Genomic DNA, 144,179 nt, shown 5'->3' on the forward strand with positions numbered 1-144,179 from the left:
CCACGATATCCTCTGCTGTCGTGGGTCCAGGAAAGCTGGAGCAGGGGCTGGCAGGTCCCAGGCTTCACTCTTGGGGGACAGCTGGACAGCTCAGCCCCACCTGGGAGGATGCTTTCGTTGACATCTCAGGTTGCCGCCTGACGATTGGCGGCTGGGGCTGGAAGGGAGGGTCCACAGGAAACGCGACACTGGGGATGCTGCCCCCTATCACATGATGGAAATTTCCACTCTTTAGAAAGGCGAAAAGAAAAGAAAGAAGGGTCTCTCAATCCACCCTTTTCCCCTGGATCCCAATCGGGAGAGGGAAGAAAAAGGCGGGTGAGTGAAGCTGTTTATATTTTCCGTTGACTTAAAGACTTGTCAGTATGCAAACCTGTGGCTGGATCCCAACTGGGATATGTGTGTGTGTGTGTGTGTGTGCGCGCTCGAGTGCGCATGGGGACACGCACACGTCTGCAGCGTGGTCTCTCAACCTTCTGGGGCTTAGGTTAGACGCTGTGGCTCCTCGTGTCTTGTTGATGGTCCTGAATCCTTATCGTTTTCCAAAGGATCCCACTGCGTGTAGGTTACTGCAGGCTAATGACCGGACTGACTAGAAATTAAGTAAACCAGGGCAAACCGAGGTAAAGGGCACAGGCTGGGAAAGCTCCTGTGAGTCTCTATGCCAGGAGAAGTGACTGTGCCAAGGAGGCCTATTCCTGGGGGGCGGGCAGTGGGTGGCTTGCGCTGGAACGCCCCGCCCGCGAGCCCGGGTTCCCTGGGTGCTCGAATTTCGAGATGCTTGTTTTGAGACCGCCATCCACAGTCGTGGCGCCGCCGCCTGCCTGGCCAGGGGATCCGAGACCCTCTGGAGGAACTGGGTCCACCTTAGCTCAGGATCGTGCTGGAGAGGTGTTACCCGAGTCGCGGGACCAGTGCCCGCGTCCTCGGGGTGGGGACACTGGATGCAGGACCTAAAATAGACCCATCTTCCCTGACAGCTGGGACCCCCGGGAGGCCAGCGCGGTTCCCTGGGTCGGGAGCTCGGGCTTGACCCAGGAAACTCCGGGGAGGCTCCTTTAGGGGAGGAAGAAGGCGAGATCAGCGCTGGATTTGGGGACCGTGGCTGCGGGCGGTGAGCGCGTTCCTTGCCGTCGGACTGAGAAGCCTGGGGCGCACAGTAAAAAGGGAAAGAGCGGCGCAGAAAAGCGAGCAGAAAAGACAAGTGGAACCAAGGGAACGGAGAGGGGCCGTCGGGGAAGAGGGCTGAGGTCCAAAGAGGAGGGGAGAAGGAGAGAGCGACAAGGGTCCAGACCCTGAGAGGGGTAGGAGTAGGAAGGAAAATGGAGAAAACGGAGAGAAAGAATGGAAGGAAGAGAGGATGGAAACGGGAGCGGGGACGCTGGGAGCACCTCGGAGTCCGGGAGAGGAGAAGGGTGAGCGCGGGGACCAGCTCCAGAGCCGCGCGAGGTGCAGGGAGGGGCTCTTCGCACAGGTGGGCGTGCGCCCTAGAGAGCACTGGCTGGAAGTGGAGAAACCGCGCATCCCCTAGCTTCCCCTTAGTGATCCAGTAGGAAAAGGTTGCGAGTGTCCCTTCCACGTGCACCGGCATCAACCCAGAAGCGGGCACCGGGTTGCCGACTTGGTTGGAGGAACTGGGTAAACTAAACCAGGGATGATCCAGAAATCCCCACCTGCCGTCCTCCGCAGAGCCTTTAAATACCCGGGCCTGATTTCCCCGGAGGACGCCAGGTTGGCTGTTGATGTGTATCTCTTAGTGCAAAAGGTGTATTTCTACCTGTCTCAGAGGGATCTTAGACCCTGAGAAGAGAGGAGAAGCGAAGGGTAACCTCTGCGCTGGAGGTGTAAGAAGACCTGGTCTTGCACTTACCTCCACCGCCTCCTGGTCAGGTGCCCCATCCCCCAAGGCTGCTGGACCTGCTTTCTTTGTTATTGGTTGGGTAGTGGTGCACTTTGGCACCCTTAAGGAAAGGAGGGAGTGGCCAGCCTTTCACCATGAACGGTCTGTTTCCCAAATTCCTGATTTCCTATATTCATCTTTATTCACTCCCTAGGCAGTGCAGACACAATCATTATGACATCATTATGACTAAACTGTCTTATGTTGTAAAGAGAAGATCCTACACCCAGATCACAATTTCCAGGGCCTGGGTTTGTTTCAGCTTTGGTTAAAACTTTTCATTGACTTTGACTTTTGCTGGGAGGAGGTGTAAATTCGCCTGTGGTTTTTTTTTTTTTGGTCCCCATACTGCAAATAAGTCTCTGAGGAGTGGGTGAGATTGGTGGACTCTCTCATATGGAACACAAGAAACGTTTGTGTGTGTGTGTGTGTGTGTGCACATGTGATATAGTCTCAAATTCTAACAAATGAATCTACAGAAAAATCTGTAGATTTTTAGGTAGAAGATTATAAGCACAGAGACACTGAAGAGAGTATCTGATCTAGACACTGAAGAGAGTATCTGATCTCCCCAAGTTACAGAATACCCTGGGGTGGCCAAGAGACATGACTTAGCGACTAAACAACAACAAATATGTGTTCAGAGACAGAAAGCTTCTAATGGGCTGATTTTATCACAAAACCTCAAAAAACAGGAAGACTTGGGTAAAGGGATAAATAACTTTCCAGTCTGTGGGCATAGGATGTCAGCTCTTCTGCCAGAGGATGGAGTGCTAGGTGCCCCAAAGAGGCTAGTTTCTTTTAGATTCATCATAATAATGGCTCACGCATACATATCAATTATTATATTCCCTATATGTTTCTAAGTGCTTCTTTTAACATTTGACCCTCATTTGACCCTAGCCTATTGAGCTAGATTATATTATTCTAGCTATATTATCAGAAAAGGCAATGGCACCCCACTCCAGTACTCTTGCCTGGAAAATCTCATGGACAGAGGAGCCTGGAAGGCTGCAGTCCATGGGGTCGCTAAGAGTTGGGCACAACTGAGCGACTTCACATTCACTTTTCATTTTCATGCATTGGAGAAGGAAATGGCAACCCACTCCAGTGTTCTTGCCTGGAGAATCCCAGGGACGGGGGAGCCTGGTGGGCTGCCGTCTATGGGGTCGCACAGAGTTGGACACGACTGAAGTGATTTAGCAGCTATATTATAGATCAAGAAATGGAGATACACAGTGTGGGAGACATAGAACATTTTTGGAAGTTCTGTTTGGGCATTAATTATTCTTAAGTGTACAGAACAATCTTCTTTCACTTTACATTTAATCATACTCAGAACTAGACAGGTTCTGGAGACCCAAGACTGACTTCTTAGTCTATTAGAGACTAATTCTATCCTAAGAAAGCCAAAAGCATGACCATGAAGCTTAAGAATTAATCTTTGTCAGACCCAGGACTGGATTTTTTTTACAAGCGGCATTTGAGAAATGCTTAACTATGGTTCAGTTCAGTTCAGTTCAGTTGCTCATTCATGTCTGACTCTGCGATTCCATGGACTGCAGCATGCCAAGCCTCCCTGTCGATCACCAGCTAGCTAGCTCAAACTCATGTCCATTGTGCCAGTGATGCCATCCAACCATCTCATCCTCTGTTGTCCCCTTCTCCTCCTGCCTTCAGTCTTTCCCAGCATCAGGCTCTTTTCCAATGAGTCAGTTAGTTCTTCACATCAGGTAGCCAAAGTATTGGAGTTTCACCTTCAGCATCAGTCCTTCCAATGAATATTCAGGACTGATTTCCCTTAGGATGGACTGGCTGGATCTCCTTGCAGTCCAAGGGACTCTCAAGAGTCTTCTCCAACACCACAGTTCAAAAGCATCAATTCTTCAGTGCTCAGCTTTCTTTATAGTCCAGCTCTCACATCCATACATGACTACTGGAAAAACCGTAGCTTTGACTAGATGGACCTTTGCTGCAAAGTAATGTCTCTCCTTTTTAATATGTTGTCTAGGATGGTCATAACTTTTCTTCCAAGGAGAAAGCATCTTTTAACAGCATGGCTGTAGTCACCATCTGCAGTGATTTTGGAGCCCAAGAAAATAAAGTCACAGTTTCCATTATTCTCCCATCTATTTGTTATGAAGTGATGGGACTGGATGCCTTGATCTTAGTTTTTTGAATGTTGAGTTTTAAGCCAACTTTTTCACTCTCCTCTTTCATTTTTAAGAGACTTCTCAGTTTATCAAGCTCTCAGGACAAGCATAATAAATATAGCAGCTTGTGAACTTCTGAGCTAAAGGTTTTTTCTTCTTTTATATTATCATTTTTGTTAATTTCTGCAGTGGTTTTTAGGCATATCCCCCCCCACCCCCCACCCACCATCCTTTGTACTGACAATATTTTTTCTAACTATTTTTTTGGTTTTATTTTTTTTCTTCTCATTTTTAAGCTTAATTTTTATTTTATTTTGGAGTATATGTCTCTCCATTCTTTTTCAGATTCTTTTCCTGTTTTTAAAAAACAAATCTCTGTTTTATTTTTTTATTTTTTGCAAATCCAAAGCAATAATTTCTATAGAAAACAAAAGTTGAATGAAGTTTAATGATCATATATTTTAATATGTATAAGTAATATTAGTATTCTAAAAATGTATAATATATATAAGTAATATTAATATTCTAGAAAATTCCATGTATCACATGAAACCATCTCGCATACTACTACTACCCTGATGATGTCTTGTAGGAAGATGAGGGATAGAAGAAGGGGAGAGCCGAAAGAAAGGAAAGGAAGACTCTTCAAAGTCAGACTAAGAGTCAAGCCCTTTTTATGTGTGAATCACATTTAATATTCACACAGTACTCCACTGTATAGGTATTTGTAATTTCCATCTTACAGAGGAGGAGATTCCAGCTCAGAGAAATTAAGCAAAGAGCCAGGGATCACAGAGATAGTAAGCGACAGGGCTGGCATCAGAACTGTGGTCCCTCCTATGCTAAAGTTCCTGCTTCCTATAAAGACAGCAATAAGATGAAGACTACGAGGAGAGCAAAAACTGAAATCAAGAGGCTTAGAGAGGTGTTATACAACAGAGTGGGCTGTGAGAAATGGGAGAATGGAAAAAACAAATCACTTTCCTGTGCCTGCTAATCTTCTGATCTTCTTTCCACTGTTTGTAATGACCTAATTTCATTCATTCATTCTGCAAACAATCATTGAATATCATTATCCCCCAGGGAGTGTATTAGGGAGTTTCTTTTCTCCTTGTCTCCCTAACACCTACCAGAGTCCCAGGGAAATACTAGGTGCTCAAGAAATGTTTGTGGAGTCTAGTGAAGGAAAGAATAAATAAGCAAACAGTTGTGTTAACACATGTGAAGGGCCGGGGGAAAAAATCAGACTTGAGCACTCTGCCACCAAGCTTGGCTTAGGAAAGGGGTCAGAGAACATTTCTAGACCGAATGATACCTCAGCTGGGTTTTGAAGCAGAAATAAAAGTCAGCCAGACAAGGAAGTGAAGGAAGTAGGGGAGGATTCTCAACAGAAACACTGGCCTCAGCAGAGAAAGAAGTTAGAGACCACTCAGGAATTTAAGAGTTCAGTGGAGATTGCCGGGAGGAGGTGGGGGTGGGGGTGGGGATGTGTGGGGAGGTGGGGGGTGGGGGAGTATATGGGCTGGGTCCTCGCATGATTTCTCTGCAAATGTCCCATAGCTCAGCCTCTCTCTTGAATGTCAGAAGTGAAATGTGCTAACAGGGAACAAAATGACCAACTATAATAAGAATTAGTGATACATTTTATTATTTTATCCTTTTATTATGGCCCTATAATAGAGGACTATAACTCTTTATAATGTTAGTGTTTTAAAACCTAAGTTCAGATAAGAAGACCAGACTTTTTCGTCCTCTGTATGGGAAAACCAAATTATTTTTCTTGTTCTCGGATATTTTATTAAAGCATAGGTACAATCTACATAATCATGAAAAAGACTTCCAAGCGAACGCTTTATTATGCTTTTCTTAAAAGGTAGCTTGGAGGGCTGTGGGTTTCTCTTATTTTAGTTTTTGTTGATTATTGCATTTTAACATGTTAAAGAAGAATCAGAAAATAAAAATTTATTTTAAAAAAATGAAATGAGAAGACAGTAATACATTTCACTCTCCTATCTCCAAAATAGATGTTTAAGCTGAGTAAAATTCTAGCTTTTGATAGTAGACTTTGAAAACTCAACTCTCAGCATCTCTTTTTTCTTTAGGGATCTTTTATACTAGTTTTTCATTGCAGGTTCAGAGGTCTGCATGCCACTTCACCATTTCCAGACTTGTAAAACACTCACTCACACTGTCATGAGGAAGGGAATTCAAAGAGTGACTGAAATCTATAAGCAATCCCAAACCTAATTTCCATTAACAGATTAAAACCTCCACATTGTAGCATTAGATCCTCGGGTAAGTTTCTTAATCTTTCTGAGTTTCAATCTCTTTGTCTATAAAGTTTGGATCGTAATAGAATCGATCTCATGATCTATTAAATGAGTTAACATGTAAAATTCTTAGACTAATGCCTAATACATAAGAAGCATTTAATATGTGATAGCTCTTATCATTAATGTTACTCCTGCTGTCACCCAAAGCACTGTTTGAAGTGTTAACAAATGTCTATACTAGTGTTATTTGATAACATGTTCTCCTTGAAGTGCTGTAACTACAATGAAGAAAACAGAAGGGAGGAAATGAAAAGAGGGCTAAATAATACTCATGTGGGACAGTCCAGCCCAGAATAATGTCGTTCCCTGTATGGCACTGGCGACCCACTCCAGTACTCTTGCCTGGAAAATCCCATGGATGGAGGAGCCTGGTGGGCTGCAGTACATGGGGTCGCTAACAGTCAGACATGACTGTGCAACTCCACTTTCACTTTTCACTTTCATGTGTTGGAGAAGGAAATGGCAACCCACTCCAGTGTTCTTGCCTGGAGAATCCCAGGGACCGTGGAGCCTGCTGGGCTGCCTTCTATGGGGTCGCACAGAGTTGGACACGACTGAAGCGACTTAGCAGCAGCAGCTGTATAATAAGAGTGAAATGTTCCTTTATTCCCTGTTGGCTATTTGCCCCTAGCGCTCCTGATAAGTCTAGTGCATATTCATCATTAAAATGAACATCATGTCCGGTTCCCTTGTTTTCTGTCATTTTTGTCTCGTTTGGGCCCTGCTGTCACCATGGTACCTCACATAGTGTCTGATGTAAACAGACACTCATGCATGTTTATTGAATGAAGGAAGGAAGGAGGAAAACATGTTCCTTTTTTTAAAAAGCAATATTTATTCTTCAAATAAATGCTTTTTCATCACAATATTAAAGGCCTTTACAAAATAAATCTGCATTGTGAACAGTCAATATAAATATTTTAAAATTAAATTATTTTTTCATTGTGCTTCATTGCACATGATGAGACACACAGGTTTGAGAGTCAGGGCATGTGGATATGAATCCTGGAGCCATCACAGAGTTGGGCTTCCTGGATTTGGATCTTGGCTCCATCCTTCTGACTTCTCAGGTTCAAATTCTGGCTTGCTCACTTTCTACCTGAGCCACACTGAGCAAGTCACTTAACCTGACTGCTTCATTCTTTTCATCTGTAAAGTGAGTGAAACAGTTCCTATTTCAGAAGGATTTTTTGAGAATTAAATGAGTTAATTTATTCAGAAGCATATTTGGCACTTTGTTAACAGTTAAACCCTTTATTTCCAGGTAGGTATAATAAAAGTACCTGCATTACAGAATTAATTCAATGATACTGCACGATACATATTAATAACAATAAACACCCCCAAATGTTACTGTTGCTACTGCTGTTATAATTCTGTTTCATGGGGAGGAGTTGGAGCCCTGCCCGTAGCCTTTCCATTCTCGGTCCATTGGAAGTTTCATTGATTCTACCTTACATTTCCTCCCCACTCTGTGTGTTTGTGCTGTTTTTATCCTTGCATCATTCGCGCCTTTTACACCGCATACTCCTCAGGACAAGGACTTTATTCTTTGTTTTGGCATAATTTTATAACACTGGGTATACTCACAGTACTATAAAAATGTTAAATGAGAAAAAGAAAAAAAGATGTAACTCACCAGGAGGCAACTTTGGCCGACAGCTGATCAGGCTGCTGTTGTGTTCGCAGTGTTGGTACTTGGAGAGAGCCGCCCAGAGGCGTCTCCAGGGGCAACTGGTGGTTCGCGGGTAACGTTCAGGTCCCGCAGGCTCATGGGGAGCATGAGCTGGGTCGCTGTGCGCAGGGAGGACCACAGGAGACCCCCGCCTGGGTTGCCACATCGCTCACGGTTTTGCCTGCTTTGCCATGAATACAACTTCACTAGAAAGATCAGGCTAATGAGTCAGGCAATCTTGGAGGGAGACGTAGCAAAGAACTGAAAAAGGGGGGGAGAGAGAGGCATTCTTTAAAGAGAGAGGCTACTGTGATCCTTTCTGTCTGAAGAAATGTTTCCTGCATGCTACATGGGGCTACGTGCTATGGTCTTATTTTCTGGAATTTTTCCAAAGGGGACAGAGGAATATGGTACCTGGATGCAGAATGTTTTTATAGACTAAATGACCAAACTAACATTGATTGTTGATGGGATCCAACTAAAGGGGTTTGTGCTTCCACCCTACTTTGTGCGTCCCTGGAAACAGTCAGATGGTTCACAGCTCTGCAGAAATGGAGGATGCTGTGACAGCCCCGAGAACACAGTTCAGCACGGTTTTATTCCTTCTTGCCTTTGAAGCAGCTCTTTAGTGACAGCACACCTTTAAAACAGATCTGATACTTTTTTGGCATCGTTAGCTATGCTGTATTTATACTTGCTGTGCAGAGGAGTCCACACTGTTGGTTGACTTGTATAAGTTTATTGTTTTAAAACAATTATAGTTTCACAGGAAGTTGCAAAGGTAACACAGAGATTCCATGTACCTTTCAAAGCTAGTTTCCTCCAGTGGTTACCTGGGACATATTTTTTTTTTTACAATATCAAGGCCAGGAAAGCGACATTGGTGCAATATGTGTATATAGTTTCTGTGTCATTTTATCACATGCACAGATTTGTGCAACCACCATCACAACCAACAGACAGAGGTTCCATGCTACAGAGATGAAGAACCTTTGTAGTCACACCCTCCTCTTTCTCTCTACCCTTGGCAAACAGCTATTTCCCATCTCTTTATTTATTTATTTGTTATCATTTTGAGGATGTTACATAAATGAAATCATACTATATGGAATCTTTTGTGGGATCAATTTTTTTTCACTTGGTATAATGCTCGTGAGAGTCATTCAAGTTGTTGTATCCATGCATGTATGTGTGCTAAGTCACTTCAGTTGTGTCCAACTCTTTGCAGCTCTATGGACCATATCCCAACAGCCTCCTCTGTCCATGGGATTCTCCAGGCAAGAATACTGGAGTGGGCTGCCATGTCCTCCTTCAGGGGATCTTCCTGACCCAGAGATCAAAATTGCATCTCTTTTGTTTCCTGAATTGGCTGGTGTGTTCTTTACCACTAGCGCCACCTGGGAAATGGGTTGTCATATTCATAGTTGGGGCCTTTCTATTGGCAAGTAGTATTCCAGTTGTTTGACTGTATTTACTGGTATATTTTTATATTTTTTCCTCTCACTTGATATACTTATTTAGAACTTTAGTTGGATTAAAGAGGTGCTGAAGGAACTTGGTGACATGAAGTGTGAAGATAAAATTTAAATTTTTTTCTCTTAAAAATGACATATGTATGGTAGGGCAAAAAGGTGTATGAACTACATCTCCATTTAAGATGGAGGTCATTGGAGGGATGGAAAGGAGAAAAGGAATAGGGCAGAGAAAGTATGTCTTCAGACAATAAGTTATAAAATCTAGAATCTGTTAAAATTTCCACACCCATTTAATAATCTATTCTGTGATTTTACGTTTAGTTTAGATAACTCCAATTTCTTGAAACTAACAAAAACAAAGCCTCTGTAGTAGGAAATCCCCTGCCAGTTTATGCTCAGTCACATAGCTGATAACTCAGGGACAGACACATGACTGGAAATGCCAGCAAATGGCACTTTAGTTTGACAGGGTCACTGAGAGTCAAAATAGCATCTTTGGCCCCAGGGCAACTATCAAGGGTCCAGAGACAGTCAGTGTTACCTTACTCTGGCTTTTCATCCTACCGGCCAACATCCCCTAGAGGTCACTTAAGTGTTAAGAGAGGATGTTACCTCTCACCTGAATGCCCACAAACCTGGACGCTGGTGGCTGTAATGACTAAGGGAGCGCATCACTTCTGTAGGACTGGAAGAGGTAAGCTTGGCCCCCCCCATCAGTCAACACCTAATTAGGCAACTTCCCACCCCAATACCACCATGCCTCCAAGCAGAGGAAAGAATGAAATATCCACTACTATCTGAAAGTGTATACTCCTTTAAGTATATTTTTAGAATTTCACATTTTGGGCTTTCTGAGTCAGAACAATTCACAAAATAATACTATCAGTCAGGAACCCTGACTAGAACCAAGTTTAACTGAAGGCATTGTCCACTAAATCTCCATTTTAATGCTTTACGTTACCAGAAAAATATTTCTTATCCCACATCCTCTGCTTGAGGATGGAAGGTAGATATAGGATGCTGGTTCCAAAGCCTAAAACATAGAAAGGACCAGGAATGTCATAGCTAAAATAACTTGTAACTTCTTTGATAGGCAAATCTGCTTTTTTGAATCTTTAAAAATGAAATGCAATTGTTTGTACTGTCTTTATGATTTATTTTATTTTGTATAAATGTTACATATCCCATATTGATTTACAGGCTGTTCTTCTGGGTCACGTCTCCTGTGTTTGGACCACATGGTCACACAGTATGTGGTAGGGCAGTTAACTCAACCCTGTAATCTTGAAGGAGCCAACACTTGGCTGTCAATGGGAAGACTGAACAAAAGGCCCACTGAATTTAGTTTACCTTTCTTATATTAATGCTGTTTACTTATATGACTAATGATGACAGTCATTGGTGGAGCAGGCACAAAAATATAAGCACATACATAAACTGTGGTTCCCAGCACTGTAGTGATTTTTTTTAAGGGGTGATGGGGAGGTTGTTTGTTTTTGAATTTTTGTTCTTTAAAGAAAAGAAGTAGAGCTTTTCTGAAAGAAAAATAAAATATAAATACTGCACGTATTATATTAATGTACATAGAAATCAAGTACTAGCTGTACAGTTACTTTCAAACAATGTTGCAACACTATAGCAGTATCCAGTATCCACACTTTGAAAAATGAAACAAAATCCAATGCTTTACATTATTTTTTATACCAGAATTACAGAATGTTCAAACTCCTTAACTGGTGGTCAAGGCCAACCTCAGACAGAACACGAACACGAACATGTTCGAACTCTGCACGAACATTCCATTTGAGATAAAATAGACTGTAGTCGTTTTGGTATTTCTGGGCCCAAACTTCTGAAACCATTACTCCTGCCTGGAACCCCTCTCACCTCAGAAGCCACACCATTTTTCCTCCATGACACCTGCTCTATTTGCCCCAGCTCTCTTGCTGAGCCCTTCAGTTTAGTTCCATTAGCTGGTGACAGGGACCCTATAGTGTCCAACGTGGAGTAGGTACTCCATGGACACTGAACTGGATTCTGCAGTCAGACGTGGGGGTATGCGTGTCCTGCTCAGCCAGTCCTTCACCAGCTTTGGTCTTTGGATAAGCTACTCCATCTTTTTGATCATCAGTTGCCCCACTTGAAAAATGGGGAGATAATATGGCATCATCAACTCAGTGAACATAAATGGGAGCAAACTCCAGGAGAGAGTGAAGGACAGGGAAGCCTGGCGTGGTGCAATACACAGGGTCACAAAGAGTCGGGAATGACTTAACGACTGAACAAGAACAAAGGTTAGGGTATTACTGACTTGATACAAGTGCCTGGCATAATATTGGGCTGTCATGAATATGTTTATTACTAGTGAGAGCTTAAATAAAAGATATTTCAGACTTTACAAAATTAACAGGTGATAATGATGTGAGTGGAGAATGAAGCAAACTTGATTGTTTAGACTTCTCTGAATCGTTCAACCTTAATTGATATCACAAGGAGGAACAGAGTCAGCAAAGAAGAGAGAGTCTCCAGCTGCCCACCCACTGAGACTGGATACAAACAAATGGAAACAGAATGATTCTTCCCTCCTTAAATCTATGGAAATATGTGTGGCTTGGCACAGATTTTAGTTGTAGTAAGAGATAATCAAGTGATGGATGAATTTTTATAAAGAAGGGAATAAATCCTAGATATTAGCTACAAAGAGTAATTAAAATAGTCCCATGATGAATCATCTATCCTTGAAGCTATTCACAAACACAACCTGTAGCCTCAGACAAGTGAAAATTTCCATGAATTAACTGGTTGTTCGAGCTACATAATACCAAATTATTAGAGTTCTAATGATTCCCTACAAATTGGTTGATATTTTACTGAAGCATGGCTTCAAGCAAATCAAGGGCATAACTATTAGCTCTTTTTCTGGTTACACTTATGTCTAAACAAACTCCTTTTGTGTTTTGAATTACAGACCTAAAAAGGCTGTGTTTAGACCATAGCATTCAATTACAGACAGAACAGCCATACTTTAAATAAATAGCAAAATATACTGAGTCTGGAATAAAGGGTCCCATACAAATTCTGACTTTTTCCTATTTGGGGCCACACCTTAAATAATTACTCTTTTATTAAGTGGTTGGAACTCTATTGGAACAACTCTAGAGTTGGTTCAGAATAACAACCTCTTCTAAAGGAGTTCTCAGTATTAGGTGAAGTGCACACATGCACATGGATCAGTACGAATTTCACAGTCACAGAGGAAGAACATTTGCTCAAAAGTCTCCTTTGTCTAACTAAGGATATGGAAAAGCTCTGTTAAATGACTGAGGAATACAGTGTTCTTATTAAGGGGAAATTGTACCTGCTATGGATTGCTGATTTTCAAAGAATTAGAACATAGCAGGATTCATTTTAAAATCACAGTCTTATCAAATGTAATTTAATCTTTCAATGTTTCAGAGTGCCCTGGGCTCACCATCATGAACTTCATCTGTAATGGCCAAATTCAAAGGTGCCAGTTAATAGAAATTTCTGGTTGGTTGAAGAACTTTATAGTGTCTTCTTTCTGCTTTTAAACTTCTGGGAGAAATGTCAAGGAAAATACATGTAGTAGTTCTGAACTAGGAAACTTAACCATGTTTAATATGGAAAGCTCTAACATTTTTCAAAGGAAAGAATGATATTTTGTAACTCTGTCTTCATCTAACTTCAACAATTGTTAATACTTGTCTGTTGCATTTCACCTGTACCCAAGCCTTTCCTCCCTGCTACCCCTACCATAATCATAATCAGATTATTTCTAAGCAGATCCCAGTCATCATACCATTTGGTCCATACATGATTCAGGATGTATCTCAAAAAGATAAGAAGTCTTTAAAAATAGCTAAAATGTCATCACACCTTAAGTAAACCAAAGTTTCCTTAATATTATCAAATATTCAGGCAGTGTTCAAATACCTGATTCTCTTTTTTGTTTTACCCTTACCGTGTTTGAATCAGAATGAAACAGGTGAACACACTCATTGGTTGATATTTCTCCTAAGTCTGTTTTAACCCAGAGGTTCAACCACACTTTATCTCTGTTTTTTTAACCTCATATAATTTATTTGATGATAAACCCCAATCATATATTTGATAGAATTTTCAATATTCTGAATTTTGTTAATTTATACAACCTTAAAAATGTCACCCTAAAACTCTAATCTTCTGCCTTCTTCAATCTAACTCTTGTAAATCGCTTCTGTTTTAAAGAAAAATTGCACTTTGTTGTCATTTCTTTGCCTGTTTCTTTGAGGGTCCTGTCCTGCTGCCTACATTTTGTGCTGCTGCTGCTGCTAAGTCACTTCAGTCGTGTCCGACTCTGTGTGACCCCATAGATGGCAGCCCACCAGGCTCCCCCGTCCCTGGGATACTACAGCCAAGAACACTGGAGTGGGTTGCCATTTCCTTCTCTAATGTATGAAAGTGAAAAGTGAAAGTGAAGTCACTCACTTGTGTCCGACCCTCAGCGACCCCATGGATTGCAGCCTTCCAGGCTCCTCCGTCCATGGGATTTTCCAGGCAAGAGTACTGGAGTGGGGTGCCATCGCCTTCTCCGACATTTTGTGCAGTTTTGGACAAATATCCTTCCTCACAGTATCTGTAATTTACTGAACATTTCTTCCAGATAGAATCTGGCCAACCTGGAGTGCCCTTTCAGTATGGTTTCAAAATGTGTATTGATCTACTAACCCAGGTGCTTACTCAACTTTCTCTAAGATTGCAAGACATCACCAGTAAATAGTAGGGGTTGTTTTGATTTTAAAAGCTCTGCTATGTGACTACATTTTTAGAAGCGTACTTTTCTATTACTGATATACAAAGATATATTTACTTGGAAGTTAACATATTTGGGATTTGCCTTAAAATAATGGAGTGGTTGTTTACATGTAATGAGATTAACCATGGCTGATAATTGTTGAAGCTGATAGTGCATATGTAAGGTTTCCGCATATTATTCCACCAACATTTGTATAACTTTAAAATATTCCCTAATAAGAAATAAAAATGAAATACAGTATATAAGCTAAGTTATGTAATGAAACATACTATTTTGGTAAACTTTATTGCCAAGGACACTTAAAAAATCGTCTAGACCTACAGGGGTGTGATGGGGGTATAGGTTCAAAAGGGTGGATATATAAATACACTTATGGCTGATTCACATAAATATACTTATGACTGATTCACATTGTTGCACAGAAGAAAACAGCACAGCATTGTAAAGCAGTTATCCTCCAGTTTAAAAACATCATGTCTAAGGAACAATGCACTTTGGTTTGTCTAAAAACAAGTTAGTTTTCAAGTGAAAAAATCAATATTAAATAATATTTAAATAAAATGGAGAAATGGGGTTGGAGCGATTGAAAATGTGACTCGTGCAGAGGTGATTCATTGGTTTTGCGATTTGGCTAAGCTGCTTTCTTTAACACTCTAGTGTGGCAGAACCCATCAACATGCCCCTATAGTCTACCAATAGTTGACAAAAGACTCCCCGAAGAGGAATGACCCAAACCCTTTGATTATCCCTTAAGAGAAGATGCTCAGATGGATTATGACAGTCGTACTTATAAGCTTTCCCTGCTATTATGCCAGATGAGAATTCAGGTGTTATTTTCCAAGATGAAGGTCAAAAGCAAAACTTTCCCAAAACCTATCAATGTTGAACTTTAGTTTGAGTTCCCTTTGTTCTATTTGTTGAAAAGGTAAGAGAATTAGCACCTTATGCTTACATTAGCCATATATACTAGAAAATACTTTTCAAAGGACATTTAGCTTCTATTCATAGTAAGTTTCCATTATCTCATTAAGTAATTTTGTTGTTTAGTTGCTAAGTCATGTCTGACTCTTTTAGAACCCATGGGCTATAACCCTCTAGGCTCCTCAATCCATTGGATTTCTTAGGCAAGAAAACTGGAGTGATTGCCATTTCCTACTCCAGGGGATTTTCCAGACCCAGGGATCAAACCTGCATCTCCTGCACTGGCAGACAGATTCTTTACTACTGAGCCACCAGGGTAAATTTAATTTTTTGTTATAATCTGCTATGCAACAGCAAAATTTACAATTCTAGGGACATTTTCATGGGCAAAAGGTGAGAAGTTGGAATTTAACTGTATTTATCATCATCAATTTAAAATATGTAATAATATCATTGGTGATATTTTTACTTAAATGAGTATAAAAGTATTTTGTGGATTCACTCAGGCTTGGCCCTAATCCTGTAAAACATATCTTCCCTTAAGATATTGAATTATGCAACCTGGAATTCTCCTCTCATGGACTTTTTAGAAGTTTAATGCTCTCAGCTGGTGAGAGGTTATTCTATAACCAGATTCCTCAATCCCTCTGAGCTATTGCTTTCTACCTACTTAATTTTTAAGAATTTTGATCAGAATTGAAATAAAAAGCTAACTTGTGTCTCTTTGTAATTATTTCAATAAAACTAATATAGGTATATGTCCTCAGTTTCTAGATTTATTGTTTTATTAAAAAATTAGAAAAATGATTCAATAACCTATGTAAATACATTTTTTTAATTCCTTTTTTCTCTACCAAAATTAAGTGAGAAAAATAGATGGAGGCAACCCACTTTTGAATAGGGAAAACATGGAAATAGTCAAATGTGTTGGGCTTCAAATTTCATGGGATTTAAGCCAACAAATATACCAAATATTGAGGCCAAAGAAAGACCCAGTCACCTGCTCACCTGACAATAAAGCACAAATCACTTTTTCAGCATAAAAAGAGAAGGAATGTTTTTTACTTTTTCTTTAAAACGATATAGAGTGGGTTTTTTCAGGTTCTACAATGTTCACTTTTAACAAATAAACTTGAAAACAAAATGTCAAATGTCATGGAAAATAAAAATAAGGCATTATATTTACAAATCATGTATTTTTTGTAAAATGATGGCCATTAACTCAAATTCTTACACTGCTGTGTCTGTCTTCTTTGCCAGATTCACTGTTATATATCCAAATATACCACAACTTTCAGATTTCTTTAAAAAAAATAATAGTGGTAGCAATAATAGATACTTAGAAATAGTCTAAGTATTTAAAAATATTCTTAAATTTCCATATAAAAATGTTATTTCTACACACATTTCCATTTTGCAGGATATCTAATCTGTACTTGGACAACTAGCATATTTTTGTATGTTTCTTTAAGAAAAAAAAAAAGGTTCTGCTTATCTTGGAAACACATATAGGCTTTGTGTTGCAATGGTTGCTATGGCAAATTTGTATATTTTAATAAATACCAGACCAGAGTAAACAGACATCACAGCAGGCAGAGGTAGCTGGAAGCATCGAGAGCATGTCAGTATTTCTGTTATGAATATATATGTTTTCAGGTTTTCCTATGTTTGAAATGTTAACTCCAAGGCAAGTTAACACAAGGCAATGAATGCTAATGCTTAAAAGGCTGACTGTTATTTTTAATTAATTAATTTAATTTGAGGCTAATTACTTTACAATATTGTGGTGGTTTTTGCCATATATTGACATGAATCAGCCATGGGTGTACATGCGACCCCCATCCTGAACCCCCCTCCCACCTCCGTCCCCATCCCATCCCTCAGAGTCATCCCAGTGCACCGGCCCTGAGTGCCCTGTCTCATGCGTCGAACCTGGACTGGTGATCTGTTTCCAATATGGTAATATACATGTTTCAATGCTATTCTGTTAAAGAAGCCCACGAAAGGAAGTTATTTCTCCTGGGGAATCTGTGAATATTGCAAATAACAAAAGTTTGGAGGCTATTCTTGGAATGTTTGCTAGTAGGCTGAGGAATTAAATTTGCCACCTGGTTTTCAGCCAAGAATACAGAATGAAATGTTTATGGAGGAGCCTGGTGGGCTACAGTCTGTGGGGTCGCAAAGAGTCGGACACGACTGAGCAACTTTACTTAGTTAGTACATGATAATCGCACTTCTGAGTCAAAAATAATCTACTGTTTAAGAGGGTTCTCATAAAAACATTAAATTCCTAGGCTACTTCATATGGTTCATGTACTTAAAAATATACAACCAACAGCAACAACTAATATTTGTTTACTTCTATACAGGTGGCACTAGTGGTAAAGAATCTGCCTCCAAATGCAGGACATATAAGAGGCTGAGGGTTCAATCTCTGGGTTGGGAAGATCCCCTGGAGGAGGGCGTGGCAACCCACTCCAATATTCTTGCCTGGAAAATCCATTGGGCAGAGGAGCCTGGCAGTCTATGGTCCATAGGGTTGCAAAAAGTCAACACGACTGAAGTGACTTAGCACAGCACAGTACATATCTGTATCTATATTGCTACATCCTAAGCTCTGTTCTAAATTCTGTACATGAATGATCCCACTTGTGGAAAAGTAAATAACAAATGCATATGCCTTCTTTAATAAGTTACTGTGTTCAGTTCAGTTCAGTTGCTCAGTTGTGTCCGACTCTTTGCGAACCACATGAACCACCGCACACCAGGCCTCCCTGTCCATCACCAACCCCCAGAGTCCACCCAAACCCATGTCCATCAAGTTGGTGATGCCATCCAACCATCTCATCCTCTGTGGTCCCCTTCTCCTCCTGCCCTCAATCTTTCCCAGCATCAGGGTTTTTTCAAATGAGTCAGCTCTTCGCATCAGGTGACCAAAGTATTGGAGTTTCAGCTTCAACATCAGTCCTTCAGATGAACACCCAAAGTTACTGTGTTCCATGCAAAAATAAGAACAAAAAAGAAGGAAAAAGCAATATAATAGAAAATAAAATATCTTAATTTACCAGTCTATTCAAGATACAAAACAAAGACCATTTCCATTTGATCCATAGAGCTATACATAGAGATCGAGATCGGTGCTTTTTAACTTTTTATAAATAGAATCTCTGAAAAGTTATTTCACCCCCCCCCACCCCCACCAAATCTGCTTTGAAAGAAAATAGTTTCTTAAGCATTTGTGGTGGAAACTCAGGAGGCCATATGACCACACCTGTTTCTACACTTTGAAAATGACTTGTATATACGCCTAGACATTCCTCATGGGTAGGTCTAAACTTGGTGACAATGCATATGGAAACTGAACACTTTTATTTGCTAAAATCCTAGGAAAAAAAATAGTCTCACATTTTTCATTCTAGCTGAAGTAAGATGACATCTAAACATGTGTTTCATCTCTTTGCCTCATACTTCCAAATCCTAATATTAGTGCGGTAAATGCTATCTATACCAGATATAAAAGAAATATGTAAGTTGTATTTCCTATGACAAAAACATGACCAAAAACACTGAGAAAAGTCTTTGGGGGATATTTTCAACAACTCACTGCAGTCTCATTTTTTCCTGTTTCATATTGTAGTTCTTGCTCCTGTTGATGCTTTTCATAATTGGGCATGGGAGTGATAAAAATCTTGTTTACTTCACAATTGCCCCAGGAAAACCAGTCTACGTGGTGACACATTGGACAATGAGCCATACAACAGACTACTTATTGTTATCCTACCACCAAATCGGCAGATTTAAAAAACAACTAAATTTATCTTCTGAAAATTAAACAGCACTGTTGAGACCATGAGTCTTAGTAGTCTAGATAAGTATTAAGTCTCGAGATATTATTGATATAATAAATATACTTCAACATTATTCTGTCTAGGAGAAAGACAGGGCTTGATGTCAGTACGAGTACACTCATGTGAGAACAGTTCATTATGTCAGCAACTGGAAGATCAACTGTTTGAAAGAGGAAAAGATGGAAAGAAAGTAAAATATCAGGATGGATAACACCAACTTTTACCAGCATTGTGTTTATTCCCATTTCTACCCGTACCACCTAGGAAAAAATGGCCTGTTTCCCAAAAAGCATAAGAATGTTTGATAAGAATACTAAAGATTTTTAATGTTGTTTTTTGTTTCTATAAAGCTTTCTGTTTGAAAACACCTGCATATATGTTTCCTTATCTCTAAATTTCCAAGAATAAATTGACCTGGAGGTAACAAAAAATAAAAAATTTGACGTGCTAGTCATTTAAACTTCAACTCAAATTCTAAGCAGTCTTACACAAGTTAACTGGAAATTAGTGAGAAGTAGCATATGTGCATGCTTATAAGACTTCCCTGCATTTAAGAGATAAGGAAATGGAAGTTGTGGGGTCCTTCTTTGATCAAGAAGCTGCCTCAAAGAGAGCCAGGCATCCATTCATGTTGCCAGCTTATCCAGACACTGATTCATAATGATTAAAAAGGTCTTACCTTTGAATCAACTGGTTCTGATTAGACAAACCTATGTGGGTGGACAATTTGAGAATTAGTACAAGAAGACCAGCAATCTCTAATCCCATAGTGTAAGCAAAAGGTCGGTCATTTATTGTGGCATCTGAAACATGTGTCTTGGTACATTTTGGGGTCTTTGTGTTTTGTCAATCTTATAGGAAAAAAAAATCCAAAGCAAGCCAAATCAAGTCTCCCTAGATCCACCAGCACATTTGCATGTTTAAACACTGTGTCTTGAGGACACAATCAGAGGTAAATATGTACCGTGTACTGTTCAGCTTCACAGGTTGGTTAATGTTAAACAAAAACATGTATTGCAAACGGTATCTTATTATGAGGTTGCTTTCTGAGATTCCACGGGTCAGGGTCAAAACCTGCCGTTTTCTAGCTTTTCAACAGCACTAATCAATAGTTTAACAGATGAAATAATACTCTAATGAACAGTGACAATACACTTCCAAACCAAAAGGTGTTGAAACCAATTTAATTCTACGAATGATTTTGCTAATGTCACATTGCCCTTATAATCAAACAGCCACAAAAATACTTTTTATCTCTATACTGCTTAAATATCCATTATCTCATTTCATCCTCACAGTCATAATGGTTCTTATTAGGCACAATTTTAAAGACTGAGTTCTAGAACATCTAAATTCATTTATCTACTTTTCAACAAAGAAAATAAGTACCACATTAGCTTTCGAAGTTAGAGACAATTCCTTAAGCATACACATATAACAAATACATAATATTTATTATGTGTCAGAAACCCTTCTAAATGTTCTACAAATAGGGACTTAGTTAATCTCCACAACAGCAGGGGGAGGGAGGCATTATTATCTCCTTTTTACAAAAGAGGAAACTGAGACATGGAGATAAAAAAACAACTTGCCCAAAGTCAGACGATCATGAAGTGACAAGAGGCAGATTTAAGTTTAGGCAGTCAAAGTCCAGAACCTGTACTAGATTCAGCTACACCAAATGAGACGCAGTGTCTGCTCCTAAGGACTTCAAAGTCTAGAAGCTACTGTAGACAAACATACTAAGAGAGCATGTTGGCATGGTAGCAACGCTTTTAGAAAGCAGAGACAGCACAGCGAGGGAGGGATTAACTCTGCTTTGTAAAGTCCTTCAACTAGTAGGCAGCAGGATAGGGTTTAGATCTGAATCCTTGAATTTGGACTCCAGAGTCAGTGTGCTCTCCATTTCATAGGGCAACTCCATGTTTGGTAGAAGAATTGGGAATTACAGTGAGAAAACAACAATGCACTTATAGTGCCCTAGCATATGAACCAAAGGACAAAAGCTAAGTTTGTTTAAAAAGGGGAAAAATGCACTGTGAATCCTAATAGATATAAATGTAAACGTAGATACAGATCTTTCATATATATAATGTAGAATATATAATTTAAAAGATATATATAAACAATTTAAAAGATATATATAGATAGCCACAGAACTCTTGTATATCTCAACCCAACTGTAAAGCTCTCCAGTCATTTTTGTGACTTGGGGTTTGTCAGAAAAAACAGCCAGATGTTTAGAAGTAGGAGAGACTAAAGACAGGGAAACACTTATGGGTTCAGTGTTTACACCCTAATTGAGTGATTGCTAATTGACTGATAGAAAATAGGAAAAGGAAAGGAAAAAAAAAAAGATTAAAGACAATTCATTCTGTTATTCACCTTTTAGCTTGCTAAAATTTTGATGAGTTATTTAAATCTAAATATTTAGGATAGGAAGTTTATGTCAACGATCAGAACTTTACGTCCAAAGAGTCTCTAGTGGAAAACCACTTTGCTATTTCTTTGACAGTTATATAAATATAGTTACCAACTATTTACATTTCTAAGTTTTGTGGTTCAAACGGTGGCAAAAGGGACTCTATGGGAAGAAAAAAATAACTGTTTTGCCAGTATGAACTATTGTCATGTTTATAAGTGTTTTTCCATCGCACAGTAGATCCTCAGTAGATGAATGGGTGAATTTCATTTACTTCTTCCGGTGGTCTTGTTGTCACCTCAGGAATTATATACTCTTTGTAAATGAGAAAACGAAGGCCCACAGAGTTTACTGAGTTGATAGTTCCACAGCTAGTAAATGATGGACTTGGACCTGGACCCCAGATCTTTAGAATCAAGTGCAATGGAAAGTGTTAGCATAACAAAAGAGAGAGACCTTGTTTAGCCATTCAAATTCTTTGGGTGTCAAAGATTAGAAGGGATGAATAGAGACAGTTTCAAGACAGAAAATGTGAACTCCTCTGAGGCTTCCTCTGAAAAAGCTGTTAAAAGTCATAAGTTTCAAAGGAAATGTCATCAGTCTTTTAAAATTGAAAAAAGGCCACAAGCAAAATTATTTGCCTTACCATGATTGTCTTATGTGCATGTAAAAATCAGATCACCCATCATTAAAAAGCAAGTATCAATCTTCCAATTGTTATTTATTACACTATACTAGATAATATAAAAAAAAGAATTAGAGACTGTAGACACTTGAAAGTTAGGACATTAATATTACTAAGTATATTAGTCATATATAATTTACTTGGTTATCAATCCTCACTTAGATATATTTTTAAAATAATTAAGGAAAGTTTACCAGGACAGTGCAAAAACACATTAATAATACTTTCCTGCTGTTTTAGTATTTAAAAGAAGGTAGGAATTCTTTTTGACCAATACAATTTGCTGTAATTTTATCCATATTAAAAAGTTTACATCTGCTTTCTAGCCATCTTTGATACAAAATTCTCTCTGTTTTGATAGCTTTAGAAAATATACCATCTTTACCATGACTGACATACATTTTTTGCAATTAAATTAATAAAAACTTTGAAAAAGGAAAAAAGAGAGAAGTTTAAATAGGCTGAACCTTAGATACAACTTAAAATATAATCTTCAAATATCTAGGAATAACTAAAGAAGGGTAAAGATTTCTATAGTTAAAAATTCAATCCCTGTAAGTCTTATAATTACGATAGTTATGTGAGAGGTGGGCCATAAAGAAGGCAGAGCACTGAAGAATTGATGCTTTTGTACTGTGGTGTTGGAGAAGATCCTTGAGAGTCTCTTGAACTGCAAGGAGGTCAAACCAGTCAATCTTAAAGGAAATCAACCCTGAATATTCATTGGAAGGACTGATGCTGAAGCAGAATCTCCAGTTATTTGGCCACCTGATGAGAAAAAATGACTCATTTGGAAAGACCCTGAAGCTGGGAAAGATTGAAGGCAGGAGGAGAAGGGGACAACAGAGGATGAGATGGTTGGATAGCATCACTGATTCAGTGGACATGAACTTGGACAAACTCCAGGAGATGGTGAGGGACAGAGAAGCCTGGCATGCTACAGTCCATGGGGTTGTGAAGAGTCGGATACAACTTGGTGACTCAACAACAAATCATATATTTACATCATTTTAAGCAAAATACCTCATGAACGTGAATTTTTCTGTTCTTAGGAAAATTATAATACAACAACCCTGATGGTGCAAACACAAAGCAGTGACACCAGCTCACCTAAACACAATGCAGGAAAGCCTTTGACTGTGTGGATCACAATAAACTGTGGAAAATTCTAAAAGAGATGGGAACACCAGACCACCTAACCTGCCTCCTGAGAAATCTGTATGCAGGCCAGGAAGCAACAGTTAGAACTGGACATGGACCAACAGACTGGTTCCAAATAGGAAAAGGAGTATGTCAAGGTTGTATATTGTCACCCTGCTTATTTAACTTATATGCAGAGTACATCATGAGAAACGCGGGACTGGAAGAAGCACAAGCTGGAATCAAGAGTGCCAGGAGAAATATCAATAACCTCAGATATGCAGAGGACACCACCCTTATGGCAGAAAGTGAAGAGGAACTAAAAAGCCTCTTGATAAAAGTAAAAGAGGAGAGTGAAAAAGTTGGCTTAAGCCCAACATTCAGAAAACGAAGATCATGGCATCTGGTCCCATCACTCCATGGGAAATAGATGGAGAAACAGTGGAAACAGTGTCAGACTTTATTTTTTTGGGCTCCCAAATCACTGCAGATGGTGATTGCAGCCATAAAATTAAAAGACGCTTACTCCCTGGAAGAGAAGTTATGACCAACCTAGACAGCATATTGAAAGCAGAGACATTACTTTGCCGACTAAGGTCCGTCTAGTTAAGGCTATGGTTTTTCCTGTGGTCATGTATGGATGTGAGAGTTGGACTGTGAAGAAGGCTGAGCACTGAAGAATTGATGCTTTTGAACTGTGATGTTGGAGAAGACTCTTGAGAGTCCCTTGGACTCCAAGGAGATCCAACCAGTCCATTCTTAAGGAGATCAGCCCTGGGATTTCTTTGGAAGGAATGATGCTAAAGCTGAAACTCCAGTACTTTGGCCACTTCATGCGAAGAGTTGACTCATTGGAAAAGACTTTGATGCTGGGAGGGATTGGGGCAGGAGGAGAAGGGGACGACAGAGGATGAGATGGCTGGATGGCATCACTGACTCGATGGACATGAGTCTGAGTGAACTCCGGGAGTTGGTGATGGACAGGGAGGCCTGGTGTGCTGCGATTCATGGGGTCGCAAAGAGTCGGACACGACTGAGCGACTGAACTGAACCCTGTTGGTTATTACTGTTTGCAGTAGCCTTAAACTATCACCATTCCTGACAAAGCACATTTTCTTCACATATCTGAAATTGTGAGCTCTATATGGCATTGCTGGGCCAGTCTTTTTAAATGAACTCATCTGAACTGAACAGAGTAGAGAAAAAACAAGGAGCCCTAAACCCCTGTGATCCCACCAGTGACTTTGCCAGTCAAGTTTTTATTAACAGTCCAGGAACACCAGACAGCGGGGAGCTGCTTCCTGCCTTCTTGCTTTTTCTCCTGCTGCCTCTCTACCTGCAGTCTGCTCCCCACGCCATTGATCCTAGCCAGCTCCTGTGCATTCTTTCAGTCTAAGCCCAGCTTCGCCTCTCCGATAAGTCTTCTCTGTCCTTTTCAAGCTGAGTTGGGTGCTGCGCTTCTCTGACCCCCGCGCCTCATTCCCCTGGGCATTTCACATACCTCATTATAGCATCCTGACCTACATAGCAGATTTCCCTGGAGAGATCAGGGCTTCTTGAGAACAGAGACTGGGTCTTCTATTTTTGTCTATCTTGCCTTAGCCCCTACCTTAAAGCCTGGCACATAGGTGTTCAATAATACTTATTGAATGAATAAATGAAGAAGACTGCTTACTGGGCTGTAACAGAAACTGACTATCTCAGTGAGAAAACATTGAGACTCCAAATATATTTAAATATCTCTATTTTTCTCAATAATACTTTGAGAGTTATTACAGTACCTCTTGGTGATTGGGAAGAAAAACAATCCATCCCTCCAGAATAAACTGGACATGGATAAAATTATCTATACCTTAAATAACCCAAATGCCCATTCAGAACTGAAGGTTTTTTTTTTTTTTTTTTTTTAAGAGAGTTGATTGTTTCTGGTCAAGCATCCAAAATATTTTCACTAAAAATAGAGATTTAGTTTGTGGCTAATGTCTGGGATTGATTAACAATTTTTACAAAACCTAGTATTTTAGTAGTATTTATTGTTTTTCTCATAGTAAAAGTAATCCATACTCTTTAGTTTATGGGAAAATATAGATGAGAAAAGAAAGATTATCGACATTTTCACAATCTGGAAATAAACACTCTTTATATTTTGATATGTGCAACGCTGGGAACATATTATTGTTAGATTTTGCATCTTGCTTTTCAAAATTTATTATAATTATAATTTTCTCATGCCCTTATTATTATTTGAGTATTCTTTGAACACATAATTGGTGATTACTGCTTAATATTCCAGGAATCCAGCTCTCTGTAAAAGGACTAATGGCTCCTTGCATGTAGTATGGACATTCACTGTACCATCTCACAACTGTCTTTGAGCACAAGAAGGAACTGCTCCATTTTAATATGTGGCATGATGCTCAATTAGAATAATTATAATGTTTCTTGTTGCACCCCTTAAATAAGTTCTAAAGAATTGTTTTGGATGTACACATTGAGACAGCACTTTTAATAAAGACCTTCACTCATTCAACATTTATGCAATACCTAGGCATAGCCTGTTTATAGGTAAAGAAACCTGTTAAGGTAAACAAACAAAAGAAATTGTTTACAACTAATCTAACTTGGCTGTCTAGACATACTTGAATTTATCCCCAAACCTCCTAAGTATACCATCTGCCCAAATGTCCCTCTCAACTGCTGTCCTGCTGAATGAGGTCAAGACATTCACTTTTTCTGAGTCAGCTTTCCTATATTTAAAGAAAGTCTGGTGTTAACCAGCCCTCCAGGAAGTATAATTCCTAACTCATAAAACCCGTAAAGTACAAGTAGTTCAGTGAATCTTGCCATGCTGGCTCCTGCTAACCCGTGTAGCAGAGGACAGTACATCTGTCAACATGCTGCGAAGAGCTCTGACCTCACCATGACCTGGCCTTGGGGGTTGCTTACAGCTCAGCAGAGAGAGAGAGCTGCCCCCTCACTTACTGAGATCTGACTCAGGAAATCATCTGCATTCCCAGAAAAGTCCATTAAGAAATGTCAACATCACCAGTATAAGTCTCACTCAGCTCAAATTCCTTTGAAGAACACCTTAGGGTAGACTTGCTTGCCTGCTTTCAAAGTTCTGGAGAGGCCAGCTTGAGCATATCTTTTGTTATTAGGGACGCTGATTCTCGTACAGGATGGATTTGTGTCATCCCCTTTTTGGAGAGCCCCTTCCCTTTAAAAATCTGCTGGGTGATTTTTTTGGTCTCCTTTGCTGTCTATCTCCTCCCAGTCTAGCCTGGCAGCCTATTGGGTCCCAGTTTAAGAAACTGTTGGTTGTCCAATCCAGGCAAGATGACGCCAGGATTACAAAGTCCAATCACTGATGAAATTACAAAATCCAAATGTACAGAAATTGTTTTGGAAGGGAATTTGCTTTGACAGGAAAGGGAAGGGAGAGAGCAATGAAAATTAATGTGCTGCGCCCGAATAGTATGTAGTTTTAAAAACATTAATTGCTATTTGTTAGAAAGGCAGTCAACTCAATTTAGCAAATGTTAATACTGTATTCTATGTGAAAAACATAAATTATCAAGGTGATTTATTTAGGAAGTGCTGTTATAATTTAATCATTATCTCCTAGTAGTGTGGTTTTCTCAAGAAGGTATTTTACATGATAGGAATCATATAAAGCAAGGAAGGACTGGTGCTGAAGCTGAAGCTCCAATACTTTGGCCACCTGATGTGAAGAGCCAACTCATTGGAAAAAACCCTGATGCAAGGAAAGACTGAGGGCAAGAGGAGAAGGGGGCAACAGAGGATGAGATGGTTGGATGGCATCACTGACTCAATGGACATGAACTTGGACAAACTCTAGGAAAAAATGGTGGTGGACATGGAAACCTGGCATGCTGCAGTTCATGTTCACAACTTTGTAACTAAACAACAACAATTAACATTTAGAATTTCAGTACATTATTTAAGTTATAATTATCCACAAGCCCCACAGATCTTGTTATCTTTCTTCACCTTGGTGTAGCCGCTCAGGCAGAAGCCTAGAATGAACTTGAGATACCCTTTTCTTTGCATCGTTTCCATGTGGGATCGAGAAATGAAATGGACCAGAAGGATCTTAGTTGCTTCAAAGGCAAAACGCAGAAAACAAAACATGAACAACATGAGCTGTCTTCTAACTAGTCTTTTTTTTTTTTTTTTCTTAATCAGCTGAGGCTAAAGGAATTTTCTATTTAGGTCTGTGGCCAAGTCAGTAAATTTGTCAACCTGCCCCAACCTTGTTTGCTAATTTTGCAACACGGTGACTATTCAAACATTTCCAGAATGCTCCATTGTATAACTGTAAAGGTGGTTTAGGCTGGATTCAAGACAGGGGGACGCCATCCATCAAGCAATTTCCTCAGCACATGTGGATTATTGCCCTTCTCTTGGTCAGGGAATTTTTTATTTTTTATTTTTTCTGAACAGAAAAGCAGAGCCTCTCCTTGGGGCCAGGCTGGGCAGCCTTTTGAGAACTCATATTTGAGAGGGTCCCATATTTAGACTTTTAGAAGGTATCATCAAATAAAGCTCTTCATAAAGTCACTTGTATTATATGTGTGTTGAGGTGTTATTTTGTGAAATAGGAACATTGAAAAATGTTCAGAAATCCACTTTTGGATTTTTAAAAAATTTAAAAAGTATTTTTCAATCCTCTGCCGAAGAGGAATTAGAAAATTATTCATTTGTATTTCTATGTTTACAGTTAATTTGGTATGTGGTTTTTGAGGGTCATATTTACATTTTTTCTTCTTGTAGTCCTTATTTTCTTCTGTAAGTTGAGATTAATAATTTCATAACTATGAAGAGAGAGACCTATAGCACATCTATGCTTCCCTCTCTCTACAGATGAATCAAAGGACCTACATGCTCAGATCACCTCCAGGATAACACGAACTCTGTGATTTGAATGATTTAGGAAGAATTCTGCAACATTTCTATATGGTTTTTCTTCTTTTTTAAAAAATGTATTCATACTAAGACAGATAAGATGAAGAATTTGGAGGGCCAAAGAATGACATCAGTAAAGATCACAAATGCTCTTTGTCCCTGGAAGCTGGAAACCCAAAAGCCAGAGAATAAATCCTAAGTTAAAAAGAAGTAATCAAAGTCTTGTTTCTAATTGCAGTTATGATAGTGTCTTCCATTTCTAGGAATGGCTTGGTCATTGTAGATGATTACCTACAATACTATTAAAAAAAATTGGATTAATTCACATATTGTCTGTATTTGGAAGCACTAATATTGTAGGATGAGGACAGATCTATAATCTTGGCAACTGATCAACTGTATTCAATTTTGGATTCACAAATCTAAAACCTAGAAATTGTAAAAGATAACTTACTGAAGAATAAGGCCTAGTAAAGACAGTATAGCAATTGAGAGCATAACTTTGAAACATATATTCAGTTCAGTTCACTAGCTCAGTCGTGTCTGACTCTTTGTGACCCCATGAATCGCAGCACCCCAGGCCTCGCTGTCCATCACCAACTCCCGGAGTTCACTCAGACTCACGCCCATTGAGTCAGTGATGCCATCCAGCCATCTCATCCTCTGTCGTCCCCTTTTCCTCCTGCCCCAATCCCTCCCAGCATCAGAGTCTTTTCCAATGAGTCAACTCTTCTCATGAGGTGGCCAAAGTACTGGAGTTTCAGCTTTAGCATCATTCCTTCCAAAGAAATCCCAGGGCTGATCTCCTTCAGAATGGACTGGTTGGATCTCCTTGCAGTCCAAGGGACTCTCAAGAGTCTTCTCCAACACCACAGTTCAAAAGCATCAATTCTTCAGCGCTCAGCCTTCTTCACAGTCCAACTCTCACATCCACACATGACCACAGGAAAAACCATAGCCTTAACTAGACGGACCTTAGTCGGCAAAGTAATGTCTCTTCTTTTGAATATGCTATCTAGGTTGCTCATAACTTTTCTTCCAAGGAGTAAATAATAGTTGGTGGGAACTTGCTCAATCCAGAGAGCTCAACCCTGTGCTCTGTAACAGCCTAGAGGTATGGGATAGAGGGGGTGGAAGGGAGGTTTAAGAGGGAGGGATATATGTATGCTTATGGCCGATTCACATTGTTGCAAGATAGAAATGAACACAACACTGTAAAGCAATTATCTTCCAATTAAAAATAGATTAAAAAAAGACCATGTAGCACAGAAAAGTTAAAAAGAAACAGAAGGAAGGAAAAAGGTAGGTGACCTAAAGGGAAATTAAAGTAGGAGCAAAGAAAAGCACTTGAATACAGATACAAAGGCAATACAAAATTATTAAAAATTAGGTGATTTTGTTTCTTAGTCATTACTGTTTCTACCCATATTTTTCCAATTTGGCTATAACCACATTGTATTTCTAAGTATTATTTTGTCCCATGACTAAAATTAGAAATTTGGGTACAATCATGAGAACAAGATGTTATCTTCCCTATGTCATTGCAAAATGCCATGATAGTCTGGCTAAAGGATATATATATATTGTTGACCAATTTTTAACTTTATCCAGCTGGATCTTTTCCTTCAAAGATGTTGATGAAGGTAGAAATTTGAAACAAGATGAGTAGTGCTTTTAAATACAGGCAAGGAAAAAAAATCTAATTTAGTGATGGGTAAGATCTGAATCAGTTTGAGTCAGAAAGTTTGTACTTTTACTAGATAACGTATTGGGATATGCATTCTAGGATCTTCTCTGTACTGTTTGAAAATAAGAACCATAGATTGATGGGGTGCTGAAGTAGATGAGTTACCACTATATATTCTCTTTCTCTATATAAAGAAATATAAAGGTTTCATTACATGTTTCTTATTTCTGATAGAAGTATCACATAAAATTCACACCATGCATTGTGAGCTGCTGCTGCTGCTAAGTCGCTTCAGTCGTGTCCGACTCTGTGCGACCCAATGGACAGCAGCCCACCAGGCTCCCCTATCCCTGGGATTTTCCAGGCAAGAACACTGGAGTGGGTTGCCATTTCCTTCCCCAATGCATTAAAGTGAAAAGTGAAAGTGAAGTCGCTCAGTCGTATCGGACTCTTAATGACCCCATGGACTGCAGCCTACCAGGCTCCTCCATCCATGGGATTTTCCAGGCAAGAGTACTGGAGTGGGGTTCCATTGCCTTCTCCGGTTGTGAGCTAGTGAAAGTAATAAATAGAAACAGTAATACAAGAAAGAGTCAAACTACCATTGACCCCACTTCAAATCCTTTTCATTTGCCTTCTCTTCCGTCATTATTCTCAGACAGGTAAATATCACCAAAGCCAAGCCATCAGTCAGCCTCTTCAGCATCCTTCTTGAACTCTTCTCCATGTCTACCCTATCATCCCACCTCTATCCTTCCCTGCTGATTCTATGATTTTCTTCAGAAGCTTTCAAGAGATCTTGATCACAGAAATCTGAGTTCTCTAGATTTAATGCCTTTTATAGCCTAAAGTATTCCATTCCAATGTGTTTTTCTCTGAAAAGTCTCTGCTGCACCCAGACTAGTTTTCACTGTTGCCAGAATATGCTTCTAGCATTTCTACATTTTGCATCCAAAATGCCTCTCCCTTTCATCTCTACCCATTGGAATCTCACCCAGACTTTAAGGCCCTCTTCAAGATTAGTAGGTTCCCTCAAGTCATCTTGGATGATCTTAGCCCCTGGGGACTTTTCATCTTCTAGAGTCTGGGAGTATATGATATAATTCTGCTAATATTAATCATATTGTAATCTGAAAGCTGGGTATCTCTTTAAGTGGACATATATTATACCTTGCAAACCAACTTCCCACTTCAACCAAGTCTCACCAACTTTCCACCTCAACCACCTCTGTTCTTGGTGGCACTTCTGTGAATTCCTTACCAAAAGGATTATAGTGTCTGTCATTTCATTGTTTAGACTTGCTTCATTATTCACTATCCACATATTTTTCATTTTATTCATTTTGTAAAAGTTTGTACATATTCTGGTTCATTACCCCTTTGTACACTGATGCTTGTACCAAATTAGATCCTATCAGATTATGTGGCATTTTCATGTTTTAAAAATCAAAAGAGTATAGACCTACTGTCAAATGTATATGAAATTACATTATGATATGATTTAAGAAATATTCAGAACATAAAACTATAATGCTTAAGTCTGTATTTTCCTTGCAAAAAGAAAGTTACTATGAGTTTTGTCAAGACCAAACCATACATTTCTTCATTAATCTTTGCATGTCCAAACATGTCAGATATCTAGGGAGAAAATAATTGCACAATAAAAAAGTTCCTAAGTCAATTTAATTTAGCCAACTTTTGTCAAGTTAGTTTTTATCTATGTATATTTGAGTTTTGAGTCAATGTCAGGAAAGTTTTCTGATAAGAATTCTGCAATTAGAGTAGGTTCTAAAAAAATATAAAACTCTTCATAGAAGTCTCTTATGTGTACTTTTCATTTTAACCCAGCATGCTAATTTGCTATAATTACTTAGTGAGCTTGAAGAACATAAGAGTTATATGGATGCCAAGACTTAAAATTTGAGAGGTAAAACTGTAGGTATTTATTCATTTATCTCCACCCTATTTTGCATGAAGAAATACTATGAAATGAAATTGTACTATTACATGAAATTTTGCTAGAACACAAATATTTCATTTTCTAACAATTAGCTCAGGTTTTTGCTTTCTTAATTTTATACTCATCTGATAACTTTGCGAACAGAAGAAAATCTGAAGTTGGAAAGATAATAGTTAAATGATGGAAATAACTTGAAAAGAAATATTCTTTAAATTTATCTGAAATTTAAATTAGTGTTGTTGTTGTTGGTCAGTTGCTCAGTCATGTCCGACTCTTTGCAACCCCATGGACTGTAGCTCATCAGGCTTCTACATCCTTCACCGTCTCCCGGAGTTTGCTCAAACTCGTGTCCATTGAGTCGGTGATGTCATCCAACCATCTCGTCCTCTGTTGTCCCCTTCTCCTTCTGCCTTATATCTTTCCCAATCTCAGGGCCTTTCCCAATGAGTCAGCTCTTTGCATCAGGTGGCCAAAGTATTGGAGCTTCAGTTGACAACAAATTAGTGTATTTGTTATCATTTTTCCCCTAGACCATAATAATTTTCATCCGATCATGGATAAAGTTACAAGGTAACTGAAAAATAAAGAAGCAGAACTAAAAGACAAATGAAAGTAAACATACCATGTTAAAGTTAATAGACCAAATGAGCCTATTTGCAAAGGAAAAGAGAAATGGATAATTGGACACTTTGCTTAATGTTTAATTTCTTGCATCAACATAAGATTTTCTCAAAGAACAATGTTTAGTTGGTTGTTGTTTTTTTTTCCAGAAATAGGAAATTGACACAACTGTTGCAGTCTAGCATCTAGCATTTCTTTTGATTGGCTACTGGAGAGCTCATCGATGTTATAAATATTAAAAAGGCAAAGAACTCTTAATTCCGGACTGATTTTTTAATCTGTTTTCTCACTTAACTTTCAGAATGTTGTCTGCTTTATACATTTTCATAACAGAATGAATTATTTGCCAACACATTTTAACTCTTCTTATGATATATGGAAAATCAAGCAGATTTTTTTGAAAGGGAGAAAATGTCTGTTTAGAAATTCTCTAAAAACTCCAAATAATGTTTTACTTACTCAGCACACTACCTTTGAAATGGTAGCAGAATCTGAAAGGGCTTATGTTTTCTAGCCTCACGTCACCTTCTGTAACTTGGTGCTATTGTGAGTGTCTGTTATTCTAATATAACATTTCCTCTGAATAAAATTGACGATTCCAAAGAAAGTAACTCTTCTGCTATTTAATACTTTCTACACTTTTTGATTGTAATAATTCATTAAGTAGTCTGATTCCATTATTATAGTATTACTTTAATTTGACTTCAGTTCATAAACCTCTAGAAAAATTAACATTTCAGATTTATCAGTCAACCAAGCTGTAGAATCTTGATACAGAAAGATACCGGTCAAAGTAAAGCTTTCAGTAAGTGACTACTTTGTTGTATAAAAGCCAAAATTCTAAAAGCAAACAGAAATTGGTGTAACTGGTGTTCAATCCGAGTGTACAACAGTAAACTGATTTAGCTTCTCTATTTTTTTAAGAGTGACGCAAGTTGGACAGAGGGAGGTGTTGGGGTGAGGGGTTGGTGGTGATTGGCTTGTCTAGCTCACTCCCACTGGTCTTTAAATCATTGTCTAGGTCCCCAAAATTTCACATAAGTCAACTCTGCAACAGGGGCCTGCTATGCCACACAATTCTGGAAAGATTGCACAGGACTGGATAAATAATTAAGGTAAAGCTGATTTTACATGAAAACTTAACAATGTTGAAATAATGCTTCATTTCTTATTTTTATGGTATTGATTATTTATTTCTTTTCTTATAAAAAATCTATTCAATATAATGTCAAATATTGAAATTATTTACCCAGATCCTGGGAGGAGACTCTGGAATGAAAAGTTGACACAGTTTGTCTTAGGAAAAAGTATACCAGTTGAGATGTACACTCTTAGTGTTATTAAAGATTTTCTTTATCTTAAAGATGAAAACACCCACCAGAACTTAGTTTACTCAAAGAAGGAGCATCATACCACTACAGCAGATGTGAAAGGCTAAGTGTTTGGGTGGCGTCGTTTTCAAAAGAAAAAAAAAATGTTGTGTCTTAACTTATGTTTTTATGTAACCGTTTTAGTGAAGGAGTATTTTTACAGCAAATTTACTGGGAGAAACTGACAGATTAGTAGAATATAAGCAAAGCTTTAGATATAGAAAGGCTGGAATCAGATATCTAAAAATTAGATCTGTACTCCTCAAATGTATTTACCAGACAGCAGGAGAATTCTCAATGTATTTTGAGCTTCTTATAGAGCATATGGTGATTATTTTAATTAAATGTCTAGGTGATAACGAAACTGTTTTATAACTCCGTGAAAAAATATTTTAAATGATGATATACATCATATTCATGCACAATTCACGACTAAGTTTTATTCTTGATAAACCAAAAAAAATTTAGGTATGTTACCTAGAAAAGATAGCCATTTGTTTTACAAGACAACATCTGCCATTTTTTCAGATTTATATTTAGATAGTGTTTTGGGATTTTCTGGAAAGTCTTTCTACTTCTAAGAATTATATCAGTAACATTTAAGTAACATTTAGTTTTGAGAGCTCAACTCTTGACTTTTCTTAAACTATGTTATACAGTGTGCTTTAGGGGTTATTGAAGCTATTATTTTTAATATGTGAGTTAATTTTTTAAAAGTTAAATAGTTTATTTCAGAAGGAAAAAAGTACCTCCGCAGGTGGTCCAGTATGTATTATATAGAATATAGACATTTAGAACTTAATATATCCATAATTTATGACAGATTGTTAAATATTATGCATTAACATGGATAGCATAAGTTCACTGTGTAATAGTAAACATGCTACATATTGAGGTACACTTCTGGAAACAAACTACTGTTTGGAAAAATAGGAACTAAAATTTATGCAGGAATTTAAGGTATTTCTTAACATTAAGATGACTAGAGAATCTATGTCTTTTTCTAAGAGCAGAGCTAGAAAATTTATAAGTGAAATAATGTATATGGATTTTATGAATAGTCCTTTATACTTCATCAAAAGGCTGCTTTAATTCTTATATTAACAAGCATGTAATATTCTTACCAAAGGGACAAGACCTCAACATATGGTAAATTCTTTTAACTTTCCAGTTCTCCCTTGATATTATTTCTAAGCTATGTCTAAGTAGAGGAAGGGAATGAAAAGGCTAAAATATTAGTACCAGCAATACGAAGTTGTCAAGTGAATGTGTACACGCTTAGTCACTCAGTCATGTCTGACTCTGAGATGCCAGTGACTATAGCCCAGCAGGCTCCTCTGTCCATGGCATTCTCCAAGCAAGCATATTGGATTGGATAGCCATTATCCTCTCCAGCGGATCTTCCTGACCCAGGGATCAAACCTGGTCTCCTGCCTTGCAGGGAGATTCTTTACCATCTGAGCCACCAGTGAAGCCCAAGTCAAGTGAATACAGTTTTGCTATTATTGGCAGTTTCTTTTGTAAGATGTCCTTCTGACTGACAGTGAATGCTTTTATGAAAGCTGATTTCTGTGAGAAATCATGCCAGAGACTAATGAGTCATCTGAGTTTCAAATGTGATTAGAATGACATTGTTGGGGAAATTGTTTAAGAGAATTTTACATAAAGGTAATATTAGATTCATTTCATTGTCAAATCTATATTCATTTATCCAAGATATATTTTGGATGTGGATTTAAATCAGCTCCTTGGATGCAAGATACTTTGGCTTTTAGAAGTTGTGGTTGGTGGTGGTTTAGTCACTAAGTCGGGTCCAACTCTTGTGACCCCATGAACTGAAACCTGCCAGGCTCCTCTGTCCACGGGATTTCCCAGGCAAGAATACTGGAGTGAGTTGCTGTAGGATCAGCAACTTCCTGCTCATCCAACCGAAGGGTAAAATCTGCTACCTGAACCTAGACTTCAGAGTAGATTCATCAGAACTGGACTGGCATGAACAACAAATAGCAATGGTGGGAAATTTAGCTCCTTTTGTGCTTTCATTTATCAGGTAAAATAAATGTTTATAAATAATACTATAAAGAAATGTTACATATAATGTTTAATAACTAAAAGTTGAATATAAGGAATCAGCTATTTAGGACATTCAGATAAGTGTGATGAAACAAAGACTTCTAAATGGTGATAGTGTTCCAAATACTTTTGTTTCAGATTTTGATTTTGCACCTTCATGAATGAATAAAATAAAATGGCAATGCAGAAGATCACCGGACTCAAATATCCAGTCTGTTTCGGCAAAATCTCTATTGCAGAGAAACTTAACTTCATTAGCAAGACAGGCTAGACTATAGAAAGTTCTGTCAAGCAATCTGATATTTCTTTTAGAAGAATTTTAAACATTCTTTGTATAGCAAAGGTGCTCTTCTTCTTGGGAACCAGAAGGGAACATTTCTATTTCACTTTGAAATGTTAACCTATAAAGCTATAATAAGAATTGTACTTGCATTTATAAAGGAGGTCATGTAAAATTGCCTTGGTCTTCGAAGAATGTGTTGCCAGGCACTGTGCTAGATAATGGAAAATGTGTGTAGTCTACAAACCTGGCCTTGTCCCGCCCTCATGAAATTTTTTTTGCCTAGCAGAGGAGACAGTTATTAATATTTATCAAATAGTCACACAATTCAAAATGTAAGTTCAAAGTGTGATGAGTTTGTAAGGAAGAGGAGGCCATGTTCCATGGGGGAATCTAATTTAGACATGGGGCCTCTCTGACCATGTGGCATTTAAAGATTTTCAGGTTCTTTTAGTTAACTGTGGGAGACACTTTGTTAAGAATGTGGGGAAGGGAATTCCAGGCAGAGGGAACAGCAGGTTAAAAAGGTCTCGAGGTGGCAATGAAGAAATGAAAGAAGTCCAGTGAATCTAGTGAGTAAAGGGGCATGTGATTCAATGCAGGACTCAAGAGCTCTGTCTGGGTTAAACTATATAGAGCCTTATAGCATGTTAGGAAATGTGACTTTATTCTGAAAGGTAATGAGAAAAATAATTTTGGGTCCTTCAACATGTAGTCATTTGGATTAACATAATGGGCATGGAGAGAAAAATAAATTAATTTTAAATAAATGTTGCAAGAAAGATTGATATGGTGATAGATTGAACATGGGAGAGGGGGTGCAGTATAGAGAGGGGGAAGTATCTATAATGATAACCAAATTCCTCTTTTTCTTTTAATATTTATTTTATTTATTTGGCTGCACTGGGTCTTAGTTGCGACACACAGGATTGCAGCATGTGGGATTCAGTTCTCTGACCAGGGATTGAACCCAGGCCCCCCTGCATTGGGAGCACAGAGTCTTAGCCACTGGACCACCTGGGAAGTTCAGCCAGATTCCTCCTATTGTTACTGAAAGGTGTATGGCCTCCGGCTGCTTGACCCCCAAAAGCCAATGAATAGGCAGGTTGGTGGAAAGGAAAGTTTGCTTTATTTCAGATGCTGGCAACTGGGATGGGGTGGGGGAGGGCGGACATCTGTCCAAAGGCCAACTCCCTGCCCCTGCCCCCACCATCCCTGAAGAGCAGGGGATTAGAGCTTTTATAGACAAAGAGAGGGAGCTATGTGCAAAAACAGCACAGTCAGCTCTGACAGTCATCTTCAAATTGATCCTTGGTGGTCTAGTCAGTCTCATCTTGGTTGTTTTAGGTACAGTTAATCTTCAGTTCCAGGGTCCATTTGTTCCCATTTCTTTGTGGCCAGTTCTCAGAATTGCGGCAGCTCATGTCTTGGGTACAGTCTAGTCATCATTTAGTTAATTCTTCCACCTGATGTTTGAGTATCTGTAAGACAGCTCTCTTGCCTGGAAAATCCCATGGACGGAGGAGCCTGGTAGGCTGCAGTCCATGGGGTCACAATGAGTCGGACACTTACTGAGCGCACTTTCACTTTTCACTTTCATGCATTGGAGAAGGAAATGGCAGCCCACTCCAGTGTTGTTGCCTGGAGAATCCCAGGGACGGGGGAGCCTGGTGGGTGGCCATCTGTGGGGTCGCACAGAGTCAGACGAGACTGAAGGGACTTAGCAGCAGCAGCAGCAGCAGCAGCACCAAGACAGCTCACAAGATATGGCTCAGAATATTATTTATAGCCCTTGAGAAAGAACTGAAGGTCCTTGACTATGCTTAATGACTACATTATTATTATTATTTGGTCTCCTTTGACTGTTTTCCTTTGTTTCTGCATTTCTCACTTCTCTGATTAAACTTATTCTTTAACTAAAGTTTTCCACAGGCAGAAGGCAGGCAGAGGACAAGGGGAGAAGGGCAAGAACTATCGGGTCCTGCTCTGTTTCACTGTGAGCACTTCTTATGAAGTGCCATGTACTGAGATAGGGAGCAGCAGAAGAATCTATGGCTATGAAAACTAATATATTATATGTTATATTATGAAAAGGGCTCCCCTGGTGGTTCAGACAGTAAAGAAGCTGCCTGCAATGCAGGAGACCCAGGTTTGATCCCTGGGTCAGGAAGATCCTCTGGAAGAAGGGAATAGCAACTCACTCCAATATTCTTGCCTGAAGTTTCCCATGGACAGAGGAGCCTGCCGGGCTGCAGTCCATGAGGTTGTGAAGAGTCAGATACGACTGAGCAACTGAGCACACACACATATTATGTTACTATATTTTTCAATCATAGCATTGTTCTTTTCTAGTCTCCCCAGGGAGTGATTCATGGATTAGTTTAATAAGTATTCAGAGAAAAAAGTAAAGATTATAATATAAGAGCTTGTTCAAAAATCTGTTTTCTCTACTAAACAAAATTCATCAGGTATAGGGATTCTGTCTTATTCGTGCTTTATCTTTCATAGTTTCCGGCTTATAGTTCATTCTCAGTATTTGTTGAATAAATAAATAAATACCATCTGTATACACTTTCATGTTGATTAATCATGTGTTAAGGTTTAGCAATTATGCTGTAGTCTAAATTCTTCAAAGGGCCTACTTTGTGCATCAGGCAAATGACTCCGTGTATCTAGTTTCTCGTAATGTCCTAATTCATTTAAAATTGTGCTTTTAGCTGTTGTTCCCTTAAAATAGATCATAATAGAATCTTCAGAGCTAAAGATATGAGCTGTGAAACTGTGTTCTAAATTAGGTGAGAAGATGCCCTTTGAGCAGGACCAAAATTAGGATTAGGGGCCATTCTTCATGCAATCTGTCTTATCAGACAAATGGCCTGAGGTGGTAGAGAACTCAGGGGGACCCAGAAACTGAAAGGAGGCCAGAATACCTAGAACAGTGAGGTGGGAAGAGTGTGGAAGGAGTGAAATTAGGGGTAGAGGGACCATGCGGAACTTGTGGGCATGTGGAGAATTTTATATTTTATCCTAAGAGTAAAGGGGAGACAATAGAGGATTTTATGCAAATAAGCGGCATGATCTAAGTTTCGTTTTTAAAAGATCAATATGCCTGTTTGTAGAAAATGAATGAGAAGGGGGAGGGTAGGCAAGAAAGGATGAAGGTATCAATTATGATTGTTGCAACTGACAATGTAAGAAAGTTTGGACAAAGCCGATGGTGGAAGCAATAGAAGGAAGTGGACTAATTTAAGAAATACTTTAATTGTTGCAAAATCAACTAGACTTTAGAAAGGAATAAATGTTAAGGATAAAAAATTAGAAGAATGATATTTCTGATGTGAAGATCTGGATAAATGGTGACAACATTCTTTGGATTGGAAATATTGGAAGAAGGAGGAACTGTCACAAGTTAGATTTTAGGCACAATGAATTTGAACTGCCTTTGAGATAAACAAATGTATATACATCACTGGACACATGTAACTGGAGGTCAGAATGAAGCCCTGGGCCAGAACTGTGACTTAGAGAGTCCATGGTTTATGAAGCCTTGAGTAGATTGGAACAAGGGGAGTTTAGGACTTATCCTTGAGGAATTCAAGCAAAGAAACTTCAAATGAAATGATCCTTCTTAAAGGAACAAAATCACAAGAGATCTGTAAAATAATAAAACTCAGCATTTAAAAAACTAAGATCATTGCATCCGGTCCCAACACATAATGGCAAGTAGATGGGGAATTAATGGAAACAGTGAGAGACTTTATTTGGGGGGGAGGGGCTCCAAAATCACTGCAGATGGTGACTACAGCAATGAAATTAAAAGAAGTTTGTTCCTTGGAAGAAAAGCTATGACCAACCTAGACAGCATATTAAAAAGCAGAGACATTACTTTGCTGACAAAGGTTTGTCTAGTCAAAGCTATGGTTTTTCCAGTAGTCATGTATGGATGTGAGAGTTGGACTATAAAGAAAGCTGAGTGCCGAAGAATTGATGTTTTTGAACTGTGGTGTTGGAGAAGACTCTTGAGAGTCCCTTGGACTGCAAGGAGATCAAGCCAGTTAATCCTAAAGGAAATCAGTCCTGAATATTCATTGGAAGGACTGATGCTGAAACTGAAACTCCAACACTTTGGCCACCTGATGCAAAGAACTGACTCATGTGAAAAGACCCTAGTGCTGGGAAAGATTGAAGGCAGAAGGAGAAGGGAATGACAGAGGATGAGATGGTTAGATGGCATCACCAACTCGATGGACATGAGTTTGAGCAAGCCCCGGGAGTTGGTGATGGACAGGGAAGCCTGACGTGATGCAGTCCATGGGGTTGCAAAGAATCGGACATGACTGACTGAACTGTACTGATCAACAACAAATGGAAGTTTTAAGAATTCCTACAAGCCAGGAAGCAGATAGGGGTGGAAAACCTGTGAAAGAGAAAAGGAACCAGGGTAAACCAGGTAATTGGGCTTTTTCCAGAGGCAGTCTAGTAGGAGTTCCAAGTTAAGTCAATATACACAAAGAGGAGGCATGATTCATGAGCAACCAATGACCACATGTTCACCAAGGAACTTTGGTTTGGACTCTTCATCTGTTTGGGCTGCCTTTTTTGGTAAAAAAAAATAAGGCTGCAATCTAGTCTGTAAAGAGAACCTAAGAATGGACTCTATAATAGATATTAAGACCCCCACAGCAGGCAAAGAGAGATAACAAGCAAAAATGGAAGCTCCACCAAGAGGAAAATACATCATTGCATTTTACTCCCTGAGGAGCCTTGTCTACAGTGCCAGCTATGTCTGGGAGTGGAGTCCTGCAGTTGCTCTGCAGACAGACTGACTGCATAGATGCCACTTACCCCAGACCTGTTGTTTGCTGTTTAGTCACTAAGTTGTGTCCAACTCTTGCAACCCTGTGGACTGCAGCCTGCCAGGCTCCTCTGTCCATGAGATTTCCCAGGCATTCCTTTCTCCAGGGGATCTTCTCCACCGACATCAAACCTGCAACTCCTGCATTTGCAGGCAGATTCTTACAGAGGACCTACAAGGGAGCAATCTCTCAGTGGAATGAGCCTGTAAGATTTCAGAGAAACCCCAAGTACTAGCTTTGTAAGTTAACCAATGTACTCTTCATTCATAAATATGAACAGATAACCTAGGATCATTAAGAATTTCAGGAAAGCCAGGCAAATGGAAGAGAAGAGCCAAGATGAACAAACAGAACAACTCCGGGAAAAAATACATAATTTAGGGAACAACAAGAGCTTTTGGAAACTTGAAATCAATAGCCTTAGAAAGATTTGTATAAATACTGCATCTGTAAAATGAACAAAAGAGATGGTATGAAAAAAGAAGAGAATAAACAAATGATCAGAAATTAAAAACATGATTGTGAAAAATAATTAGCTGGCAGGTTGAAAAAGAAAATGGGTGCAGCTTAAAAGTAAACAATGGTTTTCTACTCTACCCCCAGTACTTGCTCGGGTACCAAAAGTGTAAGTTTTTCCCATACCAGCCAATTCTCCCACACCAGCAGGGAGTCCTACAATGTAGTCAATTCTGGCTCTGTTTCCTGGAGTTAGCATCAGATCCCACATATTACGGGCTGCGTTCCACAGACTGCCTCTGCTTCAGATGCAAGGGCAAGTTCAGACCTCCTGTACTTCTGACCAGTCAGCTATAAGTCAGATTTAATCGTGTTCTAGAATCACTCACAGAACTCAGGAAGACAGATTGCTTACTAGATGACTGGTTTATTATAAAAGGATATAATTCAGGGACTGCCAGATGGCAGAGATGCACAGGACAAAGTATGAGGAAAGGGACTCAGGACTTTCATGCCCTCTCTTTGTGGACCACTCTCCCAGCACCTCTGTATGATAACCACTCCAGAAGCTCTTCAAACCCCTTCAGTTAGGGTGTTTAATATCTAGACATGACTAAATAACTGGCCATATGTGATTGACCCAGCCCACACCCTCTCTCCTCTCTCAGTTGATTGGAAGTAGGGTTGGAAGTTCTAGCTCTGTAATCAATTGGTTGGTTCCCCTAGCAACCAGCCTCCATCCCAAGGGCTTTACAAAAGCTACTTCATTATCATAAACTCAGGTGTGGTTAAAAGGATCTTGCTATGAATAACAACAACAGCAATAACAACAAAAACATCTTTATCATTCCAGAACTATTTCAGGAACTGGATACAAAACCCATATATTAGTAATGTAATTGCATTTGGAGCTTTGTGCCAGATATGGGAATGAAGACCAAATGTATATGTATTATATCACAGTGTTATACAGCTGAAAATCAAATCTGTTATTCTGGAAATTGAGGAACTATCTCTGAACATTGAGTAACAAAATGGGAAATAAAGAGAAAATCTTGGCAATAGAGATAAAGAGGGCCAGTACATGACTAATACAAGTTTCAAAGGAAGGGAAATATCTTAAAATGGTAGAACATTTTTATCAGAAGAAAGATACAAGTCTCTTAAATGAATGGGCTCTCCATGTGTGGATTAAGATGAATTTTTAAAACTACTCATATCTAGTTACATCCTGGAGAAATTTCAGATTTTGTTAAAGAAGAAAATTCTAAAACCTTTTGGAAGAAAAAAAAAATAAAACAAAGAGATGAAAATCTGATTTATCAGAGGAAGCTGAAAGTCAAGAGACAAAGGTTTTCAACCTAGTAAAGGAAAATGATTTTGAATCTAGAATTCAAACAATCAAAAAAGTTTGAGAATAAAGACATTTTCCAACATGAAACAACTCAGGAATTCTATTTCTGGACTTATTGTATGAAAAAGTTATTCAAGGGAGTATTTTAGCACAATGCAAAATGAATTGAAGAAAGGAGATAGCTTGGCATTCAAGAAACATGGGCAGCTGAATAAGACCCAGAAGAGGGAGGAGGAAGCCCTTCAGAAAGTAAAAGAGTGTGGATAATTTGCTTCCAAAATTCTAGTGCATGCCTGCTAAGTCGTTTTAGTCATGTCTGACTCTTTGTGACCCCATGGATTGTAGGCCACCAGGCTCCTCTGTCCATGGGATTCTCCAGGTAAGAATACTAGAGTGGGTTGCCACACTCTTATCCAGGGGATCTTCCCAATCCAGGGATTGAACCTAAGTCTCTTATGTCCCCTGCACTGGCAGGCAGGTTCTTCACCACTAGCGCCACCTGGGAAGCGAAAGTTTTAGTAGTATAAGATTATATTGCCTTTATTATGTAGTCAAATATGCCACTTGGTTCTTTGGGCATACTATTTACACAATTGTAATGTTGTAAATTCTTTGGCATTGCCTTTCTTTGGGATTGGAATGAAAACTGACCTTTTCCAGTCCTGTGGCCACTGTTGAGTGTTGCCAACAAAGGTCCATCTAGTCAAGGCTATGGTTTTTCCTGTGGTCATGTATGGATGTGAGAGTTGGACTGTGAAGAAGGCTGAGCGCCGAAGAACTGATGCTTTTGAACTGTGGTGTTGGAGAAGACTCTTGGGAGTCCCTTGGACTGCAAGGAGATCCAACCAGTCCATTCTAAAGGAGATCAGCCCTGGGATTTCTTTGGAAGGAATGATGCTAAAGCTGAAACTCCAGTACTTTGGCCACCTCATGTGAAGAGTTGACTCATTTGAAAAGACTCTGATGCTGGGAGGGATTTGGGGCAGGAGGAGAAGTGGGTGACAGAGGATGAGATGACTGGATGGCATTACCGACTCAATGGACGTGAGTCTGAGTGAATTCTGGGAGTTGGTGATGGACAGGGAGGCCTGGCGTGCTGTGATTCATGGGGTCGCAAAGAGTCGGACACGACTGAGCAACTGAACTGAACTGAACTGAATGTTGTAAATTATAGCACGGCAATGTTGTAAATGCTGATTTTTTAGGTAAATTATGAGAGATTTGTTTTACAGAATAGATGACATTATCACGAATCTTAACATTGTAGAAGTATTTCATGAGCTGAAACGATTAGGAGTGTGGAGGAAGCAATTAGGACTATAGAAAGAAGTATGTTAATTTCCTTATATTTCCTAAGTGTCAGTTGAGAGTTGATAAACCAAGTCAGAGAGGTTTTAGTGAATAGTTTAAATTTAGAATGACTTACTTTAAATGAAGAAGTAAAAACAGTAACTGTCATTAGTGATTGCTATTGGGAAGTGAAACTGATACTGCGTGATACTGTGGGATGTTGAGACAAGTTTGTACTCAGTTAATACAAGTTTCTACTTTTTCTTTTAATTGTATGCTTCTCTCTGGTGCTTCAAAGATTTCTCTCTTTATCTTTGATGTTTTATACTTACACTACTTTTTATTAATGAAAATATTCATTTTTCTTCCTCCTGCTGGAAGTACTGTGTGGTTTTTTTGAATCCTGAGAACTACTCTCTTTCTTTAGTTCTCAACAATTCTTTGTCCTTTTTGTCTCTCATCTCACAATTCTTTCATATTAGAATAACTATTCAGACATGTTTAACTTTTTACTTCTGGTTTTCTTCCACATGTCTCTTAACTTCATATTTTTCTTTCTTTCTTTGTGATATAATTTGAGTGATTTCCACCAATCTATCTTCCAGTTTCATTACTCTCCCTCCAGCTGAGTTTTTTTAAAATATGATTATATATTTTATTTTTAGAATTCTTTTGTCTTTTTCTCGAACCAGTCTGATCTTCTATTGTGTTCATAATCTGTCGACGTTATTTCTTATTTCAAATCTTTTATTACTTTTTATTATATGAATGTTATAGTCCATTTTATTTTTTCTTTTATCATAAAGTCCGTTTTCAATTACTTTGCAGTTTGTAGTCACTCAGGTGTGAATTATTACTTCTTGTGCCTACTGACTCTCCTAGTGAGTTTCAGTTTCCGTACGTGATTTGCAACTTTTGAAATCATCTCAATCAAGGGTTGTCCTCCACAGATGGGCTGCTGCAGCACTGGATTTATGGAGTCGTTCTTATTTGCCAGGGAATTTATGGATTCCATGCATACTGGAGCAATTTTTATGTTAGTTTTTCTGCTCAGGATTTCCTTATGAAATGGTAGTGTATGTTTCAGAACCAAACCTTCCAAGAGTGGTAGTATTTCCCCCAATATATTGATTCAATAAGAATTGAATGAAACTGATGGTAAAAATTTCAGAATATTAACATTAATGGATTCATAGCAATTTTTTTTGCACAGTAGTAGTCTACCCCTTTTTACTTAATTGAGGAAAATGAGGTTAAAAAAAGTTAAATGTGCTGAGATCCAGTGAATTAAAGGCAGAGCAAAGTCTAAAAGCTCAATCTCTTTCTTGTTAAAATGCATTTCAACTTTGCATAGATGGTGACTGAGGCTGATTCAAAAATAAACTTGTACTTACTTTTGTTACTGTTCTTAACTTTGGTTTTATGATCCAAGTGCCTGAAAAGTGGCTTCCTGAGCCTGACGCTACCTTGTGTTGCATGTTATTAAGTATTTTGATGGTGTTAATTCTTTCATGCCCGATTAACAGATTAAAGCAAAATTAACACAGTCATTTTCTGTGTTACTGTTGGTGGAGACACTGTCAGATTCTACCTTGGCAGATCTTTCTTTATCAACAGTTTACCATTGTCACCCATTTAAGTAATACAATTTGCTAACAAATACCTAAAGTTTCTTGAAGATTGCTACCATGTCTTAAGATTTATTTTTTTCTTCCTACAGTGACTATTAAAGCCCCTGCCATTGAAAAAACATTCTATAAATACCAGCTAATTTGGCAATTTACTAAGAATTTTTCTTTTTCTCTTTCATTTTCTTTCTTTCTTTTTTTTTTTTTTTTTGGTATTGGGTAATGGAAACTTTGGAGACATACTTTGTGAATTTTTCAGGAATTTATTTACTTTTCATGTTTTTACAGAGAACATACACAAGTAGGTGATTTGGATTTATTTATCTAATTTAAAGAAATTTATAATGACTTATCTTGTGTTCTGTTTGCAGAACAGAGTGTTCTGAACATAATACCAAGTAGAAGAGCCTCAAGCTGAAGGTACAGTATCTTGTTTACACTGAAGGAGCTTGTGTGTGGACAAGAAAGCGCTGACAGCTCAAATGGACCCCATGGAACTGAGCAATGTCAACATCGAGCCTGATGATGAGAGCATCAGTGGAGAGAGTATTCAAGACAGCTACACCGGGATGGGGAATTTAGAAAAGGCAGCAATGAGCAGGTATGGGGTTAAAATGATGGGGCTCCATGGAAAAACGAGAGGCTTATGGACATGGAAAACAAAACTTTTGTTGGGGAGAACTGAATTTATTACCTATTTGAGAGATAACAATGATGTTGATGTTAACACATCAACTCTCTGATCCTGAAGTACACGTTGTTATATCATTATTGTATGTCAGTCCTTTGTATAATCGCTTCTTGGGCTTTTGGCTAAGATCAAGTGTAGTCCCTTGTATGATTACTTTAAAATTGCAGTTACAGTGTTCTTGTTCCTATTAATAATATATAATAATTTAAATTATAATTAAACATACCACTTCTCTTACCTTTTGGGTTATTCTCTCAGGTTCCTTTTCTGACTGCTCTGTTAAGTGTTTCTACATCTCCAGAGTTCTGCTGAGATTCTTCTCTGGCTAAAAATGTCCTTTGAGCAAGTTTATCCACAACCGTCATGGCTTCACCCACTGAACATATGCCATATTTCAGCCTGTTAAACTTCTCAACTGAATTTCAGATCATCATATCCAACTGTTTACTATACATCTCTGCTGGATGACTCATGCGTCTGAATTGCCTCCTTGATTAAGTTACACTTGTGATGTCTAATATTGAACTCTTGTCATCCTCTTCAAAATTTTCCCTTCTTCTAGCAATTTCATCTTGGTGAAAGCCATCAGCATCATTCAGCAACTCAATCAAAGGGCCTTTGGTATCAACTTTGACTCATCCCTTCTGCCGAACTGCATGTACAATGTTTAACTATATCCAGTTGCTTCTGCCTCATTAATGTTTCAAATCCACCCACTTGTCTATATCCATTCTATTGCCATCTTGCTTTTGTCCCTCATCATCTGTCACTCATCCAGTAGAACAGCCGTGATTAGTCCCCATCTTACTATTTACTCACTTCTAACTAGCCCTCCATATTCCTTGCAAAAGTAATCTTTCACAATTTCAAATTGACTCATGTCCTATCCTAAGGTAAACCCTTTGAGTGCTTCCTCAGTAGCTATGAGAGAAAGATTATACTACACATTGCTTGGCATATGAAGCCTTTCATGATCCAGCCCTCACCTAGCTCTCCTCTTCATCCCTTGCCCTGTTTATGTGCTGTTTTCTAGCCTTGTTGAGCCACTCAAAACTCGTGTTCCTGCATTCACTCTGCTCTGTCTGCCTGGAATGCCCTGATTTAAGTATTACCCACTCACCTTCCCCCTTTTTCTCTACTGGCTGCACTCTCTCTTCAAGACTCAGCTCAATATCAGGTCTCCTATGAAGCCATCCCCCAGTTAGAAGTGGTCACCTACTTTGTGCACCTTCTCCCTACCCAGATGTTTGTGATGCCACTACACCAGGTTAATGGCACTGCCTGGAACAGAGTAGCTGCACAACTGTTACTGATAAGTTTAGTAACTTCTTACAAAATACTATATAACACAAATTATTCATGATTTAAGATATTCAGAAGTGAATTTTTTATTAAATCTAGGTCTGGAGTAGAGAATATTATCCTCAAATCAGGACATCTGATTGCATTCACAACACCCAGGAAGGGTGTCAGGAGGAAGTACTCTTCTTCCTCCAGGAAGCCAGCCCAGTAAACGTTAGTGTTGTTGGATAAGAGAGGCCATGGAGATGTCAACATGACTCTTCGTGGGTTGGGTGACTCTTTTTTTTATTTTTTCAACATAATATATTTTAAAATTTTTAATTAGAAGGTATTTTACAATATCATGGTTGTTTCTGCCATACATCAATATGAATCAGCCCTGGGTATACATATGTCCCCTTCCTCTTGAAACCCTTCCCACCTCCCTCCCCGTCCCATCCCTCTGGGTTGTCGCAGAACACCCGCTTGGGTTCCCTGTGTCACACAGCAAATCCCCACTGGCCATCTATTTTATATATGGTAACATATAGGTTTCAGTGATACTCTCTCCATTCATCGCACACTCTCCTTCCTGCACTGTGTCCAAAACTCTGCTCTTTATGTCCGTGTCTCCTTTGCTGTCTAACAAGTAGGCTCATCAGTATTATCTTTCTAAATTCCATATGTGCGTGCATACTAAGTCACTTCAGTCGTGTCTGCCTCTTTGTGACCCTATGGACTATAACCCACCAGGCTCCTCTGTTTGTGGGATTCTCCAGGCAGGAATACTGGAGTGGGTTGCTGTGCCCTCCTCCAGGGGATCCTCTTGACCCAGAGATCAAACCCAGGTCTCCTGTGTCTCCTGCATTGGGAGGCGGGTTCTTTACCACTAGTACCACATGGGAAGCCCAGATTCCATATATATGTATGTTCATATACAATATTTGTCTTTCTCTTTCTGACTTACTCTTGAGGAGGCACAACATGGTAGAACCAGGGCTTTGGAATCAGCAGAGGAGTCATCTGACTTTGGAGAAGATATTTATCTTCTTTGAGCTTCAGTGGAAAATGCAAAATGGCAAACCAACACCTACTTTGCTGAGGATTAAATGAGTGCCTTTGAGATAGATGATACTCAGTGAACTCTTGTTTTTTCCACTCCACTTCATTACTCAGGAAATTGATCAAATCCAAGGGCTCTTTTGTTTCTGAGAAAGGTGCATACAGATATGAGCTCTGTGGAAGTGGCAGAGCTGAAGGGGACAGGGTCCTAAGAAGAGTCCTACAGAGTCATTAGATTTGGTCCTCTGAAAGCCGACACGAAAAGAGCAAGAATGCTTTTGTCAGCTTCAGGCAGTGTGTTCTGGAACACTTACAAGGACTTAGCTTGTAAGTCCTGACTCTAGTGGGTCATTATTTTGCAATTTTATGATCATTTTTAAAAGATGGGTTTGTTTATATTTGGTTTGATCTCTTAAATATAAATTTGGGGGAAATTCAACATAATGCATTTATTTGGAATCATTATACTTATGTTTTCAATATATGCGGGGCTTGATATTAAATCACTGAAGATGCTGGGGACATTTCTCATATATTTTATACAATCTTAACATGTTTTATGACTACAATTCATCTCATGCCAAAACAAGAACATGCAAATGCCTCAAAAGAGAAAGTCTATTTACTTTTACATTTAAAACTTTAAAATTACTCATGGGCTAAAGGATTCTAGCTTATTGATTAAGGTTACAAAGAGAATGTTGTATATTCCAGAGTTTAAATCTAGATGACACCGTTATTTTTATTATCATTAGGCCCATTTGGGGCTCTGTTTCATCTTATCTTTTCTGTTTTCAACCATGAACATTATGTACCAGTCTCCACATAGCAGGTATATTAACTACAGACTATTAAAGCACAAAAGGGAGGAAGGAGTGCAGAGACGGAGGAGGACAGCCGCTGCGGGCACTATTCCTCCTTCAAGAGACAGGAGAAAAATGACAGGAAGTATTCCTAACTTGTACACCATGTGGTTCAAGAAAAGCCACTTCCTGGGTTTTAGAAAAGCGTATGAAACTTTGCGACTTTGTCTTCGTGATCTGTCTAGTTCTATCCGCACTTTATATTGTTCTCTGTTCTCAAAAAGTAGCCTCTTTGTCCCTCTTTCTCATAAGATATTTTCAGGCTTAACTTCTAGGAGATAATTTGCACAGATCTATAATAATTATTTTACCTTTTTTATTTCTAAGGGTTACTTTAAAAAAAAGTCCAATTATTTAATCTTACTCTCTCACGCAAGAAATGCCTTAAAGTTGCAATTTATCTAATAACAAAGCACTTTTAAAAAAGCATGCATATTTGAGCATTTCCTATCATCGAAGCCCTATGTGACATTTTCCAGTTTCAAAATGCAGTGGTGGCAGCTGAACTCATTAGTCAAACGTTCAGAAACGTGACTGGTACTAGCTTCGTATCCTCAAATCTTCATATCCTCACATCCTTCATATCTCCGGCATACAGCTTCAGCTGCCAACCAGTGCTGCCATGGGATATGCAGCTTCCAGCCTGTACCAAGTAGACCACTACCCCAGTGCTTAGTGGATTTGTGCTGCATGGTCTCTTCAGTCGTGTCTGACTCTTTGCGGCCCTATGGACTATAGCCCGCCAGTCTCCTCAGTCCTTGGGATTCTCCCGACAAGAACAGTGAAGTTGCCATGCCCTTTTCCAGGGGATCTTCCTGACCCAGGAGTTGAACACACACCTCCTGCGTTGCAGGCAGATTCTTTACTGACGGAGCCACCAGGGAAGCCCTGATCTGTGTGGATAGTGATGTCTCAAAGTCCTGCTCTTTAATCCTGCATCTTACAGCCCTCTCAACTCTTCTGCTGACTCATTGGGTTTCTTTAAAAGGTTTTCTTAGTTTCATTCATTAATTGTCTAACACAACCAAGTACACTTTCAGAGTAATTAAAATACACATTCTTGCACGCAACTAAACATAGCACAGAGCTACCATTGAACTCCTTTTCAGCAAGAGATATGCATATTAAATGTGGAATCAAAAAAGAGGAAAATGCCAGCTAAGGGCTCTGTCTAGGGTTGCATGGAGCTGTAGGAGACCCTAGGCTTGGGTTCTGGTGGGGCTGGACATGTTGTCTTACTCTTCTGAGCCATAGTTGCTTCATATCAGACATGGAAGTTTCCCTTATGAGGACATTTGAGCACCAAGAGAGATGAGATCACAGTGCCAAATCACTTAATAAATACTTTTTAAATTAATAAGATCCTGTGGTCATGGTGTATGAACAGTTGAGAAAACGCAGTCACTGCTCTGTTCCCTTTCTTTGGGAGAGCTTGAAATGGCAAAAATTAGCTCTAATTATTCTATTTTTTGCATAGTCAATGTGGGAGAAAAAATGTGGCTTTAAAAAGATTTCAACCAAAAAATATTTTCTTCCTTCAGACCTTTCTCCCTCCCTCCCAAAGTATACTCATAAATAGGGCTCAGTCCTTTTGTCTGGAAAGAACACTAGTATGAAGAGGAGAAGAGGAAAATAAAAGCTTTAAGTGTCTTGTTTTTCCTCCCCTGATTCAGTGACTTAGATCACCTGAAACATAAATATAAATCAGAGCATTTACTAGCTGTTTTTACTGTCTTCTTTTCCTTTGTGTGTATGTTCAGTCAGTTTACTAATGAAGATGCTGAAAGTCAGAAATTCCTGACAAATGGATTTTTGGGGAAAAAGAAGTTGGCAGATTATGACGATGAACATGTAAGTGATTCTCTGCTTTCCGGCAGTAAACAGGACTTGAGGATGTCTGATCTACCTGGGTCTCTGCAGGAAAGCAATGTGACTGAAATTTTCCAAGCCTTGATCAGCACATTCTCTGTTTATTCAGGCCCTTACTGGAATAAGGGCTTGTTTTTCCTGTTCGCCATATGGCTGCATAAATCATTTATGAAATTTATTTGTTTTTTGGAGAAATCATTCTAACTCAAATGTGATCTGCGGTCGTACATGTTTTCCCTTCTTTCTATTACTCAACCTGCACTTTTTATTTTTACTGAGACCTCTGCTGAAATCAAGTACCACATTCCACTAAGAATTACATGCTTTTACTGAAGTTGAGTCATGGTTTTATTTGCTGTGATTTTACTTTAATCTTCAATTTTTGGTGGTAGTCTCTTCCAAAAAAGATGATATAGGATAAGAATAATCCAAAAAAGGTTCATCCTTTGGTAGGTGTTTGCTTATCATGCATCCCGTTTTCTTCAAGCATCCTGGGACCACCTCCTTTGGAATGTCTTCATTCAACCTGAGTAATGCCATCATGGGCAGTGGAATCCTGGGCCTGTCCTACGCCATGGCCAACACAGGGATCATACTTTTCATGTAAGTGCCTGGACTTATCTATTTGATTACTAGGTCTTGGGGATACAGACATGAGGTGAAAAAATGATTACTCAGTTTAAAGCCTGTGCATACCTTGTGCTCTTTCAATTAACAAAATTTGATCTTTGTGAATAAGAATCATCTGAGAAAGTATTAGCATATTCTCTCTCTTTCTGAAACAAAACAGCAATGAGAAATAATCAGAGCAGTCTAATCTTGGTACTTGTTCAACCAGCCATCTCTATTCAAATGGCAGAAAGTTTATATGTTTGAGCCCCCTTCCCCCAAAGTGCTAGAACAGCCCTATCAGTCCAAAGTTATTCATCGTAAAGTAATTTGGTGTTTAATAGTTTAAAAGATCTTTTCCAGTAGCAAATCTGACTTTATCACACTCAGGAAAAACATCCCTTCCCAAACCGGACCTGCAGGGTCCTGTGTGCCTCGAGCCCATCTCAAGTCCCATCATCTGGTGCTCTATATGCCAGATACAATGGGCACAGTGTCTGCTCCCCATCCCTTGAAGGTGCCATTCCTTCTTACCACAGGGCCTTTGCACATGATCTTGGAACCTTCTTCCCTTTCCTCCACATCTAGTTAACTCCCCATAACTCAGCTCAGCCACACCTCAGTTATGCCTTCCTCAGTGTTAGTATTTTAGTGCAGTTGTCTGATTCATTTGTTTGATGGCTCTCTCCCTGGCTAGACTGTCATCTCCAAAGTGTTAATTAAGCCTTTGGAGATGGCTCAGTTCTGTTTTTTTCACCTCATGTCTGTATCCCCAAGACCTAGTAACAATGCTTGGCTTGGGGAATTTTTGCAGAGTGGCCGAAGTTTCTTCCTAAACCAATGCGCTTTATCCTAACTTGGTCAAATGCTGCCTGGTGGCAGCAGCATCACAGAGCCGACCTGGAGGGTGGAGACCACTTTGTGACAGACAGCCACAGACATTTGTGCATTACGTGCAGCCTGATATTTTCAAAGACACAGTTGGCAGCAGTGAAATACTTCACAAGAATAAAGTTAGTCAGGCATCAGTGTGAATGTAGATCACAATCCCTAGTGCAATGTTGGAGTCTTAAATAACTGTCTAAGAATGTAACATTTATATTAGAAATATATGCTATTTATGTTCCAAACATCACATATGATTAGGTAACCACATAGCTATTTGAAGGCTAAGGATCAGGCTGGACTATAAATACTGATATTGTGTCAGTGTTTGATTGAACTGTTAGATTATAGTTTTTAGCTGAATGGGTTTTTATGTCAACTTTACCTTTCTAAGCCATGTTTGAAATAAAGTAGTTTAAAAAAATTCTCAGATTCTTAATGGCTAGAGGTTTAGTCATATATGTAGTTGTATACTTTTGTAATATACTCTGTCTTTGAAACAAACAGACTGCCTTCTCTGTACTAATTACACATACCACTAAAATTAATAAGGAAATTTTCATAGATCACTGATGAATAGAAGTAAGAGATACTTTCTCCAATTCTAGAGCCCCAGATCATCTTCATGAGAGGAGAATATTCCACTTTTAAAACTGAAAGCCTCATTTTAGGCCTGTAAACATTTAACAGATTAATTTGGCCAAAGCAATTAAATCGTTAGAGATCATGAGATGTGTTTTGTGTATCCAAGTAGCCCAAAATGGATTCAGCAATCTCCCTTAATTCCCAACAAGTGACACAGGATTTCATTGGTGTTTACTTTTAGCATTTTCTGCCAAAGCAAGTATATGTTTAGAATATAGAGTATTATCATTATTTTTCCAGGGAATAAAATTATATAATCTGAATTGCATAATTCTTAAAAACAGCTCAATTCATAAGCTGTATGGAACAACATGTGAATAAGACATGGATTAGACAGTTCTGGTGAACATATTTTGTGATAAATAAGAGCACAATAGAGCTAGAATTGTTAGGACATTTGTACCTCATTGTCTAAATCTATGTTTGCAAACTTAAGTTCCCCAGGAATCACCAAAGAATTAGATCAGTTGTGGGGAGAATGTTTAGCGTGCTCTCATCCTAGGAAACAGACAAAGAATAAGATTTTTTTTTCAGTTTCAGGTAAAGATGACTATTATTCCTTAATTTATTATATAATTGCTTCTATCTACACTCTCTTTTTGCTGTTCAGTTCTTATTTTTGGAAAGCACTGATCACTGAATACATAAAGAAACTGTATATGCCTGTGGACATGTGGAGGGCCCTGAACCAGAAACGATTCTTTTCTGAGTACAACAAAGGTTTCCCTGCAGCCTAGACTTACCTTTTTCTGTTTCTTCTATTATACCGGCGTTTGCCAGACCTCTGGTTCACACCTCTGATCACTCTCATATAATGCGCAGACAGTAGTAATGGAACTCAGAGTTTGCTTTGGCGTCTCTGTTTCTAGATTTTAGATGGATGTTTAGTCAGGTCATTGAATAGCCCTCCAAGTATAAATATTCATGAGAATATCATGCAAATATGATATACATATACATATGCCCCTTATACTGAGTAAGTAGATATAGTATTTGCTAATTTTGCTGTACCTTTAGCATCTAAATTGTAAACTAGATTCTACTACTGGTAGTAGTAACACACGAAAAAAGGTGTGTTAGGGACTTCCAGTAGTACGTTTTGGCCCATGAAATAAAGCCAATCCAGTTCTGAAGCATTAAAGAGTATTTGTGACATTCTGAAAAAGAATGTTTCAGCTTCCCCAAATCCACATACTCTTGGAAAGTTAATGATTGAAAAGACCAGTGTAATAATGTATTGTAACATCATGTATTATTATGTCTCATTTTTTACAGAAATCTCATTGTCTCCTTTCTATTCCCTTCACAGAATCATGCTGCTTGCCGTGGCAGTCCTATCTCTTTATTCAGTTCATCTTTTATTAAAGACTGCCAAAGAAGGAGGTATGCTACACCTTAGACACCAGACATGCCATTTTGATTCTGGTTAAGGGCATTTCAGTCTCTAGCTCCATACCTATAAGATGGTGTTAGTCAATTTTACATTTAATTTTCTTCTAATCCCAATCACATGGCCTCTCCATGTTTTTAGTTATCTAGGCAAGTGAAAAATCAAGTGAAAGTGAAAGTCAGCCTGCTCAGGTTCAAGCCAAATAGAGAAAAAGACTTTTGGTGGATGATGGAAATAACAGTTCTGACTTGCTGCATGGGGCCAAGATGAATGAAGCCATCACTCCTTGTTTAACATTCACCATATTTTTGTAATGGCTTTTCAGATTGCGTATTTGGGCTTTATGATTTCTACAGGTGGTCACTTAGGTCATTTAGGGGCTTGCGCTCAGTTGTGTCTGACTCTTTGTGACCCCATGAACTATAGCCCCCTAGGCTTCTCTGTCCATGGAATTTTCCAGGCAAAAATACGGGAGCAGTTATTATTTCCTTCTCCAGGGAGCTCCCTAACCCAGGGACTGAACCTGAGATCTGTGATTTCTATATGCCGTTTATTTACATGTTTGAGGCTCCAGTGCAGAATTATATTATAGAAATATCTTCATCACTAAAGCAGTGTCTTAACAAGGTTCTTTTCATTTCCGATTATAGGGTCTTTAATTTATGAAAAACTAGGTGAAAAGGCATTTGGATGGCCTGGGAAAATCGGAGCTTTCATTTCCATTACAATGCAGAACATTGGAGGTAAGAGGTTCTAGGTTTCAACAAACCATTTAAACTTTCTAAAGGAGGTTCAAGAAATAAGAAAATTTAATGGTAATGAACAAGAATTTAAATAGAAATACCTGCTTTATCATTTTTAAATTTAATAAGTAAAGTTTTCTAAACAGATTTGCTATCTCTCTGTAACCCAAAACAGCGATATCTATATTGAAGTGAAATACTATATAAACCCTATGAAGTAAATTCTATAACAAATATAAAGAATAAAATTTTTCTTTATCTCAAATATATATAAATATATATGATTGAGCATATTTCACAAAAGGAAAAATTCAGTATCTGAGGCACGTGGTAAATTTGGGGGTCATTGAGACACATCTTGTGCAGTCAGCCCACTGGGTAGTGTTCATAGAAGCTGTGCTAAGGTAAAAATCTGGTGAGGCATCAAAAGCACTGTAAAACAGATTCTTATAATTCCTACTGAATGATCGTTTCCAGAGAGAGCTTAGAAGCACATATTTTAAATCATGTTCCAGATTATACTTGCCCACCAACTTCACTGGTCCTCTCATGTCTTTGACCTTCTAAAGACATTTTAATCCATGTTTCTGATGTCCTGTGGCTAAGTCCTCTTGCATGATCCAGACTATATCATCACATAGTGGCACTTGCTTCCCCACCTCCTACCCAGTCCCCAAACTGGTTATTCCATCCTTCTGTTCTTTCATCTTAGTGAACAAACAATACCAGCAGCATCCAGTTTCTTAAGCCAGAAATCTGGGGATCAGCCTGAACATTTCCCTCTCTCCCCAACCCTGACCATTCAATTAAATACCAGCTCTTAAGAAAAGAAGAGAAAGGAAAGGCAAAGGAGAAAAGGAAAAATATACCCATTTGAATGCAGAGTTCCAAAGAATAGCACGGAGAGATAAGAAAGGCTTCCTCAGTAATCAATACAAAGAAATAGAGGAAAACAATAAAATGGGAAAGACTAAAGTTCTCTTCAAGAAAATTAGAGATATCAAGGGAACATTTCATGCAAAGATGGGCACAATAAAGGTCATAAATGGTATGGACCTAACAGAAGCAGAAGATGTTAAGAAGAGGTGGCAAGAATACACAGAAGAACTGTACAAAAAAAGATCTTCACGACCCAGATAATCACGATGGTATGATCATTCACCTAGAGCCAAGCAAACAAAGTTAGTGGAGGTAATGGAATTCCAGTGGAGCTATTTCAAATCCTAAAAGAAGATGCTGAGAAAGTGCTGCACTCAGTATGCCAGCAAATTTGGAAAACTCAGCAGTGGCCACAAGACTGGAGAAGGTCAGTTTTCATTCCAATCCCAAAGAAAGGCAATGCCAAAGAATGCTCAAACTACCACACAACTGCACTCATCTCACATGCTAGCAAAGTAATGCTCAAAATTCTCCAAGCCAGGCTTCAAAAGTATGTGAACCATGAACTTCCAGATGTACAAATTGGATTTAGAAAAGGCAGGGGAACCAGAGATCAAATTGCCAACATCCATTGGCTCATTGAAAAAGCAAGAGAGTTCCAGAGAAATATCTACTTCTGCTTTATTGACTATGCTAAAGCCTTTGACTGTGTGGATCACAACAAACTGTGGAAAATTCTGAAAGAGATGGGAATACTAGACCACCTGACCTGCCTCCTGAGAAATCTGTATGCAGGTCAAGAAGCAACATTTAGAACTGGACCTGGAACTACAGACTGGTTCCAAATCAAGAAAGGAGTACATCAAGGCTGCACATTGTCACCCTGCTTATTTAACTTATATACAGAGCACATCATGTGAAATGCTGGGCTGGATGAAGCACAAGCTGGAATCAAGATTGCCAGGAGGAATATCAATAACCTCAGATATCCAGATGACACCACCCTTATGGCAGAAAGTGAAGAACTAAAGAGCCTCTTGATGAAAGCGAAAGAGGAAAGTGAAAAAGTTGACTTAAAGGTCAACATTCAGAAAACTCAGATCATGGCATCTGGTCCCATCACTTCATGGGAAATAGATGAGAAAACAATGGAAACAGTGAGGGACTTTTTTGGGGGGCTCCAAAATCACTGCAGATGGTGACTGCAGCTATGAAATTAAAAGATGCTTGCTTCTTGGAAGAAAAGCTATGACCAACCTAGACAGCATATTAAAAAGCAGAGACATTACTTTGCCAACAAAGGTCTGTCTAGTCAAAGCTATGTTTTTTTCAGTAGTTATGTGTGGATGTGAGTGTTGGACTATAAAGAAATCTGAGCACTGAAGAACTGATGCTTTTGAAGTATGGTGTTGGAGAAGACTCTTGAGAATCCCTTGTACTGCCAGGGGATCAAACCAGTCAGTCCTGAAGGAAATCAGTCCTGAATATTCATTGGAAGGCCTGATGCTAAAGCTGAAACTCCAATACTTTGGCCACCCGATACGAAGAGCTGACTCATTAGAAAAGACCGTTATGTTGGAAAAGATTGAAGCCTGGAGGAGAAGGGGATAACAGAGGATGAGATGGTTGGATGGCGTCACTGACTCGATGGACATGAGTTTGAGTAAGCTCTGGGAGTTGGTGTTGGACAGAGAAGCTTGGCGTGCCGCTCTCCATGGGGTCACAAAAAGTCAGATACAACTGAGCGACTGAACTGTACTGAACTGAACTGAACCATTCTTTCCCTTGTTTATCTCTTGAATCTTTCTCCTTCTAGTCTTACCACCACACTTCGGATTGTTGCAGTAGCCATCTAACTGATCTTTCTGTCTTGAGCTTCCCCTCTTCCATTTGTAATTCATCCTCCAAATTAACTTTCTCAAATCCAGATCTACCCCGGCTTCTCACATGCATAAAATTCTTCAGCATGCCCTCATTATTTTCAAGATAAAATTTAAACTCCTTATTCTGACATATAAAGGTCTTAACCGTCTTTCCTTTGCCTACCTTTCCTGAAAAACCCCCTACCGATCTGTCTCTCTCTCTCCCTACCCATCTATCATCTGTTCCTTATGTGTTCTGTGTCATAACTAAGTACATTCAGCTCCCCTACTTTTCCATCCTCCAGCCTTACCACACATGCATTCTCTGGTTCTCCCTGTTTGATTGTTCCCATGATCCATCATTCTCTAAGCTATTAGGTACTAGCACCTCTGGGCTCCTCTAACCTTGTTTGTATAGAACTGGTATGTTGTTGCTGTTCAATCACTCAGTTGTGTCCAACTCTTTTTGATCCCATAGACTGCAGCATGCCAGGCTTTCCTGTCCTTCATTATCTCCCAGAGTTTGCTAAAACTCATGTCCATTGAGTCGATGATGCTATCTAACAATCTCAAGAGGTTTTTAAATCTTTGAGTAGAGAATAGACTTTTGGATCCTGACGCACCTGAGTTTGAGTTTATTTCTGTCACTATCGATGACCTTGGGAAAGTCACTTTACAAATCTGCGTCCTTTTTTCCATCTATGTAAATGGGAGTAGTAGTTCATTCTCACAAGGTCATAATAATACAGGTTCAGTGCATAATTCCTTGCCAGTTTTCTGGCTGTTCTTAAATGGGATTTTTATAATTATAAGACAAATACATGCTAATTGTGAAAAGCTGAAACATTACATGAATATACAGATTGCAAAGAAATATTTGTGTAAATCATCCTTAGAAAATACCACTTCAGGTTTTCCTCTCTGTCAAATTTAACAAATATAGTGTTATTGTTAAAATAAGATCATCTTATAATACTGATTTACAGCTTGCTTTTTATTTAATAATATGCCTTGAATGTTTTTGATGTTACTCTTTATAATGGTTTTTGAATTTTCCATTGTACAAATGCACAGTGATTGATTTACTGAATCACTTCATGAACAGTTTTGGAATGTTTTCAGTTTTTTACTGTTGCCAACAGTGCTGCTATTGATTAACTTGTATAGAGACCTTGCAAGGAGGCCATTCTTTCTGATTAATAAAATCACTGGAATTATCTGGGATTTATAAAATGCAGCTATGTCTTTAAAAACCTTTATCTAACTATAACTGCTCCTACTAATGGATAGTTAGTAAGAAGATAAATAAAATCCAGTCATATCATAATGATTTGTATTTATGTCTGTCATATTTTTATATAGTATGAGTACAATCCCAGGTAGAATTTGGCAGTAATTATTTCATTCTTTTTACTGGCATTGAGCCCCAAGCATATAAGTCCCCCAGCCTCCACCAAATAAATTGCTTTACATTTGGTTCAAATTTTCAGCCTTATTGAGATTTAATCAATCTATTCTAAAGGAAATCAATATTCATTGAAAGGACTGATGCTAAAGCTGAAGCTCCAATACTTTGGCCACCTGATGTGACTCATTGGTAAACATCCTGATGCTGGGAAAGATTGAGGGCAGGAGAAGAAGGGGGCAACAGAGGATGAGATGATTGGATGGCATCACCGACTCAATGGACATGAGTATGAGCAAACTCCAGTAGATAGTGAAGGACAGGGAAGCTTGGTGTGCTGCAGTCCACTGGGTCACAAAAGGTTGGGCATGGCTTAGCGACTGAACAGGTCCAATTTAAATATCAAGCATTTCATAGTAGGAGATTTAAATTTAAGGATTTCATAGGAGTCCTTTGTGGGTAATCTAATATACTTATTTGGCCCATAGAACTAACTGGACATACACATACTTAGCCCTGATCCCAATAGGCTGAGTGGCAACAGCATTGTCTATTGTTCCAAGTATAGCTACTATTATGCTTCTAAACAATGCAATAAACTATAGCATGGTCTCTCAATCAAGCCCCACCACACACACACACAATATGGCTTTAAAGGAGTAAGATGAAATTTCATACAGCATTCCTGAAAATCTCTCACTTTGGTTACCCTATGTGATTAATGGTTATTGTGGCCTAAAAGAAATCACTTTTATTTCTGTATTTAGCAATTCCACATTTAGAATGTTTAATTCTCTCAATCCCCTGAAAAATTAACACTGACCATGGATGTTTCAACATTAGGAGAATAATGTTGACATTATCCAGACAGGTCTGGATCATTCTGAATTTTTGAAGACCAAACACATTAACAGTGGTGACATCACTGAAAGTGAGCAATTAACAGCTCTAAAATTGATGGTACCTCACTGAACTAGTTAATCAGAAATATCTCTTCTGTTTACCTTCTGTAAGATTTAGCTTTAGCCAAGGTCTTTGTAAAGATTAACCAAGTCATGTTTACAGAAGACACATCAGATAATGTAAAAATCATTTCATTTCACAATAGAGAGAAACACTGGCCTGAACTTAGGGAGCTTATATTTTGGATGTGGTCTGTCATTTTTCAAGCTGTGTGATACTGGACATGTCATTTAAGCTCTCATAATCATTATATCCTCAGCTGTGGAGTGAAGACAATAAAATGCATCTTCCTTTTTCACATGGCTTTTCAGCTGGCCACGTGCAAAGCTAAACCATGTGGGGAACTGTATCACTATTATTGCTTTTATTTGAGGTTAAGGAAATATTTTAAACTATGAATAGTTCAATTTGCAACTTGGATCGCTGCTTGAAATGTCTGTTAGCAAAAATTCACTAGAAGGATATAGCACACACTTAAACCTTGCAATGTGAAACTTGTCAGTGTTATTTTCAGTTGAGCCTTTTGATCATGTGTGAAATAACAAATTAGTATTATTCTTCACTGAGTGGATGGACTTTGGAAAGGGATGTTGCATAAATCCCCCAAATTGTATCTTATTGTGCATGTCTATATAAATGTTTTTCCAGAGAGAGGGTTTGCACGTTTTTATAGGTTAAATTTTGAGAAGAGTACATGATCACAGGTGCATCACTTACAGAGATGCTCAAGAAATTTTGCCACTTTGTTATGATTTCTTGTTTGGACAAAGGATACAGAAAAACACTTCACTGATCAAGGTTAGAGAAGCTATCCTCCCTTGTACTTTTCTTCTTTATCAATCTAGTATGACTCCAGTGTGGAGAATCAGCAGTCTGAGATTGTGTGCCCCTCTTGGAGATCACAAAGGACTAAACTGGTGTCCACCTACTAAGGGCAGACTGACACGTACTCTACCCAACTCCACCTTGCAATTCCACCCCCACCCCCTCTTGTGGTTGACACCTTTGGTTGTCAAACCTCTGCCTGAGTTTTAGATACAAACAGGCACATATGTAAGGCCATGATGACTACTAGCAGGAAAGCTTCAAAACTGCAGCCTCACTGAAAATCTGAGCTGGATTTAACACAGCATCAGCATTGACACTGTCGGCAAACGTCCATTGGGAAAAGCCAAAGGGCCCAATATCCATTTATAAGAAGAGCTTGGAAGGCATACAGAATACACAGTGGGTGGCTTCTCTTTCGGTTTGGGAATTACTGAGAAGCTGGGATGTCCCCAATGCCTGGACTTCTCACAACTTGCCTGTGACGTTGGTGCCATGAACACTACTAAGCTGTCACGTTTTCCATTTTAGCCATGTCAAGCTACCTCTTTATCATTAAATATGAACTACCTGAAGTAATCAGAGCATTCATGGGACTTGAAGAAAATACTGGGTATGTCTTCTGTTTTCTCTGTAACATCGATAGACTCATCCTACTTGGTCTTTTCTGATCCTAATATTCTGGTCTTTCTTTTCTAGAGAATGGTATCTCAACGGCAACTACCTCGTCATATTTGTGTCCGTTGGAATAATTCTTCCACTTTCTCTACTTAAAAATTTAGGTAAAGTCATTTTCCATTTTGATTTTCATTTCATATTCTAAGAGGTAAGCTGATTGTAGATGCCATATTCACCTTCTTTCCTAACTCCTAGGTTACCTTGGTTATACCAGCGGATTTTCTCTTACTTGCATGGTGTTTTTTGTCAGTGTGGTAAGTGATTTTTGACATGACCCTTGTAACTTGGTAGGCATGTGGTGCTTTTCAGCGCCTGAAATGGTGTCCTAATTTTTGTTCAAGCACATCATTAGCATGAAATAGTTCTTGCATCACAAGCAATTTTCTTGTATTCTCATTTGGAATGAGAGAAGAATAGTCATGAGTTTAAATATAATTGAGTTAGAATGTCAAGACCATTGCTAATAGTATGTTCTAGGCAAACTAGATGTTATAGTTGGACAAAAGGAACACTTCAGCAGGAATGTGACAATAACTCAGTGTTTCAAAAGGTGGAGGAAGAAGAAGTGAAGAGACCCAGAAAATAAATGAATAGACTCTAGAATTATCCTTATTTGCATGAATCAGCCATTTTCTCTTACTCATTCAACCCATGAATAGAAGGTGACCACAGGGGAATTAAAGAAAGAAATCCTTTCCCACCCTATCCCATTCTCCTCTAAAAGGAGGAATTTCAGTTAATATCATGAATGCCAACATTTATGTAGCATTTCTCCCAAGAGGCAAAGGAGGAAGGAAGAGTTTCTGATGCCTATTTTCATTAGTTTGAAGAAATGAAAGAGATGAAATGCAGCAAGAAAATGATCATCTTTCTCATGGAAGAGTATGCATGAAGCTTAGGATAGATTCACACAAAATACTGTCTTGTTGCCAACCATTGCTCCGACTCCTTCCTTTGAACAGAGGCTACAGGGAGTCTCCATCATCCATTAGTCTAAGAGGAATCTTCAGCAGAGTTCCCTCATATCTACCCCATAAACCAACCATATGGATTTTTGTTTCATTGTTTTCCTCAAAGGGCTAACTCTTTGTTGTTGTTGTTGTTAATGATCTGGTCTAGGTGATTTACAAGAAATTCCAAATACCCTGTCCTCTGCCTATTCTGGATCACAGTGTTGGGAATCTGACATTCAACAATACAGTTCCAGTGCATGTGGTGATGTTACTCAACAACTCTGAGAGTAGTGGTGTGAACTTCATGATGGATTACACCCACCAGAATGCTGCAGGACTTGATGAGAACCAGGCCAAGGGCTCTCTTCATGGCAGTGGAGTGGAGTTTGAAGCACACAGTGATGACAAGTGTCAGCCCAAATACTTTGTCTTCAACTCCAGGGTATGTGAGAGCCAGAGGCCTCTAAGGGTCTAGCAATGGAGTCTCTGAGTTTTTATTTCAGAAGCTGAGATGGCCTGAGGTAGCCCTCTGTGTTGGAATGCTAAATATGAGGTGTTATCTTTGTTTTTCAGACGGCCTATGCAATTCCCATCCTAGCATTTGCTTTTGTATGCCACCCTGAGGTCCTTCCTATCTACAGTGAACTTAAAGAGTAAGGCAGCCATCATTTTAACATTTAAACTTGCTTTGAAAATGTGCTCATATGTTGAAAGGTGCTTTATACAGAAGCATAGTTTAGAGCTTTGTCTTTACAGAAATTTTATGCTGTAACCACTCATCAGTAACATGCTTTAACCACAAAGGTATGAATCAGCCCCTTCACTACTTTCTTTTCTCCTACTCCTTCATCCTAATGATCCAGGTGAGGGGTCCAGGGGGAGGAGGAGCCCATGTCTGCAAGGATTTTGGCAGGCATGTGGAATTGGAATTTGAAATTGGTGGGAAGAAGATGTCACCTGAGCTGGAAATGACCCACACCCGTGCAGACCAAAAATTATGGTTAGGGTGGCCTGACTAAGCAGCTTCTTTTACCTTGAGGGGAGGGTGTCATATAATAATTCTCATCTTCTTTACCCAGACTTCAATACTCAGTTCTCACTTAAACAACAATAACTTGCCCCATATATTCAGATATACTTCTTGAAAAACTTTTAGAGCACTTCCATTTGATTTACTTGGAAAGTCCTATGTAGCAGTTCATCTACACTTGATCTTAGCGGAAAGAGAAGTGATAGCAATTACCCTAGAGGCCTGATGATGGTTTAAGCAGCCAGGTGCCTCCAGAATGGTTTCCAGAAGCTGTCCAGGTAAAAATATCAAGCTTTCAGGTAGTCTGGACTCCTAGAAGGAGTATTTTGTTGATTCTTGTGGATTCTTGCCCTCAAATCTATCTCACTGTGAAGTATGAAGGTTTTCTGCATTAGAAACCAGTTTGACCCTTGTGTCAATTACACTCTCAAACATGCAATAGACAAGCATACTTATCAAAATAAAATAAGCTGATCCTTTTCTAGGAAAATAGTTATTTTTAAAACTGAAGAGGTAGCATTTAAGAAAAATGGAAGCAAATCCTCCATAATTCTTGAAGGCAAATTTAAATAAGTGATGTTTCTGCACTAAAAATATGGTTTTATAATGAACAACACAGACATATATTATTTTCTTAGCTTTTAAATTGCAAAAAAGTAGTATTTTCATCAGATCAGAAAATCAAAGCTCAATGTCCTTTATCTTTTTTAGTCGGTCCCGGAGGAAGATGCAAACAGTGTCGAATGTCTCCATCACAGGGATGCTCGTCATGTATCTGGTTGCTGCCCTCTTTGGTTATCTAACCTTTTATGGTAGGTCACTCTGTCAAAGTCATTCTCTTTGTGCAAATCCTAGTTGGACAGATCATTAACCTGGCAGGTATAATTATTTTAATTACTCTCAGTAAACAGCATGATCTATAGATGCACATACTCAATTAGCATGCTATTTTAGCCTCCTCATTTGACCTAAGAAAATGACTTAAGAAAAATTGAATTAGATTTCCTAACAGTTTACAATCATTTGTGAATTCCCTCATATTAAAAAAAAAAAACTCTCAATCATAATTCCTTTTCTTAAGGGATAAAGGATATTTCAGCTATATGTTGTAAAGCTCTTTTGGTAGAATAACTAATTAACAAGCAAATGGCAGAAAAAGTACAAAGTCCTTGAGTTAGAACCTGCTTCTTGTTTACCAGTCAAGTCAGATCTGGAGGCCTGGAGCATTAGACAAATTTTCTGGCTAATTTCATTCTTTTCTATTATAGTGACTGGTTTCTAAGTGAACAGGACATGACAGTATTCCTTTCAATCTGGGGACATACTATCAAAAAACAAAGTGATTCTGGTCACATTAGATTATGCTGAAAATATTTCCTCTGTGGACACAAAAGGAGCAGGATTGTTCTTCTCTTCCCTGAAGCATGGCCCTAGAGATGAATCTCAGGGAATCAAACATTAATATTAATCAATGTTATCAACTTACACATATTTTTAAAATAAAACTCTCTATAGTTTTGTATTTTTTTCTGACTGACTCAGTAAATTAAATTGATTGCAAGACAAGTTGGGGAGGAAGAGGCTGGAGAGGGCACCATTTACTTGGGTTTTTTTCTTTTTGACTAATATTTGGTTTTTAACCAAGCTGTGGTTTAGATTGGGCATAAACTCTGCTGGTTGTAAATTAATGAAAGTCAGGACAATGTCATTGATAGTATTTTTATCCTCCTTTGATTTTGAGGTAAGGAGTGGGAAAATCAGAGTGCATCTGATTCTATAAGTATTTCCTTATCATGGGTGCCTGGAATCCTGAATGAACTGTGTTTTCCAGAAGGGCAGCATCTTAATCTTAGGGCATTACTTCATCTTTGCATTGTTACTTAGTCTCAGTTTAGTTTAGTTGCTCAGTGGTGTCGACTCTTTGTGACTCCATGGACTGCAGCACACCAGGCTTCCCTGTCTATCACCAACTACCAGAGCTTGCTCAAATTCATGTCCATCGAGTTGGTGATGCCATCCAGCCACCTAATCCTCTGTCATCCCCTTCTCTTCCTGCCTTCATTCATTCCCAGCATCAGGGTCTTTTCCGATGAGTCAGTTCTTTGCATCAGGTGGCCAAAGTATTGGAGTTTCAGCTTCAGCATCAGTCTTTCCAATGACGATTCAGGACTGATTTCCTTTAGGATTGACTGGTTTGATTTCCTTGCAGTTACTTAGTCTAATGAGTCTCAACTCAGTGAGACAAACATAAACTTGACAAAGTCCAAGAATATGTCTATCAGAGTCATGATGGGGTCATAACTGTTGAGCTTGAAAAAGTATTAGAGATCATTTGTCCTAGGGTTTCCATACTGGGTTTGGAGAAGCTGCGTCAGGCCTCACTAGGTAGGCAGGAGTGGAAGGAGATGGCAAGATGTGAGTGACAGTCTGATAAAGCTTAGTCCTTTCATCCCTTTCAACCAGAGGACCTCAGCCTGTCCTGTTTTGTGATGCTTCTGTAAAGCAGAGTTATCACAATGTCAATGACCCAGAGAAGAGCCTTAGCAATTTTATATTAAATCTGCAATTTTACAAGCTTCAGGACCCTTTGTTCATTTGAACAAAGATCACACAAGGTGGCTCAGCAGTAAAGAATTCGCCTGCAGTGCTGGAGACGCAGCAGAGGCAGGTTCGATCCCTGGGTTGGGAAGATCCCCTGAAGAAGGGCATGGCAACCCACTCCAGTATTCTTGCCTGGAGAATCCCAAGGACAGAGGAGCCTGGTGGGCTACAGTCCATTGGAACACAGAGTTGGACACGACTGAAGTGACTTAGCACACACACACAACTAATAAGGTGAGACAGGATAAAAGCAGAGGTGTCTGGATTCTCAGATCTGGGTTCTTCCTACTATACTGTGTTCTTCCTATAAAACGTTGTCATAGGTGAGCAGTGCCAATCTGACTACACCAGTGGACTCATTCTCCACTTCCTCTTTGCAGGAGAAGTTGAAGATGAATTGCTTCATGCTTACAGCAAAGTGTACACATTTGACACCCCTCTCCTCATGGTGCGCCTGGCTGTCCTTGTGGCAGTAACACTAACTGTGCCCATAGTGCTATTCCCTGTAAGTACCTGGGTTTGATAAAAGAATCCTGCTTGACTATATAGATTAGTACATATACTCTGACTTGATGTGGATTCAATTAAAATGCAATTCCCGAGAACATTATATTTTATATAGCCTTTTGAACCTACTGACTATGTACTATGTAGATACAGCAAGTATTTTTAGTTTTTATTATTTATTTGCTTATTAAAAGTTAAAAAATATTTTGGCCAAGCCACCCAGCTTGGCAGATTTTAGTTCATCGACCAGGAATCAAGCCCATATTCTTGGCAGTGAAAGCACAGAGACTCAATCATTGGACTGCCAGGGAATTCCATAGAACAAGTATTTTTAAAGGTGAAGCTGAAACTCCAATACTTTGGCCAACTCCTGCAAAGAGCTGACTCATTGAAAAAGACTCTGATGCTGGGAGAGGTTGGGGGCAGGAGGAGAAGGGGATGACAGAGGATGAGATGGCTGGATGGCATCACTGACTCGATGAACGTGAGTTTGTGTGAACTCCGGGAGTTGGTGATGGACAGGGAGGCCTGGCATGCTGCAATTTATGGGGTCGCAAAGAGTCGGACACGAATGAGTGACCGAACTGAACTGAACTGAAGTACTTTTCAAATGTAGGGAAAAAAAAATCACCAAATTTATTTCTATGTATTTATTTGTTTTATGGTTTTATTGAGATTGAAATTTATTTTTAAACTAAAATTAAAAAAGCAGATCTTGAGCTTCTCTCTTATAGATTAGTAGAAATGAGTAGTAATTCATACAACTTTTGAAGTTTGAAAGCCAAAACCACATTCACTTTCAGATTATATTGCATTTTTACCACAGTTCTGTAGATACTTCATTTTTTTTTGCCTCCTAGTGCTATTATGCTACCTTCTAAAAGGTGAATGAGAAGGAGATTCATGTTAAGTAAATGACACACTACAACCAAATTTCCTTTAAAAAAGTAGTCATGTGATCCATCATATATCTCTTTAATGCTTCTAAGACTGATACATACCCTCTTGCCGGACTGATATTGGGACCGTCCCTTCGTGGCATTTATCACTGGGGTCAGTTGTTACAGGATCATAGAGCAGGGCTGGTTGTGGAGACTTGAATTACAAGTTAAAACCACTACCTATGGAGAAACACAAGTCTGCACTTTCCTGCCAACTCTCCCTCCTTTCATAAACACTGAATTTATCATTCATTTTAGGGGGAAAATTAGCAGCACAGTAGTCAGTACTGTCCTGTACAGAATGTTCCATACAGGGCCAAACAGATGAGGGCTAGTCATATAATGATACTGCGGTCACTTTAAATGCAGCTTGTGCGCTGAAATATTTGTTGGCACATTCCTTCTTCATGAGTGCATGAAATCAGATCTTTATTACAACAGCAGCTAAGAGTTTACTTTTAAATAATGTCTTGTCTCTCATTTATCTGAAAGTATTTCAAATATCATGCACACAGCTTTAGCCTAAAATCAGCCCCATTGTAGGTATAAGGGAGAAGACAGCTGTACACAGAAGCTGTACCATAGGGTAAAATTTTCAAGCAAACAACATCCGCCAAGAAAAGAATATCTGGAACCCTTCTTTTTTGTGTGTAAAGATATTCCTGATTAAATTTTGGCACGCAGTGGGCACTCACATCATTGTTGAATCAAAGCATTTTATAAAAGAAATCTGTTACATGCCTCTGCATTATTTTTTATTCATAAGCCCTAAATGTGGTGCTTTCAAGCCGAGGTCTCAGGAGATTAACGGACTTGGTTGGGTTACCCAGCTAGCTGGTAACAGTTGAGCTAATACATGACTCACAGATGACACTGATGGCTGCAGTCATAATTATGGGAAGTAGAAGTTAGCCTTTCATTTGGTGATGATCATTTCAGTTTGACATTAACAATCCAGATTGACCATAGAAATTCTTCCCCTGTATAACAGATAAAGCTCTGGCACAAATCTGTCCATCAAGAATGGCAACACATTTCCCATTAGATGTATCTCCCGTTGTGGTCTGGAAGCATTTCCCATCCATTAAAACCAAAATTGATCATTAGAACCAGATTTCAGAAAGCATAACGAACTGCTATCCTTCAATATGTATTTTCATTCAACATTAGCAGTTATGAAACATTTTGTTTGTAAATCTGCCTCACCCTTACAGTATTACATTGAAATGGTCTATATAATTGTCCACATTTTCCCCTAGAGGTTAGGGGTATGTACAGTGAATGGCATAGGATGAGCTCAACCATGTTTGCTAAGGAAGACCATCTCCAAATGAAGCTTGCCTTTTCTTAAGTTGTAAGAACTGCCTTTTCTAGCAAAAAAGACATAGACTCTTCCCTTGCCAACATCTGCCATGAACTACAGTTTGAGTGAGCATCTTGGCTACCTGAACCAAGCCTCCATGTTTTGATGGATGACATAAAAGCGAGTTTGGCCTCCTTGCCCCAGTCAAATTCATTCAGGCTGCATTTTAGTCAGTTCTCAACCAAAATGATAGAAATTGGTTGTGCTGCATTTCTTAGTTTCTTCCAATTTTGAACCAAAATTTTCCACGTGACGCATGCTGAGTCAAATAGCGTGGTTCTCCTGATGAGCTTCTTTGAATTAAGAAACTCTTGACCAATATGTTTATTTACTTTGTTTTGGCATCCCCACACATAAATAATAAAACAAGCAAAACCTAAAATGGATTAGATTTAATCTGGCTTAAAATCTATCCGTTTTAGGTATTTTTGGTATTCTCCATTTTTCAACAAATATGTTGATCATTTTTCTTAGGAGCCCAAGAAGAGATAACAAGGGTTTTGTTGTCAGTTGTGGTTGGGTTTTCCTTTTATCTCTCCATTTATTATCTTTCTTTTTTCCAGATAGCATTTTCCTTCTTAGAAAAGGCACAAAGTGTTTATTGAACAAATAAAGAGAATTAAGGTTAGTTTTTCCACAAGCTGCAAAACATTTTTTCTTTCTTAGCTGGAGAAGGTGATATGGGGCTGGGTTGTCTATTATGGAATTGACATTTTCAACTTGTGCTTCTCTTTATGCATAAAATGCACACATTTTCATGAAAAACAGAAAAAACACAAAAACTCAAATTCTACTCTGCATCTTTTTCTCTTTAAGAAAAAAGAGATCATGTCTCGGATCCTCTAGCTACTTCTATTTCATTTTATTTTAGTAAAACCATTCTTTTCACTTATATTGCCTTCAGATTTCCTATTTCGAAGTGAATATGGATGTAGACATAGAAATATTGCAGATGTTTCTGTGTCTGGAATAGCACAGTGACCATCGGTATTTCCTACACACTTTGTCCTACACAATCCTGCAAAGTGAAGTGTGGTTCACTTCTAAGCAATAGAATGGATTTTTTTTTTTAGAGTTGAGAACGAAGTCTGCCGCTTTCCAGTTGGCCGCTGCATTTATGACTTTCCCATTGAGCCCCCATATTAACACACAGTACCTCCTAATAGGCTCTTGTTCGGAACATTAAATTTGGAAATGTTTTCTCTAGAGCTGCATGGAACTTGTCTGGAATCGCTCGGGGGGCCTTTCGTCCCCACAGTATCTGACCCACATTTCCAGGTTCTTATCAGTTTGTGTCAGTACAGAAAAGGACACTGAGATAAATCAGTAATAAGCCAGAGTCACCTCTGTCCTGACATAGGTAAATAGAGCTGCTGGGGACCTCAAGATTCCAGGCTCACCCTGCAAGGCAGTGTTCTTATGTGGAATGACTGCTGCTGCTGCTGCTAAGTCGCTTCAGTCGTGTCCGACTGTGCGACCCCAGAGACAGCAGCCCACCAGGCTCGCCCGTCCCTGGGATTCTCCAGGCAAGAACACTGGAGTGGGTTGCCATTTCCTTCTCCAATGTGGAATGACTAGCAAGTTTCATTCTATTTTTTCCACCATCTACCACCACCAGCAATCTCCCATCTCCCTCTTTGCCCTGTCGCCCATTTTAGGAATGCATGGGCAACTCTATACGCCTTCAGGTCTTTTAGGATTTTGTTATTCCTTGTTCATTCTGAAGCACAAGCTTTCACCATTTATTTCAACCATTATTCTTGTAAACTTTCTGTACTCTTACATCATTAAGCCAAATTGTAATGTTTCTGAGAGCCATGAGATCTTAGGAAACTGTGTTTATTTACATTCAGACACCCAGTACATACAGGCTTGCTAACTTAGCTTAAACAATTAAAGGCATTATTACAACAAAGGACTAAAAAACACAAACATGTGACCCCCTGCCTGAAAATAACCTTATTCTACTTGTTTATGCTGTAACTTTATCACTTTCAGACAAATAAATCCTTAAAACCACAGAAAGCTTATTTTAAGTGTGTTAAGTTTGGACAGCATTGAATAAGCACTAATTGTCAGACATAATGTAGAATTAATAAACTATTGGGAAAAACAAAGTCAAACCTTTTGGTTTCCTCAGTCTACTTTTCAGAGTTGTGTAATCTTCACTCATCCAATTTTTAAAATCCGTTACAAACTCACTCTTAAACTGTTTCCAGAGACTATGCAGAGTTGCCATTCTGGAAATGAAACTGCCTTTTAAACCTAAACAGATGGCTTTAATTTTTTGTGGACTGGCATGAAAAGAATGCTACATTAGACACTGAGGCAACTGAACTCAAAGTTTTTGTTATTTGTATGTGTGCTTCAAAATATATTTTACTTTTCTCTCTTTTCAGTGAATTCCAATCTTTGCACTATTAAGAGACTTCAGAAGCAAAAGTTTAAAGTGAAAATCAATTCCACATTTCTAAGAATAAGAAGTCCTAGCTTAACTGTAGTGCTCATTTATTGCAAAGCCAATAAACTAATTCCACTAAGTCCAAAAGTGTCTTCCAAAAGATTCCAAAGATAAGAACATTTTCAACTTTGTCAAGCTGTACAAACATAAAAGGCTCTCCCTCCCTCTACCCACAAGGATTTTTTCATCCAGTTACATCAGGGTAACTTGAGCTCATGCTACAATTGGAGCCTCCCTGACCCTTTACCTACTTATTTCAGCTGCTGCAATAGGACTGAAATCTCAGAAGAATCCTGAAGGGAGGGGAAAGATTTGTTCTGTTCAATTCATCAACATTTATTGGTGCCTTCTGCATGTGAGACACTAAGATAGAAACTCTGAGGAATGTTAAGATTGTTAGGTCTTGTCCTCTGCCTTTTGTGCATTTATAATCTATACTGGGAGAGGGAGAGGTGATGGGGTGGCGAGGGGGCGGGGGGGCAGGGGGGTGGGAAGAAGTAAACACAAAAAGCATCATGTTTCTTAAAATACCAGGTGGTAAAAATGTTAAATAAAGTGTGAACTGAGGAGATGCCAGGTTGATAAAAGTTCTGCTCACAATCATATGCAAATAAATTCAGTGCTTGCCCTTCATACTTAATCCGGGCTGATGAGACATAATTAGAAATCAACAGGGGCTTTTTCTGTGTCTCTGAATTATATATCTTATCTGTTCTTTTGTCTCTTTCTGACTGAGATTGTTTTCAAGAAACAAATTCTGAAAACTGAGAAAGTGAGCACAAGATAGATTGCCAAGGAAAAGTGATTCCCTCCCAAACATCAAAAATCAGCATCAAACTTACACAACAATATGAATGCACCTGATACCACTGAACTAGAGTCTTTAAAATGGTTAAGATGATACATTTTATGTTATCTGTACTTTACCGCAATGGTTTACATTTTTGGAAAAAATATCAGCATCAAGATCTTTTCTGGGGGTAAAGAAAAACAAAGAAAATGCTTTAGAGGGATAAGAATATTTGAAAAAGTAGATGAAAACAAAGCAGAGACCCAAAGGTGATAGTGGGAGTGGGAGGGGAAATACATTAGGTGTTTGGGATTAACATATATACACTACTGCATATAAAATAGATAACTAACAAGGACATACTGTGTATTGGAGGAAACTGCAGTCAATATCTTGTAATAATCTATAATGGAAAAGAATCTGAAAGAGAATATATATAGTCATACATAAATATGTATAATTATATGTATAATATAAGTATAAATATATGTAATATGCATGTACATGTATAAATATGTAAAATAGAATCAATTTGCGTGTACTTGAAACTAACGTAACATTGCAACTGAACTTTCAATAAAAAACAACACTGACCTTGCCTTTGAACTTTCCTGTTGCAGATTCGCACATCAGTGACCACACTGTTATTTCCCAAAAGACCATTCAGCTGGATAAGGCATTTCCTGATTGCAGCCATAATTATTGCTCTTAATAATGTTTTGGTCATTCTTGTGCCAACTATAAAATACATCTTTGGCTTCATAGGTAAGTTTCCAAAAGGCTTTTATTTAGTCAACTCGAGCTGTTCTTAAATGGAGAGCAGGGAACCAGTGATGGGAGGTCAAGGATCTCAGTCCATCTCAGGCTCCTAGAATTCCTAGTAGCCCAACTGGGCTCCGGTTGGTCACCATCCCTTCCTCCCAGGTGACATTGGACTTGATGGACAGGACCAGAAAATGTTGGTGCTAAAACCTACCTTATAGGTCATCTAATCTAGCTGCCTTTTCTGACAAACAATGCAACTTAGCCCTATAGAAGTCAAATCATATGTTGGAGTGAACCCAGGGTTTGGACTGAGGTCTTAACTCTGCATCAAGAGAAAAAAAAGGAGGAAAGAAGGTAGATTCTACATAACTGGTCTGTGAGTATTAGCTGAGCATTAAAGGATATCTTTGGAGAAAGAGGAGATTGACTTTGTAAACATATTTTTTCTATTAACTGGGTGACCCATTAATATATTTAATTTTCCATTCTGCTGATTTGAGGGTTTACTTACATTTTAAGTACAATATAAAATTTTATAAAACAATATAAAAACACAGGTGTAAGCAACATGAAAAGTTAGAAGTGGATCAGAAGGGTGTATGAGGAGTTCAGCTTCCTTAGTATGTGTTTATATGACTAATTTCCTATAAATCTATAACACTCAGCCTTTTTGTTGTTTATTGTGTATAATGTATATCTACTAGGCAGCTATGATGTTAGGTGCATTTTAATTTTATTTATAAATATATTTTGTTTTGAAAAAACATCCACTGGCTAATGCTTTGGCCATCTGATGCGAAGAGCCAACTCATTGGAAAAGACCCTGATGTTGGGAAAGATTGAGGGCAGGAGAAGAGGGTGACAGAGGATGAGATGGTTGGATGGCATCATTAATTCAATGGACATGAGTTTGAGTAAACTCTGGGAGATAGTGAAGGACAGGGAAGCCTGGCATGCTGCAGTCCCTGGGGTCACAAAGAGTTGGACATGACTAAGTGACTGAACTATAAACCGTGAGCTTATAGTGCTTTTCGTGCTTTGCTAAGGGTAGTTTTAGACTTGGTTTCTTTTGAGTGTATGCCTTTTCATCTCTGCCTGTTGAGTAAGACTGACTTGTCCCATGTCTCTCCTCAGGGGCTTCTTCTGCCACTATGCTGATCTTCATCCTTCCAGCAGTTTTCTATCTTAAACTTGTCAAGAAAGAACCTCTTAGGTCACCCCAAAAGGTCGGGGTAAGTAAGGTTTACAATTTCTCCCTTTAAGTTTCCACCACTTAGAGTAAACCAGGAAATGCACGCACATGTTCCCAAAACTGAATCGATGCACAACAACCGAAAATCAGAGAGGGCTGGAACTCTCTGGTGGAAAAGAAGGAGGTGTAGACTTTAGCACTGAGATGATTCTGGGATTTCTTCTCTTCACATTAAATAGCTTGTGCTAAATCCTTCCTACCTGTCAAATGCTAGTGGAGTTTGCTCACAGGCATACATTTATAACAGTTTCTACCACCAAGCTGTTGTTGCACTATCTATAGAAAAACATGCAGGAAGGAATTAGGCTCCTTAGCAGCGTTATGAAAAAATATAAACATTTTGGTCACAGTCATTAGGTTTGTGAGGCAAAAAATGTTGCTTTTGTTTTCCCCTCCTCAGTACCTTGTTGTCCCCTGTGGACCAAGAACAGAACCATCTGTTGTCCAGTTAGTCTCTTTCCATATAATTTATAGTCCTATTAACGTGGGGAGTATATATTTCTTTCCCACAATAGTACTACAAAAAATGTATACTAGAAATAATTGTTCTTCAATATTAAATATTATCTAAGACTGCTTAATGTCAAGGCTATGGTTTTTCCTGTGGTCATGTATGGATGTGAGAGTTGGACTGTGAAGAAGGCTGAGCACCGAAGAATTGATGCTTTTGAACTGTGGTGTTGGAGAAGACTCTTGGGAGTCCCTTGGACTGCAAGGAGATCCAACCAGTCCATTCTGAAGGAGATCAGTCCTGGGTGTTCTTTGGAGGGAATGATGCTGAAGCTGAAACTCCAGTACTTTGGCCACCTCATGCGAAGAGTTGACTCATTGGTAAAGACTCTGATGCTGGGAGGGATTGGGGGCAGGAGGAGAAGGGGACGACCGAGGATGAGATGGCTCGATGGCATCACTGACTCGATGGGCGTGAGTCTGAGTGAACTCCGGGAGTTGGTGATGGACAGGGAGGCCTGGCGTGCTGCGATTCATGGGGTCTCAAAGAGTCGGACATGACTGAGTGACTGAACTGAACTGAAGACTGCTTAATAAAGTCTTGTATTAAGGCTTGAAAAGTGCCTCTGACTGACTGACCCTGAATTTTGCCTGTGAGTCATTCTCCTCTCAGGATGGTTTGGGGACTTTAGGAAAGGTTGGTATCAAAAGCTCCTCCCATCATCTTGCCCCCAGATTTCCACTCTATGTAGTCCATTCTGTTTCGACCTTTATAGCACTGGGACCTTGGTAAATCACTTTTTCAGTTTGACCAGATATAAAAGTGAATAGAATTATATCCCAAATCCTTCTTAGTGAAAAAAGATTTCAGTCACTGTTTCTTTTTATGTAAAATTAGGAAGTCTATCTATGTGGTAGTCTATAAGGCCCCTTTTAGTGCTAAAATTGTGAAATATTTATATGTTTATGTAATTACAGATATATTACAAATATAGGCATATACGTTTATGTTCAGTTCAGTTCAGTCTCTCAGTCGTGTCCGACTCTTTGCGACCCCATAAGCTGCAGCACGCCAAGCCTTCCTGTCCAACACCAACTCCCAGAGCCTACCCAAACTCATGTCCATTGAGTCGGTTATGCCATCCAACCATCTCATCCTCTGTCGTCCCCTTCTCCTACCTTCAGTCTTTCCCAGCATCAGAGTCTTTTCAAATGAGTCAGCTCTTCGCATCAGATGGCCAAAGTATTGGAGTTTCAGCTTCAACATCAGACCCCCCAATGAACACCCAGGACTGATCTCCTTTAGGATGGACTGGTTGGATCTCCTTGCAGTCCAAGGGACTCTCAAGAGTCTTCTCCAACACCACAGTTCAAAAGCATCAATTCTTCTATGCTCAGCCCTCTTTATAGTCCGACTCTCACATCCATACATGACTACTGGAAAAACCAGTATATGTATATGAAATTACATATTAATACACACATATATACCTTGAGGCCTTTTTTTCAAGAAATATGCAATGTACATTATATTGTGTGCATGCTCAGGCCTCTTCAGTCATGTCTGACTCTTTGTGACCTCATAGACTGTAGTCTGCCACGCTCCTCTGTCCTCTAGGGATTCTCTAGGCAAGAACACTGCAGTGGGTTGCCATGCCCTCTTCCAGGGGATCATCTCGACCCAGGGATCAGACCTGCATTTCATATTATGTCTCCTGCATTGGCAGGGGTTCTTTACCACTAGTGCCATTAGGCTTTGTTTTTGTTTGTTTTTAAAAAAATGTAATCCTATCATACATGCTACTCTTTTATAACCTGCCCTTTTTCACCTAAAAGATTGTGAGCACTCCGTAAGTCATCTAATCTTTTTCTATTACTTGGTTTGTAAGGATTACAGGATATTCCATCATTTTATGTACCAAATCAATCAACCATTTTTCTATATTGAACACTTGGGTTAAATCTCTCTACTATTGTATTCTTACCCTCTTTCCCGAGGTAGGGTTCTAAATTGACTAACTGCTAGGCATGAGCAGCTATAAGAATAATACAATTCAATATGCAAATCAAATGGCTGTCTTAAGTTAACAACTTATATAAGCAAACTGTACTAAGGAAACTGTACTAAGGAAGTATAATTTCTGTGCTCCCTAACAAGTTCTTTCTGACTTACAGGCTTTTATTTTCTTCGTGGTTGGCATCATCTTCATGATGGGAAGCATGGCACTCATTATAATTGACTGGATTTACAATCCCCCATATTCCAAGCATCACTAACCCAAGGAAAAATACTATCTTTTCCTGTTGGAGATGGCTACCAATTATGCTCCCAAAGACATTTTAGTAATCTTGTTTGGAATGTTATTCATAGGAAGTAACAGGAAGATTCCAAAGATGTTTACCAGCAATATTACCAAGCACCTACAGAAGAGAAAATCATCATTTTTGTCACAAATGGCTGTTTATATGTTTAAAATCTGTGGTGCACATTTCCACCCAGGTTTTACTAGAGCAGTGTGCGATGATATATTTTTGCTTCTGCGTATGCAGAATAAAGGTAGCTGCATGTAACGATCATCAGATAATACCCTTTTCCCTCTCCCCCCAAAAGTACCAAATTTCTGTATTCTCAGAACATTAAGCAAAAATGCCCTGATGGCAAAGCTATCGCCACTTAATACCTTCCCTCAATCTTGCACCAAATACTCCAGGTCTATTTAATGACAGAGGCAAAAGACATATATTATGAACTGTCTCTACAAATCACATGAATGATCAGACACCAGGCTGGAGCATTTTATGCTCAACACTAACAGAAAATTTTGCCCATCCCACTTGTGACATTAAATTAGTGACTTCTTCATTCAATCATTCTTCTGTAAATATTAAAACATCCTATGAAACATAGAGAGGGGCTTTATTGAAATTATAGAGCACCAGCAAAACAATGCTTATCGCTCTATTGAGTGTTCTGGAAGCATTTGTTTATTAATGTTATTTGCAGTCCTCTTGTCATACTTTTGTCATTGAACAATGCCCTCCCTCTCGTCTTCCATTTTCATTCAGAATTTTTAGAATACCACTATTCATGTGGAGCTACACTACCCAGTATTGTTTAATACATTTTTATTTGATAAACATTCAGTGCAGGAAACTGTGATTGCTTTATGTTTATGTATATAATCTTATTCTGTAGTTATCAGAATTTTAATGTATGGTACATTTGATTTTTATTTTTTACACGTGTAGTTTTCTCTTCACAGTCAAACGTTTATGTTATTGGGGGTGGGGGTAGGGAATTGAGTTGATAGGCTAAAAAATCCACATGTTTGTATTTGTCTATTGGGCATATTTTAAATTTGAAACCTGAGTGATATATTGAATAGTTTGGTAATGCTCTTCTTCAGTGTTTACAATATTACCATAATCATCTACAAGAAAACGAGTTCCCTATTTGCATTATCGATACTAAGGTAGTTCTTTTAATTTAGCAGGTCTAAAATAGGATTTAGTTCATTTTAGCTTGAATAGGTGTTTGCTAACATTGATTTGCCATTCAATACAGTGTTGAGCTATTCTCTATAAAAACAAAAGTGCTAACACTACAAAGAGATGCAAATTACTATTCTTGCTCACTTTTACAACATAGTTACATGAAATGGATTTAAAAATTAGTACTCATTGCCTAGAATTTCTAGAGTTTGCTCCTTTTTTTCTCAATCAGTAGCAAGCACATTTGTTGTATATTTTAGCATAGCCTAGTATGAAATACAGGTGTTATGTAAGTATGATAATATTAAATCGTATTTCAATAGTTTTTGCTGGAATGTGCCTTACTTAAATATATATTTGTTTTATGTATTATTCTCTAGAGGCATGATGTTGTAAAATGGTGCACTTTGTTAGGGAAATTGAGCATTACTAGAAACTATCATGAGTTCTGACTTACTATTATTTACCAAATAGCATTTTAAAGATATATTTCTATTTTCAATTCATCTAAAGAGAGTATCAAAATAGAAAATGGAAAAAAGGTGCCTTCTGAGTGTTAAAAATGTTTGATCTGAATGTATTTAAATGTAAATACAATGGATTGATCCAAAAAACTGAAAAGCTATAAAATCTGTATATATTTTGAATGCTTTAAGTTTGAAATGACTCACTTGAAAGTATCAACATGTAAAATTATATTCAAGAGCAATACTACAGTGCCAAATAATACAGTGTCGTTTTATCTCATGGCCATTTTCAGGATTAGAGTTCACACAGACTGCAGGACAGGCATACATATGGTATATTGTACTGGTTAATTTAGCCCCATTTATAAACAGATGAAAATTTTATTTTCCTATTTCATTTATAAGATGGTTCAATATATTGGGAAGCTTTTTTTTATTACAGAAAGTGTATATTGGTATATAATAAATGAATTTTTCAAATGACTATGATATAATTTTCTTTCTATTGTTGAAGGCATGAAAAATATTATTTATAAGTGAAAACATATTTTAAATCAATATTGTCTCTTTTATATTGGTATATGTTCCATTTTTATTATTAATCTGACATAAAACTAATATTTATAGCTTTCAGAAAATAGTTGCCATCTTATTCTGGCAAAATACACAGCTAATTTGAAATCATGCTTGTTTTGTATTGTCCTAGAATGAATGTGGAAGAAATTACTCTCTTAATGGTGAATTAATGAAGAACTCATCTGGGATAGAAAAAGAAGGAATAGAAGAATGATGAAAATAGTTAAAGAAAAGTCTGAAATATTTTGGAGAAGGGAAAGTAACATGGGAGTGCTGAGTACTGGGTAGAAATGGAACTGACAGGTCATACATTAAGCTTATGTTTAACTTTCTAAGAAACTTCCAAGTCATTCTCCAAAGTGGTTCTACCATTTTCATTTTCACCAGGAATATACACAAGTTCTAGTTGCTCCACATCCCCACCAGCAGTTGACATTGTCTTTTGTAGTTTGGTGCCCTTCAAGTAGGTGTGGAAAATTATCTCACCGTGATTTTCGTTTCCATTTCCCTGATGACTAGTGTGGGAAACTCTTCATGCATATAATGCGTGTTTTCTTTTGTCAAGTGTCTGTTCAAATCCCTCGCTCATTTTAAAAATTAGGTTGCCTTTTTGTTATGTATTTGTCAGAATTCTTTATATATTCTGGATACACGTCCTTTGTCAGATTGCAAATGTATTTTCCCAGCCTATGGCATGCTTACACATTTTCCTAAATGTGTTTTGCAATTCCTGTCTTAATGAGGATGAGATTAATTGGAATGGTCAATTAATTGTCATAATTGTTTAGATTTTCAAATTTGGAGAGTACAAGAATTCTTTCTCTTTTTTGTTATTATATCATTTTGCCTTGTAGCTAGCTTCATTTAATGTATGCTAATCTAGTTCCCCACATCCAAGGTAAGAGAAACCCAAGTAAGACGGTAGGTGTTGTGAGAGGGCATCAGAGGGCAAACACACTGAAACCATAATCACAGAAAACTAGTCAATCTGATCACACAGACCACAGCCTTATCTAACTCAATGAAACTAAGCCATGCTGCGTGGGGCCACCCAAGACAGGTGGGTCATGGTGGAGAGGTCCGAGAGGGCATCAGAGGGCAAACACACTGAAACCATAATCACAGAAAACTAGTCAATCTGATCACACGGACCACAGTCTTATCTAACTCAATGAAACTAAGCCATGCTGTGTGGGGCCACCCAAGACAGGTGGGTCATGGTGGAGAGGTCTGACAGAATGTGGTCCACTGGAGAAGGGAATGGCAAACCACTTCAGTGTTCTTGCCTTGAGAACCCCATGAATAGTATGAAAAGGTAAAATGATAGGATACTGAAAGAGGAAATCCCCAGGTCAGTAGGTGCCCAATATGCTACCGGAGATCAGTGGAGAAATAACTTCAGAAAGAATGAAGGGATGGAGCCAAAGCAAAAACAATACCCAGTTGTGGATATGACTGGTGATAGAAGCAAGGTCTGATGCTATAAAAAGCAATATTGCATAGGAACCTGGAATGTCAGGTCCATGAATCAAGGCAAATTGGAAGTGGTCAAACAAGAGATGGCAAGAGTGAACGTCGACATTCTAGGAATCAGCGAACTAAAATGGACTGGAATGGGTGAATTTAATTCAGATGACCATTATATCTACTACTGTGGGCAGGAATCCCTTAGAAGAAATGGAGTAGCCATCATGGTCAACAACAGAGTCTGAAATGTGGTACTTGGATGCAATCTCAAAAACGACAGAATGATCTCTGTTCGTTTCCAAGGCAAAACATTCAATATCACAGTAATCCAAGCCATCATGCAAAGTTGGGTTCGATAAAGGACAGAAATGGTATGGACCTATCAGAAGCAGAAGATATTAAGAAGAGGTGGCAAGAATACACAGAAGAACTGTACAAAAAAGATCTTCACGACCCAGATAATCATGATGGTGTGCTCACTCACCTAGAGCCAGACATCCTGGAATGTGAAGTCAAGTGGGCCTTAGAAAGCATCACTACGAACAAAGCTAGTGGAGGTGATGGAATCCCAGTTGAGCTATTTCAAATCCTGAAAGATGATGCTGTGAAAGTGCCTCACTCAATATACCAGCAAATTTGGAAAACTCAACAGTGGCCACAGGACTGGAAAATGTCAGTTTTCATTCCAATCCCAAAGAAAAGCAATGCCAAAGAATGCTCAAACTACCACACAATTGCACTCATCTCACACGCTAGTAAAGTATTGCTCAAAATTCTCCAAGCCAGGCTTTAGCAATACGTAAACCGTGAACTTCCAGATGTTAAAGCTGGATTTAGAAAAGGCAGAGGAACCAGAGATCAAATTGCCAACATCTGTTGGATCATCGAAAAAGCAAGAGAGCTCCAGAAAAACATCTATTTCTGCTTTATTAACTATGCCAAAGCCTTTGACTGTGTGGATCACAGTAAACTGTGGAAAATTCCGAAAGAGATGGGAATACCAGACCACCTGACCTGCCTCTTGAGAAATCTGTATGCAGGTCAGGAAGCAACAGTTAGAACTGGACATGGAACAACAGACTGGTTCCAAATATGAAAAGGAGTACGTCAAGGCTGTATATTGTCACTCTGCTTATTGAACTTTTATGCAGAGTACATCATGAGAAACGCTGGGCTGGAAGAAGCACAAGCTGGAATCAAGATTGCCAGGAGAAATATCAATAACCTCAGATATGCAGATGATACCACCCTTATGGCAGAAAGTAAAGAGGAACTAAAGAGTCTCTTGATGAAAGTGAAAGAGGAGAGTGAAAAAGTTGGCTTAAAGCTCAACATTCAGAAAATGAAGATCATGGCATCTGGTGCCATCACTTCATGGGAAATAGATGGGGAAACAGTGGAAACAGTGTCAGACTTTATGTTTTGGGGCTCCAGAATCGCTGCAGATGGTGACTGCAGCCATGAAATTAAAGGACACTTACTCCTTGGAAGGAAAGTTATGACCAACCTAGATAGCATATTGAAAAGCAGAGACATTACTTTGACAACAAAGGTCCGTCTAGTCAAGGCTATGGTTTTTCCTGTGGTCATGTATGGATGTGAGAGTTGGACTGTGAAGAAGGCTGAGCGCTGAAGAATTGATGCTTTTGAACTGTGGTGTTGGAGAAGACTCTTGAGAGTCCCTTGGACTGCAAGGAGATCCAACCAGTCCATTCTGAAGGAGATCAGCCCTGGGATTTCTTTGGAAGGACTGATGCTAAAGCTGAAACTCCAGTACTTCGGCCACCTCATGCGAAGAGTTGACTCATTTGAAAAGACCCTGATGCTGGGAGGGATTTGGGGCAGGAGGAGAAGGGGACGACAGAGGACGAGATGGCTGGATGGTATCGCTGACTCGATGGACTTGAGTTTGAGTGAACTCCAGGAGTTGGTGATGGACAGGGAGGCCTGGCGTGCTGCGATTCATGGGGTCACAAAGAGTCGGACACGACTGAGTGACTGAACTGAACTGAATCTAGTTTTGTTGTATACAGATCTTTGATAAAAATAACTTTTTCTAAGTCACTGTATATCTTAGTTTGGAAACCTATTACTGCCTATATAGGCCCAGGACATCCAAAATCCTTTTCAGCTACTTGTAGTCAACTTTATTAGATCCCTCAGCCTTTGCTATAGGCACTTATAGAGGAAACAAGAGAAATTAGTTTATTTGATTCTCATTTACCAGCTTGGAAGTCCTGGCATTTTCTCTTGATTCTGTATTTTCCTTCATGTACAGAAGCAGTTTGCATAGTTTTGCTTCTGTACCATGCATCCTCATGACTGTCTTTTGTCAATAAAAAATGTTGCACAAATTATTAGTTTAGTAAAATCAGTTTAGAGCTTTTCTTCACACCAAATACCAAAATGAAAAAAAATCATTTTGAAAGCCAAAACGTGATGAGGAGACATTTAAGGAAAAACTGTTTGATAGCTGCATATGAACATAAGTATTAGCCAGTCAGTTGTGTCCAACTCTTCGTGACGCAACTGTGGACTGTAGCCCACCAGGCTCCTCTGTCCTTGGAATTCTTTAGGCAAGGCAGGTGAGAATAATAGAGTGAATAGCCATGCCCTTCTCTAGGAGATCTTTCAGACCCAGGGACTGAACCCTGGTCTCCTGCATTGCAGGTGGATTATTTACCATCTGAGGCATCAGGGAAAGTAAAACACACTGGAAAGTAAAACACAATGGCAAAAAGCACAAAGGCAGTCAATGATGATGAGACATAACTATGTAGCAGGAAAATATAATTCTGTCCATTAAGGAATAAACAATTAAAGATAATAGCTACTACAAAATGCAGACCAATATATCCTCAATGTTTGAAGAGATAATACAGATCTATCAAGAATCTAACAGAAGAATGGACAACAGACGTGAAATCACATACAGAAATGAATGGTGAACGCATATTTACAAATAATTAGATCTCACTATGAATCAACTACAGGCAAGTAAAAACATAACTAAAACAATTGCTTTGTCAGAGTACTAAAATAAAAAAAAGATAACGTTCTGTTTTAATGACTGTGAGGAGTTAATCACTCTCATTTTGGTGACAGAAATCAATCTCTTGCTAGCCTTATGTGGAGCTCATTCTGGCCATGCTTATACAGATCCTCATAAATGCTTATAGTAGTCTCCCCAGAGACGTTCACTCTCTAATCCCTGGCACATGAAAATATGTCGGGAAGTTGAATTTGGCAGATAGAATTGAAGTACAGATCTTAAAATAGGAAGATTGTGCTGAATAATCTAGTCACATAAGCCCTTAAAATCAGATAACTTTCTTCAGCTAAAGTCAAAAATATTTAAATCAGAAGAAGGGCTCAACTTGCCATTGTTGAGTTGAAAATGGAGGAGACCACGTGTAAACCGTGTGACAGAAATGAATTCTCCCATCAACTTAAATAAGACAATAAGATGATTCTTCTCCTAAGCTTCCAAGTAGGAGTCTAGGGCACCAATACCTTGATTTGAGCCTTGAGAGCCTAAGCAGAATACTCTGTTGGGCCAGCCAGACTTGTGACCTAAAGATCTGTGAGATAATAAATGAGTCCCTTTTTAAGCTGCTAAATTTGTGATAGTTTGCTATGACAGCAATATGAAACTATAAAATACAATATTCATGTCTGTTGATTAATTAATTTCTGTTCTCAGGAAATAATCAGAAAAATGAATTGACTATTACATACTCTGTCTTCTTTCAACATATAGTATCTTACAGTTCTGAAATATTCCAAATGTACAAAATTGTGGAATCATTTAATAAATTCTAGTACCTTCATAGGCTGGACTATGATACAGTCATCAAAAGTATTTTAATAAAAAATATTTTCATTAATAAAATTAAAAACTATGGTATAATATTAAGTGAAGAAAAAAGAATAAAAGCTTTCTTATCCCAATTTTATATATTATAAAAGCATGAAATAGAAAAAAAATGAAAATGACCTAATGTTAAAAGTAGATATTTGTAACATTTGATAATGTTAAAAGTAGAAAAATGATTGGCAATTAGTTTTCATCTTCATATGCTTCTCTTATTTTCTAAATTTTCTATGAAGATTATATATTCCTTTTATCATTAGGAAAAAACTTTTCAGAAATAGAAAAGGCTTTCTGCCAAATTCTATTCTGGAAAATAATTAAACCATGTTACCTATTTCTATACATTTTTATATTTTAAGCTGAGTCTAAAGGCATAATTAAATGAATGTGCAATTCATAATTAGGGAAGAGTCATTAATGACTGAAGCAGACCCTCCTCTCAAAGGATGGGACAGACCCTGACCAGAGGTGGGGCTGGAATGAGAAAAGGATGACTTGAAGAAAACAGTGTAGCATAGCCAGGAGACCAAGTTTTGAGTCCTATATCCATGTTCTGGATAAGTCATTTAATTTTATTGAGCTTTAGTTTCCTCATATTTGTTGGAATAATTTCTGTATAATGTAATTCCCAAGATCATTTAGCTTGTAATTACTGGAAATGTCAAGATTCTTTCTTATAACATAATCATATCTTTAATGTAAAGATTTGGCAGTAGTCACAAATGAGTGCTGAAAGAACTCTCTCCAGTGGGAAAGTTACAAAGCATACACTGCAACAATGATTTGAGCAGTTTGTCCTGGAAGTGAGCAGATACATCAGATGCTTCTGAGGAAAACTCGGCCTTGCTGCTCAGGTTGAGTAATTTACTGGATAAACATTTACTCAGTGAAGAACATGCCAGATTCCACACTAGGTACAAGAATACAAAATAGTCCTCATCTTCAAGGAGTTTTAAGGACTCTAGAGGAGGGTAAACATGTACACAGATAGTTACAACACAAAATGGAAAATGCTTTAGCATATACCCAGGATTCCCTGGAACCGCCAAAGGGAGTGCTCAAGTCAGCCTTGGGAAAGAGGAGTAGTCATGGGTTTCTGGCAACAGATACCCCATAAATTGAATCCTAAAGAACAAATTGGAGTTATCAGGTAAAGAGATGGAATGGAATAGCAAGTATTATGCACAAGAACATGATTCATCTCATTGACCTCCCCATTCCCCACATAAACATGTATGCACATGCCTTCCACAAACCATGTATTAGATTCCTTTTACTGCTATAACAAATTGCCACACACTCAGTGACTAAAAATATCTTTTATTATCTTACCACAGCAACAGCAGGAATCAGTAGAAGCCCCAGCAGAATCATACAAATCAAGCAGAGCAAATAAAACAACAAAGATTCTTAAAATTAAACTGCCTAGTACTACAGCCACAAAGTAGACCAGGATCAATGTGTCAAATCGAAAGAGAGTGACAGCCCGCTACAGTAAAAGATTTAAATAGGATGTCTGACACACAACTGAAGATCATTAGTCATATCAAGAACCAAGAAAAGTACAACTTGATTGAAAAAGATAATTAATTGATGCTAACACTGAGATGAATCAGATGTTGGAACTATTTGACAAGGATTTTAAAGCATCCGTCATAAAAATGCTTCAATGGTTAATTATAAACTCTCTTGAAACCAGAGGGAAACAATGGAACATCTTAACAAAGAAACTGAAGTTCAAAAAAGAATCAACTGCAAATTATAAACTGAAAAATACAATAACAGAAATTCAAAGAAAATTTCATTGATGTTCTCAGTAATAGAATGGAGATGATTAAGGATATAATCAGTGACCTTGAGCAAATAGCAATGGAATTCACCTAATCTGAGGGCTTCCTTGGTCGCTCACACAATAAAGAATCTTCTTGCAAATGCAGGAGACCCACATTCAATCTCTGGGTTTGGAAGATTCCCTGAAGAAAGGAATGGCTACCCACTCCAGTATTCTTGCCTGGAGAATTCCATGGACACGGGAGTCTGGAGGGTTACAGTCCATGGGGTTGCAAACAGGCAGACAGAACTGAGCGACTAATACTTTCACTTTCATTTCACTTTCACCTAATCTGAACAAAAGAAAGGAAGGAAAGAGGCACTAGGGAAAGAAAGAAAGAGAGAGGAGGGAGGGGAAGAGACGAGAGTGAGAAAGAAAGAGAGAAGGAAATAAGAGAACTGGGCTGTGAACATATGTGACAAAAACAAAAAGTCAACATTTGCTGATTTCCTTTAGGATTGACTGGCTTGATCTCCTTGCAGTCCAAGGGACTCTCAAGAGTCTTCTTCAACACCGCAGAGCCTCAAAATACATGAAGTAAAAACTGATGGAGCTGAAGGAGAAATATGAATCCACAGTTACAGTGGCAGACCTGCACATTCATCTCTCAGAGACTGATAGAACTACTGGACAGAAAGTAACGATAGAGATCTGAACAACATCGTCAACCAAAAGGTTCTGATTGGCACATATGAAATGCTTCATCACCAGCAGCAGAATACATAGACTTTATTCAAGCACTTACAGAACCCTAACCAACGTAAACCATACCATGGACCATAAAACAAGCCTCAACAAATTTAAGAGGGTTAAAGTCATGCAAAGTGTTTTTTCTGACCATAATGGAATCAATTAAAAGTCAGTAACAGAAAGACATGGAAATTAAACAACACACTTCTATTTACTCCTTGGATCAAAGAAAAAGTATCAAAGAAAAATTTAAATAAGTAGAACTGACTAAAATTTTTAAAAACAACATATCAAAAGATGTGGGATGCATCTAAAGCAGTGCTGAGAGAAAATTTTGCATCACTAAACTGTTTACATTAGAAATGAGGAAAGGTCTCAAGTCAATAAGTTAAATTCCTAAGTTAAGAAACATGAGAAAAAAAGAACAAAATAAACCAGAAGAAATCAGAAGGAAGAAAAATAACAGAGGTAAGAGCATGTATCAGTGAAACAGAAAATAAGAAAACAACAGAGAAAATCGATAAAACAAGAGCTGATTCTTGGGCAAATTGAAAATTGATAAACCTCTACCAAGACTGACAAAATAAAAAGAGAAAATATATAAAGCATTGTGTTTTAGTTTGACAGAAATTTTCCTTTTCTAGTGGTTCATAAAATAATGGTGTATCTTAAAATTTTAAAACATCTTAACTTTAATAAAATATATCTTTTGTAAAAAACATTGTTAACATTCTTTGATGAAAAGGGCATGAGCTCTATTTTTTTAGAGTTAGTGGTAGTACAAAATGGTCTGATTACTGCCAGCATGTACCACTCTAATTCTATGATGGTGGTGGTGGTGGTGGTGGTGGTGGTGTGTGTGTGTGTGTGTGTGTGTGTCTGTGTGTGTCTGTGTGTGCTTTGGAGGTAGCATAGAGGGGGCCAGACCAGCCAAAGAAAGGTTACAGAAGGTAACCATATGAAACATGAACTCACTGCAATATGAATTTTTTCCAAATCAGACTTATTTTGATTTAACTCATTAGTTAGTAGACCCATAAGAAGAAAATATTATAAAAGGGAAATTGAGGACCCAGGAATGAAGGGGTAATAGTGAAAAGATCTCCACACTGCACTTGGCCTTCCTGGTCTTTGTAAATTCTCAATCCTGGCTCACACAAGATTCCTAGACAACAATTTTTACTCTTAGTTTGACATTAAGTGAAACTGTCACTAAGCTGGAGTATTTCCACCAGCCCTGGGGGTGCAGGGAGAAAGCCAGAACCCCAATTCTTTGCTGTTCATAGCTCAGCTTCCCTGGCACAGGATTGTGGCGAATTTAATCAGGGTTGTTTGTGAATAAGCTACATGAGACTGATTCTTCTATGATCTTATTCCTGGTACTGTCATCTCAAAGAAAAACTTGATTTCTCTCCATAAAGTGATGGGTACGTTTTTTCCATTATTGCCAGTTTTTTACCTTAAAACTTTGGAAAATCACCAAGTTTCACTCTGTGAGTAAAAGATTGTCTAAACCTGGTCTACAGACCAAACTTCTGTCCTCAGATGAATAATCAGAATTTCTTTCAGCCTATACTAACTCAGCAACTTAAAGAGAATTAAAAATAGTTGCCATTTTAGATCTCTCTCTTTTCCTAAAGGTACAAATCTTGGCCAGGATGGGTTGCTGAATGGATATAGCTGCTGTTTAAATGACAGTAGTCTATATCTTGCTGTGCAAGAAAATGAAAAGAAGATAGACTATTTCATCAAATAATTATTTACTTATAAAGGATGCTTATCACATAGATCATTTTCTATTAATGTTATGAAATGAAGTATTATTTAGTAGAGCTTTGTATAATTATTTCCACTGCTTGTTTAGAATAAGAGTTAACTAAATTATATTGTTTTATTTCCAACTCCAACTCCAACTCCAACTCTGCTGATGGAAGAGTAGAAAAATTGAGAAGTGAGGCTTCGGGGGTTTGAGTGGTAGCTACCAGCCCTTGCCAGGGGATCCTGGGAAAGACCCCCCCCCAGGCCACAAAGCCCTTCATCTGGTGGACTGATTAAGCCAAATGATCTGAACCAGAGACCCACTGAGTCTACGAAGGAGACTTCAGCTAAAGGAAAACTTAGAGGAAAATTTACTAAGTAAAAGTCTCAAAATTGCTGAATTCCCACGATACTTTGAAAATCTCCCTGAAAGACAGATTGCCCAAAAGTTTGGGCAGAATCTCACATTAAAGTAGAAGACCAGGCTATAGCTTCCTGGTTTATATAATTCTTCACATCCCAGCCCCATGTAGCTCTCTCTCATCAGTGACACACACACACACACTGTGATGGAATGAATATTTTTACCCCTACCAAATTCATACATTGATGCTCTAGCTCCGAATCTGACGTTTATTTGGACGTAAAACTGTTGGGAGGTAATTGAGTTTAGATGAGGTCCTGAGGGTGAGACTCTCATGATGGGATTGGTGCCCTTATACAAAGAAGAAGAGATCCAAGTGTGTGCTCTCTCTCTCTTTCTGCCATGAAGAGGCAAAGCCACTTTCAAACCAGAAAGAGGGCTCTCACTAGATGCTAAATCTGCAAATACTTTGATACTTGGGAGAATACATTTATAAGCAAATATTCATAATAATGAGAAGATAGGAGGACAAAAAAATCACTTAAGCAAGACCCTCCCGAAATAAAAAGTGGCTTTTGGACTAGTTTGCCCTTTCAGATAAGCAGATGACACCACCCTTATGGCAGAAAGTGAAGAAGAACTAAAGAGAGCCTCCTGATGAAAGTGAAAGAGGAGAGTGAAAAAGTTGGCTTAAAACTCAACATTCAGAAAACTAAGATCATGGCATTTGGTCCCATCACTTCATGGCAAATAGTCTGGGAAATAATGGAAACAGTGAGAGACTTTATTTTGGGGGGCTCCAAAATCACTACAGATGGTGACTGCAGCTATGAAATTAAAAGATGCTTGCACCTTGGAAGAGAAGCTATGACCAACCTAGACAGCATATTCAAAAGCAGAGACAATACTTTGCAACAAGGTTTGTCTAGTCAATGCTATGGTTTTTCTAATAGTCATGTATGGATGTGAGAGTTGGACTATAAAGAAAGTTGAGCACCAAAGACTTGATGCTTTTGAACTGTAGTGCTGGAGAAGACTCTTGAGAGTCCCTTGGACTGCAAGGAGATCCTCATCCTAAAGGAAATCAGTCCTGAATAGTCACTGGAAGGACTGATGCTGAAGCTGGAACTCCAATATTTTGGCCACCTGATGCAAAGAACTGACTCAATGGAAAAGACCCTGATGCTGGGAAAGACTGAAGGCAGGAGAAGGGGATGACAGAGGATGAGATGGTCGGATGTCATCAGCGACTCAATGGACATGAGTTTGAGTAGGTTCCGGGAGTTGGTGATGGACAGTGAAGCCTCCTGTGCTGCAGTCCATGGGGTCTCAAAGAGTCAGACATGACTGAGTGACTGAACTGAACTGAACTTGGTGTTTAAAATCATTAACTTCACATAACAAAAATTCTCCTGCTCCAAATAAGGCTCCAGCTTAGAAATTTGAGTGTTCTGTTTTTGCTTTCAAAGATAGCATGAGTATTTCTTAATTTTCATATATTAGTTGGGTCATTTGGAATTTTTATATTTCATAACTTCCCCTTGATACTCAGTGTGGTGTCAGTGCTATGAAATTGGAAACATGCTATTAGAACAGCAGTGTGAAGAGTTGCCCTGTAACACAGAGGCTTTTTAAATTTAGCTTTTAGCAAGTTAGATGACTAGGGGAAGTTAGAAGAAAGGGGCTTAAAAAGGAAAAGCAGGTCAAAACCATTTCATATTGCTGATTTTGTTTCCATGAATCTTTACCTTGTATATTTTTAACTTTTCAGAGCACATTCATATACACAATATAATCTTCAAAAGAAGCTCATAACTTCCTGAACAATGTACAATATTCCATAGGATTTGTTTTCCAAACACCCTTTGACTCCTTGAAGGAATTTTGCAAAAATGTCATCTATCACCTCAACATGTATTGCTCAATCCCTAAGTGTCAGCATCAGAACAACCATTGACTTTCCAGGGTAACAGTCAGCATTTGTCTAACCCTTTGGCAACACATTATGCCTACCTTGTCCCTTCAGAAGCCCCACAGCGTCAAGCTATCAGCCATCTTTTGTTGTTTTTGTTTTAGCTGCCAAGTAGTGTCCACCTCTTTCACAATCCCATGGACTCTAGCCTGCCAGACTCCTCCATCTATAGGATTTCCCGACAAGAACACTGGAGTGGGTTGCCATTTTCTTCTCCAGGACATTTTCCTGACCCCGGGATTAAACCTGAGTCTCTTGCATTGGCAGGTGGGTTTTTTACTACTGAGCCACTAGGGAAGCCCTTCCTGCTCTGCAAACCTGCTATTAGAACAGGGCCTGACACTGGTCTCTTACACCCATGGTTAAATTTAAGCCAATTGTTTCCCTCTTACTGGATTATTTACATTTAAAGTTTCTCTCAAACTGAGATTTAAAGCTCTGATTTTTTTGTGTGTGGTTAACAAACATGTAAAATTTTCCATCTTAGCAATTTTTCATCTTGCAAAATTAAAACTCAGTATCCATTGCACAACTTTTTCTCCATCCTCACAGCCCCTGGCAACCACTCTCTGAGTTTGTCTACTTTAGACACCTCATATAAGTGGAATCATGCAATATTTGTCTTTTTGTGACTGGCTCAACTTAGCAATAATGTCTTTATAATACAGTGGAAGCATACTGTATGATTTTTTTCAACATGAATGAGTTAGAAATTGGGGAAAAAATGCAAAATTAGAGCCATAATTAGAAAGCAGTAAATAGAAGCACATAATAAGAGGTGTTTTATGCTCAGCTTTATTAACCATACAATCCATATGGCTTAGATTGGGCAAATCTTTGGGATGAGAATAGTTGGAGAATTGGTGTGCCTTAAAGCTAAAAATGGGTGGACTACTTATTTACTTGCTTTCTCCTCAATACCATAGAAGGGATAAAAACCAAATTCTTAGAAGCACTAGTAAACCAAAAAGCTGATGTTAGCAGACCAGAATATGAGGTAATTTCTGTATAGTATAAAGCAGATAGACTAGACTTGGATGTCCGCAAAACCTAACAGGGTATGGGAATCTGCTTTTGAGATCACTGCCTGTAGCATTCAGCCCAGTCTAAAGTCTTAAAAATACCTCTCTAGACAATAGATTTACTTGCAGGAAGTGCCCAGCATGAGCCAAGGGGCTAGAGGGAGAAGTGGTGTAATGTCCCAGGTCATTTCTGGCTTCTCTGAGGACATGCAGCCTCACACTTAAAGATAAGCCTCTCTGGACTTCAGAAAAAGTCCACTCATCACATCAACCCACTTACTATAGAATCAGACATGATTTGAGAAAACAGAAAAAAGGGAAATTAATGGGAGAAGTAAAAGAGATCATCAAGGGAAGCAAAATTAATGCAAGAGAACACAAAGTAATTCTTGGGAGTTAAAAATCTGGTTGCTAACAACTCAATAGAAGAACTGAATACAGAAACAGAGAGGACTACAGGTACACTTAGCAACCTGGAAGTTTAGGCTAACGACTTTTTTAAGAATTCAAAAAAATAAAAATGAAAACTATGAGAAATTAATAAACTTGGAGCTGTATCCAGATAAATATACATTCAAATATTTACCCAATAAAATGAGAGAACCTAAAGCATGGAGGGAAAAATAAAATCAAAGAAACAGTGGGAGAAATTTCCATATGCTAAAGAAAGATATACATTCAGATCAAAGGGGCTTAGCATGTTTTACACAAGTATTAAGAAAACACACATTCCAATGATTTTCATGAATTCCAAGGATAAAAAAAATTCTACAAACTTTTAAAAAAGAGAAGGTGTGTACAGGATACAGGATGTTTGGGGCTGGTGCACTGGGATGACCCAGAGAGATGATATGGGGAGGGAGGTGGGAGAGGGGTTCAGAAAAAAAAAGAAAAAAAGAAAAAAGAGAAGGTGGAAGGAATTTTTTAAAAAGAGAAGGTAGAAGGGAAGGAGTATCACAAAGGCGTTATAATGAATCTAGCACCAGACTTCTGGTTGGCAAGTGAAGAAGTCAGAAAATCATGGAGAAATAACCAAAATATTCTGAGGGAAAAGGATTTGTAAATTTTTTCCAGCTGAATTGCCATTCAAGTATGAAAACAAAAGAAGATAATTTTGAACACGCAAGCAATTTCGAAATTTTGCCACCCACAGACCCCTCTGAAAAATATTACCCCAAATAAAAATGTAATCCAAGAAGAATGACAGATATACAAGAAATGCAAGAATAGGAGAAATAGAAAAAGTAACCAGGAGAACATGTAATCAAGACAAATAATTTCTTATATTGCAGCTGTAATATGTATTATAATTGCTGAGCAAAGATTCCTAAAATGGAAAATGCAATTTTAAAGTAATCTGGAACAATAGGAGAAAAAGAAGGAGGAGGAGGAGAAGAAGAAAAAAAAGAGGGAGAAAGAGAAGGAGGACGGTGAGGGGGAGTGGAGGGGAGGTAAGAGGAGGGGGATGGGGAGGGAGAGAAGGAGAAAAGGAATAGCAGCAGAAAGGGAATAAAGGACAGGAGTGAGGAGATGGGAAGAGAGAAAAATGATGCCAGTGGTCTTGTCTTGTACAGTTTTAACGGAAGGCTGGGGGGAGAGTACAGGTGAGTGGGGAGCGCTTTCCCCGCACCTGTCACTGAAGATTCCATTAAGTTCCCGATTCAGAACTCCAGGAACCCTGTAGGACAAGAGCAGATAATGCACACCCATGTGAAACTTGTTCCTGACCACTTGCTTGTTTTTTAAAGAAGTTGTCCATACAGTTTATCATCCAAATCTGTACACACATGAGAGTGAATGGGGCTATTAACTGGATGAATGCAGGGACAATCTGCCTAAACCAGGATTCTCCTGGAAAATGGGGCTAAATGATCATCCCTAATGATCATACGGTAGCCATCTGTCAGTCACACTGACTATGCTGGAGAGAGCCCTGTCACGTGGGAGAAAACAGCTGGACCCTTGCTTGGCCACAAGTCATCGATGGAGTTTCATCACCATTGTTGAAGAACTTACATTCTGATGAATTTATGTAATTTCATGTAAGAGGTGATTTGCAGACATCAAGATCTGTTAGTTCTTGAATCAGGCTCTGCTGATGACTGTTCTTGTCGAGAACCTCCTCCTCTGCCATTCTTTTTATTCCCAAAGTGGTTAAATCTAACAAAGAAGGTGCCAAACATGAGGTCTATTGCAACCCTGTTTAAAATGATCATTTCCCCACCTTAAAGAAACTGAGACAAGGGTTGTAAAATGCTCCTTTGAAGTGACTTAAAAGATAAAATTGCCATCTCAGAGGTTGAAAGCTGGGCACCCAGTGTCCATCTGGGTGGGTCACGGCTGAGGAAAACATAAGGAAAGATGTGTAGACGAAAAGACCACGCAACAACTACATTAACTTCAACTGTGCCTGAAATGCAGAAAAACAAATCAGCTAATTGCTGTAAGGGCGCAAGTGAGCCAGACTCAGGGTTTCCCACTCACAGTCACTCTCTCTGTCTCCCACAGATCTGAAGGACATCTTTACAGGCAAAGTTTGCCCCGATATGAGCCTACCAGGATGTGGGCCCTTCAGTTTCTGCTACATCCTCTCAGGCTCAAAAGTGTTTATTCACTGTCACTGTACTTCTATTTTCTTGATGTTCTCAGAGTCCTTAAAAAAAACATTAGGTTATTATTAAAATTGTCCAATATATGAATATGTCTGTGATGAATAGGCATGTAGTTTCCTTTCAATTTATCTTGGGTTTTTCTGGAAAGTCAGTATCCAATCTTGTTAAGCAGTCATGCAAGTAAGTGTGAAACAAGGTGTTAAACAAATGCAAAATTGAGCACCTAAAGCAACTGAGTTATCTTTATTCATAAAATGTGGTTTAAATTGATTAAATTAGACCAAATGTTCAGCATCATTTTATTCTCCCTACAATGTATTAGCTAGAGGTTTAGAAACTTTGTCCTGGCAACCCTGAAGTCACCGTCTTATGTTTTTCACTTGAGAGCAAGATTTAGTATAAAATAATTGCAACAGCATAGGTGGAGCTTGAGGACATTACACTAAATGAAATAAGTTAGTCAGAGAAAGACAAATACTGTATAATGTCACTTACATGTGGGATCTGAAAAAGAACTCAAAGATATGGAGAGGAGACTGGCAATTGCTGATGCTGTGGGTGGGAGATGGGGCAAAATGAGAAAAGGTGGTCAAAGGATACAAACTTCCAGTTATAGGATAAGTCCTGGATATATGATGTATAGCATGGTGACTACAGTTAAAAATATTGCATTATGTATCTGGAAGTTGCAAAGAGAATGAATCTTAAATGCTCTCATCACAAGAGAAGAAATTGTAACTATGTGAGGTGATGGATAAATTAATTAAGGTGATAATTTTGTAATGCATACATATATCTAATCATTATGTTGTACACAAACTAATACAATGTTCAGTTCAGTTCAGTTCATTTCAGTTCAGTCGCTCAGTCGTGTCCGACTCTTTGCGACTCCATGAATTGCAGCATGCCAGGCCTCCCTGTCCATCACCAACTCCGAGAGTTCACTCAGACTCACATCCATCGAGTCCATGATGCCATCCAGCCATCTCATCCTCTGTTGTCCCCTTCTCCTCCTGCCCCCAATCCCTCCCAGCATCAGAGTCTTTTCCAATGAGTCAACTCTTCGCATGAGGTGGCCAAAGTACTGGAGTTTCAGCTTTAGCATCATTCCTGCCAAAGAAATCCCAGGGCTGATCTCCTTCAGAATGGACTGGTTGGATCTCCTTGCAGTCCAAGGGACTCTCAAGAGTCTTCTCCAACACCACAGTTCAAAAGCATCAATTCTTCAGCGCTCAGCCTTCTTCACAGTCCAACTCTCACATCCATACATGACCACAGGAAAAACCGTAGCCTTGACTAGATGGACCTTAGTCGGCAAAGTAATGTCCCTGCTTTTGAATATGCTATCTAGGTTGGTCATAACTTTTCTTCCAAGGAGTAAGCATCTTTTAATTTCATGGCTGCAGTCACCATCTGCAGTGATTTTGGAGCCCAAAAAAATAAAGTCTGAAACTGTTTCCACTGGTTCCTCATCTACTTCCCATGAAGTGATGGGACCAGATGCCATGATCTTCGTTTTCTGAATGCTGAGCTTTAAGCCAACTTTTTCACTCTCTTCTTTCACTTTCATCAAGCGGCTTTTTAGTTCCTCTTCACCTTCTGCCATAAGGGTGGGGTCATCTGCATATCTGAGGTTATTGCTATTTCTCCCGGCAATCTTGATTCCAGCTTGTGTTTCTTCCAGCCCAGGGTTTCTTATGATGTACTCTGCAAAGAAGTTAAATAAGCAGGGTGACAATATATAGCCTTGACATACTCCTTAATATAATGTTAGGCTTTGATTATATCTACAGTTATTATTTATAGCTGTAAAAAGGTAGGATCCTATCCAAAATGGTTTAAATCCTGAAGATTTAAAAGAAAAAACCTTACAGTGAAAGATGGACCCCAGAGTATGCCTGAAGTAGGTCTTCTTTTAAGCCAGTAAATAAATAAAAGTGAACATTCAGACAATGCTTACTATGTGTCTCGAACTATTTTAAATGCTTTACAAATATTAATTCATTTTAGTGAAATCCAAAAGGCTTTACTGAAGAAAAACAATAAAATGTTTCTAATAACATAAAAACTTTATTTTTAAGTCATGAAAGAGAGAGAAAGAGGGAGGAAAAGGGCAAGAAAGAGTTGGAGGGAGAGCTGAAAACCAAGAAACAGAAATGGGAAAACAAGGAAAGGAGAGACAGAAAGTGAAATTTTTTTTCAATAGGGAAGTTAATTTATGAAGGAAGTTCATGATGAGAGAGAAACAGTATGAAACTGTCCCCTTTCAGCATTACTATTTTGGGAATGCCTTTTATCAGAGCATGATATTCATAACAAAAAGAATTCCCTGGGGTACAGTGGTTATGACTCTGCATTTTCAATACAAAGGCTATGCGTTCAATCCCTGGTTGGGAAACTAAAATCTCACAAGCCATGCAGCACAGCCAAAAAATATAAATAAAATAAATAAAAGAGTAAGAATTAAATTTAAAAATTTTTAAAAAGAGAAACAACATAAAGGTTTGCTGTTACTCTGCCCTGAAGAAGCTTCAGGCTTCCTTGCTGTGTAGTTTGTTTATTCCCGTGATGAGCAATGCCAGGCCAATAACAGTACCAGTTAACATGAATTGAGCATCATCCATATCCCTGGCCCTTGTGTCAGGTTCTACAATGGGCTTGCATATCTCTGTTCCCTCACAAATGTTGCTGATGCAATAGGGCTACAGATACACTTTGTGCAGTCAGAAGATAGGGGCTGAATGTCCCTGATTCCTTGGAGTTCAACTAGTCACAGAGCTTAGGCCAACAAATATATTTGCATGAGATTTGGAAGATTCAAATTCTAGGGTATCTAGAAAGGGAAAAGTTCTTCTCTGCTAGTTCTGCAAAACAGTGTCATGGGAGTATTTCTTTGTCAGATAGAGAAGATGCTGGTCTTTTAAGACCATCTCTGGTTTTATGAGTACTGAGAGTAAGTGGATCCATTAACCTGCCCATGTCATGGAAGAGGGCAGGGGTGGGAGTCATTCTAGAACCAGTAGTTGTGATGGCAGCTTTTTCTTTTCTGAGCTTCCTGCTTGTAGTCAAAGTAGAAGCTCACTTAGAGATCAGTTCTTCAAGACCATTTAAGGAGTCATTCCTAGAAGCTCAGTCTAAGCCTTCAAAGTTTTAAAAAGCATCTAATTTCCTACACTGACAGTCTTCCTGCTTAAACTGGCTTGAATGGATTCAGTTGACTGTACTGAATTTTCACTGGAGGTACCTCAATTGATAGGGACTGGTTCTCTGATTTGGTGGTTGGAAGGTAGTGAAGATTCAACTGCCATTAAGGAATGAAATACTTTTCATTCACAACATGCAATGTCAAAAAGCTACTTAAACCATTGTTAAAGCTGTATGCAGTAAGTGTTAGCACTTTTGGCAGATAGGGGCTACTTCCGTAGCACAGTGTGAAAGGCACAGGAAATACAAGAGAGGTACTGAGGGTTGGATGCTTCTAATATATTTGAAGCTTAAAGAAAGGAAATTCAGTGCTCATTGTTATAAGTTTTTACATCAAGGCATGATCAGAGAACCAGGAAGTTTCTCAGATTATCATAACAGAATTTCTTTGTCTCAAGAAAAATATACCAAAACTCAAGTGTGGAGTGTCCTTGTGTTGTTTGGAAAACTGTCTTACAACTTCATGTGAAAGCAGAGCATAGACTGAGAAAGAGTGGAACCATGGAAATTAGAATGGTGAAGGAGATGATTCGGAATCCCCCCAACTCTACTGATCATTCCGTGACAATACAATCGTCTTCTCATGCTCTGTCTGAAATAGCTCTTGCTCAAAGTTTCCTCATGTTCCATCTATACCACCTCTCATTGCTTTCAGATGTTTAACTACATTCCAACATGCCCCAGGAGACCAATTAGAAAGTCAAACCCGGGAAGGAAATACCGACATGGCCCCTACATTACAAAACTTTGCTAATTAATTTTACCTATTGCTTCATACCCTGGAGAAGGGAAAGGTTACCCACTCCAGTATTCTGGCCTGGAGAATTCCGTGGACTGTATAGTCCATGGGGTCACAAAGAGTCACGACTGAGAGACTTTCACTTTCATTGCTTCATAACATAGCAACCAAAAACTTAGTGGCTTAAAGCAACGAAATATTTACCTAGCTCATGAGTCTGCAGTTACCAATTTAGACTGAGAACAACTGGGTGGTCATTCTAGTATGGACCAGGATCATCTGTTTATGCCTGGGTTCACTTACATGTCTCAGTCCTTAGCTGGAATGACTGGGATGACAGCGAAATACTCACTCTCCAGTAGGATACTCTGAGTCTGTTCATGTGGTGGTAGAAATAAAACCTAAAATAATTCTTTTAATCAAAGGATAAATAGATAAATCTATAAACATAACAGAAAATATTAGCTGGAATCTCTAAGTAATTGATTAAAAATCAGAAAGGACATAGAGATTTGAACAAACAGAGATTAACAAACTTTTCCTTATACGTACATACGTATATATATATGTATATATGACCCGAGGGTTGAACCCAGGTCTCCCTCATTGTAGGTAGATTCTTTACCAACTGAGCCATCAAGGCCTCAAAAACTTTTCAAATATAAAAAATATACAAAGTATGATTCATATGTTATGTTCATAACACAGTGGAATTAAGCTCAAAATTAATCACAAAAAATAAGTTAAAAATCTCCAAATGCTTAGAAATTAAATATGGATCAAGAATGTATCACAGTAGAAACTGGAAAATATTTTAAACTAAAGGTTAGTAAAGATATTGCATATCAAGACACGTGGGCTGCTGCTACCGCTGCTCTTTAAGGAAATTTATTGTGTTAAATGCACATATTCAAATGGCAAAAGGTTTAAATTAATAGTATCCATAAAGAGAAGTTAAAAATATAGCAGATTATAGGAAATAGAAAAAAGAAATAATAAAGAGAAAAAAATTAGTAAAGTAACAATGCTCTACAACTGGTATACTATAGAAATAGTCAATAAATCCAAAGGAGGTTCTTTGAAAACTAATGAAAAGAATGATGTCCTAAGAAGACTGGTCAAGAAAAAGGAGAAAAAAACACAAATTACAATATCAGGAATGGAAAAGGACCACATTATGGATATTACTGATAATTAAAATCATAAAAAGACATTATATATAATTTATGTCAATATACAATTTCCCCGAAATGACACCGAAAGCAAAAAAATTATATTTATTGAAGATATTAAATCTGCAATTTAAAAATATCCCACAAGAGAATTCTGGATCCAGCTGGATTCACGCATGAATTCTTCCAAACATTTTAGGAAACAAAAATAATTAATCTTACAATTTTTTTCCAGAGAAGAGAAAAGAAGAGAATATTTACTGGCATGTTGTATGAGGACATTAATCCTGGGCAAAGACACCAAAAGAAAAGAAAATTATGGATCAGTCTTTCTCGGTAGATGTAAAAACTTTAAGCAAAATATTAGCAAATGAAATTCTGAAGTGTAAAGAAAAGGACAAGTTGAGTTTGTTTCCAGAGCTTGTAATTGGTTTACCATTTCAAATGCAATCAGTATATAATATCTCACCCACTTTAACAGAATAAAGGAGAAAAAGCATATGTTTAACTTGAAAGATGCAAGGCACTTAATAAAATGTAATGCTCTTTCATGATAAACTTTTAGCAGATGAAGACTGAAAAAGAAAATTTGTTTTTTCATAGCGTATTTAAAATTAAAATATATATCACATATTTAATAGTAATTTTCAAATGGGAGAATATATTTGAAATACATGTATATGACAAAGGGCTCATAACCAAAATCTTCAAAGAACTACATATCTATAAGAAAAAGGTAGGCAACATAATTTTGCTAAATGGTGTTTCATAAAAGGAAATCTTCAAATGTGAAACACGCTTAAGTTCAGATACCAAGAAATGCAAATTAAATCCACGATATGTTACCAGTAGTCATCCACCAGACAGAAAGGGTAAAAAAGAAGGAAGAAAATGAGGAGGAGTGCTAGGGTGAGTGATAGGAGAGGGAGAAGAGAAAGAGAAGGAGAAAGAGAAGAGAGGGGGAAGGGGAAAGGAAGAGAAAGAAGGAAGAGGGGACAGAAGCAGGAGAAGGAGGGGGAAAAGACAGAGAAGACTGTCTTATTCTGACAGAGAACAGGAAGAAGTAGGAGAAGAAAGGCAAATGTTAATAAGGATAAACTCAGCATCTGGGGCTCTACTGATGCAGCACCTGGACATAAAGGTACCAGTGCTTTGCAAAGTGTTTGGCAGCATCTTCTACAGCTGAATATATGTATACTGTGCATGCATGCTAAGTTGCTTCAGTCCTTTCCAACTCTGTGTGACCCGATGGACTGCAGCCTGTCAGGCTCCTCTGTCCATGGGATTCTCCAGGCAAGTGTATTGGAGTGGGTTGCCATGCCCTCCTCCAGGGGATCTTTTCAATCCAGGGGTGGAACCCACATCTCTTGGGTGTCCTGCATTGGCAGGCAGGTTCTTTATCACAGTGCCACCTGGGAAGCCCATATGTATACTACATGATCCAGTAAGTCCACTCATAGGAATAGACCCAACATAGACGTATACATATATTTATCAGACACACAAGAATATATTCACTTACAGCACTCCTCATAAAAGTCCCCCTGCTGAAAACATCACAACATCCATCAACAGCAGAGTGGATAAAAAGTCATAGTATATTTATATAATAGAGGAACAAAGCAACAAGAATACACAAAATGTAACTACACACAAAATCACTGCTGAATCTCACAAATACAATATTAAGCATAAGAAGACAGACACAAAAGAATAGAACAGGCAAAACTAATCTATGGTGACAGAAGCTAGGAGAATGGGTACTCTGAGAGGGGTAGATGGGAACTTCAGGGAGGCTTCTGGGGTCCTGGGAGTGCCTGTTTTTCCAGCTGGCTGCTGGTTTCAGTTTATGTAACTCTAAATGTAACACCACATTTACAATTTTGCTCATGTCTATATTTATGTTACTCACAAGTAAAATTTGAAATTAAATCTGTTCCTTGCAAAGACATGTAAAAATTATTCATTTTTGATTTATTCATGAGCTTTAATTCCTTTCTTAGCATTAATATCTTTAGTTATCATGCCTTGTTATCATTTGACACATTTATCTTTTTGAATAGGGTGTTTATGAAATGTTATGCCCAAAATATTTCTCAGATTTGCATTTTATGGTTAATAGGTTTGAAATGGTTAATACTTACAAATAATCCTGTTCTGTAAACTTTATCTACCTGAAAAAAACTCTCTGCAGGCACTAATTTATACAGGAAGCTCAGAGCAAATGATAAATTGAAACCATTCTTAATTCAGATCTTAATTCAATCGTTTTTTATTGAAGTGAGCAAAATTTAGAAGCCCAGATATTTTCTCAGATAGCATCTTTTTTTTTTTTCTAAGAAGAAAGATTTTATTTTGAACAGGTTCTATGGAATGTGTGCTACAGCAAAGTCTGGTTGTAGCAAGCAGTTTACTTTCAGACCTTCACTGTATAAACTGGACATAGAAATGATTAATTTCTGGTAAAATGTAGATTCAATCCAACATTATGCCAACTTTTACATTTATTGTAGACCCTGTCTCAGTACTAGAGGTTAAATTTTCATCACTCAAAAATGAGAATAACCTTACAGCTACTACTAAGGTAATGAACTGTGAAGTTAATTGCCTACTATTGCTTTGAAAATATACCCCCAGGTTGTTAAGAGAAATTCTGACTTCATCCATATCTGTTATTTAATTCTTCAGTCATCATCTATTGTCAGCTTGATTGTCACCCCTCTTCTTATTTAACCCCAAGCAATTAAATGCCAGTGTTTCTCAACTCTTTGACTAAAGGTGATTTTTTTTCCTTCTACTTCCATGCACACAGAATTAGTTAAAACAATTTTGCCCAAATCAGCCTTGAGTGCACGAACTCTTCCTCCTGTCAACAGGGATCCTGTGTTCACCATAAGCACTTCATTCTTTGATAGCTTTGGCACTTTTGCTGCTTTCTTGTCTCCTTCCGTGTGTTCACCTCGGAGCCATCTAAATAGGAAATAGGAAATTCCCAATTCTGTGAAGATCTCAGGTAAAGTTTCAATCACACCAAGTAACTGCCACACCATTCTGTCAGCCTGGCACAAGGTAGGGTCAATTTTTGTTCAGACTCCAATAAGACCTCCTAGAGCAGCATATTAGGGTTTCCCAGGTAGCACTAGTGGTAAAGAACCTGCCTGCGGATACAGGAAATATAAGAGATACGGGTTCAATTCCTGGGTTGAGAAGATCCCCTGGCAGAGGGCATGGCAACGCACTCCAGTATTCTTTCTTGGAAAATCCCATGGAGAGAGGAGCCTGGTGGGCTACAGTCATAGGGTTGCAATGAGTGAGGCACAACTGAAGCGGCTTAGCACACGCACAGAGCAGCATACTGAGGATCACTATGCTCTGCGATAAGTGATAAAAACATGAATTTTCCTTCAGTGTCTTTGGAAACAACACTGGGTTTGACTTCTGTCTCCCGACCCACATTTAATACTCCTTTTATAACTCTACCACCAGCTACATTCTCCTTAAGGTCATCAACTTCACATCCAGAATTGCTGACATCAAAGGATCTAATAACAGTAAGTTGGGGTTCTGAAGTAAAGTCTCTTGGGGGCACTGGAAATTTCTTTACTATGTATTCACAGACAACTTCAATATTGTATTTTAGCTGAGAAGAAATTGGAATAATAGGAGCTCTGTCTATGCTATTGCACCTTGTACAAATGCAAGGACGTGTTCATATCATTCTTTAGTCTGGCTTTTTAAAAAAAATCAATTTTACTTTGTAGAATCAAAATATGCTTTAGTTTCATAATTTCCATAGCAGTCAAGTGTTCAGAGGTCTGAGGCTGAGAACAAGACTCATTCAGTTCAGTTCAGTCACTCAGCTGTGTCTGACTCTTTGTGACCTCATGGACTGCAGCATGTCCTGTCCATTACCAACTCCTGGAGCTTGCTCAAACTCATGTCCATTGAGTTGGTGATGCCATCCAACCATCTCATCCTCTGTCGTCACCTTCTTCTGCCTTAAACCTTTCCCAGCATCATGGTCTCTTCCAATGAGTCAATTCTTTGCATCAGGTGGCCAAAGTGTTGGAGTAAACTGATCGCATGGACCAGAGCCTTGTCTAACTCAATGAAACTAGGAGCCACACCATGTAGGGCCACCCAAGACAGACGAGTCATGGTGGAGAGTTCTATAAAAATGTGGTTCACTGGAGAAGGGAACGTCAAACCACTTCAGTATTCCTGCTTTGAGACGACCATGAACAGTGTGAAAAGGCAAGACTCATTACCAGCTATCAACAGAGAAGCGGCATCCATCACTGCGGCATTGTTCAGCATGGAGCCATCACAATATCGTAATATGCCAGGGCAGTCAACAAAGGCAACATGCACGTGTGCATCCTCAGTCATGTCAGACACTTTGTGACCTCACAGACTGTAGCCCACCAGGCCCCTCTGTCCATGGGATTTCCCAGGCAAGAATACTCCAGTGGGTTGCCATTTCCTACTCCAGGGAATCTTCCCGACCCAGGGATCAAACTCTCATCTGCTGCTCTCCTGCATTGGTAGCCAGATTCTTTACCACTGTGCCACCCGGGAAGCCCTAACGAAGGAAATACCGTGGAGGACAATGTAGGTCATCGAGTTCATAAATCTCAGCATAGTCACGTTTTATTGCAATATTTCTTTCCAGTTCCTTTTGAACTGGACGGTGTGAGTTACCGAAATAGCTTTTACAACCATCGATTTCTTATGAACTACATGATGAACCATACCTGTATTAATTATCGTGCACCTGCCCCAAATTCATACCAGCCTTGTCCCCCTGACCCCCCTCACCCCGCCATCTTGCCCAGAGAGATAGTACCTTTTTTTTCCCTTGATAAATATTTTTATAGAAGAGAACTCATTAATTCAATTTATGATTCAATTCTTTTGAATTTCTGCCATATTTAGATGCTGAAACATAATAAAAAACATGATTAGTCAGTTCTAGATACATGTAGTCATCCCAGTGTCAGTCACTGGGGATTGCCCTCTGCCCTCCTTTTCCTGAGGTGGCATCTATGTTGGGGCTCAGGTACCATCACAGCATCAGGGGAGGCATCTACTTAGACACCTGTCCACATTGACATTCATTACCATGGCCATTGTCTCACCTGGTTATGGCATCAACACTTTATGCCAGCATCTTCTAAGAGGTCACATTCTCCATGAGAGAGAGATCCTCTGAGACTTTTGATGACATCCCCTTGGAACTGATATAACAACTTCTGGTTCGCCAGTTTGTATTTAGCTGGTTTCTGTGCTTTTCTTGGAGTATGGAAAAATTCTGCTTTCCTCTCAACTTCTTCTGACTCCTTCTCATTGCTAAATGGGTTGAGGAAAAGCTTCTGTGACTACCAGAGACTCTCCAGCCCTGCTCCCCATGCAGCCATCTCAATTCATTTTTAATTTATTTTCTTGAAGTATAGTTGATTTACAATGCTCTGCTAGTTTCTATTGTGCAACAAAGTGATTCAGTTTGTATGTCTCTTATATACACATACACAAATAGATTGAAGGGATTAGATCTGATAGACAGAGTGCCTGAAGAACTATGGACAGAGGTTTGTGACATTGTACAGGAAGCACTGATCAAGACCATCCCCTCCCCCCCCCCAACCCTGCAAAATGCAAAAGTGCAAAATGGTTGTCTGAGGAGGCCTTACAAATAGCTGAGGAAAGAAAAGAAGCAAAAGGCAAAGGAGAAAAGGAAAGATATACCCATTTGAATGAAGAGTTCCAAAGAATAGCAAGGGGAGATAAGAAAGCCTTCCTCAGCGATCAATGCAAAGAAATAGAGGAAAACAATAGAATGGGAAAGACTAGAGATCTCTTCAAGAAAATTAGAGATATCAAGGGAACATTTCATGCAAAGATGGGCTCAATAAAGGACAGAAATGGTATGGACCTAACAGAAGCAGAAGATATTAAGAAGAGGTGGCAAGAATACACAGAAGAACTATATAAAAAGATCTTAATGACCCAGATAGCCACGATGGTGTGATCACTCATTTTAGAGTCTGACATCCTGGAATGCTAAGTCAAGTGGGCCTTATGAAGCATCACTACAAACAAAGCTAGTGGGGGTGATGGAATTCCAGTTGAGCTATTTCAACTGCAGTTGAATCCTGAAAGATGATGCTGTGAAAGTGCTGCACTCAATATGCCAGCAAATTTGGAAAACTCAGCAGTGGCCACAGGACTAAAAAAGGTCTGTTTTCATTCCAATCCCAAAGAAAGGCAATGCCAAAGAAAGTTCAAATTACTGTACACTTTCACTCATCTCACAAGCTAGGAAAGTAATGCTCAAAATTATCCAAGCCAGGCTTCAACAGTACATGAACTGCAAACTTCCAGATGTTCAAATTGGATTTATAAAAGGCAGAGGAACCAGAGATCAAATTGCCAACATCCACTGGATCATCAAAAAAGCAAGAGAGTTCCAGAAAAACATCTACTTCTGGTTTATTGACTATGTCAAAGCCTTTTACTGTGTGGATCACAACAAACTGTGGAAAATTCTTCTAGAGACAAGAATACCAGACCACCTGACCTGCCTCCTGACAAATCTGTATGCAGGTCAAGAAGCAACAGTTAGAACTGGACATAGAACAACAGACTGGTTATAAATCAGGAAAGGAGTACATCAAGGCTGTATATTGTCACCCTGCTTATTTAACTGATATTCAGAGTACATAATGTGAAATGCCAGGCTGGATGAATCACAAGCTGGAATCAAGATTGCCAGGAGAAATATCAATAACCCCAGATATACAATACCATCCTTATGGCAGAAAGTGAAGAGGAACTAAAAAGCCTCTTGATGAAATTGAAAGGGGAGAGTAAAAAAAGCTGGCTTAAAGCTCAACATTCAGAAAACTGAGATCAGGGCATCTGGTCCCATCACTTCATGACAAATTAATGGGGAAACAGTGGAAAGTGAAAGAGTTTATTTTGGGGGGCTCCAAAATCACTGCAGATGGTGACTACAGTCATGCTGTTAAAAGATGCTTGCTCCTTGGAAGAAAGATTATGACCAACCTAGACAGCATATTAAAAAGAGACATTATTTTGCCAACAAAGGTCCTTCTAGTCAAAGCTATGATTTTTCCAGTAGTCATATATGTATGTGAAAATTGAACTATAAAGAAAGCTGAGCACTGAAGAATTGATGCTTTTGAAGTGTGGTGTTGGAGAAGACGCTTGAGAGTCCCTTGGATTGATTGCAAGGAGATCCAATGAGTTAATCCTAAAGGAAATCAGTCCCAAATATTCTTTGGAAGCACTGATGCTGAAGCTGAAGCTCTAATACTTTGGACACTTGATGCAAAGAACTGACTTATTGGAGAAGACTCTGATGCTGGGAAAGATTAAAGGTGGGTACAGAAGGAAATGACAGAGGATGAAATGGTTGCATGGCATAACCAACTCGATGGACATGAGTTTGAGTAAGCTCTGGGAGTTAGTGATGGACAGTGAGGCCTGTCGTGCTGCAGTCTATGGGGTCACAAAGAGTTGGACATGACTAAGTGACTGAACTGATTGAACTGATAGACATACACATATATACATTCTTCTTCATGTTTTTTCCCATTATATCTTACCACAGGACATTGAATATAGTTCCTGCACTGTACAGTAGGAACTTGTTGTTTATCTATTCTACAGAACAGTTTGCATCTGTTAACCTCAACTCCCAGTCCATCCTTCCCCACATCCCAGCCCCTTGGCAATCACAGCTCTGTTGCCTAACTCAGATTGTCATGGGATGCTGCTGCTGAATGAGCACTTCCCAGGGTTCTGGAGAGAAAACAGAGGCCCTGGCTCCTCTGCTCTGGGCTTCTCACAGTTGGGAAAATTATTCTATTAGCTATCCACTCCCCAGTGTTGGAGCTAACCACAAAACGGGGAAGCAGGGCACAGCAAACCTGTTCAGAGCACCTCACCAGCATCTTGCTCTCTGGTTGTCCTCTAACTTTACTCCAACTGTGTCCAAGATTCTCCCTTGCAGGCAGCAAAAGGGCTGATGAACTTGCTCAGTGTTTCAGTTGAGGCTTTTACAACATTTAAAAGGCAAGGACTTAATATACTTCTTTGGTTCTTTTCTATTTTTTATCTGGGGAACAATAAAATCTCTTATTGCTTCCCAGGTGGTGCAGAATCCACCTACCAACGTTGGGGCCTCAAGACATGCTCGTCCCCCATCCCTGGATTGGGAAGATCCCCTGGAGGAGGAAATGGCAACCCACTCCAGTGCTCTTGCCTGGGAAATCCCATGGACAGAGGAGCCTGGTGTGCTACAGTAAATGGGGTCACAAAGAGTTAGACACGACTGATCACACACACACACACACACACACACACACACACACACACACACACACAATCCTCTAGCTCCAAGAGGAGAAGGTCACAGGGTAAACAACTAACATAATTAACAGAAACCAACATGGATTAATGTGATCCTGCCCTATAGCTGGTATCTATTCCTTTATAGCACTTGTTACAGGACAGCCGAGTCTTCTTAGCACAACACTTAGAGTAGACTTTGCATGTGTAGCTGCAAAGCCTAAAATCTCTGTGAGCAATAGTAAGGACCTTGTTAAAAGTACACTTTGGCCCTGGGACGAGACAGCAGAGGACACAGAAGAAAGGACAATGGAATCGGATGATAAATGAACAGGTCACCAGACAGTATCAGAATTTGTAAACCTTGATTCTTTTCATATGAAATAATGTTTCTCAACTAGGGGGCTTAGACTAATGGGGGTCTTTAAGTTCTCTTTCTTTTTTCATTTAATCATTTATTGCCAAAAATATAGTGTTTGAACAGTACATATGCTTTCTCCCAGTTTCTGGTTACAGAAAACTCCTGATATTGGCTATTATAGAACAATAGAATTGAGTTTTACATATTAGCATTTTTACTGTCATCTACTGTTTCAGTTTCATGTGTTCCCTACAAATTCTTTGTCTATATTTTCTTTTAGATGATGATCTTAAAAATTACTATAAACATATCAGTTATCATCTAGACAACCACTTTATCCTCAAACAGCATCATGCAGTTTTAATTCCTACTTCTCCATTTGTCTTTATAGAAGCCATAAGGAGTCATTTTAAGTGGCCACGTTTAAGTTTTCATGCGTTGGAAGCATGTTTGCCTGATATTAGATCAGCAGCCAGGGGCTTACCTGGTGGCTCTGTGGTAAAGAATCCACCTGCCTATGCAGGAGACACGAGTTCAATTCCTGATCTGGGAAGATCCCATGTGCAGCAGAGCAACTAAGCCCAGTGTGCCACAACTGTTAAACCTGTGCTCCAGAGCTCAGGAGCCACACCTGCTGAAGCCAACATGCCCTAAAGCCTGTGCTGTGCAGCAAGAGAAGCCACTGCAATGAGAAGTCACGCACTGACTAGAGAGTAACCCCTGCTCACCCAACTAGAGAGAACCTCGAGCAACTTCAAAGACCTCGCACAGCCAAAAATATATAAAATAAAATAAATAAAATTTAAGGTCCATAGCCAGACCTTAAGTGTTCTAATATGCAAACAGAAATGCTTGTCTCTTATTCTCAGTTACACTGAGAATATTGAACTATTGAACTATTTTGCCACTTAGAAACATGCAAGTTTTCTTTGGAATGATTGTTTTCAATTAAAATTTTTTCCATAGCATGCAATTTATCTCTTTTATTAACTAATAAATGAGATTGATTTGACAATGTGAAACAAATTCCTGCCAGCAAGTAACGTAATGAACTAGTCTCCTGATTACAGGCTAGTGTAAAAACAAAGAACAGTTGAGGATTTAATGTAGAGGTGAGGCATTTCAGCTAAATGAAGACCAGGTGATGTCACTGTGTACCTTATGGGAGAAGTTTCTCATATTTAAATGAAGAAAAGGAATGGGACACTTGAGTCATCCCTTGGCACAAGACAGCTTCTGGATGGCAAACTTGGAAGCCCAAACAACATGCGTTTATATTTCAAATCACAACATAGCCAAGGAAAACAATTACCCACTATACTGAAATAATATGATTAATTTTTATTGATTGATTTTTAAATTGGAAGATAACTGCTTTACAGAATTTTGTTGGTTTCTGCCAAACATCAACATGAATCCATGAATCAGCCATAGGTATACATATCTCCCCTCCTTCTGGAACCTCCCTCCCATTTCCCTCCTCATACCACCCCTCCAGTTTGCTACAGAGACACTGTGTTCCCTGAGTCACACAGCAAATTCCCATTGACTATTTTGTATATAGTAATATAAGTTTCCCTGTCACAATTTCCATACATCTCATCCTCTCTTTCCTTCCCCGCCCACCCCCACCACTGTGTCCATAAGTCTGTTTTTTTCTATTGCTGCTGCTACTGCTAAGTCGCTTCAGTCATGTCTGACTCTGTGTGACCCCATAAACAGCAGCCCACCATGTTACCCATCCCTGGGATTCTCCAGGCAAGAACACTGGAGTAGGTTGCCATTTCCTTCCCCAATGCATGAAAGTGAAAAGTGAAAGTGAAGTCGCTCAGTCATGTCTGACTCTTAGCTACCCTGCAAAAAATTTCATTAGTACCATCTTTCTGGATTCCATATATATATATGTTAGTGTATGATATTTATCTTTCTCTTTCTGACTTACTTCACTCTATATAATAGGCTCTAGGTTTATTCACCTCATTAGAACTGACTCAGATGTGTTCCTTTTATGGCTGAGTAATATTCCATCGTATATATGTACCACAGCTTCTTTATCCATTGATCTGTCAATGGACATCTAGGTTGCTTCCATTTCTAGTGATTGTAAATAGTGCTGCAGTGAACATTGGGGTACATGTGTGTTTTTCAGTTTTGATTTCCTCAGCGTATGTGCCTAGTAATGGGATTGCTGGATCATATGGTAGTTTCAGTCCTAGTTTTTTAAGGAATCTTCATACTATCTTCTATAGTGACTGTATCAATTTACATTCCCACCAATAGTGCAAGAGGGTCCTCTTTCCTCAACACCCCTCCAGCATCTATTGCTTATAGATTTTTGATGATGGCCGTTCTGACCAGTGTGAGTTGATATCTCATTATAGTTTTGATTTGCATTTCTCTAAAAATGAACACCTGAGGTCAGGGGTGGCAGCCAAGAGGAGCAACCCCATGTCAAAGGAGCGGCAGCTGTGCGGGCGCAGGAGAGCCGAGAGGAGGTACTCCATGTTCAAGGTCAGGAGGGGTGACCTTGTCCAAGGTAAGAAGTAGTGGCTGTGCCTTGCTGGAGCATCCCTGAAGAGATACCCCACGTCCAAGGTAAGAGAAACCCAAGTAAGACGGTAGATGTTGCGAGAGGGCATCAGAGGGCAGACACACTGAAACCATAATCACAGAAAACTAGTCAATCTGATCACATGGACTACAGCCTTGTCTAACTCAATGAAACTAGGCCATGCTGTGTGGGGCTACCCAAGACGGGCGGGTCATGGTGGAGAGGTCTGACAGAATGTGGTCCACTGGAGAAGGGAATGGCAAATCATTTCAGTATTCTTGCTTGAGAACCCCTGAACAGTATGAAAAGGCAAAATGATAGGATACTGAAAGAGGAACTCCCCAGGTCAGTAGGTGCCCAATATGCTACTGGAGATCAGTGGAGAAATAACTCCAGAAAGAATGAAGGGATGGAGCCAAAGTAAAAACAATACCCAGCTGTGGATGTGACTGGTGATAGAAGCAAGGTCCAATGCTGTAAAGAGCAATACTGCATAGGAACCTGGAATGTCAGGTCCATGAATCAAGGCAAATTGGAGGTGGTCAAACAGGAGATGGTAAGAGTGAATGTGGACATTCTAGGAATCAGCGAACTAAAATGGACTGGAATGGGTGAATTTAACTCAGATGACCATTATATCTATTACTGTGGGCAGGAATCCCTTAGAAGAAATGGAGTAGCCATCATGGTCAACAAAAGATTCTGAAATGCAATACTTGGATGCAATCTCGAAAACGACAGAATGATCTCTGTTCATTTCCAAGGCAAGCCATTCAATATCACAGTAATTCAAGCCTATGCCTCAATCAGTAATGCAGAAGAAGCTGAAGTTGAACGGTTCTATGCAGACCTACAAGACCTTTTAGAACTAACACCCAAAAAGATGTCCTTCTCATTATAGGGGACTGGAATGCAAAATCAGGAAGTCAAGAAACACTTGGGGCAACAGGCAAATTTGGGCCTGGAATGAATGTGGAATGAAGCAGGGCAAAGGCTAATAGACTTTTGCCAAGAGAATGCAAACACCCTCTTCCAACAACACAAGAGAAGACTCTACACATGGACATCACCAGATGGTCAACACCGAAATCAGATTGGTTATATTCTTTGCAGCCAAAGATGGAGAAGCTCTATACAGTCAGCAAAAACAAGACAGGGAGATGACTGTGGCTCAGATCATGAACTCCTTATTGCCAAATTCAGACTTAAATTGAAGAAAATAGGGAAAACTGCTAGACCACTCAGGTATGACCTAAATCAAATCCCTTATGATTATACAGTGGAAGTGAGAAATACATTTAAGGGACTAGATCTGATAGATAGAGTGCCTGATGAACTATGGACAGAAGTTTGTGACATTGTAGAGGAGACAGGGATCAAGACCATCCCCATGGAAAAGAAATGCAAAAAAGCAAAATGGCTGTCTGGGGAGGCCTTACAAATAGCTGTGAAAAGAAGAGAGGCGAAAAGCAAAGGAGAAAAGGAGAGATATAAGCATCTGAATGCAGAGTTCCAAAGAATAGCAAGAAGAGATAAGAAAGCCTTCCTCAGCGATCAATGCAAAGAAATAGAGGAAAACAACAGAATGGGAAAGACTAGAGATCTCTTCAAAAAAATTAGAGATACCAAGGGAACATTCATGCAAAGATGGGCTTGAAAAAGGACAGAAATGGTATGGAACTAACAGAAGCAGAAGATATTAAGAAGAAGTTGCAAGAATACACAGAAGAACTGTACAAAAAAGGTCTTCACAACCCAGATAATCATGATGGTGTACTCACTCACCTAGAGCCAGACATCCTGGAACGTGAAGTCAAGTGGGCCTTAGAAAGCATCACTACGAACAAAGCTAGTGGAGGTGATGGAATTCCAATAGAGCTATTTCAAATCTTGAAAGATGATGCTGTGAAAGTGCCTCTCTCAATATGTCAGCAAATTTGGAAAACTCAGCAGTAGCCACAGGACTGGAAAAGGTCAGTTTACATTTCAATCCCAAAGAAAGGCAATGCCAAAGAATGCTCAAACTACTGCACAATTGCACTTATCTCACACGCTAGTAAAGTTATGCGCAAAACTCTCCAAGCCAGGCTTCAGCAATACATGAACCATGAACTTCCAGATGTTCAAGCTGGTTTTAGAAAAGACAGAGGAGCCAGAGATCAAATTGCCAACATCCACTGGATCATCAAAAAGCAAGAGAGCTCCAGAAAAACATCTATTTCTGCTTTATTGACTAAGCCAAAGCCTTTGACTGTGTGGATCACAGTAAACTGTGGAAAATTCTGAAAGAGATGGGAATACCAGGCCACCTGACCAGCCTCTTGAGAAATCTGTATGCAGGTCAGGAAGCAACAGTTAGAACTGGACATGGAATAACAGACTACTTCCAAATATGAAAAGGAGTACGTCAAGGCTATATATTGTCACCCTGCTTATTGAACTTCTATGCAGAGTACATCATGAGAAATGCTGGGCTGGAAGTACAAGCTGGAATCAAGATTGCCAGGAGAAATATCAATAACCTCAGATATACAGATGACACCACTCTTATGGTAGAAAGTGAAGAGGAACTAAAAAGCCTCTTGATGAAAGTGAAAGAAGAGAGTGAAAAAGTTGGCTTAAAGCTCAACACTCAGAAAACTAAGATCATGGAATCTGTCCCATCACTTCATTGGAAATAGATGGGGAAACAGTGGAAACAGTTCTGTCTAGTCAAAGCTATGGTTCTTCCAGTGGTCATGTATGGATGTGAGAGTTGGACTGTGAAGAAAGCTGAACGCTGAAGAATTGATGCTTTTGACCTGTGGTGTTGGAGAAGACTCTTGAGAGTCCCTTGGACTGCAAGGATATCCAACCAGTCCATCCTAAAGGAGATCAGCCCTATCTCTAATTTTTTTGAAGAGATCTCTAGTCTTTCTCATTCTGTTGTTTTGCTCTATTTCTTTGCATTGATTACTGAGGAAGGCTTTCTTATCTCTCCTTGCTATTCTTCGGAACTCTGCATTCAGAAGCTTCCACCTTGCTTATAGTTTCCTTTGCTGTGCAAGAACTTTCAAGTTTAATTAGGTCCCACTTGTTTATTTTTGTTTTTATTTCCATCACTCGAGGAGGTGGGTAATAGAGGATCTTGCTCTGTTTTATGCCATCAAGTGTTCTGCCTATGTTTTCCTCTAAGAGTTTTATAGCTTCTTTATCCATTTATTTTTTGGGGCTCCAAAATTACTGCAGATGGTGACTGCAGCCATGAAATTAAAAGACACTTACTCCTTGGAAGGAAAGTTATGACCAACCTAGATAGCATATTCAAAAGCAGAGACATTACTTTGCCAACAAAGTTCTGTCTAGTCAAAGCTATGGTTTTTCCAGTGGTCACGTATGGATGTGAGAGTTGGACTGTGAAGAAAGCTGAACGCTGAAGAATTGATGCTTTGGAACTGTGGTGTTGGAGAAGACTCTTGAGAGTCCCTTGGACTGCAAGGAGATCCAACCAGTCCATCCTAAAGGAGATCACTCCTGGGTGTTCATTGGAAGGACTGATGCTAAAGCTGAAACTCCAATACTTTGGCCACCTTATATTAAGAGTTGACTCATTGGAAAAGACTTTGATGCTGGGAGGGTTTGGGGTCAAGAGGAGAAGGGGATGACAGAGAATGAGATGACTGGATGGCATTACCGACTCCATGGACATGAGTTTGAGTGAACTCTGGGAGTTGGTAACGGACAGGGAGGCCTGGCGTGCAGCGATTAATGGGGTCACAAAGAGTCGGACATGACTGAGCGACTGAACTGAACTGAATAATGCACTATGTTGAGCATCTTTTCATGAGTTTGTTAGTCATCTCTGTGTCTTCTTTGGAGAAATGTCCGTGTAGATCTTTTCCCCACCTTTTGATTGGGTTTGTTTCTCTGATACTGAGTTGTAGGAGCTACTTGTATATTTTGGAAATTAATCCTTTGTCAGTTGTTTCATTTGCTATTATTTTCTCCCATCCTGAAAGTTGCCTTTTCACCTTGCTTATAGTTTCCTTTGCTGTGCAAAAACTTTCAAGTTCAATTAGGTCCCATTTGTTTATTTCTGTTTTTATTTCCATCACTCTAGGAGGTGGGTTATAGAAGATCTTGCTCTGATTTATGTCATCGAGTGTTCTGCTTATGTTTTCCTCTAAGAGTTTTATAGCTTCTGGTTTTACAGTTAGGTATTTGATCCATTTTGAGGTTATCTTTGTGTATGATGTTAGGAATGTTCTAATTTCATTCTTTTACATGTAGCTGTCCAGTTTTCCCAGCACCACTTATTGAAGAGACTGTCTTTGTCCCATTGTACATTCTTGGCTTCTTTGTCAAAAATAAGATACCCATAGGTGTGTGGGTTCTATTTCTGGGCTCTCTATCTTGTTCCATTGGTCTATATTTCTGTTTTCATGCCAGCACCATACTGTCTTGATGACTGTAGCTTTGTAGTATAATCTGAAGTCAGGAATGTTGATTCCTCCAGCTCCATTCTTCTTTCTCAGTATTGCTTTGGTTATTCAGGGTCTTTTTTGCTTCCATATGAATTGTGAAATTTTTTGTTCTAGTTCTGTGAAAAATGCCATTGGTAATTTGATACAGATCACATTGAATCTGTAGATAGCATTTGGTAGTACAGTTATTTTCATAATTTCATCATTTCAAAAATAATGAAATATTCTTCCAACTCAGGAACATAGAGTATCTCTCCATCTGTTTGTGTTGTCTTTGATTACTTTCATCAGTGTCTTACAATTTTCTGCATAGTTCTTTTGTCTCCTTAGGTAGGTTTGTTCATAGATATTTTATCCTTTTTGTTGCAATGGTGAATGGGATTGACTCTTTAATTTCTCTTTCTGATTTTTCATTGTTGTTATACAGGAATGCAAGTGATTTTTCTGTGTTGATTTTGTATCCTGTGACTTTGATAAACTCACTGATTAGCTCTAGTAATTTTCTAATAGTATCTTTAGGGGTTTCTATATATAGTATCATGTCATCTGCAAACACTGAGAGTTTTACTTCTTCATTTCCAGTCTGGATTCCTTTTATTTCTTTTTCTTCTCTGATTGCTGTAGCTAGGGTTTCCAAAACTACGTTGAATAATAGTGGTGAGAGTAGGCACCCACCTCTTATTTCTGATCTTAGAGGGAATGCTTTCAGTTTTTCACCATTGAGAATAATGTTTGCTGTGGTTTTACCATATGCCTTAACACTGTGCCTTAGCACTGCCTATGGCCTTTACTATGTTGAGGTAGGTTCCTTCTATGCCCATTTTTTGAAGAGTGTTTTTTTTTTAATCATAAATGGATGCTGAATTTTGTCAAAGGCTTTTTCTGCATCTGTTGAGATTATCATATGATTTTTATCTTTCAATTTGTTAATATTGTTAATATGGTATATCACATTGATTAATTTGCATATATGAGGAATTCTTGCATTCCTGGAATAAACCACACTTGATTCTGGTACATGAGCTTTTCAATGTGTTGTTGAATTTTGTTTGCTAGAATTTTGAGGAGAATTTCTGCATCTATGTTCATCAGTGACACTGACCTGTAATTTTCCTTTTTTGTGTTGTCCTGCCTGATTTTGTTATCAAGGTGACAGTGATCTCATAGAATGAGCTTGAAAGTGTTCCTTCCTCTGCAATTTTTTGAAAGAGTTTTAGAAGGATAGGCATTAGCTCTTCTCTAAATGTTTGGTAGAATTCACCTGTGAAGCCATCTGGCCCTGGACTTTAGTTTTTGGAGAGATTTTTGATCAAAGTTTCAATTTTAATGCTTGTAAGTGGACAGATTCTTAGAAAAGTTCAATCTTTCAAGACTGAACTGGGAAGAAATAGAAGCTATGAGCAATCCAGTTCAGTTCAGTTTGGTCGCAAAGAGTCAGACACGACTGAGCGACCGAACTGAACTGAACTGGATTGTTCATAGCTTCTATTTCTTCCCAGTTCAGTCTTGAAAGATTGAACTTTTCTAAGAATCTGTCCATTATTTCCAGGTCGTTCATATTACTGCCATGTAGTTGCTCATAATAGTCTCATAATCCTTTGTGTTTCTGCATTGTTTGTTGTAAACTCTCCTTTCTCATTTCTAGTTTTGTTGATTTGATTCTTCTCTCTTTTTTCCCGGATAAATCTAGTTAAAGGTTTGTCAATTTTATCTTCTCAATGAACCAGCTTTTAATTTTATTAATTTTACTATTGTTTATTTCATTTATTTCTGCTCTGATCTTTATGCTTTTTTTCCAAAAAATCCTTTGGGGACTTTTTGTTCTTTTCCCAGTTGTTTCAGGTGTAAAGTTAGGTAGCCTATTAGATGTTTTTCTTGTGTTTTGAGTTACAAGCTTCCCTCTTAGCATTGCTTTTGCTGCATCTCATAGGTTTTGAGTTGTTGTGTTTTCATTTTCATTCGTCTCTAGGAATTTTTTAATTTCCCTTTTGATTTCTTCAGTAACCTGTTCATTATTTAGAAACATATTGTTTAATCCCCATGTGTTTGCGTTTTTACAAGTCTTTTTTCTTATAATTGATATCTAGTCGTATAGCATTGTGATCAGAAAGGATGTTTTGTATGATTTCAGTTTTATTAAATTTACTGAGGTTTGATTTGTGACGCAAGATATGGTCTATCTTGGAGAATGTTCCATGTGCACTTGAGAAGAAACTGTATTCTTCTGCATTTGGATGGAATGTCCTGAAGATATCAATGAGATCTATCTGGTCTAATGTGTCATTTAAGGCTTGTGTTTCCTTATTCATTTTCTGTTTTGATGATCTTCCTTTGGTGTAAGTGGGGTGTTAAAGTCCTCTACTATTATTGTATTACTGTCTATTTCTCCTTGTATGTCTGTTAGTGTTTGTCTTATGTACTGAGGTGCTCCTATGTTGGATGTATAAATATTTAAATTTGTTATGTCTTCCTTTTGGATTGATCCCTTGATTATGTAGTGCCCTTCCTTATCTCTTGTAACATTATTTTAAGGTCTATTTTATCTGATATGAGGATTGCTATTCCAGCTTTCTTTTGCTTCCCATTTGCATGGAATATATTTTTCCATCCTCTCACTTTCAGTCTATGTGCCTTTAGGTCTGAAGTGGGTTTCCTGTAGACAGAATATATATGGGTCTTGTTTTTGTATCCATTCAGCCAGTCTGTATCTTTCTGTGGAACATTTAACCTATTTACATTTAAAGTAATTATTGATATTTATGTTCCTATTGCCATTTTCTTCATTGTAGGGAGTTTGTTTTTGTAGGTCTTTTTTCTCTCGTATTTCTGGACTATATAAGTCCCTTAAACCTTTGTTGCAAAGCTGGTTTAGGGGTACTAAATTCTCTTAACTTTTACTTGTCTGTAAAGCTTTTGATTTCTCCATCAATTTTGAATGAGATCCTTGCTGGGTAGAGTAACCTTGGTTGTAGATTATTCCTTTTCAGTACTTTCAATATTTTCTGCCATTCCCTTCTGGCCTGGAGAGTTTCTGCTGAAAGATCAGCTGCTAAGTGTATGGGTTTCCCTTGTATGTTACTCGTTGCTTCTCCCTTGCTGTTTTTAACATTCCTTTTTTATGTTTAATCTTTGTTAGTTTGATTAGTATATCTCTTGGCATGTTTCTCCTTTGGTTTATCCTGTATGGAACTCTTTGCACTTCTTGGACTTGATTATTTCCTTTTCTGTGTTGGGGAAATTTTCAACTATAATCTCTTCAAAAATTTTCTCATACCCTTTCTTCTTCTCTTCTTCTGGGACCCCCATAATTTGAATGTTGGTGCATTTAATATTGTCCCAGAGGTCTCTGAAACTATCTTCAGTTTTTTTTCATTCTTTTTACTTTATCCTGCTCTTCAGCTGTCATTTCCACCATTGTATTTTCTAGCTTACTTATCCACTCACCTGCCTCAGATATTCTGCTATTGGTTCCTTCTAGAGTATTTTCAATTTCAGTAATTGTGTTGCTTGTCTCTGTTTTTATTCTTTATCTCTTCTAGGTTTTTGTTAATTGATTCTTGCAGTTTCTCCATTCTATTTTGGAGGTTTTGGACCTTCTTTACTATCATTATTCTGAATTATTTTTCAGGTAGTTTGCCTATTTCCTTTTCATTTTGGGGACTTAAGAGTTTCTACGTTGTTCCTTCATTTGCACCATATTTCTCTACCTTTTCATTTTTTTAAACTTATTGTGTTTGAGGTCTCCTTTTCCCAGACTTTGAGATTGAATTTTTTCTTCCTTTTGGTTTCTGCCCTTGTAAGGTTGGTCCAGTGATTTGTGTAAGCTTCCTGTAGGATGTGATTTGTGTTTGTGTTGGTGGGAGGAGGTGAGGTGTTTTTTTTTTTCCTTTTTTCTTCTTATGGGCAAGACTGTGTGAGGTGGTAATCCTGTCTGCTGATGATTGGATTTTTACTTCTGTCTTCTTTGATGTTTGGATGAGGTGTCCTGCACAGGGTGCTGCTGGCAGTTGGGTGATGCTGGATCTTTTATACAGGTGAATGACTTTGTGGAAATTCTCATTAATTAATACTCCCTAGGGTTAGGAGTGGAGAAGGCGATTGCACCCCACTCCAGTACTCTTGCCTGGAAAATCCCACAGATGGAGGAACCTGTTAGGCTGCAATCCATGGGGTTATGAAGAGTCAGACTCAACTGAGCGACTTCATTTTCACTTTTCACTTTCATGCCTTGGAGAAGGAAATGGCAACCCACACCAGTGTTCTTGCCTGGAGAATCCCAGGGACAGGGCTGCTGTCTGTGGAGTCACACAGAGTCAGAGACAACTGAAGCGACTTAGCAGCAGCAGCAGCCGGGTTAGGAGTTCTGTGGTAGTCTATGGTCCTGGAGTCAGCACTCCCACTTTAAAGGCTCAGAGCTTAATCTCTGGCCTTGGGACAGAGATTCTACAGGTGATTTGTTATGGCATTAAATGGAATTAAAACAAATACACAAAAACAAGAAACAAAAGACACACCTCAGACAAACGACAATATAAAATCAGGCAAGTAACAACTAAAATAATGGAATATACACCCATAAACAAATTAAACAGTCAAAAAATAAATAAATAAAATACAATAGATTGACCTGGCAAACAGAGGAAACCAAAAATTATATGCACAAGTAAAAAACAAAACTGACTAAAACACAAACTGGAAAACAAAACTAAAACAAGGTGCCAACTGGAGAATACAGCAACAAAGACAAAACAAACTAACAAACATGGGAGAAAAACAGCCAAATGGAAGAAAATAAAGAAAGGATAGAAATGCAAAGTTAGAGATAGATAAAGAAGATTTATTATTAAAGATTAACTACAATGGGAAAAGAACAGTAGGGAAAGTAAACAAAAGAATAAATGTAAAAAAAAATTTTTTAATTAAAATTTAAAAAGCAGAGAAAAAAGGAAAATGCAGAACCACAGAAGGCCCAAAGTAGAGGCAGAAGTATATAAAAGAATAAGAAAGTGTGATTTTAAAAAAATGTCAAAAGCTTAAATAGATTTAATAGTACAAACAAAATCAACAACTACAACAGAGGAGAAAAAAAGAAAAAAACTCCAGAAGCAACTACAGAACAAGTCAAAATGTAAGACTAATATATGCTTTTCTTGAGTCTCTGATGTCAGAGTCCTTTCCCTCGCTGGGAGTCATAGTCTACCTTGCTTCTCTAGGATGCCCTCAAACACTGGGCTGGTCTCTGATCTGGTATGAGGGCAGCTCAGACTCTAATCTGGTCCTACTCCTGTGTGTTCTTGCCTCCAGTGTCCACAGCTGTCAGAACTAGTGTGTTTTCTTTTGTGGGAATTCTCATTGTCCTTTTATATATTTCATAGACGCAGAGTCTGCCTAGTTAATCAGGTGGATTTAATCTACAGCTTGTACAGGTGGTAGGCAGGTTTTGGGTCCTTTTCCTTAGCCACACTGCCCCTGGGTTTCATTTGTGGCTTTATTTCCACCTCTGCATGTGAGTTGTCCACAGGGGTTTATTTCTGAGGCTGCCCTGAAGGACTTGGGTTTACCCCTGTGAGGGCCAGATGTGAAGGTGATGTAGCTTCTTGGGTTGCAGGGGCCCCAGTAGCACTAGGTACTCATGGAAGCCAGGAGCTAGGGCAGCAGAAAATATGGTGTTCTAGAATCCCATGGATGGAGGAGCCTGGTAGGCTGCAGTCCACGGGGTCGCTAAGAGTTGGACACAACTGAGCGACTTCACTTTCACTTTTCAATTTCATGCATTGGAGAAGGAAATGGCAACCCACTCCAGTGTTCTTGCCTGGAGAATCCCAGGGATGGGGGAGCCTGGTGGGCTGCCGTCTATGGGGTCGCACGACTGAAGCGACTTAATAGCAGCTGCAGCTAGCCTGTGGCAGCTCTGCTCCAGTGAGGACTGAGTGTGAAGGTGGTGGACTACTTGGGTCACAGGGACCCTCCAGGCACCAAGTGTGCAGTGACATGGATTATCTCAGCCACAGGAACTATGGTCCTATTAGAGTCTTTTTCTAGTAGCTAGTCTTTCTCTGGTAGCTGGCAATCAGAAGGCCTCTTTGCCTGGTGCTTCTCTGTTGCTCCCCTCCATTCAGGCCCTTAAAGGGCCCCTTGGCTTGGGGCCTACTGTGTTGTTCCACGTGTCAGGCACTTAAAGAGCCAGGCTCTTTGTTGTTCAGTTGCCAGTGCTGGCGTTGGGGGATAGAGAGGCTACAGTGATGGCTCCACCCTTACACATTACTCAGCAGTACTGCCTTGCCTCCATGGCGGCCTGGTTTTCCCCCACAGGCATTTGCCACCACAGTCTCCTTCTTCACATGACCTTGGGCTGTATCCCAGCAATCAACAGCAGACCTCACCCCTAGGATTGCTCCACAATCCCTCTGCTCCAGTTTCCAGCTGCTGTGCCTTCTATGGGACCCACGTCCCTCCTTAGGGTACTATAGCTGTGGCAAGGATTGTCTATGTGATTCTCATTCCATTTAGACTGAATCAGATCAGCTACTTCACTCTCGGCCTTACAGGTTTCTCCTCTGTCCCCTCAAATTTCCCCAGTGTGGGGACTGGACCCCTGCTTCAGTTCCCCCACCCACCAAGGTCAGGGTGAGTCCTACTAACTCTCCTCTTTTTCCCCCTACTTCCTTTGTCCTGCTAAGTTTTGCGTGGTTCTATATATTCTTTTCCAGGGGCCAGATACTCCTGCCTCTCTCAGCTGCTGTTCTGCTAACGCTTCTGTGTCTGAAGGTGTATTCCTGATGTATGTGTGGAGAGACATGTACTCCATGTTCTCCTACCCCTCTGCCTGCCATCTTGTTCTCCTCAATTGATTTTAAATATTGCAAGTTTTACACATTTGTGATTTTTAGCATATAAATTGATTTTGTTCTTGCATTTGTATAGGAATGATGGGCCATATGGAGTTTATAGCTAGTTTTTCTTTTTCTACATGATAAGAAAAATTAAAATAAAAACAATTTGAGCTCCGTCAATACAACTTCACACACACACATGCAAGCCGGATTCAGTGTTCCTACCTGTGAACACTTCCAAACATTACAGAAGAAATAACAATATTTTTATACAAATTCTTCCCAGGAAGAAAAAAGTATAAGCATTCCCAGCTCAATTTCTAAGGCCAGTTTAGCCTCAACACCAACAACTGTGAAGAACATTGCAATAAAGGAAAATGGCAAATCAATCTCTCTCAGAGATAAAGATACAAAAATGCTCCACAAGTTGAATAAAAGGAAACTTTTCACTAGAGTATATACTGAGGAATTAGACATTTACATTAGAACAGCACTATGTAGCAGCTACTGATTGTTTACATAACTACATTTAATAGTGAAACATGTATTTTAAAAGTCAATGGCAGCATTTTCCTAAGGAGAGAATGTCTCTTTTCTTGATTTATCAGTCCTTTCATTTTTTTCCCCATTTTGTTTAAGGAAAAAAAAAAAGGTTCTTTATCTTTAATTAGTGTAGGATATGTAATATTAAAATATTTTGTTAGTGTATGGTTTTTAAAAATATTATTCTTAAATGGATATACATTTCCTTTTTCTTATATAATATCAAAATAAAGATCCTTTACTAAAATTATTTGGATATTTCAACACTGAAAAAAGAAAGCAATATTTATTCTCATTATGTATATGGAGAAACTGTCATAGTGATATTAAATTGTAAAGAAAGGTACTTTGAAATCAAGGCTAATAATTCTTAAATAGTTCATATTCTATCAATGCAGCTATATTTGCCCTTATAGCTACAAATTTTAACTCAGTTTTGCAGTGGTGTGAACAAAGGCTGATGGTGCTGTCCTCAATGGTGAAAAACATTTAAATAATTCTAATTTTAACCATTTCAGTTAATATTAGTTGCATCTGGCTATCAGTCATCATCTAGAAATGATTAACCAAGGTCATTTTGATGAATGAAGTCATGTTCTGCTAATATATTATTTTTTAAAACATAGCTTCATTTTTAATCTGACAAAAACACTGATAGTCCATGGTTCAGGAAGATGGGAGTGTGAAACAGAAAGACAGCTAACTGATATGACTAATAAAGGAAAAGAGATGGAGTTCCTCCAGTTGCCCAGGAAATAGGACCTGAGGAGACTGGACTAAAAAGAAAGAGAGATGAGAAGTTGAAGCTGAAAGAGAGAAGAAGAGGCTTAGAAACTTATTCTGTGAACAACACTGTGGCCAGGGACACCTGCCTGGCAATGGGACTGTTCAATGGACTTTCCAAATCAGGGGTGTCTAAAGGTTCATGGTAAATTGCAGAGTTGTGATATCAACTCCACTGTTACCCTCTAAGCCTTGCATAAAAATTTTCTAACTGGCCTTGTGATGGAGAGACTTTGGAGACTCTAGGACAAAAGACTATATCTCTTGGTAGTACAAAGAACAACTGCAGGACATGAGAAGTAAGCAAAGGTTTCATGAGAAAGAGCTCCTATAAACCTCAGGAAAGCACACAGATTTGGAGAAGAGCACTGTAGAAAACCCTTTAGCCATTCTAATTCTAACATGAAGAACAAAATGACTCTTTGAGATGATGACATTTGTATGAAATATACAAGAGAATAGTAGTGGCATTTATTGAGATCTTCATACGCACCAGGTTTTCTAAGCTCTTTAAGTGTATTAGCATATTGCAGTCTTACAACAACCATACAACTAAGTAAAATCATTCTTTCTACTTTATAGATGGGGGTAAGCTAACTTGTTGGAGATCACACAACTCTTACATGGTAGAGTGGGATTTGAACTCAGGGAGTTGATTTACCTTGGCATGTGTTCTTACCTGCCAAATCATACTGTCTCTTAAAAATAATACATCTAAATTGGTTTCTCTTTTAAAGATTCAGTATATTAATGCAGACAGATAATCAGATAAATGGGGGAAAAAAAAAAGAAAAACACCAAAAATTCCACCTTTCTCTTGGCTTCATGAGGTCCTGAATTATAACTCAACTAACTTTGTCTTGGTCCAGAACTTTATCTTTCACACAGACTGACTTCCAGCCCAGTCTCCCTTCATCTAGGCCTGGCTCTCTCAAATCTTTCTCAAAGTGCATTGGTGCACTGAGATGACCCAGAGGGATGGTACGGGGAGGGAGGAGGGAGGGGGGGTTCGGGATGGGGAACACGTGTATACCTGTGGCGGACTCATGTTGATGTAAGGCAAAACCAATACAATATTGTAAAGTAATTAACCTCCAATTAAAATAAATAAATTTACATTAAAAAAAAAGAATCTGCCTGCAATGAAGGAGACCTGGATTTGATCCCTGGATTGGGAAGATCCCTGGAGAAGGGAAAGGCTACCCACTCCAGTTTTCTGGCCTGGAGAATTCCATGGACTGTATATTCCAAGGGGTAGCAAAGAGTCAGACATGATTGAGCCACTTTCACTTTCACTTATACAGTGATTAATTTAAAACACATATCGTGTGGGTAAAGTATCTGGCCTGAGTAGAGACTTCCTAAATATCTCAGTCAAGACTTCAGTAATCAGAGTATGCAAAACCAAGTCATCATTGTGCCTTCCAGGATGCCTCCTTTTTGAAGCTTATTGGCTCCACCCTCTGCTCTCTCTCCTAAGTTGACACAGCTAGAGAAAATCATACTACTTTGCCAATCTGTGTCCTCAGGCTTCTGCTGAGTCCTCAGTTCTGCCCTTCATGCTTTGTGCTCCCTTTGGTCAGCATCTTCTCTATATTCGGTTACCATTGCCAACCTTGACCATCCTCAAGGCCCTAACACATGCCTCTTCTCAATTGTTATCACATGGCACTGCTTCCTGCTGGAGCAATCAGCTAAGCTGCTTCAACTTCCACTTCATCTTATCCTTGCCCCTTTTGCTGATCCCATATTCCATATTTCAGGGGGTGACAGCACTACCTACCCAGTCACTCAAGCCTTCAGAAAAGGAGTCATCTTTTATCCCTCTCCAATTCTCAATCAATCACCAGTCGTTTCCTGCTACCTCCCGAATCCTTTCCAGACTTATTATTGCCTCCTTATTCCTTCTAACACTGACCTAAGAGGTTCTTATAATCTTTTAGAAAGTAATTGCCATCATTTTCTATTGGTTTACTCGCTTTTTCCCCCCCTCAAAATGTATCAATCACACATACAGCCTTTTTGATCAATTTCAAATCCAATTCCCACCACTCCTTGCTCCCTTGAGTTACCTGTTTTCTGATGTGCAGGGTAAAAACGTAAGCTAAGCTCCCTTTTTGTGGTCCTCTAGTGCTTTGTGGGTGATGGTTTCTTCAGGTTTATGTATTTTAAAGCCACTTGTGTTTTTCAGCTATTTGGTATCAGGACAAGGTAAAGAGTCTCGGAAACTTGAAACTTTTTTGCATCCCCTGAATGGCTGGATTATCTTTATGGCTCTCAGCCCTCTGCTTCAGAATGAGAAAGGAAAAGGCAGCAGGAATTGAAGAGGAGGGTATTTTTTCACTGTTTTGCTTCTCTGTTTTCTGTAACTTAGGATCTAGCAATGGTGGAACAGCCAAGCGCCTTGGGCTCCTTACCTAATTACTTACACAGCTGGCACCCAACAAACACAGGTTCATTAGACATATTTAAGTGAAAACATGGCATATGATAAAAGAAAGTTTCCAAACAAATTATTTTCCTTTGCAGGAGCCATGTACTATTCATGTGAAATTGCTTTTATGGTGTTTTAAGGTATTCTGGCACCTTTGGGTAAGGATGTGTCTTTGTTCCTGAGCTGGTTTCCACATGTTTGTACGGTCACAAGTTGTGCTAAATGCATGCTGTTGGAGTTAACACCACATATTTTGGGAACTTGTCATGTCTGAAAGCAGGAGCTTCCTCTTCTGATGGATTGAGGCACGTACTTGCTTGTTTCAGTTCACTTCTTCCTTCCCAAAAGGTTTAGCAACTCAAGGAAACTGACAGCTCATTATTTCAGAACTTGGAAGAAGTGTTGGAGTTGGCAAGCATGAGCCTGTCTTCCCCACCAAGCCTGCCTCCTTGATCCTTGATTCAGTTTCACTCAATTACACAAGTATTTGTTAATTGACTTGGGTTCAAAGGACTAGGCTGGGCACCTCAGAGAGGAAAAGGAATACAGACACAACTTCTGCTCTCAGAAGTCTTATGATGGGGCATTACACAACTACCTGTACTCTAAGGTATGGTAAAGCCTCCTGAGAGATGGCCAGCATGCTCTGCGGGAGGAACAATGAAGAGACAGGACACACAGAACAATGAAGAGACAAAACCCATCTCAGAGCCTTTTCTTATCTATCCTATCCCAGAGAGTTGGATTGATAATTAAAATATTTTATGTGAATTTCCTTAGTACGGTATCCAAAGGATAGTAGGATCTTAGCAAATGTTATTTTCTTTTGTTTTGATTGTACCTTTAAGATGGATTCTCCCCCAAATAGATGTGAGGTTTTCAGGCAGAGAAGGGCCCTGAAGATAGGCACTTGGGGCAGAAAGTAGATCGTAAGAGGACACAGAGGTGGGGAAAATGGATTCTGTTAAGGAGAGAGTGAATGTTCCACTTTTACTATGTGGAAATAAAGAGAGAGACTTGGAAAGGTAAGTTGGGGCCATACTGAAGGGGCAGCAATATCTGGATAAGCAGGGTGGTGCAGTGGTCAGGCCTGGGCTTTGGAGCCAGGTTGTTTAGGTCTCACTCCTGGCCCTGGCCCGCCCACTCACCCTGTGACCCAGAGCTGACTTCTAACTCTGTGTCTCAGTTCCTTTACCTATAAAACAGAGTTACTGTGAATGTCTTTGCCATATTCCTTTTCTGTATATCAAAAGAGTTTAAATTTGTAAAGCAATTAGAACTGTACCTGGCCTGACATAGCCAGAAGGCGTGCTGCAAATGCATGCCATACAGAAAATGTTTTCTCTCTCTTTACCAAAGTAAATGGGCCTTTCTGCTCTGAGAAATAGCTCCGCCTTGTACCTGATTGAGATAATATGGAAGTTCCTCAAAAGAATAGTTGTGAGAAGACATATGTATACCTATGACTGATTTGTGTTGATGTATGTATGGTAAAAACCAACACAATATTGTAAAGCAATTATCCTTCAATTAAAAATAAATAAATTTTTTAAAAAAGAATGGGAAGTCTGTTCTTCAGACTTTCTATTCTTGGATGATGTCTGTAGGCCTTCTATCCCCATAAGGCTCCCTAGTTCCATCCATCCCCAAAGGGAGATTGCCAGCTGATGCCTGCAACCTCCTGCCAATAACAGACATCACGCCTTCCTTGCTTGCTGGTGACTGTAGCACCAATCGCAGCACCCTAGACAGAAAGATGACTAAACAACCAGAGACCAACTTGAGCAATAATAGTTCAGATTTTGGGGAACTAAAGGCCTCACCTTTACTAAGAAACTTCTGGATGCCCTGCATTTAGAGACCTGCCCAGGCAAGCTCCAGTTCCCATCCCTGCACTCCAGAGGCTGGATGCATGCAAGAGCCGCCCACAGAGGAATGTTCTGGGGACTCCGGGCCTCCTTCTCCCAGACCTTATCTCTAGCAGGATCCCATATTTATGTGGTAACACTGTGTCCTTTGGGTTCAGGGGAGGGATCACCTTTGAGTAAGAGATGGGTGTTTGGGATTAATTCTTTTGCTTTCAGGAAACCCAGTAAGTGAAAAATTCAATCCCCGTGGTTTGGAGAAGGGAAATTACAACCAGTGCTAAAACTGAGACCTAATGTCTCAGCAAAAAGAAAAAAATTAGGAGGGGAATTGTGTGTCTGTGCATGTGTGTGTGTGTGTACTGTAACACTATGGTGAAGTGGATGAGGGTGAATTCCATACCTTCAGACTAGGCATAAAGGTACTAGATTTATTGGGGAAACATGAAAATCAGGGGCGTTGGAGACCCTTGTCCCCCATATTGGACAATCTTGAAAGTGGACTTATTAGTGAGAGGAACAAATGCTTTTGGACTGAGACGCTAAGCTGACTAAACCTCAGTGCCTGCTGATTACAGGAGCAGTGAGAAATGGCATCTGCCCAGGGCCCATGGGAATCCACATCCACTCCTGCTGTGGGAAAGAAACTACCAGTTCAGAGGCCACCATGTCCTTGGCAAGTTGAGCTCAGGTGCGGCCGCTCCCACTGGGAAACAGGGACCTTCAGTCTCGACCTACTTGTTGACAATCCACAGAGAGCTCCTGGGGCATTCCACAAACCTCATTCCTGGAGCCCGCATCCTGGAGAACCACAGGTTCTGATTGAGTATCTGAGCTGCGCTTGCTCTCCAACAGCAATGGAAGGGTGAGGAGGAGGAGCCAGGGGCTGTCGCAGCAGCGTTCTGACATTCATGGAAACTACCCTCACTGCACTTCTGGGTATTCAAGGCGGTGAAGGGCCCCACATCCTCAGAAAACAGTTGAAAACACTTTAGCACGTTTACCTGAGAATGACTAGGAGCAAGTTTAATGGTCACACAGAAGAAAAAAGAAATGGACTTATTCAGTGTAATTCCAGACTTGATAATAATGAACGAATTGTACCTCAACATTAAAACAAAAGAAAGCACAGTTAGAGCTGCCCAGTCACAGATGAAGTGGTATCCTTCAGAGGGGTTTGTTCTCTGTTACTGGAGGTACTGAGGTTGAGACCGGGAGCCATCTGTCAGCTATTACTTGGGTGAGATTTGAGATTTCGACACGGGGAGAGGGTTGAAATAAGCAAAGGAATCGTAGCCCTGACTATCAGTTAGCTTGGCTGTTGTTGCTCTTTCAATGACTCAAACTCTTGCGTTGCATTGATTTTGCTTCCCAGAACCCTAGAGAGTTAAACAGTTTGGCTTTCCTTTAAGGTTCTGTAAAGGACCTTATGGATCATATAGATCAATCTCAACCAGTTTTGCTGATGGAGAGACTGAGGCGTAACTACCAGGTGACTTCTAAGGTTATACGGTTGTTAAGCGATAGAACAGCAATGTGCACTCACAACCTGGAGTATCATGATGGTTTCTCAACTGGTTACTTTCCTCCACTACCTCTCCAATGCTATTTATCCTACACATTCTACGCATACACCAGACTGATGTTGCTAAAGCACCAGATTGCTTATGCCATCGCTATATCTAAACCATTCCAAAAGTTCCCTGTACTCTTTAAAAATAGACTTTGTTGTTGTGCTTTCGTTACTAAGTCATGTCTGACTCTTTTGTAACTCCATAGAGCCCACCAGGCTCGTCTGTCTGATTCCCCTGGCAAGAATATTTGAGTGGGTTGCCATTTCCTTCTCCAGGGGATCAAACCCATGTCTCCTGCATTGACAGGTGGATTCTCTACTGCTGAGCCACTGTGGAAGCCCTAAGCCACCAAAGAAATCCACAAAAATGTACTTAGTGTCCTTTGTTATGGCATTTAAGATTAAACCTTCCTGGTTCTATCTCCAGTTCCAACCCTTTAACCCAGTTCTTTTTATACCTAAAATATTCAATATGTATTGAATACAACTGATTTGGGGAATAGCAATTTTATTTCTTAGGCTATTTCTTGCCATATTCCTCCTTTGTAGAGTTTGCTGATCATTTGATTAGTGACCAACCTGTGGCAAACCTCAGAATTTTAAAAATGTGTTGTTCTTCAGGAAAATCAACACAAAATACCATGGACCATGTTTTGACCAAGGTTGTATAAAGGGAGCTTCACATGAAAGCTTATAAATGTTGGAGGAAAAAAGCCTACTCATAGCCCACTTCCAGAATTTCTTAATAATTCCTTTGTTTCACCATAAAAATAAATCAGAGGTTTTAAACATGCTTTCCAGATACCAACTTCTCAGAAATCATTCTGCAATTGTGTGAGAGTATGTGCCTTCACAAGACCAGCATTAGCATTTCAAGTATTTTAAGAGAAAAGATCAAGGCCTTGAATGCATTTAAAAGCCAAGTAGAGAAGTCTCCTCTAGAAACACAGAAAACATCTGTAATTCCTGACTATAATAGGGATGACAAAATAAAATGTATCAAATCACAAATTAATCTAAATTCATGACAGTGATAACTTTGACACTAAACTGCTTTTACAAGCCATTATTTCCATTAGCACTCTCCAAGTTCCATGCCAAATGAACCAGGATCCCATTCTCTTAAGGATGAAAAAAGTATGTCTTGTGATGGACCTGTTATTTCAGAGTGTATGTTAACTTTTGCTTACTAACATCTTATTACTCAAACTTAGTGGCTTAAAACATTATCTATTGAATTCTCAGGGGGTGATAGACCATCACTCAATACCTCAAACAAACAAAAACATAAAACTAAATTTATTGCTGACATAGTAGAGAAGAGCTATGCTGATTGGGAACAGTCTCATCAATTAGATCAGACTGCTGATCTTACAGAGGACTTGGGGAAATCCATGAAGTTCAAAAACTGGCAGGTTTTCATGGTTATCATCTGTTGAATCATGGTTACTCAGATGAGACTTTTGCTGATTGGCAGGCACATTCAGAGAGTGTGCTAATTTGAGTGAATTTATTCCAAACTGATTGATTTACAAAAGGAAGATGTTAATCATACTCTTTGGCTGGGCTTGCAAAAGCAGTTTAATGAGGAAGTTGTAGTTCATCTGTTAAATGGTTTTAAAATTCATGAGATGGCTGTTTGTTTCCATGGCTACAGGAAAAATCAGTCTTTTGATAAGAGTGTGTAAAGTAGACAGCCTCAAAGATGATTTCAATGATTTCTGCCTCCTGCCATCATGACTTGTATAATCCCCTCCCCTTGAATGTGGGTGGACTTAGTGACTTGCTTCTAACAAATAGAGCACGGTAGAAGTAATAAGATGTCACTTCCAAGATTTAGGTTATAAAAGACTTCTGGGGAGTTGTCTTTTCCTTGCTTTCAGCTGGATTTCTCACTCTGGGGAAAGTAAGCTGCCATGTTGTGAGCAGCTCTGCTGAGAGGCTTATGTGACAAGAAACTGATAGTTTTAGGTTTTCCCCCAGGTGGTCCTATAACTTTAGTGATCCTACAGTTGTACAAGGAACATCGCCTAGGGATCCAAATGCATAGGCAGTATTGTAAGCTATAATCTGAGTTGTATCTATTTTCTCAAGTTGCCATTGAAGCCCTTAATTCCTTTAGGGCCTTGTTTATCTGTTTTGTTTTCTGTGTTCTTGTCCATGCATTCAGCCATACAGCTTTTAACAAACCATACCCATCTGACCATGCCAGCTTCCACTCTAACACAATGGCTTTTCCATATACATTGTACTCATCATTGCAAAGAAAATTGTTTCCAACTCCTTCAATAGCAGAAAAACTGAACTTGAAATTCACTATAACAAAAAGAGTGAAATATATAATACTCAATCCACTTCTCTAGCCTTATAAAGTCAGTTCTTTTTCTTCAATTTGTTGCACTAAACAGGTGTTCAAAATTAACAATCTTATATAGTTTATTATGAGGCTGAATCATTAGCTGTAATTTTTTTATAACTGGTTATTACAATTCTTCCTTCATCAAACTTTCTAAAGAAATATCCACTGATTATTATATAGCAAAAATAAATGCTAATTATAGGGAAAAAAGGAGTTTGTGATTTAGTCCATGAAAAGCCAGTAACAAGCTACTTTTTCAGAAAAGTAACCTAAGTCCAATCCTATTTCCGTGGAGACAAATATCAGACTGCTATGTGAATATCTTTTCCAGAAATATAGCATATTGTAAGTGTGAATAAGGGTGCTTTACACTTTGTATGTATTTATTTTGTCTATGGATATAGGAAGTGTATTAAAAGTAGAGAAGGAAGAGATGCACTACTACTTAGAAACTGTAGCTTTTTAAAAAAATGCTCTTTTTATGTCTGTATTGTAGTGGAATCATTCTTAAAGGATGTTCTGTACTATAAGATCAAGAAGGTAAAAACTTCAATTTAGATATGGTTCACTGTAGATTAAATGATATTAAATTCCACATAAAAATAGCTACCTCCTTGTATATAATACTTATATATTTTTTGTGATTTTGGTGGGTTATATTTTCATGTGCTTTTAAATGTAAAAAGGTATCAAAGAAGTTGGTAGATACTTAACTAATCAGAATCTTCTGATGATTTCTTGTTGATAAATTCATTTCATAAAGTATATTCAAATGTCTATCAAAGACTCAAACCTAGTGTTTTTATAGCAAATTAGAAGTACTTGTGGAGAAGGACATGGCAACCCACTCCAGTACTCTTGCCTGGAAAATCCCATGAACAGAGGGGGCCTGGTAGGCTACAGTCCATGGGGTCACGAAGAGTCGGACACAACTGAGCGACTTCACTTTGACTTTTCACTTTCATGCATTGGAGAAGGAAATGGCAATCCACTCTGGTGTTCTTGCCTGGAGAATCCCAGGGACAGAGGAGCCTGGTGGGCTGCCGTCTATGGGGTCGCACAGAGTCGGACACGACTGAAGCGACTTAGCAGCATTGGCAGCAGCAGAAGTACATGGGATTTTCTCATTTTTTCTTTACAATAGTCATATAATAATTTAACCCTCTCCCCCAAAAACATTATATGAAGAAATTTTACAGAGGAATATTCTGATTCTCAGAGAGTTATAGCTTGTCCAGAATCACTCAGCCAGTGAATGGAATAATCAGAACCAGATTCAGGTCTTTTGGCGTCAAACATATTCTTTCCGTTTCGTCACTTATCTTTAGTATATCTTTACCCTCTAACCTACCATAGCTGTTCTATGAATATTTCTCACGTCCAAAGGCACTGAACCCATTCTTATGGGAAGAGCATATGGGAAACACAATCTGTATGAGTACTCTCTATCCCTCAGCAATTATAGGGTCCAGTGGGCCTTTACAGTTTAATTGCTTGTCAGTTATATTAGCAGGCATCCTGAGGGTATATGTGTGTGTGTTAGTTGCTTAGTCATATCAGACTTTGTGAGCCCATGGACATAGCCCGGCAGGCTTTTCTGTCCATGGGTTTCCTCAGGTAAGAATACTAGAGTGGGTGGCCATTGCCTTGCTCCAGGGGATCTTCTTGACCCAGGTCTCCTGCACTGCAGGCAGATTCTTTACCATCTGATGGTATGGGAAATCACAAATGTATAATGCATCATATGAATTAAACTCAAGCTCAAACAATAAGCAGAAAATTCCCTTCATGTGGGGCATACTTTTCTTGTCTTGAATTCGGTATAAACATGTACATACATCTGTTGCTTATATTCTCTTGAATATTCTTAGCAAACCTCCAGAATTTAAAAAAAAATAAGAGAAAGATGCTTGTATTTGTAAAGCATTTTATAGTTCATAAAGAATTTCAAATACATTATTTATTTAGTTCTCCCACCAAGTTGCGAAGTAAACAGATGGCAATTCTCCTCACTTTTTTAGACATACAAAAAAAATTCAAAGAGGTTAATATTCCCTTGAGTTTAGACAACTTTGAAAGCAGTTCAGCTCAGAACATTAGAGCTGGAAGGGGCTTCCTTAGATATTAGGAAGGGCAGGATTTCACGTTGTGTGTTCTGTCCCACACTGGTTTTGTGAGATGCTCTATAGAAAGTGGGTCAGTGCCAATAAAAAACATTGCATATTATATTCCTTGCTTGAGAATCACAATACATACTGGCAGAAAATGGCTCTGAGAAGCACTATGTTTTTCTTGTTGATTTTGTTCAACTCAAGAGTTTCCAACAGTTGACTTAATCAAGGAAAACTGTTTTGTGAAACACTGACCTAGAGTAACCCCCACATAAAGGAGATGAGGGAGCTGCTGTTCAAAATATAAATATTTATTTAATGCCTCACGACTACTTACATTAAAAGATGGAACTTAAATCTCCAAATTCACATTGAACATCCTTCCTAATATCCTACACAGCTTCTCTATACTTAAATGCTTACTTCTCTATTCTAGGAATAATAATTTGGCTGGACTGTATATTCAAAATTAGAAGCATATCTTATATAAAACTTTTGTAAGAAGGAAAAGAGGTCCTGTTTAGTACTTTTTTGAAAATTTTATTGGATTAAAGTTTTTTTTACAAAGTGTGTTGGTTTCTGTTGTACAGCAAAGTGAACCTGTTATACGTATAAACGTATCCCCTCTTTTTTGGATATCCTTCCCATTCAAGTCACCATGAAGCACTGAGCAGAGTTCCCTGTGACACACAGTGGGTTCTCATTAGCTATCTGCTTTATATGTAGCAGTGCACATATGTCAGTCCCAATCTCCCAAGTCATCCCGCCCGTGCATTTCCCCTGTTGGTGTGCATGCGTTTGTTCTTTGCATCTGTGTCTCTATTTCTGCTTTGCAAATAGGTTCTTCTGTACCATTTTTCGGAGACAGCAATGGCACCCCGCTCCAGTACTCTTGCCTGGAAAATCCCATGGATGGAGGAGCCTGGTGGGCTGCAGTCCATGGGGTCGCACAAATTCGGATACTCCTGAAGCAACTTAGCAGCTGCAGCAGCAGCAGCACCATTTTTCTAGATTGTCCACATATATGCAGTAATATGATATGTGGTACATATATACATCCTTAGTCCTTAATTCACTTTTGTGCTAATCAAAATAATCTCAATGAAGGGACTTCCCTGGAGGTCCAGTGGAATGCAGAGGGTGTGGGTTCAATCCCTGGTCAGGCAGTTAAGATCCCACACACTTCACAACCAAAAAAATCAAAACATAAAATAGAAGCAATATTGCAACAAATTCAATAAAGACCTCTTAAAAATGGTCCACATTAAAAAGAAATCTTTTAAAAAATCCAAAATAATCTCAATAATATCTGCCATTCTTGTGTGCCAAGATTATAAATAATCTTTAAAGCATTTAACAGACTTACAAGTTAAATGTTTTTACAGATAAAGATACTGAGGATCTGAAAAATAAAATAACTTGAAGAAGATCATCTATTTATTAAAAGGAGGACCCATGAGTTAAAGTCAAGTCTATCTGACTTCCTGTTGAAAAGTAACATTCTGAGGGCCCATTTCTTTTAGAAGAGATCCTTAAAGCCTAACCATATGATTAGGTTAGGGTAATCTCTCCTCATATGATGACTACTGCAATAAATTTAAAAGAGCAAGAAAATCATACAGGCAGAAACAAAACAATAAAACCTCTACAATAGATTAAGCAGACTGGGAACAAACTAAATAATAAGGGAAAAGTATGTAGTTATAATTGCAGTAGACACCATATATATTCTCTTCTCAGTTTCCAATTCTGCAATAAACATATTTTAAATATAAGACCAAAATACTGAAGCATTTAAAAATTTTCTTTATAAGACAAACTAGCAACAACTGGCACATTAATGAGACTTGTCAGAAGATCAGTATTTCAGGTCTAATGGAGGTTTAAAGGCCTTGGACATTTATCCAGGACTCGAATTCCATCCGTAACCCCAAAGGTGGTCATCAGTAATGAAAGGACATCGTAACATCTCTGGAAGGAAGCCATTTTATTATTGGACAACTCCAACTGCAGGAAATTCACTGACTAGACTGTCTACCACTTAAAAGCAAGATGCATTCCTGTCTTGCTCAAACTACATCGTTTGTGTCTAGCAAGACAGAAACCATCACTAAGCTTTTTATTTTTTTGAATTATCGAATGGCACTGCCATGAAATATTCCTTCTTGTAATGTTTATACCATTATTCTAACTCTGATTTCTGGGCAGAAGTAAAGCGATTTTCCCAGAAGATATAGAACTGGGCAAAGTACTTAGGAAACAAAACAAAATCTAGATACCTTTAAAAAAAATTGTTATATAATTCAGGTAAAAATTCACCCTTGTTAAAGTGAGGGACAGGGAAGTCTGTCTTTCGGGCATTCTGCAGTCCATGGGGGTCACAAAGAGTTGGGCATGATTTAGCAACTGAACAACAAAAAAGTATAAAAATCAGTGGTTTTGAGTGTATTCAGAAAATTGTAAAACCATAACCACTCTCCAGAACATATGAGATGTTTTCCATTTATTTATCTTCTTTAATTGCTTGCAACACTGTTTTGTAATTTGCAGTATACAAGTCATGCAACTTTTTGTTGAATGTGTTTTATATATTTTAATCTCTTTGATGTTATTGTAAATGAAATTGTTTTCCTTAATTTCTTTTCCAGATTGTTCACTTTTGATATATAGGAATACAATTGGTTTTTGTATATTGATCTTTTATTCTGCAATCTTACTAAACTTGATTATTAGTTTTAATAATTTTCTTGTGAATTTACTTTTTCTATGTATAAGACAATGTTATTTATAAATAGAAATAGTTTTATTTATTGCTTTCAAATTTGGATGCCTTTGTTTCTTTTCCTTGAGTAATTGCCCTAGCGAGAACATCAGTACAATGTTGAAAACAAGTGGGGAGAGCGGACATCCTTGTCTTGTTTGTGATCTTAGGGGGCAGGCTTTCAGTCTTTCCCCTTGAAGTATGATGTTACTTGTGGTTTTTGTACATGTCCTTTATCATGTTAAGAAAGTTCCTTTCTATATGTAGTTTATTGACCACTTTTGCCATGAATGATTTTTGGGTTTTGTTGAATGCCTTTTCTGCATTTATTATGATGCTCATGTGTTTTCTGCCCTTTTTAAAATTAATATGTTATATTACATTGATTCTCATATGTTGAACCAACCCTCCATCCCTGGAATCAGTTTCACATGGGTATGATATATATATTGTCAAACTTGGTTTGCTGGTACTTTGTTGCAGATTTTTGTATCTATATTCGAAAGAGATACTGGTCTACTGTTTTCTTTTCTCGTGATAATTTTGGTCAGGTTTTGGTATGATAATAATATTGGTGTCTTATAATGCACTGGGAAATTTTCTCTCATATAGTTTTCAGGAAAGTTTGTGGAAGTTTGCTATTAATTTTCTTCAAACACTTGGTAGAATTCACTGGTGAGGTCATCTGGGCCTAAGCATTTCTTTGTGGGAAGGTTTTTGACTACTAATTCCATCTCTTTAATAGAAATCTATCCACATTTTCAATTTATCTGGAGTCAGTTGTATGTGTTTTATCTGTTAACTAATTTATAGACATACAATTATTCCCTTCTAATTGTTTTTATTTCCATAAAGTTGTTATATCCCTTATTTTGCTGTTGATTTTATTAATTAGAGTCTTGTCTCTTTTCATCTTAGTAAGTTTAACCAAAGGTTTGTCAATTTTGCTCATGTTTTCAAAGAATCCACTTTTGGTTTTGTTTTTATTATTTTTCTATTTCATGTATTTCTGCTCTTCTCTTTATCATTTTCTTCCTTTTGCTTCTTTTGTGTTTAGTTTACTCTTCACTTTCGAGTTTTTTTAATTTAAGAGTTAAGGTATTGATTTGTTTTTCTTCTTTTGTAATACAGGCATCTATAGTTTTATATATTGTATATATAATATATATATAATAATTAAAAAAAACTATACCGGAAAAAATATGTCTGAAGTATTAGTATTGTGAGAAAGCCATTCTCAAGCTTTTTCTTTTCTCCACCAGATTCATACATGAGACACTTCCATGAACATAAAAACTGATGTAAATGCTTCTGAGTTGGGTTTGAATATTATGTATAGTCCTCCTCCATCACTTGTCAGACATCACAACCAAGAGTATCAGATTTATGTATCCAACATCTGGTCAGGAGCTGCTGCAAAAAGAGGTAGGGGAGGAAAAGCAAAGTAAGGTAAAGTGAAGTCGCTCAGTCGTGTCCAACTCTTTGCGACCCCATGGACTGTAGCTTGTCAGGTCCCTCCACCCATGGGATTTTCCAGGCAAGAATACTGGAGTGGGTCGTCACTTCCTTCTGCATGGATAGTGCACATCAATATGTGTCAGGCTCTTTTGCTTCCCAGGTGTCACTAGTGGTAAAGAACCCGCCTGTCAATGCAGGAGATGCAAGAGAGGTGGATTCAATCCCTGGGTTGGGGCGATACCCTGAAGGAGAGCATGGCAACCCACTCCAGTATTCTTGCCTGGAGAATCCCATGGACAGAGGAGCCTGACGGGCTACAGACCATGGGGTCTCAAAGAGTCAGACAGGACTGAAGTCACCTAGCACGCTTTCACATTACCCAAATTAAATTCACTCTTCTTTAACAGAATCCACAATTAACCTTAAAAGAGCTAAATTAGTTTTATTATGCTAACATTGAGCCCAGGATAATGTAACATATTTATCCACAGTAAGAAGATAAATGAAATACAAGTTTCACTTATCAATTGAGTTTTGATTTCCACCAAGGACCCTTCTCTGGTACCATCTTGACAACTTTGGTTTTATGCTGTTGTTCTTACTTTTCTATTTTGAGATAATTTCAAATTTACAGAAATATTCATAGAACTATTACAAAGAACTCTTTGATACCAATCACCCAATGCTGCCATTTAAGTGTTAAGTATTTGTCCCACTTGTTTTTATCATTTTCCCTCTCTCTCTCTTTGCCCCTAAACACTTCATAGTATGAGCTTCCCTGGTGGTTCAGATGGTAAAGGATCTTCCTGCAGGCCATGTGGGAGACGTGGGTTCAGTCCCCGGGTTGGGAAGATCTCCTGGAGGAACAATGGCAACCCACTCCAGTATTCTTCCCCACAACAGCCTGCAGGGCTATCGTCCATGGAGTCACAGAGAGTCGGACATGACTGAGGGACTAAACATAGCACAGCACAGCATCTCATAGTATATTTTCTAAGGTCATCAGGAAATTTAACATAATACAATAACATTTTCTAATCTTTAGTCCTTAGTCAAATTTCTTCAACTGTCCTGATAATATCTTTTATAGCTTTTGTTCTTGCTCCAGGATCTGCTTCAGGATACATTCTGCATTTAGTTTTCATATTTCCTTGGCCTCCTTTAATGTAGAATGAATCTTTTTGTTGTTCATACAGTCGTGTCTGATTCTTTGTGACCCCATGGACTTCAGCCTGCCAGGCTTCCCTGTCCTTCACCATTTCCCAGAGCTTGCTGAAACTCATGTCCATTGAGTTGGTGATGCCATCCAACCATCTCGCCCTCTGTCGTCCCCTTCTCCTTTTGCCTTCAGTCTTTTCCAGCAACAGGGTCTTTTCTAATGAGTTGGCTCTTCACCTCAGGCAGCCAAAGGATTGAGGCTTCAGCCTCAGCATCAGTTCTTCCAATGAATATTCAGGACTGATTTCCTTTAGGATTGACTGGTTTGATCTCCTTGCAGTCCAAGGGACTCTCAAGAGTCTTCTCCAATACCACATTTCAAAAGCATCAATTCTTTGGTGCTAAGCCTTCTTTATGGTCCAGCTCTCACACCCATACATAACTACTGGAAAAACCATAGCTTTAAATATGTGGACAGCATAATTAATCTGTAGCCTGTCTTTTTTTCTCATGATATTCACATTTTTAGACTCTTTTTTGAAGAGACAGAAAAATGAAAATATTTAGTTTTCCTTAATAAAACTTTTTAGGTTGATTCAACTTGTTTATTCAGTGCTTTATATTCCTAAGATCTTTTATCTGAAGCTCATGGCAATATCAAATGGAACAAATGTCCAAAAACTGGATACATTTATAAAATTTTCTTTTTTAAGTCCAAGGGCTTTAAAGAACTGGGTTTACAAAAGGCTCTGCCTAAGGCTAAATTGATTGGTGTTTCTTTTGTTGCCGGGAGACTAAACTTATTGATCTAGTTTTCGTTTTATAATAAACGTGGAAGAGAGATGAACTCAAAGTATCCAGAGTTTAAGGTCATTTGTTACTAAATACGGACTGGAAAGAAAATTCTTAGGACTGAGAAGAACAAAATAAGATCCATTTGCCTTATTAAAATATTTTAAAGAACGCAATTTGTCACTGTTCAGTCACTCAGTGGAGTCTGACTCTGCGACCCCGTGGACTGCATGAGCCAGGGTTCCCTGTCCTTCCCTAGCTCTCTGAGTTTGCTCAGACTAGTGTCCATTGAATTGGTGATGCCAAGAGAAGGTTCAAAATATTGAGCTAACTTTTTGGTCTAATAAAAGGAACTCAGTAGAAAGATTTTTTGGACAAATGAAACAATAATGAAAGCTACTCAGAGAATGAGACAAGGCTAAGTGCTTTAAATAAAATTTTTTAAAAATTTTGTACCTGTGGCAGATGAAGTCAGTGTCCTACCCCAGTGCCTTTTTGCTTTTAATTTTTTTAATTCATTTTTTAAATGAAGGATAATTGCTTTACAGAATTGTGTTCTTTTCTGTCAAACATCCAAGTGAATCAGCCATAGGTATACATGTGTTTCCTCCCTCTTGAAACTCCCTCCCATCTCCCTTCTCAGCCCACCCCTCTAGGTTAATACAGAGCCCCTGTTTCAGTTTCCTGAGTCATGCAGCAAATTCCAGTTGGTTATCTATTTTACATATGGTAATGTAAGTTTCCATATTACTCTCTCCATACGTCTCACCCTCTCCTCCCCTCTCCTCATGTCCATAAGTCTGCTCTCTATGTCTGTTTCTCCATTGCTATCTTGAAAATAAGTTCATTGGTACCATCTGGATTCCATATATATGTGTTAGTATGTGATATTTATCTTTCTCTTTCTGACTTGCTTCACTCAGTATAATAGGCTCTAGGTTCATTCACCTCATTAGAATTGACTCAGATGCGTTCCTTTTTATGGCTGAGTAATATTCCATTGTACATATGTTCCACAGCTTCTTTATACATTTGTCAATGGACATCTAGGTTGCTTCCATGTTCTAGTTATTGTAAATAGTGCTGCAATGAACATTGGGGTACATATGTTTTTTCAATTTTGGTTTCCTCAGGATATATGCCTAGGCGTGGGATTGCTGGGTCATATGGTGACTTTATTTCTAGTTTTTAAAGAAATCTCCATATTGTCTGCCATAGTGGTTGTATCAACTTACATTCCCACCAACAGGACAAGAGGGTTCCCTTTTTTCCACATCCTCTCTACCATTTATTGCTTATAGACTTCTTGATGATGGCCATTCTGACTGGTGTGAGTTGATATCTCATTGTAGTTTTGATTTGCATTTCTCTAATAATGAGCGATGTTGAGCATCTTTTCATGTTTTTGTTAGTCATCAGTATGTCTTCTTTGGAGAAATGTCTCTTTAGGTCTTTTCCTCACGTTCTGATTGGGTTGTTTGTTTTTCTGGTATTGGGTTGTATGAGCTCCTTGTATATTTTGGAAATTAATCCTTTGTCAGTTGTTTCATTTGCTAGTATTTTCTCCCATTCTGAGGGTTGTCTTTTCACATTGTTTATAGTTTCTTTTGCTGTGCAAAAGCTTTTAAGTTTAATTTGGTCCCACTTTATTTTTTGTTTTTATTTCAATTACTCTAGGAGGTGGGTTATAGAGAATCTTGCTTTGATTTATGTCATCGAGTGCTTTGCCTATGTTTTCCTCTAAGAGTTTTGTAGTTTCTGGCCTTACATTTAGGTCTTTAATCCATTTTGAGGTTATTTTTGTGTATGGTATTAAGAAGTGTTCTAATTTCATTCTAATGTCTCTTTCGGATTTTTTATTGTTAGTATATAGGAATGCAAGTGATTTCTCTGTATTGATTTTGTATCCTGCTGCTGCTGCTGCTGCTAAGTCACTTCAGTCGTGTCCGACTCTGTGCGACCCCATAGACAGAAGCCCACCAGGCTCCCCCATCCCTGGGATTCTCCAGGCAAGAACACTGGAGTGGGTTGCCATTTCCTTCTCCAATGCATGAAAGTGAAAAGTGAAAGTGGAGTTGCTCAGTCGTGTCCGACTCCTTGCAACCCCATGGACTGCAGCCCACCAGGCTCCTCCGTCCATGGGATTTTCCAGGCAAGAGTACTGGAGTGGGGTGCCTTTTGTATCTTGAGACTTTGCTAAATTCACTAATTAGCTCTAGTAATTTTCTGATAGTTTCTTTGGGGTTTTCTATGTATAGCGTCATGTCATCTGCAAACAGTGAGAGTTTTACTTCTTTTCCAATCTGGATTCCTTTTATTTCTTTTTCTTCTCTGATTGCTGTAGCAAAGACTTACAACACTATGTTGAATAATAGTGGCGACAGTGGACATCCTTTTCTTATTTTCGATCTTAGAGGGAATGCTTTCAGTTTTTCACTATTGTGAATAATGTTTGATATGTGCTTATCATATATGGACTTTACTATGTTGAGGTAGGTTCCTTCTATGCCCATTTTTTTGAAGAGTATTAATCATAATTGGGTGCTGAATTTTGTCAAAGGCTTTTTCTGTGTGTCTTTGAGATGATCATATGGTTATTATCTTTCAGTTTGTTAATATGGTGTATCACATTGCTTAATTTGCATATATTGAAGAACCCTTGCATCCCTGGAATAAACCCAACTTGATTATGTTGTATGAGCTTTTTAATGTGTTCTTGAATTCTGTTTGGTAGAATTTTGTTGAGGATTTTTGCATCTATGTTTATCAGTGATATTGACCTGTAATTTTCTTTTTTTGCATGTTGTCTTTGTCTGGTTTTGGTATTAGGGTGATGGTGGTGTCATAGAATGAGTTTGGAAGTGTTTCTTCCTCTGCAATTTTTTGAAA

The 144,179-nt window shown here is 38.7% G+C and overlaps 1 protein-coding gene, 1 long non-coding RNA gene and 1 pseudogene across 3 annotated transcripts; 1 reads left to right on the forward strand and 2 right to left on the reverse strand.

Moving 5' to 3' along the window:
• Positions 1-7,275: 7,275 nt before the first annotated feature.
• On the reverse strand, positions 7,276-14,151 carry LOC138079266 (uncharacterized). The gene is made up of 3 exons (XR_011144836.1): positions 14,025-14,151; positions 8,026-8,322; positions 7,276-7,535 (listed from the first exon to the last, which is right to left on the reverse strand). It is a non-coding gene; the product is annotated as an uncharacterized lncRNA (long non-coding RNA).
• Positions 14,152-33,617: 19,466 nt separating this feature from the next.
• On the forward strand, positions 33,618-80,774 carry SLC38A4 (solute carrier family 38 member 4). 2 transcript variants are annotated; one of them, XM_068971264.1, is made up of 16 exons: positions 33,618-33,677; positions 46,241-46,470; positions 51,527-51,617; positions 52,123-52,238; positions 55,084-55,157; positions 55,815-55,907; positions 62,373-62,454; positions 62,541-62,623; positions 62,715-62,773; positions 63,639-63,914; positions 64,046-64,125; positions 65,214-65,314; positions 67,484-67,608; positions 73,786-73,930; positions 75,065-75,162; positions 80,298-80,774. In XM_068971264.1, exons 2-16 carry the CDS (start codon positions 46,352-46,354, stop codon positions 80,379-80,381), a joined length of 1,626 nt encoding a protein of 541 aa, XP_068827365.1. In that variant the 5' UTR covers positions 33,618-33,677; positions 46,241-46,351; the 3' UTR covers positions 80,382-80,774. The 2 variants fall into 2 exon arrangements, with proteins under 2 accessions (XP_068827365.1, XP_068827364.1); XM_068971263.1 differs by lacking the exon at positions 80,298-80,774 and adding an exon at positions 77,808-80,143.
• Positions 80,775-103,556: 22,782 nt separating this feature from the next.
• Positions 103,557-105,261, reverse strand: LOC138078633 (eukaryotic translation initiation factor 2 subunit 3B-like; annotated as a pseudogene).
• Positions 105,262-144,179: the final 38,918 nt, after the last annotated feature.

This window comes from Capricornis sumatraensis, chromosome 4, assembly GCF_032405125.1.
Source record: "Capricornis sumatraensis isolate serow.1 chromosome 4, serow.2, whole genome shotgun sequence".
Classification (NCBI taxonomy): Eukaryota; Metazoa; Chordata; class Mammalia; order Artiodactyla; family Bovidae; genus Capricornis; species Capricornis sumatraensis.

Coding starts and splice junctions, on each gene's coding strand:
- SLC38A4 (XM_068971263.1), top strand. CDS start 46,352: ATGGACCCCATGGAACTGAGCAATGTCAACATCGAGCCTGATGATGAG. Junction 55,158..55,814: donor AAAGACTGCCAAAGAAGGAG/GTATGCTACACC, acceptor TTCCGATTATAG/GGTCTTTAATTTATGAAAAA. Junction 75,163..77,807: donor GGTCACCCCAAAAGGTCGGG/GTAAGTAAGGTT, acceptor TCTGACTTACAG/GCTTTTATTTTCTTCGTGGT.